This window comes from Platalea leucorodia (genome assembly GCF_965183815.1).
Source record: "Platalea leucorodia genome assembly, chromosome: 7".
NCBI lineage: Eukaryota > Metazoa > Chordata > Aves > Pelecaniformes > Threskiornithidae > Platalea > Platalea leucorodia.
In genome coordinates, this window is record NC_138829.1 from 4,919,035 (window position 1) to 5,036,386 (window position 117,352).

At 47.5% G+C, this 117,352-nt stretch overlaps 3 protein-coding genes across 13 annotated transcripts; 1 reads left to right on the plus strand and 2 right to left on the minus strand.

Annotated features, from left to right (window-relative positions):
- The first annotated feature begins 1,935 nt into the window (after positions 1–1,935).
- On the plus strand, positions 1,936–42,715 carry FBXO34 (F-box protein 34). 10 transcript variants are annotated; one of them, XM_082317811.1, is made up of 6 exons: positions 1,936–2,066; positions 16,404–16,482; positions 27,696–27,800; positions 28,050–28,182; positions 30,268–30,467; positions 39,917–42,714. In XM_082317811.1, the coding sequence occupies exons 5-6, from the start codon at positions 30,391–30,393 to the stop codon at positions 42,105–42,107; spliced, it is 2,268 nt and encodes a 755-aa protein (XP_082173937.1). In that variant the 5' UTR covers positions 1,936–2,066; positions 16,404–16,482; positions 27,696–27,800; positions 28,050–28,182; positions 30,268–30,390; the 3' UTR covers positions 42,108–42,714. The 10 variants fall into 10 exon arrangements, with proteins under 10 accessions (XP_082173937.1, XP_082173939.1, XP_082173940.1 ...); XM_082317813.1 differs by having other exon boundaries at positions 28,067–28,182; XM_082317816.1 differs by lacking the exons at positions 1,936–2,066; positions 16,404–16,482 and adding exons at positions 25,506–25,657; positions 26,234–26,357.
- Positions 42,716–42,724: 9 nt separating this feature from the next.
- On the minus strand, positions 42,725–68,056 carry ATG14 (autophagy related 14; the record flags this gene model as incomplete). 2 transcript variants are annotated; one of them, XR_014228779.1, is made up of 11 exons in its annotated part: positions 42,725–46,375; positions 48,001–49,401; positions 52,242–52,327; positions 52,438–52,528; positions 53,638–53,755; positions 54,208–54,437; positions 55,084–55,321; positions 61,682–61,763; positions 62,172–62,214; positions 62,350–62,412; positions 67,773–68,056. XR_014228779.1 is itself a non-coding variant. In XM_082317821.1 (10 exons), 10 exons carry the CDS (start codon positions 68,054–68,056, stop codon positions 49,095–49,097), a joined length of 1,542 nt encoding a protein of 513 aa, XP_082173947.1. In that variant the 3' UTR covers positions 46,356–49,094. The 2 variants fall into 2 exon arrangements, 1 of the variants encoding a protein (XP_082173947.1); XM_082317821.1 differs by having other exon boundaries at positions 46,356–49,401.
- Positions 68,057–71,458: 3,402 nt separating this feature from the next.
- On the minus strand, positions 71,459–81,369 carry TBPL2 (TATA-box binding protein like 2; the record flags this gene model as incomplete). The annotated part of the gene is made up of 7 exons (XM_082318783.1): positions 71,459–71,538; positions 73,314–73,408; positions 75,017–75,184; positions 76,065–76,156; positions 76,825–76,912; positions 77,933–78,345; positions 81,319–81,369. 7 exons carry the CDS (start codon positions 81,367–81,369, stop codon positions 71,459–71,461), a joined length of 987 nt encoding a protein of 328 aa, XP_082174909.1.
- Between the last annotated feature and the right edge of the window lie 35,983 nt (positions 81,370–117,352).

Below are 117,352 nucleotides of genomic sequence, written 5' to 3' on the forward strand. Positions count from 1 at the left end.
CCTGGGGGGTCGGGGGGAGAAAGGTTATTTAATCATTAGAATTCACTTAGCAGCAAATGGCATTTAGCTGTCTTTATCAACTTACAACAAAAGATTGGGTCTGTAGCGTTGTGGGGCCTTTTTCTAATATGACAGGGCACATATTTCATTCCCCTTTAAGTCATCTTGCGTGTCAGTGTGTGTCACTGAACTGTGGTACCGTGCTAGTAAATAGGTTTTTTTGACACGTGCACAAAAATATCACCGTGGTCCTATACCAAAACACAGACTTTTCCCCTGGAACACATGAAGCTACTGTGTCAGCAGCAGCAGCTAAATCCCATTGTTGTTCTGGGGTTTTGTTACAGTCCAGAGGAGAAAGTACTGGAGGGATGAGGAACTGTAGGTTCTGTTTTCTGTCCTGTCTCTGATCTGATATTTGACCTTCAGCAACTCATTTTACCTCCATCTTCCCTCCTGTCCTCGCTTCGTCTTTGCATATAGCGGCCGTAGTCAACAGGGACTCCAGAGACTTTGGGAGATTCACCTCAGCCATCTGAGATGCCATGTTAATGTGATCCTGTGCCTTGGCTAATTAGCTCTGCCCCTTGTCAGGACTACTGCGGCACAGTGCTGTGCTGACACACTTACGCTGCTTTTTAGCTTGACAACGCTCCCACTGATCTTCTCGCAGTATTGCATTACACAGAGTAAGTTGTGTCTCCTCTGTTTGGTTTGCTAGCTAGGTTGGCTAGCCCTGCTCTCACCCTGGATCATCTGCAGTCCCCCACGGGGACCTGCATCCCTCCTGCTTCCCTCTAAGCAGAAACAAACTGCTGAAATCTTCTTTTGAGGAGGGGGAAGGCTCCTTCTTGCAATAACCCTTTAGGCTCAAGCTACCATCTGGTGCCACCACTCAATTCCCCTTTTCCCAATGCCTCCCCTTTGCATTTCACTCTTGTTCTCAATACCTTTGGTTTCGGAGGACTTCAACGGTGCCCGTCTCTTTCTCCCCGCAGACCGAGGGCTTCGCGAGGATGGCACAGAGAAGATGGCTGGGGCGATGCCCAGGGTCTGCGCAGCTCTGCCTCCCGGGATCCATCTACACCAGAACAGCAGCTCATGTTTTCCTCCGTCGAGGGCAGCATCTGCACGGATGATGGCAAAGAGTATTTAGTGATTGTGCCGGGGAGGCAACATTGGCAAAACAAGCTAGCTGGCAAGGCTGGCACCACGCTGGTGGGGTCCCAGTACCCTTCGCACTGCCAGTAACCTCCCAGCAGCTCTTTTGGCCCTACAGTCAGGAGTTAAGTAGATTTTAAAGCCAGAAGGTCTATCAAAGGAGCTTCTTTGGCCTCCTGCAGAGGATTGTATAGATTTTTACCCTGTTATCACCATATTAGATCCACTCGTAAGCTGCCGGTGCCAGGCAGCGGGCTGGGAGCTGGCACCGCCGTTGCTTTCAGTGCCATGTTGGTCGCTGAACCTCACAGCAACCGGCACCTGGGCATCGAGGTCCCAGCCTGGAGGCACCAGGGCGAGCAAGGCCGCGGGGGCCCCCACGCCTGCCAGCGCTGGGGGCTGCGGGGAGGCCTCGACCCCGCCGGTCCCCGGCACCGGGCTCTGCCTTGAAACGTCCCCGGCCTTCAGCCTGCGGGCCGGGACCCCCCGGGCCTGGCCCCGCTCTGAGGAAACCGCGGAGGCCCTGAGGAGAGCTCCGGGCCCGGGAAGGGCGGCGGAGATGGAGCCCTGAGGAGACCCGAGAGGCCCCGACTCGGGCCCCCGACCCCTGCGGTGCCCGTCCGGCGCTGCCTGGCGCGGCGGGGCTGCGGGTGCCTGGCACGGCGCGGGGGCGGCCGGCAGTGCCGCGGCCCTCCCCGGCGGGCCCGGGCCCGTCCCGCCCCGCTCCGCCCCGGGCGCGGATTGGCGAGGCCGGCGCGGCCCCTCCCGCCGCCGCGGCTGGGCGCAGGGGGGATCCGGCCGCTCCGCTCCGCGCCGAGCCCAGCCTGGCGGCTCCGCGCAGCTCGCCGCCGCCGGGACGCCTCCTCCTCCTCCTTCCCGCGGGAGCGCGACCGGCCCCGCTCCCGGTAGGCTTCTCGCAGGAGGGCGGGAGGGAGGGCGGCCGCTCGGCTCGGCTCGGCTCGGCTCGGCTCGGCTCGGGGCCGCGGGCAGGTGGGCGGCGAGCAGGCCCCGCACGCACCGCCCGCTCTCCCGACCGGCCATGGCGGCTGCGGGGGCCGCCGAGGGGCCGCTGGCCGCCCGCCGGACGGGGCTGCGCGGCGCCGGGCCCCGCGGAGGGCACCGGGCCTCCTCGCTCCCTCAGCGCGGCGCCTCCCCGCCGCCGGCCGCCCCTTCTCGGGTTTATTTTATTTTATTCCCGGTGCTCCCCTCCGCGCCGGCACCCTTCTCGCCGCCTCCCCGGGGAGGGGGTTTATCGCGATTCCCCCGTCGTGCCCCCTCCGCCGCTCCGCTGGCAGCGCTCCCGTGGCCTTCCCGCCGGCCGGCGGGCCTGACAGCGGGAGCCCGCCGTGAGGGGGAGGGAGCCCGCCGCGGGTGCCGGCTCCCGTCCCCGCCGCGGGGCCCGGGCCCGGCGTGCGGGGCGCCCGGCACCTCTTCACCCTCCCCGGCGCTTGCACCACGCCATCGTCCCCCGCGGCCGACCCACGCGTGGCTGAGGGCAGCCTGCCCGGGCGGGGGTCGGCCTAACCCCCCGCGTCGTGCGGGTGGCGGGCTCTTCGTGGGCCTGCGGGCAAGCAGACAGGGTCCTTCTTTAAAAAACAAACCCCAAAACCCCACGTATTTTTCCCCAAATTTTGATCTGAGCAGTGTCACTTCCTGATGGTGTGTGCTGCACCGCTTACCCCGTGCTTCGTGCCTCTGCCAGCCTTTCGGAGGAGGGATTGTGAAGCTCGGTGAACATCAACAATGATCCAAAAAAAAAGCTTTAATCGTTATTAGATATTGTAGGTAATACTGCTAATAACGCAGTCACATGGGGATGGTGTAAGAACCTAAGGAAAGGTTAAAAGTACAATTATGATGGAAGTGATTCCTTCTCAAAATTACTTCCTCCAAGGCCTTACTCGAAACAGTAAGTGTAGCTTTTAATTTCTTCAGTAAACTGAGGTTATTGACTTGTGTCCTGTGGCTTCCAGTTGGAAAAAAAATGTCCTTCTGTCAGCCCGAGAGGTGGCTCTGACGCTTGTCCTGCGAGGTGCTTTGTACAGCGCTCAACAGCAGCCTATGTCTCGCTGCTCTGCTTTTAAATAACCGGCTTGGATGGGGCTGTAAAGCACAGCCGCAGCGGCTCAGGGTTCGTTGAGGGCTGCAGAACCCGCCTGCGAAGCTGGGTAAATACTCCAGTGGTTCACCCTGCTGTGCTGCCTGCTATCTTGGCCACGCCATGGCTCTCGGTATCCAGTTTTGGTAGCCCGAGATAGCCAGGCTAGCTTTGAACCGGCTAACGTGTGGCGCAGACTCGAGTTCTGAGTCTTAATGAGTGTTTGCGTAGTGCTTTGTGTTTTCTCGGATGAAAGGTTTTACATAATTGGCCATTCTAATTGTCTGTCACCCCTAGAGAAGAGCCAAAAAAAAAAAAATAAGCATGGAGGTGGGCAGTTGTTTTGGAAGTCCAAAGTCTAAACCCGTAAATGCCTGTAGGTTGTTAATGTTGTTACTGCTTAACGTGGAGGCAGCAAAATGACTGACTAAAAAAAATAATGTAGTTCTGCTCCCCTTTTGAGCCATTCGAACAGCATCGTCCAGACAAATGACGTCCTGCTTACGTTTGAGCTACTTGGTCTTCAGTGCCCAGAAGAAATCCTAATGCGACTCCAGTTGCACCAGCGTTGCCCGTTTTTTTTTTTTTTTATTTTTTTTTTTTTCCCCTTGAAATCTTAACTGGAAGCCTTTTACAGTGTTTTGATTCCTTTTTAATAAATGGCTAATCCCTTGCTGCAGGGGATGGGAGTGTTTTGAATGCAGCGGTTTTGGGTCCAGAGGGAAGGGGGAAGGGAGAGCCTTGTATTGCTTTCCAGCAGCCACCCACCTTCCCTGGGTCCGAGTGAAAGAGCCTTATTGACTGGTTTTGAAGGTAACGTACCCAATTCTCCCCTTACATGCTAAAACCATAAATTTGCTGTAGCGCAGAGCCTTTCAGGGAAAGAAATGGAATGTCGGGGAGTTCTGGGCTTCATCACGAGCAGCCTGGTAACAAAGGCAGTGTCTGTTAATTGCGTCGCGCTTATCAAAATCTCCCCTTCTAATGACAAAGTTCCATTTTAATAGGTGTAAAAAGTTGTGGGATTTGATTTAATACCAGTGGCTTAAAATCATCTTGCACATTCCGTGTGACTAAGTTGTCTCTTTCATATTTAATTGGAGAACGAGCAGGGGTTGAGGAGGAAGCTGTGTACGTTTCACTTGCACTAAATGCTCTTTAAAATCTCTTCTCCATTTAGATAAGGATCGCGAAGAAGCACGAGTGACTTGCCAAGCGCTAAGCTGCGACTAATTTTCTTATCGGCATATAAAACATCTTTGTGTGTCCCTTAAAATTGGAGGCTTGTCTTGTAGCATGCTGCGGACCTGTACCACGGCGGTGGTGAGCTCTCTGCGGCATGAATGGCAGCGAGAGCATGTGTTCATGGAGACTTGCCTGTGGTTCCCGTGCCAGGAAGGGCTGTGGTTTTGGGGTGCAGAGGTGCCAAGGTCGATTTCTGGTGCTGTGAAGTTGACTACTGTGTAGTAGACGCATAATACTACCTAGGTACTAACTGTCCCTGAGGTTCCAGGTGTCAACATGTTCATCGTAAGGTGTTATTTTCACTTCTTGCTGCCCTGTAGCATAACAAAACAAGCAATTCGGTGTCATTCTCAAACACCGGTTGCTTTATTACCAGCAGATATGACAAATTTCAGTATTCCCGTTGCAGGTTTGATACCTGGTTTCAGAGAAGATAGCAGCTTCTCTTGTACCTGGTAGTCGAGCCTGTAAAGAAAACATAGGACTGGTCCTAAGCCTGTGATTAAAGCTAGTGTAGCTTTGGAAGCATGCATCTCTTGTCCCTGAATGCTTCTTTTTTTGGCTCTTGTGGATTATTTGGTCATGGGATGTATTACTAGATGTTCCTATCCATGCATTTAAGCTTTTAAAGGAGGTCTTAGTTTACTGGAAGTTGCTGGTTAGAGATCAACTTCCCAGCTTTGTAAGCTCTGCAGTAAGGAGGGGACAGGAATGCTGCTTTAGTATGTGTGGCTGCTCAGTTTTTATTTGTACCATATTTACTGGGTTTGTTTTCTAAGCTATTTTGATTCTATTAACTTATTAAACTTAGAATTTATTAAAGTCAGTGTGACAGACTTTTTTAATGTATGAATGTTGTCCTTTTCTTTAAGGTCCTTTTTTTTCACCCCGAAAATATGAATTGGGATAATTGCCCATAGTGCAGATTCTGGCTGTAGTTGTGGGGTTTGTATTTGGAATTTGCGTTTGTAGTTGTGGAATTTGCGTTTATTCCCCAAATAACTTTTTTGTCTGGTTGTGGAAGGGGAATATCTGCTGTCTCGCTTGCTAATCCCGCTCTTGCAGTCTCATGCCTAGAGCGTAACTGGAGATGGATTTACCACTGTAGGCATGGTGGTTGGTTTTCATCTAGCTTTTTTGGGTATCAAAAGCAGAGAAATCACAGCAGGACTGGCTTTGGTATGGGGTGGGCTTGTGCGACTCCCATGAATGATACTCGCTTGGACAGCCAGTTCACGGTAAAACCTGGGTGTCTGCAGCGTCATTGCAGTGGGCGTCGGAGGCAGATGGATTAAATATAGCCCAGGTATGCCTAAACATGTTGCAGTTGCACCTCCTGTTGCAGTACAGAGGTAATATGAATGTTTACATAGATCACCTTCCTACGCATCGGAGGTTCGACTACCTCTTCTGTAAGTGAGTCGCTGCTGGGCAGCCACATGACTACTTAATGCTGTTTTGAGAGTAAAAATACACTACAGAGGGACGTGTGAATGGCTGGTGAGATGATGTCAGCTTTAAAAAAAAAAAAATTATTCAGAAATGGCTGCCTGTTATCTTGGGGTGCAGAAAATAGTGTTCTTTTCTATATGATTAAAAAAAACCAAAAAAGTACCCCACTTCAGAAGCTGCTATGTCTGCAGTTCATAGCAAAGTAATGGCATTTAGGTAGCATGGAGGCTGAATTTCCACCATTTAAAATCTTCCTGTCCTAATGTGCCATTCTGTACAGTGCTTGGAAGCTAATATACAATGTTCTTCTGCCTTGCAGCAAAACAACTAGTGATTAAAAATTCAGCAGATGTTGTGGTTCACTTAACTACTTGTTCTTGCATCATTCAGGTCATATCACACAATTAATGTTGCTAATGTTCAATCTAGCTTTTTTTGTTCTAAGAATGAAAATTATCTGAACTACCATGGGATTTACGGAACTGTTTTGGCAGGAACTGGGCTATGCAAAGTAAATTATTCAGAACTGTTTTCAACCTTCCCCTAACTTGGAGGATCTCCTTTTGATTTCTCAAATATGATTTGTTCGTGCCAAACAGGGCTTTCATTTCTGCAGCTTTTCTCACTTTAAAAATCGAAGTGTTTTCTTTTGATTGCTTTGAGATAAATGAGACTCCCTAGTTGAGAAGGCAGGGGGAAAATCAGCACGATAGGTATAAGTGCTTGCTTTCTTACTTAAACTCAGTATTTCATTTGGCCACAGAAGTATTTTTGTATGAGAATTCTGGTTTTGTTTCGGGCAGGGTTTCTACTGCTTTCAGTACATCTACTTTTAATTTGCACAATTTCGGTTAATAGGATTCAATCCAGTGTGTCACTTGATTTTTAAATTAGAGTTAAACTTTGCTTTCCCCTCCCTATGTTCCTTTAGTTATGTAGGTTTTGGGTTCTTTTTGTAGCACGCACAGCTTCTGGAAACCTTTTCTGGGCTGCTTGGAGCTACAAAGCAATGTTCGTGTAGCAAGTCTTGCGGCTTGGTTTCACTTCCTTCGCCACCTTTCTGTTCGGAAGCGGGTGCCTGTGCGGCACGAGAAGAAGCCTATCCTCTCCCTTCGTGCCGAGCGCAGTAGCTGTGGTTTTAGTTGACCTCCTTGCACTTTCTCAGGACTTGTCTGCTGATGCTTGCAGTAGGAGGTCGGATGCTCCCAGGTGGGTGCCCTCTAAACTGGTTGCATGCATTGACACACATCTTTATGGATCGTGCTGCTATAGGCATGATATAAATACCAAGGTTAAGGCAGGCAAGCAACTGAGTGTCTTTGAGAGTAACTTGCTGTACTGGGGCAGCTCTTGGCTCGAGTGCTTGAGAGAAACTAAATTCAGAATGTGGAACGCAGGTGGAGTATTTTGGTCAAGGGCACAGGCGCGGTTCAGCCATCGCTCAGTGCGTCGCTGCAGGTAGCTTGAGCGTAACAGGGCTTAGGAGAGGGCTGCGTCTTTCTAAGCATGAAGTGACAGATCAGGAATAGGAATGGAAAAGGTGGGTTTGTGCGTTACAGTAAGTGATACACAATATATCATGGTAGACGCCTGTAAACCAGGTTTTGGAGAAGTAATGGGCAAAAGCTGGAAACTTTCAGTTTATGCACGTTGTTTGAGCTTGCAATTTGGATGACTTTTTGTGATCTGTCAATTAGCACATCAGGAGGGTGTCTTTTTAGTCCAGGCAGACGTTTTTCTTTGGAAAAACCTGTTTGGCCTATTAATGCTGATGTACTTTGAGAGAACTTGTTTCAGCTAAATTGTCAGCCGATAGTCAACTGGTTGAAAAATGAATTATTAAATATGTAAACCCTCCCGCAGCCTCTTTAGTGTCTCGTTTAGAATGATGGAAAAGGAAGGATTCAAATTGGTTTTTGCATGTTCCTGATACCACGTATGCATATATCCAATATGTCGTACTTGCAGAATTGATATTCAGGATAATATGTTTAATCTCCGATTGCAAAAAATAACTTCACACGCAGCTAATTCCATCTGCTGGAAAAATAAGAGCGAGGCTAACTTCATCACTTATTTGGGACCCGGTTTTTGCTGTGCTAATTACTATGTATGAACTTTGGAAATTTGCATAATTTTTTGGCAAACCTAAGCGGCAGCCATTTAATTCAGAATTTTATTAACTTTAAACATGCCTAGCAACTCCTCAGCTACTTCTAGCTCATTTTGTATTTTTGGTGTTTTACAAGCTTTGATTTAGTAAGCTTCAGTAACATTTTTTTTTTTCTCTCCTTGAAACGACTCATATATATAACAGCAGCTTGCTGCCATTTCCAGTAACTTGCAACCTGCAATCTAATGCAGAATTCCTTCTGTCATTCAAACAAAAAAAAAGTGTTGAAATTAAGTTCTCATAAACCGAATGCTAGAACAGTAAAATTAGAAGCTAGGTTTCGGTTGCTCTTCTGCAGTGTGAGAAGAGCACTTGAAATATTTTAGGTGTAGATGGTTTTCAAAAAAGTAACCTTGGGGAAACTGGGGCATGTCAAGTCTGGTCCTAATTCTGCTAAAAGCTGGTCTCATGATGTGAGTTCTTATATCCAAACTCTTTGGAGCTTAAAAACATCATTGCAGATAGCTACTAAATGTTCTGTCTTCCTAGGAGGCTGGATTTTGTCACATTTTCAGCTTCTCAAGGTTTCTAGCAGTGCCTTTTCCACTTGGTTTGCTTTTACTCCTTTTATTGGTTTTGCTGGTTGGCAGTCAGGGGAAGTGTATAATGTGTAAAATATTACAATGTTTGGAATTTTATAGTAAAAGATACTGTCTGCTTTATTGGAATGCTGTTATCTACTGACTAATTTTCTTTTGGATGCAATATACTGGATTAATTTTAAAACTTGAACTGTTCTTTCTGTGTTACAGTCTTAGCCCGCTTTCTGTTTCAGGACCATCAGAAACGTCCTGTTTTGCTATGTGCAATTGCAGTCCCGTGTCTTTGTCCCTCTTTCCTCCTCCCTCTTATTCCGTTGATCACTTAAGAATGCAGTTTCTTCCTTGGGATGAACAGGGTTATATTGCTAGGCTCTTTAATTCCTCTCTAATTGGCAGAAAGCCAAGCATAAAATCTCGTTCATAAGTCACTCTAGAGATTTCTTTGTAGATGCTGTTATTTTCTTTGCAGGCTAACATCACTGAAAAGATTCCCCCCCCTATGTCTAGACCAGGCATAATTATGTTCGTGTGTATGTGTAGGCTTGGGTGTTGCCACTCCACAGCCCGGCAAGCAATTTGAAGTTCTCGGGCAGTTTAAGACCCAAATTTCTTGTAGCATCAAAGGCAGCAGCTATCCGTCTGCATCTAGGTAGGCGAAATAATTTTCGGTTGTATCTAAACTTCAAAGACTAACTCATGGCTTGTGCCTGTGGTTTGGCTCTCTGCAATGTGTCGTACTGGAGGCTATATTTTAGCAAAGAGTTTAGACGCTGGGTTCAAACAGGACTTGCTGTGTACGGAGTGATAGTAGCTAGTGTTGAATTGGGGTTTGTGTTCACCGGCTCACGTGCTTCCAGAGGTAACCCACTTCTCTTTTGATGTATAAAGCTCTTCATTGAGGTCTTTGTTCTGAACTTTGCCTCACCTAAGTCTTTATTGCAAAGCGTAAAAATCCGTTCCATCATGAAGCCTCCACTCTGGCGCTGGGACTGCAGGCTTAATATATTTATGTCTTCAAACCTTTTGTGCTCCCTCCTCTCCTGACTCGTGAGGTTGAGAGAAGCTCCCTGTAAGCACGTATGCGGAGCTGCCCCTTATCCTCCTGCTACTAGGCTGCTCTTGCTTTGGTGTTGCTGCCTATCACACTGACTGCCATTTTCTCATTCATTTGCCTTCCTGACCGCCTGCACGTGTCCCCGTCCCGGGGAGAGGACGGCTGTCCCCGCGCACGGCGTCTGCGCCCCGGGCGTTCCACTGCTGAACAGTCACGGTGCGCGAGGTTTGGTAGCTTGAGGCAAATGTCACAGACTTGGTAAGTGAACTCTAAGAAAAAAAAAAATAAAAACAACCCTTTAAGGAAAGCCTGTCCTCTGGAAACGGATTTCTAGACCTCGGTTTAACCATCAGGGCACCAGGGCTTACCATCAAGTAAGGCTCTCCCATCAAGCCTTACCATCAAGTAAGGCTGTCCCCCATCAGGGACAGACTGTTGGTTTCTCACTTTTTCCCCATTTAATTTCCTTTCTAAAGAAGGATGGTACTCTACCGTCAGTTTTTAATGAGGTTGCTTTATCTTAATAAACACATGAATGAAGTGATGCAAAGAGTGCTTGTTTATGCGTCTGAAATCTAAGTAAATCTGTTACCACTTCTGAAATGTGGGCTGTGGGAGTATTACTGATAGCAATGAATCCGTCTTCCATGGTGTTAAGAAAAAAATCCCTGAATTTCTCTTAGAATGCTTATGAGTTTTTTTTTTTTTTTTAGATGCAGTAGGACTGCAGATGTAGTCATATTAAAATGTACAATAACTTGTTTTGAATTGGTCTCGCAGCAGAAGCAGTTGGAGAGGTGGCTTTGGTACAAGTGACTGGGAATTCTCTTTTAACGCAGCTTTGCAGCCCGTGCTGCCAAGGGGAGCTGAGAGCGCTTTGAGTCACGCTCCCTCCGCCGATGGAGCATGGGATGCCGCTGACGGTGGACTAAACCAGTTTTCCTAATGATTGCTTTGTTAGGCTTTAACCGCTTATGGGATTGTTAAAATAGTGTCCGCTGATGTGTCAGCTGTAGGCTTCGGGGCAAATTGTAGGATAAATAATAGTAGTTTACATACCTTTGTAGCAAATGCCCGTACAGCATTCTGCATACTCTTCTCGCCTTGAAAGGTTTTTCCCCCCCCCTTTTTCTTCTTTTGGATCAGTAGGTGTAATCAGCGAGGAAAGGGTTGCGTATGGATTTTGTGAAGTTAGCACAGCTTCATCCCTGGCCTGACTGAATCCAAGGAAGCGAAGGCACCAGGGTGTCCTGCACGGATGGCTCACTCGTCTTTGGGAAAACATTTTTAAGAGCTTAGGAACAACTTGACTCAGAAAAAAGTCAAGGAACTTAATCTGAGTGTAAAATTGTTGCATCTGTAGTGGAGCTATACAGAGCAAGTTCATTGATGTTGCTAGTTGCATTAATATTGGTTTCAGGTTTTTGGTTGGTTGGTTGTTGTTTTTTTTTTTTTAAATTCCTTTTTTAGCGCTGGGGGAATCCCCCCCTGTTCCCCAGCCCTCTCTTGTGTTACTTGCGTCACAGCATACCAGTAAGAAATTGTTTTTCATCAGGTGGCTGTCCAGGCAGAACAGAGACGGTTAAGGACGGAGGAGTCTGTCAGGCTGCTTTCCATTTGGAGAAGCCTAGAGATTAAAAAAAAAAAAAAAAAAAAGGTCTGTGATCCCAGATAGAGAAACTTTACTGGGGTATACGTGAGGCAGAGGCTGTTCCGAGGAGGCATGTCTTTAATTAGACCAACTGGTATCGCTGGGGTGGAGGGGAGGATGAGTGAGCTTTTGAGCATGAATAAATGTCAACATATATTTTGTCAGAATTGCAGTATGGAAGCAGGGATTTACTGTGAGTTGCCATTTGGCTTTGGGGTGTCTGGGGCTTTTCTGTGTCTTCCATATATTAGCCGCAGTTATGGAAGAAGCTGCATATACCACTTTACAAACATAAAGCGCAACTTTTTAAGGGAAGGTAGGATGTAAATTGCTCAGGTAAAACGAGCCAGTGTTTTCAGGCAGGAGTCAGTAAAGCTAGACAGAGTGCCAGCAAGCGATACCTGTGTCCTGACTTTAATATATTCATATATTCCCTTCACAGTGGTCGCGCCCAGGAGGGTTAGTGAGAGATGCCTTAACTTAAAGCTAGTAGCAACAGCAGTGCTTTTTTTCTCTAAAGACTGGTGTGCTTTTACTGGAACAGCTAAATGCAGGCATGTTGAGCTTAATATATGCATGTGTGTGGGTACTTGAGAAAACATCCCATTAAGTAAACCAGTAAGTTTCTTCTGGGGAGATGCTGTGAATATCGTCTTTGCTGCCAGTCAGGGCCAAGCCAGGCTTGTTAGCAGCTTGTAAGCGACAGCCCTACTTTGCTTTTGGAGGTATTTTAAGTGATGAGGGTAGCAGAGCTGGAGGGAGAGGTGATAACGTCTGTGCTGTTTTTTTTTCTTTTTAGGGGGGGAGGAGGAAGAGGAGATGGGACTAATTGCATACCTTCCCATTCCAGTTACCTCATTACTGGGTAATCATTGGAGCAGCCCTGCAGTCTGCTCTGATAGCAGATAAGTGGCGTGGCTTGCAGCACTTTAATCTAAACAAAACTTAAGTGCTTTTTCCTTTTTCCCTGGAGTGAAACTGTAATTTCGTTATGTGAATGTTAGCCAGGACAAAGGTGGTGGGTTTTTTGGTTGGTTGGGGTTTTTTGTTTGTTTGTTTGTTTTTGGGTTTTTTTGCATCTGTCATGATGCTTCTCTGGGCTTTGTACGTGTTAGAGGTGTGTCCCCAGTGTATGTACCAAAAATACCCTAAAATACTGCATTCCCTTACCCGGCAGCTTCAGTTGAAGGCTCTCCCAAGTACTTTGCCAGGTGAAGATCTGTTTAGCTTTGACGTTAGATGTCTCAAAGAGTTTAGGTATAAACCAATGAGCGTTTAAATTACATTTCCTTTCCATAGTGATACCTGTTAATTAGTTCCTCTGTGTGCATTAAGCCCTACATAGTCAAGTAAAACAGCCCGAGCACACCTCTGCTGCTGCAGAAGAGGAGTCCCTGCGGTGAGAGCGGCCACGTTGATGAGTTTGGAGCAGAACTGCGTGATTTTGGTTCCCCAGACATGGCCTTAGATGCAACCCATATGATGCGAAAGAGAATTACTGGGCAGAGCTTCAGAGAGGGGTTTTGTCTGATTTCGAAAGAGGATAAAAGTGCATTTGTACATCAGGTTGAATCCTGATAAAATGCCTTCTTGGAACTGATGTTTCTGAAAGGTGATGATTTTGAGGTACTGGCTTAAGGCCGTGAGAGCACCACAGACGAGTGCCTGGATTTTGCATCGCGTGGTACTGGGCAAAGCTTAAACTCGTCAGGCTAACTTTTCCTGGACTGCCATAGAACTGTTAAATCTGATCTATTCCTAAACAGACAGCTGCCTGTGCAGTCTGAGCTGCGTGCAATTCTTTGTCTCTGCTCTTGACTTGGATGGAAAAGTAGTTTGTTTTCGCATTGATTGGAAGTCAACTGCTGCTGCCCCAAAGCGGGTCTGTTCTTGCAGGCTCTGCGTGGACTCCAGGCAGAATGCTTTTGGGTCAGGACGATGGGAGGATGGTAGCCCACTAAGACAGGTATTTGTTGATGGGTAAAATATCTTGGGAAATAAAATGTAATACACTTTTTTTACTGTTGATAGTTTTTCTAAGTTTGGGCTTGGTTGTATTGGTTGTAACTTGGCCGATAAGGTTGATCATATAGAGTCACTTCGTATGGATCCAGCTGCAGCATTAAGCTCTTGAATAACTTAAGGTGAAGTGATGGTGAATTTGAAAGAATTAAAGACTACAAGGCCCCTTAGTCGGGTCTTGCGTTTATAGGGTGGCTTTCAGAGGGAAAGACCCGAACATGCTTTGCGAACTGGCCTGCGTGTCGTGCACTGGAGTGGATCCATGCTTTGATGAGAACAATATGGTTTCTTTTAATGAGATGAACTGTATCACCTTTTTTTAAGGAGGTATTTATTTATCTATATAGGGGGAAAATACTTTATTCCTGTGAAAATCTGTAGCTGATCAGACTCCTGGATCCATTCTTAGCCACCGATATTGGAGGGACAGGAGGCTGGCAGGTTGGATTGGGTATTGCCTAAATAAAAACAAGGTTCAAGCCTGGAGCGTTATCTGGCAGCAGGGCTGCCGACCCCCAGGCCACTGGGGAAGTCGACCCAGCCTGTTCCTAGCCACAGTTTCCTTGGGAGAAGGTTGTAGGACACAAGTCTCATGTGGGAGCATGGGTGTTTCATGCTGGTCAACCTGCTCCGAGGGTAATATAGGTGGAAAGGGACTCGCCTATGGACAGGAGGCTCAGCTGGGTGGTGAGGAGGGGTCTGCAAAGCACAGCTCCTTCCTGCGAGTGGGCAAAGGTCCTCCACCTGTACGCTTGTGATGAGGGTGAACACCATCGCTTAGCGCAAGAGCTTGGCATCTTTTGTGCTGAGGTGGACTGCTAGCTGATAAAATGGCATCTCTCGCACATGTCTCAAACCCACAGTGCTGGATTCTGCTTTGTTAGTTGTTGAATGGTTGTCTGCAGTTGTGTTCCCTTTCTCCAGTAAAAAAAGCTAATCCTACATCTCAAAACGGTCTGTTTGCCTTCCCAGCGCTGCGCTTAGTATTTTGGAATTGCCCTTGGGTCTGTGCAAGTTGACGAGGCTCTTGTGGCCATTTGGGATGCTGCAGTTGCCTTCCCTGTGCTCCGCTTCTCTTGAAGTTTGTTAACTAAGCTTCCACGGCAGCCACCCAGCCTTGGCTCTTTTCCAGCCTTTATTTACCTCGTAATGGTTGAAGTGTGCCTCAGTACTGCCTTCCTCTCTTTCTTGTGTTTGGCTTGGGGGTTTGATTGCCCCTCTGAAGCAAGGTATGGTTGCTTGAGTCGGCAGATGAGGCTGGGGGGGTAGATGATGAGTGTCCGTAGGTCTTTGCATTGGTGTGTTTGTGAGCTGGGATGGGTGCACCGGGCCTACTCGTGTGCTTCAATATCCAGCACCAGTTATGGTCCATCTTGACTGTAGAAAATGAATTGAAGGCAAATTATCCGGTACTGGAAACTTTTCTGGGGAAAAAGTTTAATGAGTACCTGAAGGGCCACAATCCTGTAGATGGTGTGGTGTCATGTAGCTGTGAGCAAGTTTTCCTTATTGCAGAAGCTGGATTGATTCCTCAGGGCTGGATAGCATCTGATCTTTATGCGAGGGAAGGGGAAAAGCTGTCCGACTTTAATCTGAATTTACTAGGTAGTTAATAAGTAAGACCTCTGCCCTGAGTAACTTGTTCAGCCTATGTTATGTTGCAGGAGCTCCATGGAGATGAAGCCTGCTGGCTTTATTTTGCTCTGAAATCCATTTGGCTTAGAGTTGCCTCCAGAATCTCAGCCCCCGCAGTACTTCAGGCTTGCAGCTGGGTAACCTGCTGGGTGTTGAAGGGCTGAGGTTGGGGCAAAGCCTGGATGCTTTGGTGGCTGAGAGGTGACATTGGCACGTGGAACTTGTCATTCAGGTGTCCTCATGCTGACAGCAGCGTGTCTCTTGCCTGTCTCCTCTTCCCTTTATAATTTGCAATTTGTATTTAAAAGTAGAGGGATTTAATTTTTGTTTTCTCTGCAGTTGTGGTCCATAGGAGCAATTAGCTGTCATGATGTTTGGCACCGGAGCTGCCTATGGTGGCTGATTGCTTAAGCTGGTATTGCTAAAGCAAGCAGGGAGCAAGTGAAGGTATTCGCACCAGTCATTTAGAAACTGGTATAATTTGGGTCTGAATCAAGCTCAGGCTCAAACAGGTCATGGAATTTATTTATACAACACCACTGGGGTGTGTGGCATTGCAGAGACAAATAAACAATGGTTCCCAGCCCTGAGGCTTGTGCTCGGTATTAGATAACCCAGCATGGGGTAATTATAGCCAGGGACCTGGGTGGAGGGCTTAGGACAGGGTTACATCCGTGTAGAGAACATGAAATGTTCCTTGTTGTGCCTGCAGCTTGTTAATGGCACTGTTAAGAAACTGTGGGTGCGCCTGAGGTTATAGGAAGGATGGAGGTCAGCTTTGCAGAAGGAAGTGTTGAGTGAGTTATAGGAGATGCGTGGATTAATAGGAGAAAGCGGAAGGAGGTGAACTGAAACTAGTCAAGCGTACGGGGAGTGGCTGGGTTTACACAGAGGCTGAGCATGGAGAAGCAATGACGCTCAAGGGTCTTGAGGAATTTGGGTGTTAGAGCAGTGACTGGGAAATCCACACCCAGACCCCTAAACACACGTGCTTGGTAAGAAAGGAGGAACAGGTAAAGAATGGGGTCCAGCGTGGCTACTGAGAGCTTTGTGGTCTCTCCTCTTTGCTGTCCCTGCAGCCTGGGCTCCCACGATGCCAAAGCAGCTTCTGCCCAGCCACCCCGTGGCTTCTCCTTGTGGCGGGGCAGCCGCCTTCGGCCGTAGTTGCTTTCCGGGGTGTACTCGGTGGGTCGGCACTGAAGACCTCCTCGAATTGCTGGTGCTCCACGTGTCAGCAATGCATTGATTGTTGTTCCCGTGTGCCCTTTGCGTTGGGCAAACCGGATCTTTCGGGTTTTAAGGGCTGGTTAGTAGTTGTAACGCCATTAATGTGTAACTAATTTCCTTTTTCCTTCCCTTTTGCTCTTCAGAAATGCCATTCTCGTGAGTGTGCAAGAAACCTACAGAACTGTAATGTCTAACCCTACATGGAATAACAACTCTTTGAAGGTACCACCCTTTTTTAACTACATGGCTTTGTTATAGGTTGGGTTAACGATGCGCTGATCTTTGCTTCAAAGCTCAAAATTGAAGAACCGTGTCTTACGTAACGCTGTCCCTTCCAGAAGGGTGGCAGCGCTGTGGCACTCCGGTCTCTGATTTCCAGAAAAACTGCGTGCAACCCAGCACTTGATCTGGGGTGCCAAGGGGCCATCCCTGTTTCTCTGTGAAGGATCTCTTTAGCAGGTCTGGTGTTGCCTTAGGAACAGATGGTGGTTTCTGTTCAGGGAGCTGAGCTAAGCTTTCCTTCCTACTTGGTGGCCATCCTTGGAAGCATATTGCCCTTTTTAGTGACGCATGATGGCTTGCCTGTTTGTCTTCAACTTAATGACCTTCTGGATCGTCTTTCTTGACGAGAGCCTTCTAGCCGTATTTATGAAGAATATCATGATAAAGTGCAGTTACACTTTAACATTTAGATTGAAATGTCTTAGCTGTTTGTGCTGTGTTAACCAGCTCTCAGGCGTTGGCTTGCTCTGCTGTCTGATCCTGCAGTGATGCCATAATACTGAATTTTGGACTGCCCCGTACATTACCATGGCAACAGACTGATGTCACAGACTCAAGGACATGACTTCAGTGTATGATCATGCAGAGGCACGATCAGATTTGTGAAGGAGAAAGCTGACTAATGCACATCTCAAAAGCAAACAAGGGGAATGCAGGTTACAGCTGACCAAGCAAGGTGCTTTGGTATGAAAATTCCCCTCTTAGACAGAGGAGGGGCTGATTGTGTCTTTAATAAGACAGTCGTCGCGATGAGCTTCTCTTTGCCGTGGATAAGCAGGCATCTTGCAGGTATCCTGTATCTTTTACACAGGTGGTGTTCTGGGGTGGGGAAACTTGCTCTCTGGTTTCAGAGCTTTGAAAGGGCAGTTCCTTGTTTTAATTTTAAAGAACTTCTCAGTGGTCTTGTAAGCGCACTGAGAACACTTCGGCTTGCTTAATGTTGTTCAAACAGTTTAATTGGTTTTCCAAAGCTTTTATTTTATCCATAACATTGGAAGGTGAAAGGGGAATTCTGCATCTGCATTATGGTCACATTTTCCTATATCCTATTAGCAGATTCCAAGATTGTTTAATGTGATCTCCACCCATTTCATTTGGCTGCAACCTTTGCTCCCATGAAAACAAGGCTGATTGTTCTGAATTGCTGTGTGTATGTGCTTTGGCACGGCATGAAGGTACCTATAATAACACAACCATTGTCTGGAAAAAAAAGGCAGTTTGCAGTAATAACTACAAATAAAAGGGTGCAGTACCGGGGCAAGACAGATAATGGTCGTTTTCCCACCCATTACGTACAGCAGATTCTCAACATGGTCACCCCTCGGCATGACAGGGATGTGGGTTTTAGTGTAGTATGTCAATATTGGGAATAAGGGGCTGAAATATTTGCATGTTGTTCCAAGTTTCTCTTTCCTGGACGCGGTTCCATTGCTCATATCTAGGGATGGGGAGACTGAATGATTTTTGCACAATGCGGTATTTTATTTGCATGCTGTGAGCAGTTTAACAAGTGTGTGTGCTAAATGAAGCATTCCCGCTTTCAGTTAGCAGCTGATGCACCCTTAAAATAAAAAAAAAAAAGTGCCTTTAGGTTGAACAGTGGGGTTTTGAGGGCTGAGATTGTGCTGTGTGTTTGAGCGGATGGTTGGTCGTGCCAAGCCTGAATGTTAGCTGGAAATGCCGTGGGATTCAGCAAATAACTAACTAAAACTCCGTGCTGAAGTCATTTTTGCTCATCTCCACACATTGTAGAGTAAAGGCTGTTACAACACAAGATTTGGAAGTAACGTAATTGTTTTAAATGTTCAGTGTCACAGGAACTGAGGATATTTAACAGAAACTGGCATTTCTTATAGCAGTTGGGTTGCCTCCCAGGACAGGAAGCTGTAGAGTGTTAAAAAAGAGGCTGGGAAGGAGTTTAACAACCCTCTCTCTAAATCAGGATGCTTGAATTCGGTGCCTGGCCTTGAGCTGAAAGGGCTGGAAGCTCTGCAAGATTCAGTGATTCACGCTGCAGCAAACAAGAAGATAATGGTGATGGACTATCAAGAAGGCAGCCTTGCTAAAAAGAGAGGCTTTGTGATACGGTAAAGGGGAAGGAAGTCTGGGGAACTTAGAAAAAGAACAGATGTTTTTGGAGGTGGGGAAAAACTTAACTATCCATGTAGTTTGCTCTTGCAGCGGAGCCAGCAGAAGGAACTTGATACCAAACAAAAGTAGGCACACCCAGTATTTAGCACAGGGATCCTGGAAAGCTGCTCTTCGGTGCTGTGATGCTTTTCTGTTTGACAAATATGTTGTACGATGACATCTTGCAGAGGCAGAAGTGAATGATATCAGCACCTGTGAGTTTGTGCCAGGGTCTGTATAACAGAGGTTGGAGGTTTTTGATGCTTCTCTTTAATGACAATAAAGAAATACCATAGTGGATGTATAAAATGATACTCGAAGCAGGAAGCCAGGAGGGATGCCATTCCCTGAGAAGGAAAGAGTGACAGAAGATGCCTTAAAAAATAGGGAGAAGTTGCTTGTAGGGTGCGTTTACGGACTGAGATGACTGGAAGTGTGATAAAACAGATTGCTGATCCTGTGTATCAAAGTACGAGTGGCAATGATTTTTCAAGTTGTTGAAACTTGCATTTAATATATATATATATATATTTTGCTCTTACTAATAGGTTAATCCACTGTAATTGACTGTGAAATAAACCTGGGGGAATTTTCCTGTCTGTATGCGATGCACAGCCTCTTTGCTGTCTACTTGGCAACTGTACCTTCAGATAATTAAAAAGCTGTTTTTTAAATCCACTCTTTTGTTTCAACTCTGTGGTTTTTTTGTTTGTTTGTTTGGTTTTGTTTTGGTTTTTTTTATCCTGCTACTTCTCTGAGAGCTGTCAGTCACTCTTCTGGGTAATGTTTAAAAAAACAAGATAATGTAGTATTAGGAAGGGAAAGCTGCAGGTGAATCTTCTTTACTTTAAAAAAACCCACAACTACAAAGCTGGGTGAATGTGTGAGGCTTTTTAACATGCACCTCACTACTACACATCTAAAAATAAAATACTTTTCCACAGCGTGGAAAAGTTTAAGTTCACTTTGACTTTCTAAGATCTCCCACCACTTGCCCTTCTAAAATCAATAAGCAAACCTCCATGGCTGCGTTTGCTTAGGAAGCAGTTGTAAGTACCCAGAAATTACAGGAGTTGTTCAGCACAGGGATCCTCTGGTTTCAGCACATAGTTTCATCGCTCGGTAGTGTTTTGAGAGGCCGAAGGGTGGGATGCGGCTACAATGAGTTTCCAGATTCCTAACAGTGTGAGGGACTGTTTTTAATAGTGATGATAAAAACAGCTATTCCCAGTTGGAGGTTAGTCAGTGGTACAATTATCAGAGCTATGAAATAGTGCAGGGATGGCTCAGAATGGAAAAACTAAGGCTTGAAGCTTGTTTTCTTGAGGGAGCTGTTTGAAACTATTTCCTGCAAGCTCATAGAGAATTAGTACGAGATGTTAAATGGTGAGAGATCAAGCTGATGGGGCTTGGTGATTACTTCGGTAATTTAGTTTTCAGGCTAGCAAACTTCAGCTGGCTTTTGGGAGAGGGATTTGGTAGCAATTTGTTGACGAAAGCCGGCGTGGTGAGTAGGAGCTGTGGAGCTGGCATGTTTGATTTGTAAGGTTACGGTCTTCTGCTGTATGGTGTGCTCACACTAGCTGCTCCGCTGGGGAGCCTAAAAATGTGCTGAGTATTTCCACAGCACAGCAACAGTCCCCAGCTCAAAATCTGGTTCGCTTAACCCATCCTTTTTAAAACACAGTTGTGGGTACCTTATTTTCTGCTTAGTTTCCTGCTGATTTGGTTCTTCTCGTTCATACTTTGTCTGTTTTGTCCAAGAGGAGGAAACCCTGAAAAAAGAATATTGATTGTACTGGGGGGGGAGCAGTGGGGAATGCTGAGTCAGAAAGCAATACATATATTTTTCCTTGTCTGTCTTCCTTATAAAGCTAGTTTTGCATTAATAAGTTTAAAAGTAGTGTGAAACAAACCTGAATCTGGTCTTTTCAGATGAACTTTTAGGAAAGGTCATACTTCTAAAATGGTCATTACCTGGAAAGAATGGCACCAGAATTATTTCTGGTGTCCTGTTGTAGGTCCGTGCTACTGAATTTTGAAGATGAAACATGAAAAGTGAAAGATTTGCAGCAAAAGTTCTCACAGTTAACAAGGCACTTGAGCGTGCAGAAGCTATCCTTTACTGAAATTTAGATGCTATTTTGGGGCCTTTCTTTTTTTTCTTCCAAGAATGAATTACAGCAGAATTCGTGCTATGCTTGGAATTTCTGAAAATTTAATTGTGTTAGTTGCTAGGCATATCGACTACGAAGCTCTGAGAATATAAAACTGTTTTTTACTTCAAGTAACTCTGAGCTATTAATGGAAAAAAAAAATCTTTAAAAATGTAGCCAAAAAAAGATTAAAGACCCACGGAATTGGTAGGTTTCAAAATTAGCTTAGATTTTAAACAGTCTTTTAAAACAATCATGCAAAAAGATACTGTATTTAATGTTGGTCTCCACTGCAGTTTACCTGCCAAAAAGCCGAGCTTATCTGTAGCTGAGTTAGTTCAGCAGAAGACGTTCTGTGTGTGATGTTCTTTTAAGAATTTGTATAAAAACAAGCAGATACTTTGGCTGGGAAAGATTTTTAGTGTGTACTATTGCCTGCCTTCTGTCTTCATCTTAAGCAATTTAGCCTTAGTACGTCACTGGTCACACGCCTGTGCTTTTAAGCGTTCAAAATCCTTTCTGTCCTCTTGGAGCAGGTTCTGGGTCTCGCAGGCTGCAAAGCAGTTTAGTGGTGAGGAGCATCCTCCGCATCCAGATGCTGTTCCCTGGATCGTCCACCTGCGTTTGTGCGGCCCCAGCTCCGCTCACCGACGCGCCGTTTCCTCCCTCTGCCCGCTCCTGCTGAGCTGCGTGTGCTTGGCCGAGCTCTGCCGTCTGATGGCTGCAAGCGCTCCTTTTGTATGATGGATAACTAGGGGTCTGCTTAGATCGTGGTGTCGTGCCAAGCGCTGTCGTGAGTCTCATCTGCGTTGCCGTGTTATGCCTTCTGTCACTGGTTTGGATTACGTCTTTATTTTGCTGTCTTTGACGCCCTGCTGTCCTCTTTCCTTGCCACGCACGTGTATGACTTCATGCTGCAGGCTGGAGCTGTTGGAGAGCTGATAGCGCAGTGCACGGTGGTGGGCAAAATATATGCTGCTGGATTGAAATGATGGGGCCTCATCCTGCCTGTGGTGACCAAATGTCTCCGGCACCATGACAGATTAATCTTCTAATGAAGAGTGAAGATTGGCAGCCTTCGATGTGCAGTCTAATTGAAAATGTATGGTTCTTGCGTGTGGTGTCAGTTAAACAGCACCAGCACTTAACGGCAGAGTCAGGATAACTTTAATTTCTTTAGATTTTGTGAAAAGTCATGTGAAAAGTTTTATGAAAAGTTAGCCTTGGCCAACAGCCCACCCAGCTGCTCGCTTGCCCCCCCCCCCCCCCCCCCCTCAGCGGCACAGGGCGGCAACAGGCATAGAAAGCTGCTGCGTTGAGATAAAGTCAGGGCAAACCAGGCAAATTAATTTATCACCAGTTAAAATAGACTTAGGCAGTGAGAAACAAGGAGATAAACATTAAACCAACACCTTTGCTCTCCCGTTTCGCTGCAGGGGAATACCTGCCCTGCCATGGAGCACCTCCTCCCTTTCCTTCTCTGACCTCGATGGGTTTTTGCCCTTTCTTAAATATATTTCCCCAGCACCAGTGGATCGTAGGGCCTGGGGCAGCCATGACCTCCTCCCACAGAGGCCATCTCAGAACCTGACCCTAAGTAGTGATTTTTTTTTTTTTGTCTTAGACTGTAGCCTGTTCTTTTGAGAGCTTTTGGATTTGTTTTATAAGACACCACTGGAAAGACCAGTGAATCCAAGGCTTGTTGAGAGGGTGTGGGTGGTGGTGTCTTGTTTGTTTGTGGGTGGGTGGGTTGTTTTTAGATGCTCCTAATGAATCTGTTCTGTTGGAAGTTTTCTGTCCTCAGCAGATGTAATGATGCACTTTGTTATAAAATGTTCTGTGAAAAATAATTTGAGCTTCCTTTTATATGAAATCTGTCCTGAAGTTGGGTATACTTAGTATAGCTGTTTTCCGAAGTTTGCAGAGCAGAATTGTTTTGTAAACTGCTGACCTATAAATTTGAAATTTCAGAGTTCAGCGTTTTTACATTATCCTTGCAAGATGAAAGATAGTTTTCTGTGAAAGCATGACATCGGGGCGTCAGCGGTGTCCTAGTTCAAACAAAAATTTGAAAGGATTTAAGATTTCATGACAAAACATGAGACATTGGTGCAAAAAATTCTGGAAGATGCTAGTATGCGAAAACAGGGTGGATTCAGGAGTATGATAGAAAAAATTGGGCATTTTGAATTACAGAAATACTTGCAACTAATGGCACAGTTACTTCTAAAACTTTCTTTTTAAGTATTTTTATATTTAATCCAGTGTTTGTGTTGCTGAGCAAGGTTTCTGTTGAATTTGGTTTTGGAGACCCTTAGGAAAAACTTGGATGCTTTAGAGGTGCCTAGTGAATACTGTAACCTCTCGACTCTGCAATGGATTGGTGGAATGAATCCATGTGGACAAAATAATGTTGTTCTGCTTTGAGTCTTTGTGTGTGTGTGGTTTTTATTTGGTTGTTTTTTGGGGGAGGGTTGTATTTTGTGTGTTTTGTTTTGTTTTGTGCCTGCCTTTTGTTGAGGAGGTATCCACAGTGGTATAGGACAGAGAAATCCACAACATAACCTTTTGGTTAAAGGGTAAGATTCCACAGAAGTAAACAAAAATGAATTTATCTTATCCTGCTAAACTACTTCGGGCTGGACCTGTGATCAGGGTATACGGGGCGGTCTCTGTGAAAGGAGAACTATCGGCCCAAAGGGTGGTCCAAACCGGTTATAGCCATATAAACCAGATAAAGCCATATTTAATTCAGTGAATTAAGTTTCAAAGCTGATAAATTTACTGTTTAACATTGAGTCACCTGCTGTGGGGTTTTCCTTATTAGCAAAGTTCTAAAGAAGGAACTGTATTTATTTATTTACTGGATATTTAGAAGTTAGCTGTAGGTTTGCTCTTCTACTTCAGAAGCCATTTAGCACCCCATGGAGAGATATACGGAAGCAATTATTACTGTGCACTGTGTGCCATGGTGCAGGGGGACTTCGTGCCTATATAGTGTTAACTATGAGCTTTTTGGTTTCCTGCTGACATTTTATTTTGTCAGTATATGCGAGTAAAATGGCCAGTCCTATGCTGGGGTACATAGATGCAAAGATAAGCTTGTAATCAGAGGAGTACTGCAAACGGGTTGATTTTCACTGTGTTATAAGAGCTGCCACAGAACAGGCAAAGAAAACTTTTAAGAATTAGAGTGGGTTGTTACGCCGTGCTGCTGGATCGCTAACAAACTATTACGGGCTAACTAGTGAGTAATTACTGTCAGGCGGGCCATGTGATGGTCAATTTATTAGCTGTCGCAGCAAAAACGAATCTACCGAACGTGTGCCAAAATGAGTCAAGTGGACCTCTCCAGCCAGGATCCCTGACATCCACAGGCGAAACAGGGTGATGAAATTACTGTTGACAATCCTAATCTGCCACATCAGTGTTGTAATAATAATATTCTTTAGCAAAACTAACGTTGTGTTCTTGACAAAGATGGGATTCTTCTTGCTGGTTTTAACTGGCTTTCTCTAAAGTGGGACAGGTTGGCTCTCTGTTGGCATTGAAGCTGATCTCTTTCATGTAGGCTGTCTGGATTTCTGTCTCTGGTGTTTGTCCTAAAACTCCCATTTAACGTCACTTCTGCATCTTGCAGTCGTTTCTACCATTCTTTGCATGTACAGGAGCAATCCAGCGAGACCTCAGCCTTACAAAAGGAGGGCACAACGTCTCCAGAGCTCTGGGAGTGCTTCTCTACTATTTTTGGAACCAGCTCTATTGCTTCTATAATAGGAAGGCTTCTGGAAGCTTTCTCCTTCCCCTCGCCCCGAGAAAGTAGCCTTTCAGCTGAGCTTTCATTAATTCAGAATCTGCATGGCAAAACAAATCTAGTTTCATACGCTAAATAATTCAGACGTGGCTCATGGACCACGCGGCCTCGAATGCACAGTGTTACAGTGAGTATCTTTACCCGTACCCAGTAACCTGAGGACGCAGCAGCTGTAGCCCCGCTCAGGGGTGTTTAGCTCCCCCCTGTTTATCATTTGGGGCACACTGTAGATTACGCGGTGACAAGGACTGCCAAAGTAGGTGTCGGCTTTCTAGAAAGCAGAGTAACGTGTGATCCGGGTGCGTTTGTCACCGGCGCTGCAGCAGCATTGGCAAGTAAGGGATTTACTGGTTTTGTTTTCCTCTTGGATCAAGCAGAACAAATCTAATGAGCCAGTTCTTAACTTCTTCCCAGTTGAGCAACAGATGATGTCCTTACCCAAATTGTGCAAGACAGCTGGAACCTTTCAGGAATAGTTGAACAAGGGAAACACTTGTGACTTCCCCCCCCCAATATTAAAATACAGCGTTAACAAGGTGCAGCACATCTTCTCTTTTCTTGTCTTTTTCCCTTTTGAAATTTTTCCTTTCGAGGGGAGAGGAGACGACTTGGTCCTTCCAACCCTAACCGCATCTAGAGGAGCGAAAGCATGAGAGCTACAAATTTGAAGCCTTTCATTCTTTATTGATATGATCTTGGAAGGAAGACAGGTTCTCCTGGTAGTGCTTCATTAGAATAAGCATTTTGAATGCTTATCGGTACAGCGAGTAGCGCTGTTTGACGGCAGGGAAGAGTCAAACGTTGCCTTGGAGCCCTACACGCTTGTTTCCCCGCTTCCGAAACACGACTTTGCACACTGTGCATTCAAAAGCATTCCTTTCCACGGACTTGAAAGAAGCTAAAAACCACTTTGTGGCGGACGCCTTTCCTGGCACGATTCGAGGCAGCAGAGTCCAGTGTGAGTTGCTGAGAACCTCATCCTGCCGGGCTTTGCTAGTGCCTGCCAGGTCCGGGGGTAAGTGGGTTCAGGGAGCTGACCTCTTCTGGGTTAATTTTCTCCTAGTTCAGCTCCTTGAACTGCTTCAGGTGAGAAATCGGACAGGAACCAGTGCTGATACAGGGGAAGGGCTGGGAGGAAGAGTGGGATGAGACCCCACCACAGCAGGAATTACAGTGACCGAAACGGCTGTGGGGCTGCGCAGTGTTTCGGAGCATCCCCGTGCTGCCTGCTGACATGGATGCCCAAGCTGAAATTTACTTGGGAATCTTCAGATTTCAGTTAAATAACTGCTCCGTCTGGTGTTATCCAGGGTACAGAGTACGGATGGGAGCTTGGTGAAGTGAAGCTTTGGGAAGGGCTGGAGTCAGTTTGGTGGGGAAATGAGCCGAGGGCCACGGTGACGAGGTCCTGCCGCTTGGCCAGCTCTGATTCCCAGTGCCGAGGAGAAGTGGTAGCAGCAGGTTTTGGTGTGTAAGTAGACAGAGGAAGCTCCCCTCATTTTTTCCAGCTGGAGCCCCTGGGCAGCTTTATTGCTTTTATATGAGATAACATCAGATCTACGCAAAGTTATACCTTTTGGCCATCCTACAGAGGGCATGCTGACCACACGAGGTTTCCCAAGGCAAGCGATGTCTGTGGTGGCTCCCGTAGCCTCCTGCTGCAGGTGAAAAGACCAATCTGCAGTTCAGCAGGACTTGGAGAATCTCAGCTGATTGTAGGTACCAATCTTATGCTTTTAAGCTGGATACAGTGTCTTTACTAAATACCTAGTTTCGTGTGAGGGTTTGTTTGAAACACAAACGTGAGGTCACTCTGAAACTTTGTAAGATAGCTTTGATTAGAATGTGCTTGCTTTCTCTTCTTTTGCCCAAGACTGCTTTATTAAATAAAGAAGTAAAACCTAGCTGGTGAACTTGGTGTTAAAAGGTAGTTCTTTAAGGTGTTTAAAATAAGTAGATATTACACGAAGAACAGTTAAAAAGAAAGGGTTGTGTTCCTATAGGTGTCTAAGAGCTGAGTATGGGGACCAGGTGTATCATCTCGCTCTCCGACCTGGTCTGGGACCTGCTGCGGATTGCTGGTGGTTACCGTGGGGCGTGAATGTTGGGACTAGGGAGAGCTTTCTGCGAAAGCCTCTTGCTCAGGAGAGTCTGGTGCTGTTATAGGTGTCCTGGAGGGGTGTTTGGGGCTGGAGGGATGGCTAGGCTGGGAAACGGCAGAATTGCACGTCTGGTGGAATATGCTATTGGAGACAAGTATCATGGAACAACCTAAACTTGAGCTGAGGTGGGGGGGAATGGACATGCAACCCTGTTCTTGCAAGAACAGAACAAAAACCCAAGTGGAGATCTCTATTATAAGGCCTCAGCACTGGCACTTTTTTATTTTTAAAAGAGGACCTGTCCTTCATAATGACTGTTTTTTGGTATTAACTCTTCTGAGTTCCCCTCTGAAATACTTGCCGTTGCTTTCTTCTGCATCCTGAGCGTGCTGATGCTCTTTGCCCGGCTGATCCCGTGCGATGGCCCTGCGGAGCATCCTAAAGCTAGCCCTGCGGGGAGGGGCGGTGGTCAGAAGTGCTGCTCAGGACTAGCCCTGAGGCCACTGCCTCCTTCCTAGAAAGCAAATTTTCTGAAAGGATGTGCCCACCCTTTGGACTCGTTTGTTTATCGGTTACTGTTGCTACTGTTCAAAACACACTTGCTCTTGCCGTAAAGCCTTAGCTATCAAACTATCAAAAGCTGTAGCGTATTGCTGCACAGATGAAGAGACCTTGACCCCCCTATCCACACCAGTTGAGTTAATACATTTCTTTTCCTAAACTGCAGCAGCGTTCAAAACCGATGATAAGACGGGGAGTTCTGTGAGACCATTCAGCAAACTGCTGTCCGTTGCTGAGAGGACGTGATGCTCGCTGCTGCCAAAATCTGAGTCCTTCCCACATCTTATGCATAAAGGCATATGTTTGGGGGCGGTTTCAGAAAGGGAGAACAACAAGATTAGGTTTTTAACTTCCTCTTATGTCTTCTTTCTGTGTGCATCTGTATTTCAGTTTTCGGGCTGTACCCAACTCTCTGCAAAACTAACAAATCAGCTGAAGCACCTACTGATAAGGATCAGCCTTGGTAAAGAAACACACTGTGATAGTTAAAAAGCAGTAAGTATCTCTGTGCTAGCTTGGATGCTGATTTTTTTTTTCCTTTTTTTTGTTTTTTAATTCACAAGCACAGCTTTTTACTACTTACACAGTAGGAATTTGTCAGTAGCTTGCTGGCATTAATAGTCTATTTCAGCTCTTTTCTATAGCCCAGCAGCTAGAGGAGGGGAAAAAGCATGCTTTGTATGGAGCTGTGTTTGGATCTGTGCTGCAGTGCCCATCTGAACTTGTCTGTGTCTATCTTGTCAGCTTTTGGTTCCCTCCAGTAGGTGCTGGTCCCTTCTTAAACGCATGACATCCCACCATACAGTGCCTGTGCTTGGATCGGCGTTGTGCCTGCCCCTGCCCTGAACAAGTTTGCTTGATGGTTTTGCTTCTCAAGGTCCGTACTGCAAACAAGATCATATTTTTGTTTCAATTTTTTTGTCTGGCTTTTTATTGTTTACTTCTTAATTGATCTGCAAAGGAGTAGGACTAGGACAAAACATTTGGTGTTCTTAACCAGGAATACGTGGAGAGGCTTTTAGCTATTGAAAAAGTGACTGGCATTCTTGAAATGATGTGGTTGCATTTATTTGGGTGTGGATATAATCATGTTTCTGTGATACAGTTCCTGCTGAGTCTGAAATGCTAGTGTCAGTAAAGCCAGAAGGGGAAGCCAGACAAAAGCTTGGATAAAAGTCAGAATTTCAGTGCCTCTTACTGATGGTTCATGGGAAAGTAATGATTTTGTGTTTAACTTTTGATTTTCATAAAGCACTAGGCATATGCTTTTTTCTCTGAATTACTGCTTGGGAATATATATTTTTACAGCCCACAAAACATCAGAAATGGCTGATTTTTGTGCCTAGGTAGGTAGATCTTTGTTACAGGCTCCGGGCAGTCTAATGAAAATGGTGTTTAACTACAAAACGTTGATTTCTGCTGCTGTCAACCACGGCAGCCTAACTCCTTGTCTATCTCAGTTCATGGAGGAGAGGGCATGCTCTCATCCTCCAGCTCTGCCAATGCAACGCCTCTGTCTTCTCCATCCAACATGTTTCTTTGCCTTGTGTAAAGCTCAGCAGAGATTTCTTCGTGAAGACTGGAATGTGTTTATACAATATTTTATATATTATTTTAGGCTCCTGCTTACTCAAACGTAGGCAAATGGTTAACCTCTCATTCACCATCACTAGAGGAATCATGAAATTGCTATAGCAGACACCAAGTCAGCTGGATCTAGGGCAGTTTCTGTTTTCCCTGCCTGGAAATTCATCCTTCATCACTTTCTCGGCAAGTGTGGCTACCAAGTTGGAGCAAGCTTTCCAGGCCAGGAGTGTTGAGTGGCAGCGTTGAGTTGTAAACCACACTGGTCAAGCACTGATTAACTGAGCAGTGCATAGGTAGGTGCTCTTTTGCCCGTCAGTTTTTTCTCTTGTCAGATGTTGCAAAAGGGGTGATGTGAGAGGCTCCATCTCTGAGAGAGCTCGGCTGCGGGCATGCACAAACCTCCAGCGAGTGCCCCTGCCAGGCTGCGCTGTGGAAATGCTGCTGTAGGAATAGGGCAGCACTGGGCAAAGCTGCTGAAAAGAAGAGAACAACCTGCTGCACTAAATCACAGATCCCCTGGGGACACAGCTCTATAGTTAGCATCTTCAAATGGCATTCCTTTATTGCGGCATCATTGTGCATGGTCCTCTGGAGAGGAAGCAAACAATCTTTAAAACAGTCTGCTGGCAACTCAGGCTTGAGTATTTGAGTCTTTCCAGGGCTCTTTTGCTGTGTCACTCTTCCCTTTTATGTTCCAACTCGAAGGTTGTTGTTCTTTCACCATCAAAGTATGTTAAAGTGCTACTCCAAGGACAAGGCGTAGAAGGCAGCAAGCTAGCGCGAGTGAGAGATACTGCAGAACGGTTTTGTTTTGGTGAAATCTGCTGTCTTATCTGTGTCTGATGCAAAGACGGGGCAGCTTTCACAAAGCTTGGAGGCTGCATGGTGGCCTGTTTTTTTTGTCCTTTATGAAATCCGCCACGTTATTTTGGTTAGAACGCAAACGTAACTCCTGGCAGCGTCAAATCTTACTGCTAGCAGCGATTTCCCTCCAGAGCTTGATGCAGTGCTAACAAGCAGAAAGATCTTGTGCGTCCTGTTTGCACGGAGCTCGGAGGACAGCGTGTTCCGCGGGAGGTGCCAAGGTAGTGGTGCAGCCCTATATAAGGGGAAGAAGCATTGTGTGTGCAGACAGGCTGTTTTGCGGGATGTTAATTTGTGTTTTAGTGGTGTTCAGAAACTCTAGCTGCAATAATGGCATGATGATGTTAAGTTCTTTTATATCTTTTATATATATCGTTTATATATATGTGTGTGTATGCATGTATGTGTGCATATACATTTACTTGGGAAAGAGTCCTTGTCCTGATGATCTGTGCTTCAGTTGCTGCTGTTAATCGAACGTGACCTTCTTACGTACCTCTTGTTTGTTCAGTTTTTAGGTGGCAGAGACACGGTGAAGCTGTGTGCGGGGCAGGGAGAGCTGATGGGGGAGCCTTGCGCGTAACCCAGGATGGACTGGCTGTGACGGCGTGCCTTAGCTGGAGAGGTAGTTACGATGAAGAGTTCCTGCAGAGCTGGCCTCCACCGGGAACCGCTGAATTCCACATCCTCCACCTTCCATCAAGTCAAACGGTATGAACAGACCAGCTGGTCTGCCTATAGTTCAGTATTTAGCACCAATTTAGCCTTCTCCTTACTTTCCTATTGTCTTGTGTGTCACCCGAATGTTTGGTCTAAATTCTTGCTTTCGGATAGTGTTTAAGTGAACTGTTGTAATGGCTTAAGGGCAGAAATGTTCTGTGACATTTTTATTTGATAATGACAACTACAGATTCACTACAGCTGGACTGTACTTGGAGAAGTCTTTGGGTTTTTTAGCAACAGCTGTAAATTAATTTGGGAACATGGCTTTGAAGTAAAACTTAATTGAAGAATGGCTTGTCATAGTAGGTTTTAAAATATGCAGTCAGCTTAAAGCAAGTGGAAATACTGGCAATCTTTGCGGTTTGTCTTAGTATGGAGTAAGTAATTAGATTAGTTGAAGCTCAGATTTTGTATTGCTCACTCTCCTGTGTCTCTTATTAAGAAGAAATGCACGATTGATTTCAAACACTTGTGCTTATGTGACAATTAAGTGAACGCCTCTCACTGTGTCTCATTATAGGAACACCGTACAGAACAACTTGTCCTTATGCAAATGCAAGCACATGCCAGTTTGTTTGAGTTCAAGCTACTTGAAAAATATATATATCTTTTTTTTTTTTCTTTTCCTTTTTCTGAAACCAAGACTCTTAAATTTCCTCAGTCTGGAGGAAGAGAGCCAGCTTTCTGGTTTCCAAAAGCTGTGTGGGTATAAAGCAAAGTTTAACCTTTGTTCTTTGTGGTTTGTAGACAGCATATACTTGCTATGTTAGTCTCATGGTAATTTAGTGCTGGGAAAGACTTCCTGGGTCACCCAGCTCCTTGCTTTCCCAAGCAGTATCTCATAATCCCTTTTGTAAGCTTAGTCCAGCCTAAAAACAATTACATCTCTTCTCTCCTCCTGTAGATTAAGCCATTACTGAAGATGACAGATCTAGCTGTGTGATTAGGAGCCTTCTCTTGATTCCCAGACTGAACATTCATGCCAGCTTATATACTCGTTTGAGCTTGTGCTCCTTTTTTTTTTTTTCTTTTGCATAAGGACTGCTTCTTATTTTCAGTGGTTTACCACTTTTGCTGTATTCTGTAACATGTGGTTGTATACCCTCACCTGTGGTTTTGCTGTGCTAAATGACCCAAGTCTTACCTAGTAGCTTCTTGAATAACAACTGTTGTCATCGTTTTCAGTGTGGATGAATCTCCTCTGAGTCATGTCAAAAAGTGTATGCTGCACTCCGGAGCAGATCTGACAAGAGGGCTTTTCACTGCTGCCTTGAACGTACCACAGAATCACCTCCCCTTACCTCTGTTTCATAGATGTGTCTGTGGTGGCCAGTGCACCTTTCTTAGCTACCTCCAAAGCTTCTTGGCGTTCAGCTTGCTGGTGCATCACCATCGGTATTTCAAACCTCTCCTCAATTTCTGTTACTCGGCACTTTGTGCCTCTGCTGGTTTGGAAATGCCTTCATTTCTGTGAGTGAGCCTCTAGTATTTGTGCTGAGGTCATTCCTAACAAAATCAGATGTTCCCAAGGCTGATTCTTGAGGCATGTCTTTGGTTTCCAGGCTGGTATTTTCTTATTCAGCATCACCTGGGGCTGTCTGCTGCTAAGCCAGCTCCTTTGTCTGTTTTCCCATTCCTCTGCCAATCTGTCTTAACCAGTAAATCTCCCTGTGCCTTCTGGAGTCCATGTGAATAAGATCTAGTACATCTGTCAAAAAAAAAAAATCACTTTTTTGGGAACCTTCAGGTTAGTCTGGCATATTGAACTATTCCCTCTTCCCCCTTTTTCTCTGGGTTGCCTTAATCCTCTTTGCTTGCAAAGCACCTTTATATTGAAGTCAGACTACCAGGCCTGGAGAGGCTGCCATCTCTCTCTCCCTTCTCTTTCTCCCCTGCAGTGCCACCTCCAATGGGCCGCATGTTTTATTAACCTGTATTGTTGCCTTTCAGGAGGTTTAAATCTTGCTTCTTGGCCTGCAGTTTATGAGCCTATCTATTTTGGATTCTAAAACTGAGATGAGCCAATCCTCGCAATTTTCATGAAGCTTTTTAATCCTCCTGCTGCCAGTGTTCTTGTTCAAATCAACCCCTGGGCTTTTGCCTTCACGATCACCCTTACCACCCCTCTTTAAAAATGATGCAAAGTCAAATTTGCTCTTTTGTGCTGTACGTAGAGTACTCGTAATCTCTGCCCTGACGTTGCTTGCAGCCCTGTTTCTCTCCCTGAACTTTCTCACAAACTGAAGAACCTTTTACCATTTCTTGTTTTTAAATATCTTTGCAGAGGCTTAATGCTGCACCAGTTCCCACATTTATTCCTAGACTTTTTGATCTCTAAGATACAAGTTTCCAAGTGATGTGAGCTGGTGACTTGAAACCTGCGTCGTCGTCTTGTATCCTTCCCAAAGAAGGAACGTGTTCAGTTGGGAGTTTCTTCTGTTCTTGGTTGGGGTGTGTTCTTGATAATGAAAACACCTTTTGCCTCCTGCAGAGTGCCTGCTGGGTTGCGCTGTCTGCAGCGAAACCCTCTGCACCGCAGTGCAGCTGACTTCGTGAGCCGGTTCCTTTCGGTCTGGAGTTTCAAAAGAACAACCTGATGACTTGCCTTCAGATCTACTTTTGCTTATTCTTTCTTTTGAACTCTGAGTCTCTTAATGATAGCGCGGTCCAAGGTTAATTTCTGCAACCTTTCGTGTTCTCATTACGTATGCACAAAATGAAGAATAAATAGCATCGCTTTGTGTTGGTTCATTAACTGTTTGAAGAAATTTGTTGCACCACGATATCAAGAAAGGTCTTGGTCCTCTTGCAGTTAATAAATTAGAAAACAAATGTTAAATCAAGAAAGATAAAACATTTCCAGAAGGAAACATGTCACTTTTCTGTGCTGCTCTGGGCAGCTTTTGGCAGAAGCCCTAGAAAACCACCACTTTTTTTCTTTTTTTTCTTACCATCCTTCTGTGGTGTCTTCTCATCTCAGCCCGTTCCACCACAGACGTGTGTGCTATCCCATCATTTTTGAGCTACGTGTTTCTGGAGCAGCTAATAACCTTGAATACCAAATCTTTCCCTTTATTTTGTTCCCTTCTGCTTTGTCATCCCTGTGTCATCTGTAGTATGGTTGGGAAGCAGGGAGCATGGGTTTGAGCTTCCTCAGGCTCAATAAAGAATTGCTTCTACGTCACTCGCTTCACGGCAAGTGCTTTTATACAAAACACTGGCAAAGCAATGGCACTCCTTCCCGTGTAAAATTTAGAAAGTAGCTGGGGCTACCGTGCTTTATGCTGAAGGGCGTATATGTGTGTGCGTTTACTTTAAAATGTGTTCAAAACTTATTAACGGGCGGGCGCCGTCAAACTGGAGTAGTCTGTGCGTTGGGCTTGGATGTGCAATGTCACCTAAAACCTCTGCTTGGTGAAGATGATGGCTTTTATGCGTGACGGATTTTATAGCTGCTCCTGCGTGCAGTTGTATTTGGGTGTCGTCTCCCGCAAAGTCAGGTTATTTGAACACCTGATGTGGGTGAACAAGCGGTGGGGGATCCAACGTTAAGAGTTGGGTGCCTGCTTTGCATTGAGCTCCTCAGCTCTTTTGGGCCAGCTCTGCCCCACGTGTTGGGCTTGTCCCTGCTTCCCCCCGGCTGGCCGCTCAAGCGCAGAGCACCGCTTTGGCGGTCAGATACCTTCTGTTTACCTTCAAAGCCCACGCTAATCCTCGCTTGCTCCCCGATCGATGCAAGAGGCAGTTTTGCAGGCGTTGGGAGGTGGGTCAGGAGCAGTCGCTTTAATATGAAGTTACTGCTGGGGGTTTCTAGAAATCGGACGCCTCCGCAGCTGCTGAAGTCGAACCCGCCCCTGGTCTGGAGCATCGTGCTTCCCATCCCGCCTTTCTCCGAGCTTGGACACTTGCCACACGCCAGAACAAACTCCAGTGAGTAGCAGAGCGTCTTCCATTCCGGCTGCTCGGCTGGGACTTTCCTGCCCCGGCAGAATCCGTGGAATGCCTTTGAAGCAGCTCTCCGTCTGCTTTGCCTTGCCCCGGCAGTGCAAAGGGGATGGAAATGGTACTGGAGATTGAGCCCAAAGGACCCACCAAGTCCTTCCAGAAATAACAAGTGGTTGACCATAGTTTAACTTGCATTCAGTACTCAGTCCTTCATAATTATCAGTGTCCTTTACAGAGGAGCTAAGCTCTATGGACAGAGAAATGGGATGCCGGGGAAGAGAAATGCCTTGCCAGAGGTTATGCTTGGTGTGGGTTTTTATTGTTGTTGGGCTTTTTCTTTTCTTTTCTTTTTTTTTTTTTTTTTTTTTTTTTTTTGGCTTCTGCCTTGGGTTAGTATGTCCTGAGGGTTTTTTCAGAGTTGTAGTTGGCACTGCAACGCTAGGAACTTTTGTCGACTGGAGTTTAGTGTTTACAAAAAGAAATCCACAGGAAACTTTAGGGTTTTGATTGAAATTTTCACCTTAATAAAACCTTCCGGTGCTTTGCCCAGAAAACTTGCGGTGTGAATATGCTGGTTGAGCAGATTACACTTTTTGTTGTTGTTGTTCTTGCTGGCCAGAGGAAATCTTTTGGCTTCACGGGGCATCGTGAGAGTCCCTGACCCAGGTGCAGCGAGGGGCATCTGGGCTCTCTGTGGACCTTAGAAAGGAGTTGTGAAAATTGAGCCTTTTCTACCAGTTTTTCCTCCAACTTTGGAGCTTCCACTAAAGCAAATATGTTATTTTTCTAGGCTGCTGTGATTTAGAAGATGCATAAATACAAAAGGATGCAGAAAGAGTCTGTCCAGCTTGGCACAGCAGCTTATGGGCCTTCCCTTCAGCAGGGAGAGGAGGGGTGCGTGCGTGTCTGCGCGTGTATAAAGTCATATATTTCTATATCAATCCCGTGGAGTAACTAACTTGATAAAACTGTAGTGGAAACAAGCTGTAGTTACGACTTGTAAAAACAGCAGTGTCATTCCAGAAGTTTAAGTTATCCTGTTTTTCAGACACGGCTGATTAGAAATAGAAAAACTGGCCCTTTTATTTCATCAGCTTACGGATGGAATAACAGCAGAAAGGCAGCACTGGTAGTTGTTTCAGTGCTGATCATTCCTGGCAGAATTATCTCTTATCAGCAATTCAAAACCGCACGTTTGGGATTGAAAACCTTTTATGCTTACTCCGTGAACTTCTGAAGAGTCGTCGTCGCTGAAGATAAAATTGGAAAGCTTGATAAGTTAAAGGGTGGAGGAAAGCAAACAGAATTATTCTGGAATTAAGTATCATAGGGTATTGTCAGTGACTTCACCTTTTAACAACTATTTTTGGTGTTTTTAAATATTTAAAAACTTACCTGCAGCTGCCACAGCTCTGTGCTTGCCAGCACTGAAATGTTGCAGAAATAAGGTAGTCTGTGGGTGGGGACTGGGCTCTGGTTCATCTTCAGAGCAGTTTCTGCTGGGAAGCCTTGTTCTCATTCTAGAAGCTAGAAATGAAACGTGCTGCTGACGTGCAGGGAAGAAGCTATGTTTGCCTAAAAATTTGTTCTTAATGTTCACAGCAAAGTATATGTGGGGTGGGGGCTCGTTTTTTCCCAAGTGACGCTTTCAGGTAAGGTCAGGTCCAGGACTGACATCCCTTTTAAAATGGAAGTTCTCTTCCCCGCTGCCCAAAAACTGGGAAGCAGGTGGCACCGCGATTCAGCTGGTCAGGTGGAGTTAGCAGGACTCGTTAGAGCTGTCTGAAGTTACTAAATGAAGGTTTTCTTTAAATCTGGATCCATTAGAACAGTGCAATGAACTGAATGCTGAATTCAAATGAGGCAATTATTCTGGCAGTGAAACTTCTGACTAAGGCATAATTTTGTTATGTAAATTATAACTTTTCAACCTGAAACGGTATTGTTGGCCGAGCCAGAGATTAACTGAAACATAGGAGGAAATATAAACTTAAACGAGAAATCTGTAATAGGTGAGGCATAACTCTACCCTTTGTCTTTCTCCATAGACCAGAAATAGCTGGAAGCAGCTGAACCAACTTTGCTGGCTGAACATGTCCTCTAAGCATGTTGGGGTAACCAGTTTAGTCCTGTTTTCATTCGTATAATACCTGGTCTCACCTTCGTTTGCAGCTTCTCTTAATGAAAGGTGTTGAACCGATTGTCCTGCTGGATTCCTGAAAACTGCTTGAAGAAAGCCTTTTAAAAACACGTTCAGCTCATCTTTCAAACACCCTGGCATAAAAACTCACGAATGAAATTTGATCTTCTGCTCCTGGCTCATGAGATTTCAACCTGCAAAGTCATGTATTTAATTGTATTCACCCCTTCTCCCCCAGGTACGGTGGCGGGCAGCCATCGGAGCTTTTTGCTCTCCAGTCTGAGAAGCGCTGCTCCAAAACGCCCGTCTGGATGGGGAAGGGAGGGCTGCGGGCACCGTTTTCCGCAGCAGCTTGCTGCGGTGGTTCACCTGCTGCTCTTCTGGGCTGGGCTCTGGCCCGAGCACATGGGTGGCCTGACCCTGCTTAGCTATAAAGTGCCACTGAGATGAGGCAGACCCTATGGAAAATGAGGCTGAAGCAAACTACAGCAGCCTTGATTTCCCATTCGCTTTTATTCATCTATTTCAGCAGCCTGAAGTTCTATTTTTATCAGATTATTTTAGTTTTTAGCATCCAACCGAGAAGGCAAACAAAGTGGCTCGGTTGCGTTTTGCAGAGGAGACTAAATTGGGAGGTGACCCAGTTCCAGCAAGAGCTGGAATTAGCACGTAGAAGGCATGGGGAGAGAAGGAACCCAGAGACGAGGTAGGTGTTATCTGCAGTAATGGGAGCTCTCTTCTCCCCCCAGTCTGTAGGTGAAGTGCGGATGGTTTTGGCACTGGTTGCAAGAGCGAGGTGATGATCTTCCTATAAAATCAGGAGGGGAGAGAACATAACAGCAGCCTTTGCAGCGTCTGCCTCCTGGCCTTCAAAGCACCGCACAGGACCAAAGGGGTCCCCTAGGTTTTATGCACGCTCATAGAAAGGTGAACTAAGCCCTTCCTCTTGACGGACCTCCCCAGAACCTCACTGCCCACACTTGTCACCCATCCTCTCGCTGCTTACCCCTAGGGCCAGCAGGAGGAACCAAAATCTCAAGGGAAAGCAGTGGTTAAGCAGTGTGGCCGCTGATAACGCGGGAGGCTTCCCTGCTTGGACAGGCACAGGTTGTTGGCCAAGCTCTTGCCCTCGTGTACTCGAGTGTCGCGTTAGCAGCGCAAAGCGGGGCGTCATGCTTTCAAAGCCTTCCCTCGGCCGATGCCAGTGCTGCCTGGCTCAGCTCTCCCTTCTGCCCTCGGTTACTCTGGAGGGGCTGCGGCCCTGGCTAATCCACGGGGCAGGGCTGCTGGGAACGTCCCCAGGCTGCGCTCCGGGTTGCTCGTGCAGCGCGTCCACGTGCGTTCTGGGTCAGCATCTGCTGTTACAACTTCCCTCTTACAGCCATCCTGTGGACTCTAGCGGCTCTGCTCGAGGCGTGGGCGAGCTGGGTCCCCCTCGCTTCCCTCGGACCCCACGGGTGCCCTGCGTGGCATCCGCGGGGGCGTCGCGAGGTAGGTGTCTGTCCCGATGGCACTGCGGAATGGCGGGGGGAGCCCATATCCGTCCGATACAAACCCATCCTGTGTGTTAACTGCGGGTGTTACAATGATAAATTTGTCTGACTTTATAGATGTTAGGGCTTGAGGTTTTTAATTAAAAGCTGTTTTTAGGCTAGAAACGCAATACTGAAGTAACTGTTTCGGTGGTGGCTGTCAAGGGAAACGTATTCAGTGTCTGAATGTGTCCGTATCAGCTCATGATAAATGTGGCATGGAACCTGCTGTTCTTAAACTAGCAAGCACGGATTATCCTAGTTTTAAAAAGGAGGCCTTTTAATGTAACAATTCAAAAATTACCATGGAAACATAATCTATAGTTAGTTCTGTAATATGCTTATGCGATACTCCTGGGAGAAGAGCCTGAAGTCTCCTGATAATTGCATCCTATGTGGCAGTGCCCTGGGCTTTTGCGTTTTTTGAGCTTTGAATTGAAGATTACTGCGAAGGTGTAAGAGAAAGGAGGAGCTGAGTGCCTGGGACTGTCGCAGGAGCGGTGCTGCTGCCGTAATGCCAGCAGCATCCAGCTGTCTCCTTCACGGCTCTTAAATTCTTAACCATAAAAACACGTACTTGAAAGTCGTTCTTTTCCGCCGTGCGTGATGCTTCTGTCGCTTTTGGGGGGGGCATCTGATGTATAGCGTAAGGACCCTTATGGGAAAGTACATCAAATTGCCATTATTGATATACTAAAGGATAGGTTTCATTTTGGGTGGTATTAGGAGATTAGATATCTGCTGGGATCTCTGATGAATCTAATTACGCTTGCTAATTTCCCTTTTCAGCTTTAACTGTACTTTTATGTACTCGAAAGAAAAAAAATATATATATATGGTAGCTAATGTCAAGAATAAACCCTTTGGCCCACATGTACCTCACAACTGGATGCAGAAATGAACGGACAGAAGGATGGCTCTAACTCCAGGATGAAGCACTAGCTCTGTGTGCCAACTGTGTCCTGATTTCGGCTGCGGCAGAGTTAATTTTCTTCCTAGGAGCTGCTATAGTGCTGTGGTTTGGATTTGGGATGAGAATAATGTTGATAACACACCGATGGTTTGGGTGTTGCTACGCAGTGCTTACACTAAATCAAGGACTTTCCAGCTTCCCATGCTCTTCCAGGTGCCCAAGAAGCTGGGAGGGGGCACAGCCAGGACAGCTGGCCCAGACTGGCCAAGGGGCTATGCCATACCCTATGGCGTCATGCCCAGTATAGAAACTGGGGGAGTTGGCTGGGGAGCAATCAGTCACTGCTTGGGGACTGGCTTGGCCTTGGTTGGTGGGTGGTGAGCGGTTGCATCGCTTGTTTTTCCTGGGTTTTGTTCGAAAGTTGTTGCTTTCCTTTTCATTACATTAATAATAATAATAATAATAATTAAAAAATGTATTTATTTATTTATTTATTACTATTTTCAATTACTAAACTGTTCTTATCCCAACCCACGAGTTTTCATCCCACCGGGAGCGGGAGGGCGAGTGAGCGGCTGTGTGATGCTTAGTTGCCGACTGGGGTTAAACCACGACAAACTGATATAACTTACACATTAGGATTCCTCCTTGCAGCTCCCTGGAAACAGATTTCTCTTAACGGGAAGCTCTCTGCTATCTTTAAGATCATAATCCTATTGGAAGAAGTTCGCCAAGGGTGGATGTTGCAGCCTTGGTTGCTGCTTTTCCTTTCTCGTGTGGTTCCTTCTGAGGCGTGGGCCGCTTGACGTAGCGTGGGAGGCATGATGGTGCCTACTCTGGGCCACCTTCTGCAATTCCAGGCAGGCGTTTTTTGCAACTATAACTTCTTCCCTTTCTGTTTTTCTAGGGTTTCTGGTATGCACTTAAAGCCATATCTCAAGTTACAGAAGAAAGAGCGATCTCCAGAAATAAGCCAGGATTCCCGGAGAGGCCCACCTATGAGCCATCAGAGATCAGCACAAGAAGAAAAATACACCAATAACTGCACCAAACTGAGTGTTTTCCCAAAACCTTCCCTCGTGACTCCATCTCGAAAGCTTCTGGGGATAATTTATCCAAATACTATGTGCAATATGAATGGGAAAGGTCTGGCGGATGGTCCAAGTGCAAGGGAAAAGAAGAACGCCCTATCTGCAACAATCCACCAGGGAGAAGAAGGGGAAGGGCCTCTGGATGTCTGGGCTGTAGTCAAACCCGGCAATACAAAGGAGAAGATCGCGTTCTTTGCAGCCCAGCAATGCAGCAGCAACAACCGGCTAGGCTCTATGAAAATTAAAAGCACGTGGGATATCGACGGAAGAACAGCGAAACGCAGGAAAAAATCAGTAGATCTTAAAAAAGCCAAAATTCAACTGGAAAGAATGAGGGAGGCGAACGCCAGGTGCTCCCAGCCGGAGCCTTTTGCCTGTGGCATCGAGCACTGCTCGGTGCATTACGTGAACGACAACGGTGAGGGTGTGTTCCCGGGCCGGTCCCTCTCGGTGATAGAGATGGTAGCCTTTCTGGAGCAACGAGCAAGTGCTTTACTGGTAGACTGTGCTAAAACCTGCACGCCTGCTTCTACCACGAGGCTGAGCGCTCAGCCTAAAGGTGCGCTTCCCAGCTCAGACCCTTTCTCCTCCGCCGGGGCCTGCGAGGTGCATGCAGAGAGGGGACCTTGCGGCAGTAGCGAGCCGCAGCAGAGCGAGCCCGTGCGCGTGCTGGACATGGTGGCCAAGCTGGAGTCGGAGTGCCTGAGGCGTCAGAGCGAGCGGGAGGCCGGGAGCCTCTCGCGGAACAACAGCTTCCGCAGAAACGTCGGGAGGGTGCTCCTGGCGAACGGCACCCAGCCCGAGGGGGAGGCGGGGAAGGTCTCCTCGGGGGTCCTGCCTCCGGGGGATGGCTTGGAGGAGGCAGGGGTAGCAGAGGCTGGATACGGAGGACGGTGCGGTCCTCTGGGTGACACGGAGTTGTGGGATGGCGCTGCCTCTGCTCGGCAGCCTTTTCCTTCTGGGCTGGATACTCGGGTGGGGAATGTGAATTCGGGACTTGCTCACGCCGTGTTGGCGATAACCGCTGGCAGGAGCGATTCCGAAAGGCGAATTGAGCCTCCCGGACCTCTGCCGTCTGTGTGTCCGGCTGCTGCCAGGTTGCCACCGGAGTCCTTGCAGAGCAAGAACGCGACTGTTGATTGTACGTTGAAAGAGCCTGTAATTTTCCCAAAGCAGGGTCTGCACCCTGCTAGGAAGGAGCCCTTATGCATCAGTATATCGGTCACCAAGACTGAGAAAGGATGCAGGAAAGAGAAGCCCTCTAACTCCAGTTCCAGTGAAGATTCACTCCCAGGGAGGCTGTTTTTTCTCCAGGCTGACCAGCCCGCCGCTCACGAGCAACAGCCGCTACGGGAAAGTGCCCAAGAAAAGCCAGGAGAAGCAGCCCAAAATGAGGATGAGGATGCTTTGGCGTCTGACAGATCATGCGTCAGAAACGGCGTCCCTACAGAGCCATCTGCCCTTTCTGTTCCTCCGACAGAAGGGGCTTTGCAAGTACTTGATGCTTCCTGCTTAAAAAGGCAGGTTTCGCATGACTTTCTGGAGACCAGGTTTAAAATTCAGCAGCTCTTGGAGCCTCAGCAGTATATGGCCTTCCTGCCTCACCACATCATCGTGAAGATTTTTGGATTGCTTCCTACTAGGAGTTTGGTTGCCCTAAAATGCACTTGCTACTACTTCAAATTCATCATTGAATACTACAACATCAGGCCAGCAGATTCCCGCTGGGTCCGCGATCCCCGCTACAGAGAAGACCCTTGCAAGCAGTGCAAGAAGAAGTACGTGAAAGGGGACGTATCGCTGTGCCGGTGGCACCCCAAACCATACTGCCAAGCTTTACCCTACGGGCCGGGGTACTGGATGTGCTGTCACCGGTCTCAGAAGGGCATCCCGGGCTGTAAGTTAGGTCTTCATGACAATCACTGGGTTCCTGCCTGCCACAGCTTTAACCGTGCTATTCATAAGAAAAACAGAGGAGCGGGAGCCGACGCGGAAGAGGAATATTAGTGCACATACACTTTCCTGCGAGGTTGTTTGGGGTAGGAGATGATCCTCATGCCTTGTGCTGTTTACAGTGTATATAATTGTCGTGGTTTTTTTTTTCCACAGGGCTATGAAACTGCACATACTTAAACACGAGAGCCTTTACCTTTTAGATTAAAGATAGCTTTTAGTCCATCTATGTAAATAACACTATAAAAACTAATTGTACATACAGAGTCTACAGCTGGCTGAACAACGTAATCACTACAATGCAGCTATGATAGTGTTGCGGCTATAGTTGTGTGTGTTTTTAAGTGTCTTGTTTCAAAAATCTGTATATCCTGTATAATATATGAATGTTTCTGAGAAGAAACTCTAAATAGGTAAAGGTCAACTTGTTTAAAGAATCTTCAGGCAACTTAACTGGACAACCTTAAAATTAGACTAGAACAGATCCATTATAGTAGTGTGGCAGTGGATAAAAAGAGAAGAATATTATTGTATAGTCAGAATATAAAAAAGTTCTTGTCTACCTTACCCATGTTGTCTGTTGTGGTTTTTTTTTTTGGTTTTTTTTTTTTTTTTTTTTTACTTAAATAAAATGTGCATTCTACATCTGCCTTACCTGACCTTCTCTTGTAAAACGTTTGCCCCAAAATAAAAATACTGTAAAACACGTGGCAGAAACTTGGTACTGTGCTGTAGTTCAGACTTGCAGCCTGCTTCCCGTAGCAAACTCGTCCTCCTGCTAAAAAAGAAAGCAGCAAAACCACCCCAAGCCTGTATTACTTGGAGAAGTTCCTGCTGTAACGCTCACAAATCCCAGCTTTTCCTTCCCCTCCCATCGGCCGTGTGCGCGGCAGAGGCTCGACGGAGGCTCCTCTTGTCCGGAAAGCTGGTGCGTGCGACTTGCGAGAACTGGGGCTCTCCGCTTCGAGTCCTGCTTCTCAGCTCTCGCCGTGGCCCCTCGGCTGGGTGCTGGGCGCCCGAGGACGGAGCGGGGGTCCAGCAGGATGAACGCGGAGTTGCCGTGGCTCAGCGAGGTGCTGGAAGCTTTGCCGTCTGCCGCGTGTGGAATTTTTTCCCTCGCAAGAGGAATCCTTGCATTGCTTCGCCCTGCTCCGCTTCAGCCTCCGGTATCTTGTTCCTGAGGTGCGAGCCGGTGCTTTCGAAGGGGAGCTGTGAGCGTTGGCGTTAGAAGTGCAGAGGAACGGTAATTCCTTGAACTCGGAAAGGTAATTCCTCGAACTCGGAATGGGAGCTGAGCGTGGCATCTATTCCTGTGTTTCCTCGAACACGTTCCTCTCCTGCAGTGCTCTCTTCCAGCCTCCGGTTCCAGCCCTCCTTGCGCCCAGCTCGCTGCCACAGGCTAACCAGTTTGGAAGTCCGGGAATGTGCCCTGGGCAGCCCGGCACCGCCTGCGGTTCCTGGGAGCGGAGTTAAGTGGAGCGGCAGCCGTTGTGCAGGCGACGGGAGCCCAGCGGCGAGCGGCAGTTGCGCCTGCGTTGTTGAGTCCCTCAAAGAGCCGTGGCTCCTTCTGTGCCTCTTCTCGGCACAAGGACGGACCCTGGCGATCATCGTTGCAGCGGGAGCAGACAAAACCTCTGACCCGGTGCAAGAAGAGCCGGTGCCACCGTCCCCGGGGCTCGGCCCGGGCTCTCCGCTGCCCTGCAGCCCCCAGGGCAGCACCGGGGAGAGGGCGAGGGCTCTGCACCGCATCTTGACCTTCGGCGCAAGATCAGCAACATGCGGACGAGCGAGGAAGGCTGCTGGCTGCCGGGGCCAGGCCGAACACCCGCCAACCTCCGCTTCGCCCGCGCGCGCCCAGAGCCGCCGTGGGATCGCGCGGGGCGACTCGCCTTGGTTTAGAGCCTGAGGACAGAGAGGATTTGAAGGTTGCTGCTTTTATTCTTTCCCTTAACAGCAAGAGAAAGAAGACAGCCCTTACAGCCTGAAACGGGGGTTTGGTAAGCTCAGGATGTTCACGGTAGAGTTAAAAAGGATGCTATTTTATTTTTTTTTTTCCCAGTCCCTGCTTTACCTGGTGCCTGCCACCCCGGGTGTTGGGCTCCCCTCCCGGCGCTGCTCAGCCATCCCCGCAATGCAGCAGACGTGATGACAACCAGGAGGAATGAAATGAGAAATCTGAAAGGAGGGTGCGGCTGCCTCCTCATCAGCTGTGAAGAGGGAGAGGATAAGCAGGATCCCTCCTGAATCCGTGACTTCATTCTCTAACGGGGCGCAGGCTTCACCCAAGCTTCGATCCCCCGGGACGTGCAGCAAAACAACTTTCTGGCAGGAATCGTCCTGCCAAAGCCATCAGCGTCAAAGGCTTTCAGCTTCGTTTCAGTTAAGGAAGAGGGGGAAGAAGCTGCTTTCCTGCCCCCCACCCAAGACTGGAAAACTTGAGATAACCTGCGCCGGGCTGACAGCGGCGAGGAAAGTCCCTGCGAGGCTGGAATAGAAGCAGCAGAGGAAAATATTTTGTAACTAACTAGATAAGGGGCCAGTGAGGTCATTTTTTTTGGAACAGGGTGTGAGATTTTGGTCACCTTCGTTGAACAAGGGGAAAAATGAGAATAAAATAACAGCCTTGGGTTATTTTGTTCCTTGGAGCAGTTAAATGCGGAGGACAAGTTGCTCTTTCCCCGACCCTGTCCCCGCCTCCCCCCGAGCTGAGGAGCGCAGGCTGTTTTATGCATCACCGAGTGCGCTGCTGGCCGGACCCATCCCTGCTGCACAGCGTCGCTGGTTCGGAATTGTTTCACGCCACAAACTTCTGCGTCCAGCGGCGGGCTGGTTCTGAACGTGGCCGTGCGGAGCTGCCTACGAGCTTTTTTTCTCCCATAAAGTAGCAAAGTGCAGATTTCTCTTTCCTTCAGGGCCAGGTCAGGGAGAACACAAGGTCTGATGAACTTTTTTTTCCCTAAGAGGCAATTAAAAAAGAGTCCAGTGTTGGATTTACAAAATTCAGTGTTTAGAAGAACTGAGGACGAAAGTGCGCTGCGTGCTTGCCGTCCCTGCCTGGGAGCGGTCGGCGTGTCGGGACCGAATTTCCAGATACGCCTGTGAAGAAATTGTAGTAACGTTGATGTTGGTCGTCAGTGTCCCGTTCTCATCAAGCGCTGGGAGCCTCCTGGCACGGATGCCGCTGCCAAAGCCGCCCGTGGCTGAGCTTGCGCTTGGGTCCTCGCTGCCTCCTGCCCGTTTCTACAGCCGCTTTTCCCCTTCGCTGCTCCCTGGAGCGAGGCTCTGCAGTGCCGTCGGCGTTCAGCTCCCTTGCCTTGGCCCCAGATCACTTTCTGCAGCGTCCGCCCCGTGCCAGCCCCCAGAACTGCCATTTCCCACATGCACAAATCTGTGCCGATGCATCCACCCTCCGTCTGCAGTCCCAGCTTCTTGCAAGGTGGGGACAGTGCCGAAGCCTCGCCCAGGGCCGGTTCCGCTCCCCAGCCCGCGCTGGGCCCCTCCGGGCAACCCTGGAGGTTGGCTGGGGCATCACGGGGCTGCTCGCCCGCCACAAACCGGTGTCGGCAGAGGACGAACCCTCCTGCTGATGGCACTGCTTAAGCAGCCGTGACCTAAGCAACCCGTGGGTATGAGCTGAGCTTAGAGCCAGGCTTGGCTTTGCGCACAGGCCGCTCTCCTGCGTGGCCACGGCTGACCACGCTGCGGCCGAGGCAGCAAACTGCCCCCGCTCCGTGCGCAGGAGCCCCGGGCTGCTGCTGCTCCGGCATCAGCCCTCCCCGTCAGGTAGCTGCCGCAAAAAATTCAGCGGGCTGGCTTGTTTCTCCTCCATCATTCAGCAGCCTCTTGCCGACACGCACGGCCCTTTCCCATCCCCGTCGCTCAGACACCCGCCGGTTCGCTTCAGCGGTTACCTCCTTCCGAAGACACACGCTTGCGTCCTTCCGAAGCGACCTCGTCAAGAGAAGCGCCTTCCCTTGCACGCAGAAGTAATTCCTGCTCAGCACCTGCGGGAACCACCATCGCCCGGCAGAGGAGCGGGTCGAAGCCAGGCTCCCGCGAGAGATGGATCCGTTTACGTGTCCGTATGGAGACGCGCGCGCGTTTTGCAGGACTCCTCTACCCGCTCCAACGGAGGTGCAGTTATTTTATGTAAGAGTATTTTTCTAGAATCGGTATCGCTTATTCCGCCGCTGCACGACCGCACTGTAACAGGTCTGGTCCCTGTGATGCTTCGAAGGCTGGAAATTCTTGTGTGCTTCCCCAGCGCCGTTAAAAACAGACCACACAGAAGTAACATAAATATACAACTTTAAAAAAAGTTACTGTTAAAGATTTATTGCAATAATACAATAAAATTTAGAAAAAAAAAAAAAAAAACCCCAACCAAACACTTGTGTTTAGTTACATCTGGTTCGGAAGCTGCAGAGGCCCCGCGTGTTCGCAGGCGACGGGGGAGCCTGGGCGCGGGGCTGGGCTCTCGCAGCCGGGCTCTCCCTCGGCTCGGCCACCCCAGGTCACCGGTCCCGGGCAAAAACCACGGCCTGAACTGAAATTCCCGCATCGCTGCTGGCAAAGCGTGGGTAAACGCTCCGCTGGCTGTCTTCAAATACCCGCGATGACGGAGATCCCCGCCCTCCCTCCCCTGCCCCCTGAGCCACCTGGGAAACGAAGCCTGGCGATGGCACTCCGGGTTTGGACACACACGATTCTTTCTCAGCTACACATGTGCAAAACGCTTTAAAAAACCAAAACCCAACCCCCAAACCCCACAATCTCTGTTCTGTTACAAAAACTTTTTGTGAAAAGACCTATCCCGATGCATTTCAACACCCGCGCGGGGCCGTTGTGCACTTTCAGAATACGACACGGTTGCAAATAAATTATTTGGAAAACGTGACGGTTATGAAGTATATGGCTTTAAAAGGGTTTTTTGTGTTGTTTTTTTCCCTAAGTAAGTAAATGACGGTGTACGAAGCTGAATCATGGCCTGACCTTGAAGGGTTCAAAGCAGCACAAAGGCAGCAATGGAAGAGTGACTGAAATGCGTATTAAAAACAAAAAAAACAAAAAGGAAGAGAAAATATTTATATGGTGGGATCCAGTGCAAAATAAAGGGGAGGCAGAGGGGGCTGCGCGACACTGAGAGCCCACTGTACAGTACTGGCATGGGCTGGTTGCTCCGAACTGCAAAGGATCCGATAGCTGCGAGCGAGTAAAGTGCTGTGGAGCGACCGGCGACCAAACCCCCCGGCCCCGGCCCCGGCCCCGGCCCCGGCCCCGGCCCCGGCCCCGGCCGGGCAGCGCTCGCTGCCGGGGGGCACCGGCCCCCTCGGGCTGCAGGAGTGGAGGGAGGCTCCGCTGTTCTCTTAAACCGAACCCAACTCTGGGATTCAGACCTAAAGAACGGTAGGACCGAGGGTGTCGTCATCTTAACGACGTGCGTGCTGTTAGTGCGGAGTTAAGGGTCTTTGGTTTAAAAAAAAACAAAAGAAAAATTAAAAGAAACTGCCGCCGACAGACGCCCAGCCCAAGGCCAAAGAGAAAGAGCCGCCGTAGGAGAGGGGCGGCGGCTGGCAGGCGCGATGCTCAGCCCGCACCCCGGTACGCAGGCGTCGGCACCAAAACCGCTTTCCCACCCGCTCCTCGGCGGAGGCAGGAGGCAGCGGTGGCCGGCCTGGAGCGGGACAGGGCGAAACCACCAGGGAACGCTCTGCGCGCCGGGCGGGCAAGCCAGCCCCGCGGCCGGGACGTGGCCCGCGCACCGCTCCCCGCAGCCGCGCCGTTACGAGCCGCGGCGCCGCGGGGAAGGGTGGCAGAAATCTGCTGGGACGGGGGGACGCTGGTACGTCGGTTTACCCCGTGGAGAAGTACAACGTCCCAGCTATATAAAATGTAAACCATACGTTGGAAGCCTCGCTGAGCAAACCCATCCTTAAGGAATACATACCGCAAGGCAGGGGAAGCGGAGGAGCGCGTTAACGAACGCATCTCTCGGTATCGCACCTCCTGGGGTTTTACATGCCAGCCAGCTGCGCCGCGAGCATTTCTGCAGCGAAATGAAATCAACTTCTTGGCATTCAGTAAACAAGAAAACAAACCCCAAACCCCACCAGAAACATAAAACAGAATAGGGTTTCAAATGCATGTAGTGTGGAGAGCGCGTGACTTCATGAAACTAGCTTGAAATGAGGTTTTTCTAATATTAAAAGGTGGCAACACGGTGTTGTAACTGATGAGTATTATTGCAACAACGCAATCCTGTATCGGCGTCAAATGTGGGTCTAGCTAAGAGAACGTCCAGTGTTTCTTTGGTGTGTGATATTAAGAGTAAAGAGCCTGTGTGCTTTGGACAGCACAACACGAAACTTCGAGACTACCTACCGGCGGACACAGCATGAAACAAGCCAGTTTTCCATGGCAAAACTGGGTAAAGATTCACAACCAAATCTAAAATAAGAGCAATTTGCTGTGTGAATTCCTGTCCACGCTGATTCTTTGTATTAAAAATATGGCAACAGAGATTAGAAAACATGTTAAAAATGCATAATTTTCATGTCCTGAATGAAAAAAATTTAGAAATATGCATTTTTGCATTACGCAAGACAGATTTAAAACACACACGAACGAAAACCCTGTAAGGAGTTAAGAAAATGTGAACTGCATTTGCCCCACTGTCCAGACTGCGGACTGAGCAGCCTTCTCTCTGCGCTCTTCCCGATCCAAACACTCCAAAATCTGTTTCGTCTTCAGAAAGTAGAGCTGGAGGCTACCGGTTCCTTTTGCTTCGATACTCAACGACGCAGACAGAACCAAGACACAAAGTGCCGTCACAGAATCCGTCAGAAGTACGTAGCTAGCTCATTTACAAAACGGTACCATCACAGTCATCTTGGGTAAATAAAAAGGTTTTTCTGGTTTACAAAATGAAAGTCTGACCTTTTCTTTGTTCCAGGCACTACTTAACTGAATATGTAAGGTTTACTACAGCATTGTCGGGGAGGGATTCCTTCCACAAATCCTACGATCCTTTTCCCAGGCTCCTTAGCGATGCCCGGTGTACGCCTTCAGCCACGAGGTCACCGAGGCAGCAGCGGACGAGATCATTCCCCCAGCGCTGCTGCTGGCAATGGGCTGAGATACCTGCGTGCTCTGGCTCTGCAGCATCTCCGCCTGCTGAGAGGGGATATCGCAGAACCTGGGGCTCGGCAGATTCTCCCAGTCTGTCCCCAGGTCCGTCTCTTCATCGCTGACGTGCTCGTCTCCGCTCTCATCCGTTTCGCCGGTGGCACTGGGATCCACAAACTCCATGGAGTCTTCGAGATCAGCGCTGATTTCGAAGGGTCCAGACCTGCCAACAGGGAGACAACGCCGTCAGCCCCCTTGGTACCGCACGGGAGAGGGACCGTCGCTTCGCTGGCGTGAGTCCTAGGCACGCCAAAGCACCCTGCTCTGTCACACGTACGGCAGAGAAATTAAAACACCTCTCTGTTTATCAGCTGGCAGAGAAAAACTCGCTGGCTACAGAGATAACTGTATTGTGACCGCGGTGAAACCAAAACAGTTGGCCAAGGAAGCGATAGCTGGGTTCCGATCCACGGAGCAGGAACGGCGGAAGAGCCGTTCTGCTTTGGCAGCGGAGAGCGAAACGCGCGCACGCGAAAGAAAACGCCAGTGATGATAACTCACGGCTCCGCTGGTGGAAATCTCAGCTTGATGCGGAACAGCTTTTATTTTTGACACCAGCCCTGGCCAGGCCCAGGCGGCTGCGGCTCTGTCAGCGAGGGGAAGGGTGTAGTTTACGACTGACAGAACGGGGTTGGCACAACTCACCGGTGGAGACTTCCCACAGCAGCGCTTCACCCCGAGCCACATCTCGAGATCTTTTTTACTACGAGGCTGGTCAAACACCAGAACGGGTTGCCCAGAGAGGCCGTGGAGTCTCCATCAGTGGAGGAACCCAAACCCCCGCGGTCCCGAGTAACCGGCTGTGGGTGATCTCCAGAGGTCCCAGCCCAACCCACCAGGGCTGCGACTCCAAGTTTCCTGCTGCCGCTGCCTGGTGGGAGAAGCAATTGCATCCCACCCCATCCTGCTGCTTTGCGCTGGCAGCCAAAATCTGATACATCTTTACTGGGCCAAAGCAGGCAGTTTCAGAGGCCCGTGACCCACGGTCAGCGAGCCCGCGGTTTTCACGGGGGCAGTGAAAGGTGGATTCCCCGCGGCAAGCAGCGTCCCTGCCAAAGTTCATCCCAAAGCAGAAAGCTGCTCAGTGAAACAGGAGGAAGAGTTTAACACGGGTAAGAGTGTTTCTCCAGCCTTAGTGGGGGAAGCGGGAGCCTGAAGCAGTGATTTAGCATGGAAAATTTTAATCCAGACAATTAAAGCTTGGTAAAATTATACGTATCTGAAAACAGTAGCTTATAAAGGAAACTATTGGGCAACGATAGGCCTAGATATCTAAAGGAAAATAGAGCTGGTTGCTGCAACCTTTGCAGACAGCTGAGAAATTAAAGGTAAACACTCCCCTTTCATAATCCGGAAAGGAATGGGAGCGCTGCCTTCTGGCAAAGCATTCTGCTTAACAAGGCAACATAAGAAGAGAGTCATCATGTTTAAGGCCAGAAGGGACCATTAGATCATCTCAGGTGACCTCCTCTACAACAAAGGCCATTACGTTCCACCCGTTCCCCCTGTCCTGAGCCCAGCAACTTCTGCCCGATGAAAGCGTCCATTCCAGAAACTCATCCAGCCTTGACAGGACGACATAAGGAAACGGAGACTCCCCACCTTCATTCTTGTGGGTAATTAAACTCCGTGTTAAGCGCATGCGCCTCATTTCAACACAGCTCAGACTCTTTGCTTCCAATGGTGTCTATAAAGCCATTCAGTAGCCTCTATTTTCTCCCCGTGAAGGCGTGGAAATCAAGTCACCTCCCAGTCTCCTCTCTAGCAAGCTAGGACAGTTTTATACAGACTAAACTGTTCTCCTCACTGGAGGTATTTTCTCCAACTCTTTCCTGTAACCTCTTCTTTTACTACCTGGACCTGACTGATGCCTGCGGAGCTCTGTAACGTCTGCCCAGAGAAGTGAGCCCCGTCTCTCTGCTCAGCCCTTTTCCTTCACACCCTGGGGATCTGTCAGGCTTAGCTTTTTGTCCGCTGTGGCATGCGGATCTTTTACAGCAGCCGCTTTCCAGGACACAGTTCTTCATTCTCTGGGTACTTCCCGCACTCTCCTTGTTTTCAGACAAGCAGCAGCAAGCACATCATTTTTTCCAAACTGAGCTAGGTTACAAAGATTTGGCTCCCCGTGTCTTTGGGCTGAATCGGTAGGGATATACCCAAAGAACATAAGGTAAGGTTAGAGGCATGCATTCAGTTCCTCTTAGTGGCACTGCGGGTTTTTAAATAAAACTAGATCTGTACACAAGAATAAAGTGGAAAAGTAGATTTCAGAATATTACTGTGTTTAAGGGGGAATAAAGCAGTAAGTCAGATTAAACAATTATTTGCAGACTGTCTCAGGCACAAGTGACTTGTGACTGGATTATCCCAACAGGGAAGCAATGTTGTTGGCTTTCTTATATTTAAGTTGTAAAAAAAAAGGAAGATTATTGAGCCTGGTGCGTGCAGCCCACAGGAGCTGATGTTCTTTTCATCACGTACTAAGTTAATAGAAAAGTTGTCTTTAATCTTAATTTACATAGAAATTAGTATTATTTGAAGTGTTGACTTTGGGCTAGGGTGTTCATTGACTGGAAGTATTTTGGGAAAGCTTTACCTAGTATTCGTTTTAGGGTTTATATTGCTGGATGCTCCTAGGTATTTACATGCTGGCAAGATGTGGGTAGGGTCCTATTTGGAGCCCAGTGAGACCGCCTGGCACATGCGCTGCTGTCCCCTGGAGGGAAGGAGCTCCTGCTGCTGGGCGTAGGGGAAACAAGTCCCCAGAGCCTGCCACATGCAGAAGCACAGCATACACACATCTCTGAAATCTAATTTTCTACTCAGGACCCCCTTTTTCTGTCCTCTCCTGTCTCCTCCTTGTGACTACCCTGATTTCTGACGTGCCGAGGACTGATCCATAGGTAGAGCAGAAGAGAAGAATTTCCCTTATAAGTAACAAGGCAAATGCATAACTTCAAAAGGGATTCAGTCACAGGTGAGTTGAGATACTGCTTTTCTTACCTGCCCAAGTTCTCAGTGTCTGGGCTGACCAGGTACATAAGGTTCCTGAGCGTATGCAGTGGGTGCAACAGATCTAAATTTACATGCTACCATGGGGGAGGTAAGAAAAAGACATGATCAGTTACTGCAGGAAACCTGCGGGCACAGTTGATATTTTAAAAGCTATTTAAAGAATCCAAACGGGCACTCCCCCTACCTGAGAGAAGCAAAGGTGAAGGATATTGGCATTCAGCTTCTTCACTGCCCGCGTGAACCTGTGTCTGCTGAGATTCTCTCCGCAGAACTCGCTGTTGAAACACCACGCACAGACATATATATACACAAAGCAAAATGCTGTGAAAATACACCTACTGGAGCAATCGGCATTCTGTGCCCTGGCTTCCTGACAAACCCCGGAGTAAGGGTCCTCGCAGCGAGCACTTGTTTAAACTGTCCAGCCAGTTTTAGAGTGTTCGGGAGATGAATTTTTCACCTTGCAAGACTGTTAGCATTTCCTCCACAAGCACTGCTTGCCCTAGTCTCACTGGTTTCAACAGGACAGGTGATGTAACCTGTATGAAACTCAATGATCCGCGGCAGCCAAGCTCTTTTGCCTCTCCTTTTAAATCTTCCATCATGTCCTGTTCCCAACCTTCTCCTCCTGTGAAGCCTGAGCACCCACACAGCAGCATAAAAAAAACGTAGAGACCCTACACAACTTTTGTGCCCTCACTTCGGCAACCGCTATTTTAAACACTTAAAAGAATCTCAGCAGCTTATTTGAGACCTCTGGAAGACTGACCAGGCCTACAGCTTCCTCAGGACTTCTTCTGTACGGATCCCATCTGCTCCACATAGACATTAAAAATCTAACAGAGCTTTTCATCACAAATGGGGTTCATGCAATACACTCCCCGACGTCTGGCAGCCAGGTTATGTTCCCCATATTGCTGTTTTATCCCAAAGAGAATTAGATCGCTGCCACGCCATATTATACGGCCTTGTTCTACGGCGCTTAACGTAGTGGAGCTATTCAAGGTGACTAAGAGTTGCTGAATTGGGCTGGGATTTTGTAAAGCACAGTAGGGTCTCATAAAATGAAAAGTGCTATTCATGGACTGTCATATTTCATTTCTAATTTGAGGATGCTGAACACGTCAATTAGAAAGCTGTTATTTTCAACCAGGATGGTTGGTCTACACTCTCAGGAGGTAAAAAAGAAGGGAGGGACTGTTAACTGTGGTCTAAAATCCTACTAGCCCTCCATCCAAAATTAAACAGCCCAAAAATCCACGAGCCATCAACCGTTACCATAAAAGCTGTTCCAAGTAATGACTTCGTTCACAAAACCAAACTGAATTAAGCTCAGTCAAAACTGGTCACTGATTCACCTCCTCAGAGGCTTGCATTTACTTGCCTGTTGCAGAGCTTCCTGGGAAGATTTACGTCAAGTATGAGAGACAAAGTGTTAACAAGCTGAGTTGCATAGCACAATGCAGCACTGATGGTATAAGCAGGGTTATTATGTTCCATATCTAAAAGAAATAAAAACATCATGAAAGTCTCATTTTAAGTGAAGCCTCAGTGGGTGTGTTAATGTGTTACTGAAGTCTACCCTGGAAAATGTCATTTCTAAGTATTGAGAACAGCCTGCATCCAGCAATCATTTACAGTGAAATCTGTCAGAAGTTGGTAGAAAATAGTAATTCTTGGAATTCCTGTTAAAACGACGGCATGCGAACCATGTCAAAACTGTGAATAATTAACTTTATCTCTCTATTACATCGCGCTGTGTCCCAGTGAGCATTTCCTGCAAAAGAGGATTTCAGTGGACCTATATTGAGGTATTTATTTCTGACTCAGGTTTGTCTGGGTGAGAATAAACGGACCTGGCTACTGCTCCTTGGTCCCTTCTGTTGGCATCCAAGGCTGCAAGTTCTACGGCTTCTGGAGGATCCCAGATGCCCAATCAGACCTCGGGCCTTACCTGGTCCTTGTGTAGTCTTCTTCTCTTCCACCCAATTGTAATAGGCTGAATAGTCTCCATTATTGGGAAGGGTTATCCAAGGCCCTGTGATACCGATGCTGGTGTCCCCGTTATGATCATCACACACCCATCTCCCAGAGAGATAGGTGGTTCTCCTGGCTTCCGCGAGCTTGCTCACAGTGCTAGAGGTCATAGCGTTGTCACTCTCAGAAGACACATCTGCAGGATCTCTGTAGCACCCGAAGAGGAACAGAGTGTTTTTAAAGGAGTTTTAAAAATACAATCAGAGATGTACTTGGCAGGCACTTAGCCAGATTTCACAGCGAACAAAATGCTTGTAGAAACACTCCTGCAAAACTCCTTATTCCCCAAACTACTCTCCTTTGTTCTGGGATTTTTCATTATCTATTTTAAGAAAGTTTAACATTGGACATATACCTCAGATCTCAGACTAGATATAAGGAAGAAATTTTTTACAATGAGGGTGGTGAAACACTGGAATGGGTTGCCCAGAGAAGTGGTAGATGCTCTGTCCTTGGAAACGTTCAAGGCCAGGCTGGACGGGGCTCTGAGCAACCTGATCTGGTTGTAGATGTCCCTGCCAGTTGCAGGGGGGATGGACTGGATGGGCTTTAGAGGTCCCTTCCATCTCAAAGTATTCTATGATTCTATGATCTCTCAGTGGGGAGATGGTAGCACCTCCAGATTCTTCTATTCTGGACCTCCATCTTTGGGTCAGATGCTTTGCCTTTGGGAAACACCTCCTTCTCCCCACAGATTCTAAGGGAGCCAGAGCGTCTGGCTTAGACTTACATGACTCACTTCTGGGTGTCTAAAGCTAAGCAAAATGAGTCCAAAAGTATAAGCCTTCTGTACCTCATGCTTGTCTTTACTTCTTCAATGGGAAATATGACTGATGTTAGCTCCAGGATATGCGTCCGACGAAGATTTGCCAGATGCTCATACTGGGTTTTCAAGTCATAGGTTTTTTTCTCTACCAAGTCTCCCAGCTTGCGGTTAAGCCTCTGGATCTTCTCTTTCTTCTCCTGATGCCGTTGAGCCCTGCGATAATGCTTCTGGTTCTCCTCCTTAATTCTCAGAAGCCCCTCTGTGTCTGTGAAAACAGCAGCAGATGTTAGCCTTGGAAAAGGAGCTGTGAGGTACTTGTAGTAAGCTTGAGAAAAGCGTTATTAATATTTATAGAAAACAAGATCTACAGCAGCTTAAAACAGAAAACCCTGCTAAACTATTAACATTTTCCAGCTGCTAAGTGGTACAACTTTTTAATCTTTTCTGAAGATCTCCAAAGAGACTGAAATTGGGATTAATCTTTCCCTGTCTTTTACCCAGCTGTTTTTGGATTTGGAGCAGAAAAGCCAAGATTTCACAGCTTAATTAAACTTCTGAGGTAATCATCATGACAGAAATAGCTTGACTGTACATGTTTGCAAGGTGCTGGCCAAAAAGACGTGCATTGCTTGCAGCCAAAATCAAGTGCAGACAGCATCTTCATTCACCATTTCTGGCACTGCTGCTTCGATTCGTGTCTGTTAGTTGGGCTTCGCACTCACATATGTGCTCTTAAAGTGCTTGGATCCCAACGGCGCAGACTTCTTGCTACCACAAGGGAACGCTGACTATCTATCTCCCTTTCCAGTCACGTAAAGAGAAACGCGCTTACGTACTGAAGTGCTGCAACTGTCTCCATGTGTCGGGCACACCGAGGCTTGGAAAAATATCCCTCAAGAGCATCTGCTGATTCTCCTATAAAATAATTGACTGCAGTAATGCTTCCACAAACATATGGTGCTAAAGAGAGTGAGTTAACCTCCTCTGTCTTTCAAAAGCATAGGAAAATATTTCTTACATGCACTGTGCTGGTTTTGGCTGGGATAGAGTAAATTTTCTTCCTAGTAGCTAGCATGGGGCTATGGTTTGGATTTGTGCTGGAAACAGTGTTGATAACACAGGGATGGTTTCGTTGCTGCTGAGCAGTGCTGACACACAGTCAAGGCCTTTTCTGCCTCTCACCCCACCAGCGAGGAGGCTGGGGGGCACGAGGAGCTGGGAGGGGACACGGCTGGGACAGCTGACCCCAACTGACCCCAGGGATCTCCCACACCGTATGGCGTCATGCTCAGCATATAGAGCTGGGGGAAGAAGAAGGGGGGCACGTTTGGAGTGATGGCGTTTGGCAAGTCACCGTTATGTGTGATAGAGCCCTGCCTTCCCGGGGATGGCCGAGCACCCACCTGCCGATGGGAAGGAGGGAATGAATTCCTTGCTTTGCTTTGCTTGTGCACGCAGCTTTTGCTTTACCTATTAAACTGTCTTTATCTCAACCCATGAGTTTTCTCACTTTTACTCTTCCAGTTCTCTGTCAAGAGCATCTGCTGATTCTCCTATAAAATAACTGACTGCAGTAATGCTTCCACCAGGGAGGAGCAAGCAAGCAGCTGTGTGGGGCTGAGTTGCTGGCTGGGGTTAAACCATGACACGCACTCTCCAAATACACGTCTAAAACTCTTAATGCACCGTAGTTTGAACGAAAGCCCCCATCTACTAGTCACTTACTTTCCACTTTTATGGCCGAAAAGAAACAGTGTTAGTCAGACTCTCTTACAGCAAGGGATCACTTTCCTGTAATCAAGAAGTGGGATAACTGCCCCGTGCACAGAAGGGAAGCACTAAGCCCCGACATCGTTTTACTGATATATTTTGGTTGCAAGGCACAGACGAGACCAGAGCTACAATAAGGATGTTCCGTGGCACCTGCTACTCAAAGCTGCATTATTGTATTGGGTTTGTGTGGCAAGGTTTTGGTAGCGTGCGGGCTATAGAGGTGGCTTCTGTGAGAAGCTGTTAGAAGCTTCCCCTGTGTCCAACAGAGCCAATGACAGCCGGCTCCAAGACGGACCCACCACTGGCCAAGGCCGAGCCCATCAGTGATGGTGGTAATGCCCTTGTGACAACATATTTAAGGGAAAAAAAGTTTCTGCACAACAGCAATTGCAGCCAGAGAGAGGAGTGAGAATATGCGAGAGGAACAACCCTGTGGACATCAAGGTCAGTGAAGAAGGAGGGGAGGAGGTGCTCCAGGTGCTGGAGCAGAGATTCCCCTGCAGCCCGTGGTGAAGACCATGGTGAGGCAGGCTGTGCCCCTGCAGCCCATGGAGGTCCATGGTGGAGCAGAGATCCACCTGCAGCCCGTGGAGGTCCACGGTGGAGCACGGGGATGCCCGAAGGAGGCTGTGACCCCACGGGGAGCCCAGGCTGGAGCAGGTTTGCTGGCAGGACTTGTGACCCCCCGGGGGACCCACGCTGGAGCAGTCTGTTCCTGAAGGACTGCACCCCATGGAAGGGACCCACGCTGGAGCAGTTGGTGAAGAACTGCAGCCCATGGGAAGGACCCATGTTGGAGCAGTTCGTGGAAGACTGTCTGCCATGGGAGGGACCCCACGCTGCAGCAGGGGCAGAGTGCGAGGAGTCCTCCCCTGAGAAGGAGCGGCAGAGACAGCGTGGGATGAACTGACCCCAGCCCCCATTCCTGTCCCCCTGTGCCGCTGGAGGGGAGGAGGTAGAGAAAATCGGGAGTGAAGCTGAGACTGGGAAGAAGGGAGGGTGGGGGGAAGGTGTTGTAATATTTAGGTTTTATTTTCTCATTACCTTACTCTGATTTTTATTGGTAATAAATTAAACTAATTTCCCCGAGTCAAGTCTGTTTTGCTCATGACGGTAATTGCTGAGTGATCTCTCCCTGTCCTCATCTCGACCCACGAGCCTTTCGTGGTACTTTCTCTCCCCTGTCCAGCTGAGGAGGGGAGTGATAGAGCGGCTTTGGTGGGCACCTGGCATCCAGCCAGGGTCAACCACCACAACTATATACTACTAAAATCAAGAAAACTTCTAAGAAGCTACAGCTACCTCAAAGAACACATTCAGACTGTCGGTCTTCCCAATAGGGGAGCACAAAAATTAAAGGCTACATCCGAAGAACAGGACCCAAGACCGATTCCCATCTGCGGGTCTGTGCCCAGCCACGCCTGGCCAGCACCCGATGCCCTCCTGGTAGTTCTGGTTTGCACCTGCAGAGCTGGGACTGCACAGACCTGGCTGGTCCCTGGTCTGGCAGGGTGGGAGACCAGGACTGCCGGTAGCCCTCGGGGCGCGCCTGCCCCCGCAGACGCAGAGGGTGCTTTCTCCAAACGTCAGGAATTATTTCTAGTTGTCTGACTGATCTGTTGCGATCCATGATGTGTTTGGTAGGAAGGAAGACCTGATACGTGGGGGATGCAAAGTCCCAAATTAAAGAAGGTGAGAGTAGTTTCCCCGTGCAGATAAGAACTAATAATCCTCAGGTATATAAAGTGACCCCCTGTTAGAGGAACCATAGAAAAAAAAAAAATCAACTTTTGTCTGAGCGACACCAAGAATCCCTATGTGCCAGCTAGTAATTCAGTTTCTTTTAAGCATTCCTGTAACATCAACAGAAAATCAATTCATGCTTGCATTCATATTCCCAAACTCTCCCTTTGCACACAGAACAAAGAGACAGAGGAGGAGTAAAAAGTCCACCTGTTCAATTTGCACATTCACGTTGTACTTGAAAGGCTGTTTTTTCACAGAGCGAACTCCCTTTTCTGCAGGGCCAACAGCAATTATTTGAGAAGCAGGGGAGAACACTGCACACACGTTTCCTCTTTAGCAGTCCCAGTGCAGAAACAACTGTCCTTTTTTTGGCACAGCGCCTCTGCTTTATGACCCAGTTTATGAGGTGATTAAAATTTGTCCCCAGAAGTATTTCAGGACACCACTATGTCCCACACATCTACACTGCCTGATAAATGCAAGCGCAGGCACACCGATCTCTGCCCAACAGAGAGCCATGCCAGATATTTGCGAGATTGTCTCCTTGGACCGTTCTCTGCAGACAGAAGGCAAACACACATATTTTAAAACCTTATTTTAAGCACCACCAATTATTGAGGTATCCAGTCAACTGCAAAAGCAGGAGCCCAATGTTCTAGAAATTGTTCTTATTTCAGAAAACTAAACTATGCCATATCCAAGAGAAGAGAAACAACCTATTTACATTTTCTAACGTGGTCCAAGAGTGAACCAAGTTGAGTTCCTGATCGGTCGGCTACCCATGGCAAGAGTTCATTTTGGGTCCACCTGCAAGAGCAGTTTTGGGGTAACTGAGCTAACAACAGGTTGGCTGGGCAATAGTTAGGTCAGTTCATGGGTTAAATCTCAGCAACTCCACTGTGAATCAGGGAAGTTGCAAAAGCTGCGGATAACGTGCTTCACAGAATAGTAGAAAAGCGGAGGAACTCCCCTCCCCAGTTGGTCCTAACATTTTGCCACCTTCAGAGCTGCATTTTGAGAAAAGGTGACAAAGTTCCTCAAAGTCACATTGATTTCCTCTTCCCCTTTCTTCACAGGCTAAAAAGAACAAGTAGTTATTAACTCCTTCGTAATAATCTTCTGCCTGCTGAAAAGGTTGCTTTTCTTCACCTTCCTCTTCTCTAAACCAAATCAAACATCAATTTTCTTAGCCATTCCTTGTGTTTTATCCCTAATATTCTCCTCCAGACCTTCTCCAGTTATTTGTATCTTTCTTAAATTCCTGAAACTGCACTCCAGACTTCCACTGAGGTAACACCAACACCAAGCGCAGCAGGATAATTGCTTCCATCTTAAATACAATGCTTATATTAGTATAACCCAGAATAAGGTCTGAACCTTTCTGGAGCAGCATTAGATTGATATTTTTTATTTAATTTGCAATTCCCCAGATTGTTTCCTGTCAAATCCCACCACTGTCCCCTACTTTGGGTTTATATGTTTCTCTTTCCTAAACAACGCACACTCAACTCGGTTCTTTTCAGATGATATTGTCAATTTATCTACACAATTTTGAATTTGATCCTGCTCTCCACAGCATCCACCTTGGCTTCCTCCATTCCACCTTCTATCCTACCATGCAAGCTATTATGGAAAATACTGAACAAAACTGGGCCAGGAACTGGTTCCTGCTGAGCTCCACCTGTCCCAGCTCTTTGAATGCAGCCTTTCTAGCCTTTTGTGTCAGCCTCACAGTGACGACACCCAGAGGAAACGTCTTTGAGGACATTTTGGGGCAGTGCCCAACGGCAAGGTACGTTGCGTCTTCTGCTTTCTCCTCCATTAGACCGCTTGATTCCCCGACAAGGCGTTGATTTGACGTGGCCTATTCCTAACAAAGTGACGCCAATTTTTAATTACCTTATCTTCTAACTACCTACAAAGTGGTCAGAGGTTTATAATAGGATGACTGCGTCATCAGTTCTTCCTCCACCCTTTGAAAAAAAGATGCGGTTTTCACTGTTTCCTGGGACATCCTCTCTCCCTCCTGTGTTCTCAAGTACTCCACAGACTACTTCAGCTTGTTCCTTAAGTTCCCAAAGGTGAATCTCGTAAGGCCTTGCTGACACAATCAAAATACTATTTAGCTGGCTGTTTCCTTTCCTTAGCCTGCGGTCCTCTCATGATGTAAAATTTAATCTGCCTAAGCAGCTGATCACATTTTCTTTGTGAGAAGACGAAGCAACGGCGGCGCTGAATGCTTCAGACTTCTCCGCATTGTTATTTGCTCTCTTTCCTGTTAACTAACAGGCTTGCCTACTCCTTCATCTTTTTCTTATTATACATTTCTTATTGTTACTATCCATCCTCCTTATTAATTGAAAATCATTTTGCATCTCAGCCTTTTTGATGTTATCACCGCAAGCTGGTGCTATTACTTTATAACTACTCTCAAGTATATGCCTGTGCTTCCACTCTCTGTATGGCTCCTCTTGAATTTCAGGTCATAAAAATGTTCCCGATTCAATCGATACGCTTCTGAATATGCTTCCTATCTTTCCTCTGCATGCAGGTTGTAAGGAATGCTGCATATTCTCTTCTGAAAAATGACCCTACAAATCTCTCATGTGTAAAATATTTAATGAGTTTCAAAACTGAAGCTGCTGCATGGTAGCAACTCACCAACCTGTGCCATATTTCAGTGAGTGTTGCTCAAGTAGGATTTTAGGATTTCTAGACAGGTGTGGGTTAAAATTCATCAGTTACCTGAAATTCATAACAGCTGCAGAGCTGTTTGCTCCCCTTTATCAAGAGGAAGCGATCAGAAACACTACACTGAATAAAGTCATCTCTAAGGACAAAGCCAAAGTCACGGGCTGCTAAGCATTTACTTTTAAAGCTGTTGCAAAATGATCTCCATCGAGCTGAATAATGTCTGCTGTTTGCTAATTAAAACCCAAGGATAAAAAGGCTAAAATCCACTCACCGATTTGCCTTCAAGCTGATTTAAGAAGTGACGGTTTGGAAATTCACCGTTTTTAAAAACTAACACTCAAATTCACATCGATTGATTTTTCACTCGGAGGCACGGGGTTTTACACATCACAAAAGCACGGGCATTACTCACGTCTTGTCATTTCATCATTTTCTTTGCAAATGGTCTGTTTCAGCTGCTCAATCCTCATCTTGCAAGACATTATTTTCCATCTCTGAAAAAGAACATTCAGCAACTCTAGGGCACAAACGACTTCAAACACACTGACTAATGATTAACAACAAAGCCAGCAGCTTTAGCGCAAAACGAGCAGGATGTTCTTAATTGGATCAGATGAACAAATAAATATTTCATATACTGTTCTGTGCACAGAAGAATGCCACAAACAAACCGAATACTTAGTATAAAGTCAATCAGTATAATAAGTTATTGAACAAATCTAGTAAGAAATGAAAAATATTGACGGTTTGGAGCACTCTGCTTGCAGAGCCAATTTAAGTTTTGCTTACAACAGGCTTTTGGGGAAAGCAACACAATGCCCTCAAGGTAAATTGTAACTTTACACTATGAGATCTAGGAATTCAGAGAGTTTAAAAACTATGGGACGCTTTGAATAACTCACCAGCTGATCAGTTATCTCTTTCCCTTCCATGGCCTTCAAAACACTAGAGGAAAAAACATGATTGAAAGTTTTATGACTATCTGGACTACGTCTGTCTCCAGCAACAGCGCGTTAGAGAGACTGTTTTGTTTTTCTGAGAGTTCTTATAGTTTATTTTCATTTAATAACTACGACTTACTGTTTTTGGAATTCCCTCTGTTTGGTTTTAAGATGCATCAGCCTTTCTTTCTTGTCTGAAAACCTGGAAGAGATTAAATGTTTTCATCGATATTTTGCACAATATGGCATTGTAAGTTGTCTGAAACAATAAAAAGACTGAAGCTTGTGGGAGTCTTTAAGCCTCAACTATCTGTCTTAATCTTTGGAAGTAATGGCTAAACCTATAAAGCTCTTGCAGAATTCTAGAACATCTGTCTCACAGGAATTGCAACAAAACCTCTAAGCTGAGGAAACATCAGCTTGTATTATTGAACTCGTAAGCAAATTACTTGCTATTTCCAGAAGATTTATAGCTTAGCAATATCAATATTTTGTATATTAAGAAAAACGTATAGTACTCTGAAAACCTCTAGTCACTGGAGAAATTAAGAGCACTATCTCAGATACCGTAGTGTTAGTCTGAACTGCGTTATTTCACAAGCTGTGATGGTTTTAGCCGAGTCCACTCCGGGAGTGGGAAATGCAGGTTTTCATACATTAGGAACTGCTTTTTCTCCTTTCTAACGTGGAAATGTCTCAAACTTTATTAATTAATGGGTCCAAATAGGACAGTACTCTCTCAAGAGTTTTACGTGATATCCAAATCACATAATTTGTATCAGTAACAAGCGATTTAGGGGTCATCATCCTGTGTTTTCACCCTTTGAATATGCAGCAGCCACGTTCTGCTCCCCTCCACGTTCCACAACGTATTGAGAAATCATTTAAAGAACATAGCAAATGAATGATGCATATTGAGAAATTGCAATGAAGCATGAAGTGACAAAGCTAACAGTAAGAGCAAACAGCAAGGGAGACAGCCAAGAGATTTAGATGGCATTAAAAAAAAGCAAAGGTGCTTTGTCTTCTGCCAGCGTATGGCTTTCCAACTTTCCTTTGTGCTTCCCATGTTACAGCACCATCCTGATCCACACCTCAAAAGTGTGTCTTGGGTTAAGTCCAAGTACGGAAAAACAATTCATTACATTTCCCTCTGGAACATGTAGAATTGACAATTTCATCCTAACAGAGGCCTAACATTTCGCGTACAACCCATCGAGTCCTTTATTTCAGGGATATCTAAGCTTTATTTGTAAAGAATTATACAGTAAGCCTTGACAGGATGGCATCTTGTGCCTCCTCCTGCTCAGCTCTGTGGGTTTGATTTCAGGTAAAACTTTAAAATGCTTCATTTCTTTCCTTGAAGTACTGAAGTCTGAAAGCTTGGTGACTAACTTCGGGTTCAGAAAGTGTGTCATCACCCTTCCAGATGACATTAGCATTAAAACAACAACAAAACTACCGGCTGCTGCCTTCGTAGTCAACCAAAAATATCTGTTTGCCTTCCAAAACAAACCAAAACCAAACGCAGGTGCTCAGCATAAAAGCCAGAGGCCACACGTGAGGCGGAGGAATGTGGTACAACTGGAGCCCGGCTGCTCAGCCCGGCGCAGTCGTTATTCCTGCGTGTCCTCGCCCCACCAGTCATCGTGGAAATTACAAAAGCGCACTGTACTACACTCCTGTTTACCACAGAGTAATGCACACCTACTGTACCCCTGACCTTTGGCTGCGACCAAAAATAACTTGGCCCAGAAACACACCGCTCGGCAGTCACACAGGGAGAGCGCGCTGGGGTAATTTGGCAATTCTTGTTTTCAAAGCCGGATTAATGGGCACGGAGTCTGACTAAACGCAATTACCTGAATCACGTCCATCACATCAGCAAAAAGTTGAATGATCTGTCAAGAATCTGGGACTAAATTAAGTTCTTACTGGGGAGGGAAGATAGAAATAGTTGTGAAAGCCTGCAAAAATTACAGCTCACCACGCACTTCAGCAACTATGTCAAACAGCTCCTACAAACTTCTTTAGCAGGTTTCTCCTAAGCAAACATTTCCATTTCTTGATATAGCCCTAGTTTTAATTGCATCGCATCGCGTAACGAATTTTTCTGTATATATCTACAGCCTTTCAATTTGGCAAAGAAACAAAACTTTGGATGAACTATTATAGGAACTCCAATAAAATGTAAACTGAGAGAAGCAGAGAACTCAACATCTCAAATCATCCATTAAATGTTTCTCTTTTCTCAAGTCTTATCACATTAAGTTGAGATTTTCTACAGTTACCTGGCTTATTTCCACACGTTCATAATTAGAGAGAAGTAACCAGAAAGGAGGACTTCCTAATCTACAGGAATTAATTAATGTTGAAGGAGTTGAGGACAGCAATAGGTGCTTCCATTACTGTACCTATTCACTACAATAAAACTCCAGTGCTGCAAAAGGTCACTATTCCTAATCATAACCCACAGCTTAGAGAAGTCAGATAGGCTTAGACGTCACAATTACATTGTCTTTGGCTTTTGCCATCTGCAGACATATAAAGCAAAGCCATTTAGTGTGCTTGTAAAATACACTCTGCGAATTTATGCAGATGACAGGCTGGAGTAAACTCCCGGGAGCAAGAAGAATCTCTGAGCTGAAACCAACATCAAGATGCCGGCTTCGCTTTTGAATATACAACACATTACTAATGAAAAGATGAACATCAGCAATTATTTTACTGGAGGACTTCCGGACTACTCATCCTTAATTGTAGCTGTACTTCAATAATTAATCTTAACAGCTCCTCAATCTCTCCCCCTCACAGATACAGGGTGTGATTTTTGCCAGACATATGAACAACTTCAATCTTACTGTAGCTTTTATAAAAATTAGCACACAAAACAGTCCAATGAAAAGAAATTTGAAATAATCCTTACTGTCAGAACATGAAATAATTTATCTTCTTATAAGGGGAAAAAAAAAATCACAAGAAAATTCTAAAAATAAACCACCGCTGGATACGAGGGTTAATGCTTGCTTTTTTTACTTTTCACAAGAGAGAGAACAACCCTTTCCTCCAATCTGTAACACTTCAAAAATTAAAACGGGAGACCCAAGTGACCCCATACACTTCCACGCTCTGCATTTCTCACACTGAGTCACACAGAAAAGCCCTTGTCATGACCCTGTCGGCCTCCTCCAGCACCGGCCAGGACACTGATCTAAAATTAACCCAGGTACTACTAGAAGGCATAAAATAAACAAATAAATAACGATGACAGTAAACACCACCTGAAACCCAGCCAGTGAACTGCACCTGTCCCTGCGTGACTTTGCCATGGCGCGTGGTTACCGTTTAAAAAGTCGCTCCCTCTGCTCACATCGCAAGAAATTCAGACACCCGCTCGCTGCTTGCAAAGAGGAAACAAAGAAAACCGACCTCTAACGCGACAGGCTCGCTCTCTCTCACTCTAATTCAGCCAGTCCAAGTATTAATTATAGAATGCAGACACAACGTTTCAAGCATAGTTTTAAAAAGAAGTAATTCCATTCTCTCCAAAAGAACAAGAAGAAACCCAAGCTTTACGAACCTTTGTCCCTACACTGAGCGTTCCTGTGGCAATCAAGCACGCTTGTGTTATTCACGTCGTGTTATTCATATAGGTTATGTCGCTCCTTTAATTCATTAATAGGAAGTTGCTGTTTTCAATGAATTGCACTACTGCTTGGGAAAGTTTTAAGCAGCAGGAGAAACAAAGCCTGGGGAAACTGAGAATACAGGGAAGCCCCCCAGAATGGAGGCTCTAGGAGGACAGAACAGCAGTGATCCCCACAGATGGAACCACAATGTCCAGGCAGAGGGGAAAAAAAAAAAAGACAAAAAAACCCCCAAGGAGACTAATTCCTGCAGTTAAGAAACACTGTAACTATACAGAACATTTTCTAGTCACAGATGAATGGGACAGTTAAAGCATCTTAGGAGGATGCAATGAAAACTGTCAGACAGAAAAGCTCATCTTGTTCCACATGAGAAGACACAAGGAAGAAAAAGAGGTGGGTTTTGTTTTTTTTTTTCAACAAGCTGTTGCTTCTGGTACTTTGGCTAAGGCTGCTTCTTTATGGTTTCATTTTTCTGATGGGTAGACAAACTTCTTGAGCCTTGGTTAACACAGAACAACAGCGGTTGCACCGTAATGGAGGCTACAACTGAATTTCTATAATTAAGCCAGATGTTTAGCCAAAATTTTAAGGCGACAAAAGAGGCAGGAAAAAATAGTTGGTTCACGTTCCAAACGCCAAACCCAATTTTTTCATGGAAGCTGAAGATAATCCCGAGCAGTCTCACACAAACACAGGTTTCCCATCTATTTTAGAAAGACTAAATACAGTTTGTGGTTCCATGACACAGTCTTTCACGTAAAAAAAAAAAAAAAAAAAAAAGAAATCCCACCCAGTGACAGACTAAGGTCTCAATTTTGCAAGCTATTCATGCTGGCTGACACCCTGTGCCCGTTCCCACGGGCGTTAATGGAAGAAAGACACCGCTGTCCCCTTGGCTGTTCTTGTATTTGGCAGAAGGACGCAAAGAGCCTTTGGTGCGAGGACCAGACCGCACCACACGCTGCTTACCGCCTTCCCAAAATAGTTCAAGAAATCACTCTCAACAGCTGCTAACGAAGCTACAAATGAAGGACCAAGAATGCGGCGTCAGCCAAAAATCAGAGCTATTCCAGAGACGGCGCTGGGCAGACTTTTGAAGAATCTGGGATGGACATGCTGTGAATGACAGCTACGGAGGGGTGAGCTGCATCTGAGTCATATAATGAGAATATTTGCTTATTGACGTAACGCTCATTCAGCTGCCCTCCCGTAGAGCCAACACTTCGCAAAAAGGAGCAGGAAGGTGCGTGATTAACTCAAGTGGAGTATTTTTTGTCATTCTAAAAGGGGCCTCGTGATTAGGACTATCTATATAGCCAGGAAAATAAAAGAAGGTGCCATTTTCTTGCACACCTTCCTGATTTTGCTTAACGATTTAGAAGACTACCGGTTTAACGCATGCTACTGAAAATAGATACGCATGTCAAATATCCTACCGCACGGCTCTCTTTTTGCCCTGAACTGTCTGGAGCTTCTGTCGGCTACATCAACACGGGCACGCCTGCTGACAGCTGCACCTGACTAAGTGAAAGTCGGGGCGTGTTATTATTAATTTTTATTATTATTATTTTAAGCAGCACGCTGCAGGTCCTGCTCTGCCCGCCTGCCTGGGGCGGCCCCCCAGCAGACAGCCCCGGCAGCGGCAGGACCGTTCCCCCGCCCCACACCCGGAGCCCCCCGATCCCCGTTTACCGCCCCCCGCCCCGGGAGGGAGCTGCTGAACGGCGGGGAACGGGGATAAACCGACCCCCCCCCCGCCATCCCCATCCCCTCCGGCCCTGAGGGGAGCGGGGGAGGGGCAGCCCAACGGCCGCCGCTCGAGGCGGGGCGGGGACGGGCGGTCCCCCGGCGACGGGGCAGGGGAGGGTGTCCCGTTCCGCCCCCCGCCCCGTCCCCTCGGGGCAGCCGGTACCTCTCCGAGTCGCGACCGTCGAAGAAAACGAAGTCTCCGCTCTGGACGCACTTGGCGCAGGTGAGGCGGCGGCGCGTGGTGTTGCAGAGCGGGCACCGCTCCACCGCCACGTACAGCCCCTCGGCGTCCTCCTCGGCGCCCCGCAACGCCGCCGGCCCGGGCCCGGCCCCGGCCCCGTCGCCACCGCCCTGCCCGCCGGGCTGCGGCCGGCAGCCGCTGGGAGACGCCATGATGGGCTCCCCGCGCCGCTGGTCACGTGGGACTTTGTTTTCGGGCAGGGGCATTGTGGGAAGCGGGAGCCGGGGCGGCGGCGGGGCAGGGGCCGCCCCCGCCGCGGGGCGAAGGCCGCAGGGAGGGGCCGCGCAGTCCCATTTCGGGTTTGCTTCCCTCAGCCGCTCCACCTGCGGGAGGAAGGGGTGCTCGCCCCCTCCCTGCTCCCGGAGGAGAGCTCCTCGGTGGAAAAGGGCCTGGGGGTGGCGGTCGACAGCCGGCTGAATGTGAGCCAGCAGCGTGCCCAGGTGGCCAAAAAGGCCACTAGCCTCCTGGCTTGCATCAGGAACAGTGTGGCCAGCAGGAGCAGGGCAGGGATCGTCCCCCTGTGCTGGGCACTGGTGAGGCCGCCCCTCGAATGCTGTGCTCAGCGCTGGGCCCCGCACCCCAAGGCGGCCATGGAGGGGCTGGAGCATGGCCAGAGCAGGGCAGCGAGGCTGGGGCAGGGGCTGGAGCACAAGGCTGGGGAGGGGCGGCTGGGGGAGCTGGGGGGGCTCAGCCTGGAGAAGAGGAGGCTGAGGGGAGCCCTCATCGCTCTCTGCAACGGCCTGAAAGGGGGCTGGCGCCGGGGGGGTCGGTCTCTGCTCCCCAGGAACAAGCGATGGGACGAGAGGGAACGGCCTCAAGCTGCGCCAGGGCAGGGTTGGGTTGGGTATTGGGAAAAACCTTCTTCCCCCAAAGGGCTGTCAGGCCTTGGCCCAGGCTGCCCGGGGCAGGGGCTGAGTCCCTATCCCTGGAGGCATTTGAAAGCCAGGTAGACATGGTGCTGAGGGCCATGGTTCAGTGGTGGGCTTGGCAGTGCTGGGTTAAGAGTTGGACTTGATGATCCTAAGGGTCTTTTGCAACCTAAACAATTCTGTGACTCTCTGTGGCGGGTGAGCAGAGGTGCAGGCCCTGCCCCACAGTGGTACAGGGCAGGCAGCCCAGCCCCACTGGGCCTGGGAAGGAAAGCATGCCATTTTCTTGTCTTTGCAAGAGATGAAGTAAAAAACACAAACAAAAAACCCAACAAAACAACCCAAAGATAGACAGCATCCACAGCCGATCTGCCATGGTGCTTACTGAAGCCTGCAGTAAGCAGGGGGTTGTATTCTGCTGCCTGGGGTGCTGGGTGTCCACATGAACCTCACACAGGTTCTGCTGCTCTGCAAGGCGTTTGGCTTCCCAGGGTGGGGCAGCGGTGGGGCTCCAGCTGCTGCAGCCCCAAGGGGGGCCCCTACCGCAGCCAGCCAGCGACACTGCCGCGTGGGCTACGTACGCCGATCAAAGTCAGTCCCCTGGGGTTATATTTACAATAATATCGAGGACAATTTGTATAAGAGTGGCAAATATTGATACGCATCCTTAAGAGTGACAGGGTAGCAGGCTTCCTCACCCCAGGCTCCAGGCTGGAGCCAGAATCGAGTTAAGTGCGTACGATCAGCTAGCATCGAGACGTCAGTCCTCTGTGCGAGGCCAGAGTGGGAAACACCAGGCAACTGGAAGGGAAACAGAGTCCACACAAGGCAGAATAACTTAAAGCAATACCCCCTTAAAAAAAAATCACAACAAAACCAAAACATGTCCCAGTTTAAAAAAAAAAAAAGAAAATGAGAGAATCCCAGCCTATATTGTTTCCTCTTCCTAGTGCTACAAAACATGAACAGCACTATGCAGGTAGAGCCAAACCTGTGTTTTTTAAGACAAGAGTTGCCATAGCAAACATTACGTTATCAGCTCAGTGAAAAGGCACAGAGCCCACTTCTTATCTTTAAGACTTTATCCACACTTCTAAAGAGCATTAACTTTACTGGTGAAATTATGTGGCTCTTAATTAAAATGCAATTTCTTGAAGAGGGCTCATCTTAGATCAACTTTTTCCAGCATCCCAGTAAGAGCAGGTTGTTTTTCACTTGGAGAAGAATATTGTAACTCAACGCTTATCAGCTTTTACAGCTACAGTGCAAATAGAAGTCCAGCCCATAGCTGTGGAAAGTCTACAGCACCAGAAAACAAACAGAAAAGCAAGCCTCTGTTTAGAATAGATTTGAGTGTGGAAACGCACAGTTTGCCTGTGACAAAGGAACTGATAACATAGTTAAGACCAGTTTATCATAAGGAAGCGCATGAAGTTTTTCAAACTTTTTTCCAGAGGAGCGGCGAGACAGCTACAAAAGCACTTGCGAGACATCGCAGACACAGAAGTTGGAATCACATCCTTGCCAAATCAGAAATAAACTCGTGACAGCAAAACTAAGCCCAGCAGGACGCCGACAGCCTGTTCTGTATTAAGCCATTGCCCGAGAGGGACAGACTTGGCCTGGGTTACGCTTAAGTCACCTGACAGCAACCTCTAGTGGCTCAGGGAGTTTCCTGACATATCTGTCCCATCTTCAGCAGGGAACAGGGGAGGACACAAGACAAACTCCAGCGGGGCCAAAGCCCCGTTCTGGGAAAAACAAACGCACACACACACACACCCCCTTGCTTCCAGGGAATCACGGGAGGTACCAGAACAGTCAAGGGATAATCTTTGCACTGTTCCTAGTCACATCACCAGTCTGAGCATGCCGCCTTTTGCAAAGGAAGCCTTGAGTTCCCTTGGAGATAAAAAAAAAAAAAACCAAACACAAGAACCCCCACTGTATTTTCCTCAAGCCCATTTTAAAGGCAGTTCCTAACCAACATGTTTTTGTCTGGGCCAAGCAACAAACTCCCATCAGCTGAGGGGACTTGAGCATTACACATGGGTACCATTTTGTTAAAATCTGATTTGTGTCGTGCCAAATTAGATCATTTGCTTAGCTACCCCTCCGCCCCCAGACTTTCTAGGTGTGTTCCAGCACTGCCAGGGCCCTCAAATGTCTTCCCTGGAACAGGAGTACCGACACCATAACACACAAGAGTTTATCCAGCTGGTAGGACCGGAGGGATTTGGTACGTGGCCTCTACAATCACTGTCTTCAAAACACTGACATCAAGTCATGCTGGATTTTGTAGACTATATTGTAGGCAAAAATATATTTTGAGTTTCAAGATGAAAGTACAACATTGCAGGAGCTAGGTTTCAGTACACCTAGAGCTGAGGATTTTGATAAAGCTCGTTTGAAGTGCAGTGTTGATTCAGGAAGAGAGACATGGTATTACAAAATACTTTAAGTGCCACCTCAATATGCGTTCTATTAAAAGTACATTCGCCAATTTTTTTCAGCTTGGCAGAAGTTGTCAGAACTCCAGCGGATTAACAGACAGCTAATCTGAAAGCAAAAAAGCCATTTCACAAACTATAGAAAGGCATCAGCATTTATAGCGTTCAGAATAGCATCATTTGCTTAATAATCCACAACCGTAAAATGGGGTCCAGCAACACCCTTGCTTCTGTTCCGTGCACAGTAATACAAACCCAAGTATTGTTCTTACTTGCTTTATGGGCCATGCTATGATGCTTTCTTGAAACCTTTTAGAATGGGGTAGATGTTCTCAAACGCCTCATAGATTTCAGAACGCTCTTTTGCTCCTAGAAAGACATTTAGGAAAAAACACGTTAAGAATTAACAGAGTGTTGAGAACAACTGAATGCAACTCAAACCTAATGATAAGATTACAAACCATGAAGCAACACAGGAGTTTAAAAGCAACTTACTATTAGTTTAAGGCAGAATTTCTATCATACTTCTGCCACCAATTTCTAGCTTGCTTTGCTGTAAGACTAGACTGGTTTTGTTTAATCTGTGGAACCAAAACAGCAGTTGGCTACTCTTGACAGATGCAAAACATTGCCTTTGGGGGAAAAAAAACCTGAGAAGAACCATGGTATTATCTGCTCAACAGTAACAGCTCTGCCTGTTGGCGAGGTAAGTGGAAAGATAGAAACAAGAAATGAAGGGCATTTATTTCACTACTGGAAGCTGATCCACAGTTTGAGAACTCCCCTCCTCCAGTTCTGAGGAGCATTTGTATTTTTACGCTGCGTTAGGGCACCTGTGATTTCAAAGCTGGCCTTTTCCGTGTTACTGCAAGCAAATATTTCATACCAAGCCTTGTACACTAACTGTACTGCAGTAGGCAGGAACATTCCTTGACAGTGACACTACTCTGCCATGCCAGTGCAACAACCGTTCGCTACAAAAAACCTGCGTTTAAGTGAACTAGCAGTTGTGGCACTCAGGGTGAACGTGTAAACCTTTCCCTCAGAACACTTGGACACAACTAATTCATCTGCATTACTACAACTTTTACTTTCAAAAGTAAAGTTACTTTCAAGTTACTTTCTTTACAAGGGGAAAAAAAAAAAAAAAAACCCTTACAGCTAGGCAGATTCCATTTTGTCATTACAGTTGGGCCCAGTGTTCGCGGACAAGGACTCGCCTCGGTCCTTCCGGGCCTGCTGCACTCCAAGGGTGTTGCAATTAGTGTATCCAAAAATGCGAGTACCAGTGGAATGGAACTGGCCAGATTTTACTGGACCCAAGACGAAGGTGGGGGGACATTGGAGGGGGAAGCATTCAAGGTTTGTATGAGTGCCCCATGTTTCAGTCAGCCAAGCTCATTCGTGATTTACGATTGTAAGAATCTCTGGCTAAAGGCAAGCGCTTCTCTTTTGTCTTTCAGGTACCTCAAAGCTGCGTTGTGAATATACATATAGCATTTGGGTCCTCTGGGAACAAGTACCATTACCTTTCAATACACCTGAATAAAAGTATTTTAGTGAGCTTTACAAAAAAACGCATTAGGAACACGCACTCAGGAATTCAGCTTTTTTGACATGGGATCTGAGGCGCAGATACCTGCTGAGCACACTTACTCAGCAAGCCTTTTGCCTCATGAGTGTTTTGCCAAACAGTCTGGAACGAGTTGTTAGATCTCCGCCCTTTCCTCTAATAATCCCTACTAAATGTTGTCAGTGAAGTGTTTTAAGCAGTTTGCTTCCTGTCCTAACAATTTTAAATGGCTTATCGTGACATTCGTATTTAAGTGACTGAGTAGTTACTGGCATGTCAGCATCCTGGTGGGATTCTGTACACTGACACACGGAATTATACTTTGAATAAAGATACTCAAGTTTAACGACATGGAAATTTGAGACACTGTATGAAGCAACGAAGAATTCTAGTGCAACAATACTGATATCATTATCTGCAGAAAACACAGATAAGCAGCAGTAGGCATTAAAAAAGATCACTGAGTGGCTTTACTGTGGCAAGATATTAGTTTAGCTGATGTTCAATTTAAACACTTTCCCAGAAGATGTGGTAGCACTTGATTACAGATACGCAGAGGGAGACCACTTACCAGTCAGTACAACTTTCCCCGACACAAAGATAAGCAACACTATCCTTGGTTTGACCATCCTATAGATAAGGCCAGGAAACAGTTCAGGTTCATAGCTGTTTCAAAGCAAGCAGGTAAGATTAGTAAAATGCAAATACTGTTTCAATGTCGTATGCATAAAGCGCTCTTTAATTATACTAACAATAGAGTAATTAAACCCACAGATTTTAGCTAGCTCCCCAGAGAGAGGCAGGTCCAGTTTTAGACATCTTCCAGAGAAACCTGGTAATCCCAGCTGGAGCTGGTAGTTCTTCTTCCTGCTTACTTTTAAAGATTTCTGAGCAACTTCTGAATCTGATTTTCCATAGCATTGAAACCCTTCTTGTAATCTTCAAACAGTACTCAAATCCTTCTGAGTCTGCAAAGAGCCCTTATCAGGAAGCATCTTGTGCGACTAAGACAAGATGACAGCCAAGTGAATCTTTAATATATATTTAGACCCCAAATTAAATGCAAAATATTAAATGCAGTGCTAATAAAAGACACAACTGAATTTTGATTTTGTCAGTGCTGAAATCTTCACCCTTTCCTCAGTGATAGCAATAACTAGTTCTGAACAAGCCCATCTTGAAGGCACAGCATGCCCATCACTCAACGACAGGTTTATTTTAAATTGATGGCTAATAGACATCCAGACAGAAAGAACTGAAGCGATATCCCAGAAACACACCATATTTTCAGTTCTGTATTTTGCAGCTGGAATCTGGCTTTGTGCCTGAAGTTTAGAAACCTTATCCTTGCAGATAGGCATCTGGTTTGACCAGAGTTAAGAGGCCTGCTTAGTATTAAAGGTTCACAATGGAGCATAGACCAGGTTCAAGTAGCTTAAGAGCTGCTCCAATTAAACCTGAATTGTTTAATCAAGACCAGTTATTTTCCTGTTGACATGGTCTGCAGTGAAGAAAAGATACCCACTAAGGTTTGATATTGCACTTGGCAATAACAGGAGACTCGTAAAATTCTGATCACCAACACGGCTCAGATTAATGAGTTTCTGGTGCACGTTTCTCTGCTGATATGGAGCAACACTGAAGATTGTGTCAAACAACAATATTCATGGTCAAAGAAAGCTTTTACAAAAGAGAATCTCTTCATTAACCAACTGAGCAAAGAACCCAGGAGCTTCTTGCACTTCTTCAGCACTTCACCAGACCTCACATGCATCCAGTTTACCCCAGAAGTGACCGAACGCTTGGTGTAGCATGCTCTCAGGTGCAAGGTTTCTAAAGCTGGTGGTTATGGTGTCCCTGCAAGGGAGAAAGCAGCAAACACCACGCGGGAGGGCAACTTCAAAGAGCCCCTCACTGTTGAACTGTGTCAGTCAGGGTTTCACGCGCTGGAAGCTTTACTGCTCGCTGCTGTACCTCATCCTGGCAATTACGCAGAGGCTCATTTTGGCCTGTGCCCCGCTTGGAACAGGAGTTATTGCAGAAGATAAACCTTACTATCTTTATTGTAACACAGGGTGTCTACAGCCACTTCATGCTTTCTGAACCAGTGAGCATGTCTTTTGGTGAGCAAAAAAGACATGCTTGATATTCAGTATCCAGTTAATTATTACTCTCGTTTGCCAGGCTTGTACAGCCTCAGAATTTGAGTCTGTTTGCAGCTTACAAAGACACTGCTCCAAGTTGCACGGGGTTGTAACTCTAACTTCCACATACCTGCTGAACTGCTGGTGAGTGAGAACCAAGCCTTCCAGCCGGATGGGGAACCGCACGTCACAGCTCCCAACCATATTCTGGATCTTAAAGTCCAGGAACTTGGCAGGGAACCCAAGCTTCTGCACCACACGCGCATACTTCCTGGCTGCGAGCCGTGATTGCTCTTCACTGAAGGAAGAGCAGAAGGGGAGAGCAGCTTTGATTAGTGCTTTCTTCTGCTCTCAAGCTGGAAGTCAGTTTAGAGCCACCACCGTGCTAATCTGTCCTCCAGAAAAAGATATGCTACTGCTTAAAATAGCAAGCCTCTCTCCCCAGAGCCACTTCAGGGAGCTAAAAGGAAAGAGGCACGTTGTCATTCCCTTTCCTGTGGTCTATTTGAGCACAGTGGAGCACGTTGCATCACCCAGGAGTTCCCCTCTTCAGAGGTTTCTCAGTTCCTTACAACAGCTTCTCAGAGCTGATCCAAAGGGAGACTGCAGACACCAGTACAGTCATCTAGCTAGCTGGGAAGGTGGCAGGGGTTGGAGAAGAGGTCTCCTAAGCTGCAAGTTAATGCATTATCTCATTGACAGTTTAGGGACATTAAAAAAATCAAGGCAGCTGCTGAACTTTAGGAAAAGAGCTTCAAAGTACAGAAATAATCTTTGCTTTTCTCCAATTCTCATTTTCTCTAGAGGCAGATGTGTTGACTGGTGAACCCAGACACTGAAGAGGGACTTGACAGACACAAGTTATGTCCTAATTCACTTTAAAGTCGGCGAGAAATGCAAATAACCCCTTAACAATTCCTGGGCATTTTAGCAGCTTTTCTGCTAATGTCTGCTCAGCTCAATCTATATTCAGGGCCAGAAGCACGCAGTTCAGTAATTACTAAACTGCCATCATGAAGAAAGCTAGACATTTTTCAATGCCAGTGCTTCATCTTTTTCTTGCAATTATGACAGCCCTCTGCTAGATAATTTAAACAACGTTTTCTGACATTTTTCATCAGAATATAGGCATAGCTGCAAGACCCAGACCTTTAGAGGGAAGGAAAAACAAAAAATACCTTTTGGCTCCTGTGCAGACCATTTTTCCTGAACTGAAGATGAGGGCTGTTGTTCGTGGTTCCCTGATTCTCATGATCACAGCAGCAAACCTCTACAAATTCAAAGGAAGACCTCACAGTCCCACTGAGAGATTTTGCCAGTACTGTATTTCTGTTCATTCTATCAAGAACTGTCACTTTGAAAGCTCAACACAGCGTGCATTTGCTTTGTGCTAAGTGTTCATTTACCACCCTGAAGTTATTTTCCACCCCTATAGGACCAGGGGGCTTAAGACTGTAGTCACAGGACCACTGCCTAGTCCCTTACAGTTTGTTGAGCAGTCCAGAGTCACTTGCAGAAACCCAATCTATTCTCAGTAAGTTTCTGCAGTCCAGGCCACTTGCTAAAAGTATCATGTAATACCAGTCTGACTCTAGTAATTCTCTTTAATTCAGTTTTAACCCCACCAGTAAGGGCTACTTGAGCCCTTTCAGCTGGAGGGTAGCTGGCCACAGGTGGGAGAGTTCATCTCCTTTCTTAAACAGCTTGGTAACATCTCATTGCTAGGGCTTTATTCAAAGAAAAAAAAAGTCTCCTTGTGGCCCCCTGTATTTCTTTTAACTTAACAGGCTCAAGTTGCAGAATTTTTTGACTTTCTCTTTGGGTCAAGACAGTACTATGAGAAAAGGGACAAAGCTCATGGTGAATCTGTATGTTAGAATCCAGCAGCACTGAGAAAGGGGAGTGAGAGGGTAAAGCTTAAGAGTCCTGAAGATTTACCTTTGGGTTATACTCTGCATTTCTGGCATGCAGAGCTATGTTCTTCAGATCTAGTTTACAAGCCAAGTTTACAGTTGACACTATATTCCTGAGGAACGAGAGAGGAATTTTCTTATTGCAAAAGCAAGTCACTGCAGAGCCAACCCCCAACATTATTAACTTAATGTGAAGTCACACTCCAACTAATAATTGCCATCAACTGATTTCCTGCCTGCCTCTTTCCCACTCTAGCATTAAGCTACTTTTGGCAAAACTTAAGTAATTCAATACCAAAATTACAGTTTCAGAAATACAACAAGGTACGAAATTATTAGTCCCTGAATACTAAGTTTGAGTCTTCCAATAACTACATCACTGAAGTCTTTTACAGCTTTGAATTGAACCATTACTGAGTGTTTACAGAGTTACCACAGCACTCTTAAGGTAGGTAAGGGTATATTATTCTCTACAGGTATAAACTACTCCATAGTTGCTCTAGCCTAGGCAGGACAGGATCTTTTAACGAGGCCAGAATTTCTCAGACTACTTTTCATGCCCCTTTCCCTTGCTCAGTTCAGACTGTTGTTGGTTTGCTTTTCTGAGTGCAGCATCTTTAAACCCCTGGAGTCTGCTGTCGTCCTTAACATTCTCCTTGCTGGAAGAAATTCTCCTTTTCAAGTATTATTTATCTTCTCATTCTGCAGACTGAAGTAACTAGCAGTACATGCTATATATAAATAATTTGTACCGAACCTGCCGTTGAGAGACTTCATCTCCTATCTCCCAGAAGAGACTTTCCCCCTTAACAAGCCAGAGGCATTTCAGATACTCACCCAGCACGTTTATCAAGTCCACTCTCCCCTGTTTGGCTAAGCTGGGTATTGTTCTGTGCCGGTTTCGTGTTGCACCGATCAGCACAGGATCCAGTTGCCTTCCAGTATTGTCAGTTCATTTGCTCCGCCTCTCCTCAAAGAGGAATAATTGCCCCTCTAGTTTTTTGGGCAGGCTTATTTAAGACCAAACGACACCTGCTACATTCTCCGAGTGAGAAGTCAGAGCAGCACCTTGCAGTTTAAGTGAAACTATGACTATTATATAGGCTATGTATATAATACATACATAAACTTACTGTAACTGAGGAACTATGCCAGAGCTTTCCGATGCAGGTGTCACTGGGGTCATAGGCGTCATTGGTGTCAGAGGAGGACAGATGCCAGATGCTTCAGGAGATGGCTGAGTTGCATCTGGATATGACAAGCTGCTTTCAGCCATGAAGATACCGCTGTCCTCGTTTCTTGATATTGCCCCATCAAGCTCTTTTTGCATTTCATGACCATCTTCAGATAGGGTTTGTTCTTTGTTGTCTTGGGTAATATCTGGAAGAAAGCTGAGGTCCACAGAGGAAAAGTCTGTTGGAAGCTCTTTGGGCTGATTAAATTGAGAACCGAACAAGACATCTTCAGTTGTTTGAATTGGAAGGTCTACATCGTAAGGGCTCATGGGAGCAAACAGCTGAGGACTAGTAGAGAGGTCATCCTTGAATTAAGAAAAAGTGTCATTAAGAATATTCTATTAAAACATTAGCTGGGAGAGTAAATTAAGATTAATCTATTCAATGAGGAAGTAGAAATAACTTTCCCCCTTACATATTATAGCAAAAGAATAAACTTAAGATTTGAAAGCATGTTGCTTGCTTGCCTATCAGCATATAAAAATCCAGATAACTCCAATGGTGGAGATATGCATTTTCCCACCCTGCTTCAAAGGCAGTCTAGAGTACTCCTGGAATACCACAAGTTGTGAAATACTGTATACCTTCAGCAGTGACTGGAGGAACAACATCGGCTTTTGCCCTTCACAGCCATTGTCGTACTCAGGTATGCACATTACCAACATAACTGCTCATCGGTTTTTCCAAGGAGCTGGCATTTTCTGGCTGGCTTTAACTCCCATTCAGTCTGTGACTATTTCCCCTCCCTGCTAACAGGGGACAGTGTCAGTGTTGGGTTTGTGCAACAGAGGGCAGCAGCTCACAGAATCACGAGCAGTTCATTCTTGCAGCTGCTGGAGGTCACCAGACTAATTTAAGTGAGACACAGCCAGCAAAGCCAGCTTTCTTTCCCAGATCAAGCATGCAACATATCTGCAAGCAAGTTCTTGCATACTAATGTCCTTCTTTATCAGCTATTTATTATTAAAAGCTATTTAAAAAGCATCATAATATTGAAGAGGCACGAGTTCAGGAAGGATTTACTCCCTTATCCATTAGGGCATAAGCCTCTAGTTAGTGGAAAGCTTCTTCCAAGAAGGTGGTTTCTGCCAATACCCAGAGCAGGTGACAGCTTGGACTAGATGATCCATACAGGAGGGTTTGTGTGCATTTAGGCATTTTTGGGCTCAAGAGCCAAAAGGACTTGAAAAGTCCAAGCACAAATCAGAACAGGGAATGGCGCAGAAGACGGAGGCCCTCGAGCTGGCAGCAACCGCCTGCGCTCCAGCAGGAGCGGGGTTTCCAGATCAATGCTTTTCAGCCCTGAGCGAGCGCTGCTCCATGTTCTGTGCTAATCAGCTCACTCAGCAATGCAGCCGTGCACACTGGGAGAGCTCTGCTCCTGCTTTGCAGTATAGTTGCCTGTAGACACCTGGAAAACTCTTACTAAGTGACAAATCCTCCCAGAGAACCCTTACTAGCTTGAATACAGACGTGATCAGGTCTAGCTCTGAAAGCATCATGAACACCGAGGTTCAAAACTGTTTCTAAAACTGACTTCTAGATGGAGAGCCTGGCACGAGATCATTCAGGGCAGAATGCTACTGAATAAGACTGGGTACTCCTTAACCCCTTGGCTCTTCGGAAAACTGGATCCAAGAGCAGTATGTGGCAATTAAGAGGTCAGATACAAATGTATTAACAGTTGCAAATAACAACATACTATGGAATAGCTAAAATACTTCTGTTTGAAATAGATATTTTTGAAGTTCGCAACAGAGGAAGGCAGAGTCTCTGCAAGACCGCCGGTAGACTGCACAGGAGCTAATAGGAAAGTTTTGCGTGATCCATGACGCAGAGAAGACGGTACCAAAAAAGCCTCATCACTGCGAGCCTGTGGGACTACTCACACATCACACTAAGGGGCATCAGAGAATGTGAGAAATAATAGTAAAAAAGTTATATGTAAAGCAGACAGTTTGTAGCATAGCTTAAAGAAAGAAGCTGATGGAGAAGTGAGTGGTATATAAGGCTGAAAGCATTAAACAGCTGAAAAACAAACCGAGAAAAGCGACAGAAAGTAAACGGCGTGAAGTAGATAGGAAGATTTGCCTTCTGTTTCTCTCTCATCAGGTTTGCATAGAATTGGCCTGGGAAAAAGCCCGTATAGGGTTAAGTGCTGGGGAAGATTGCCTTCTTGTTAGACAGATGCTCAGAGGCTGTGAAATGGGGCACAAGACCATGTTTATATTGGGCTGGCTGCCAAGGGTTATTGCTATAGACTCTGGGTTAATTAACTTCACTGAAGGCCCCATCAACTGCATAGCTTTGGACATCTCCCAGCAGCTCCAGGAAGGGGGTTTTGCACATAGATCCTGCCTGAGATCACCCAGTTTGGGGCAGCTTGGGGGGAAACAGCCATTTTCACTTCCACTGCAGGAATCCCTGCAGCCCAGGTACACATAAATCAAATCCAGCTGCTTTAAGCAACAGCCTTGGATTTTTTTTTTTTTTCCTTTCTGCAGTGGTCTCTCACACATCTGCTGTTATCAAGTATCCCAGCAAGTCTGAAATACAAAAAGCTCAGTAGCATTTGTAAAACCCTGGTTATACCTCACCACATTCTATACTTTATAGGGCCATATTCAGAGGGCTTTACTGACTGCCACTAGGAGGTCTCTGGGTTTAAACAGCCTGTGCTAAAACCATTTTCTGAGCTGAAAAACAGTTTACAGCAGGATGTAAGTAAAGAAGTTGTGTTCCCTGGGTGAAGATGATGCTCAGCTGTGGAGCCCAGCCCTCTCCCAGTCCCTCACCCTGTTGTCTCTGCAACCACCCAAGACCAGGAGGACTATTCTAAATACCAAGAAGAGATATTTTTGCAAACATTTACCAACCACCATGAAGACACCCGAGCCTCCTGCCCCCTCAGCGCCAACACACCCCAGTACACAGGCTGGCCCTAACACCACTCCACAGAAAGAGTTTAAACACAGCAGCATTCCTCCTGCAGCAGATGAGAGCCCCTCCAGGGCTCCTCCATGCTCCCAGCAGCTCTGCACCATCACGACCCACCACTCCCCTGCTGAGGGCTGGGCCGAAGATGGCGGCCAGGCCGGCGGGGCAGAGGAGCCCCGCAGGGCGGGAGCGCTGCAGTTGGGATGCGGGCGGGAAACGGCGTTCACCGCGGCGTTGGTGGTATAGTGGTGAGCATAGCTGCCTTCCAAGCAGTTGACCCGGGTTCGATTCCCGGCCAACGCAAAGCTCCTTTTTCTTTCCGTATTTCTTTTTTTTCTCCCTTTTACCTGCCCACCGCAGCGCTCCAGGTACCGCTCCAGCGGCGACGCGCCGTCCATGGGCGCAGCCGCCCGCCCGGGCCCCCCAACGCCTCCCCCCGGGCCCGGCTTTAACCCCGAGGGGCGGCACCGGGCGCAGGTGGGGCCGGTCGGGGAGCGGGGCCCAGCGCAGCTGCCTTCAAACACCCCAGCGCTGCCATCCCTCCCCGCTGTGATTTTTTTTACCCCTTTGAGCCTTCCCCCTGCCCTCGGCAGGGCTGTCCGCAGGGGTTTGCTCCCTCCTGTGCAAAGGGCTAGAGAAGTCGGGGTGCCCTCATATGCTTGAGCCCTGCAAACCCAACCTGCTCCCCTCCGCAGGGCTGAGGGTCAATGGGGAGTCAGAGCGGCTGCGACTTAGACCTTGCAAAGATAACGCACCTCCAGCTGGTGCTTTTTAGCGAGCACATGTAACGTGCCCTTAATTTCTCCCACCTGCCTCGTCAAGTGCAATAAGGCACCTCTGGTCCTGCGAGATGAGCTGCCTCCCTTATGGCTTTGAGAGGAGCCCCAGTCCAAAATTATAAACCTCAAACTCAAGGTGTTGCAATAAAACGGCCTATCCTCAGCTAGGCCAGCATTGCTAACAGCGCTTAGGTGGAGGAAGCCATGACTCCTTGCTTTCTGCTGTGAGATTTGCTTGCAAATAGCTGGCTGAGCTGAAAAAACCCTTTAGAAGAAGATGTCAAAGCCCAGGCACGCACCAGGTCTTTGGGAGGTGCCGCTAGGCTCTTCTTGCTGCCTCAGAGGTGTGAAGGGTTAGATTTGTACCCTCTATCCGCGGGGCAGAGCGTACGTGGCTGATGAGCATCCTTCCCTCCTCAGCACAGCCTGCTGGGCTGGTTTCGTGGTATTTCTGGGACTCATCTTGCCTCGGCGCTTTACAGGTGCCAAATCCCCCCGGCCCCAGAAAAATTCAGCCTCAAGCAGGTTGGTTTACATCGCACAGCCTGTCCTGGAGCACCCGGGAGGCAAGTCAAGCAGCAAAGCAAGGAGAGGACTCCCTGGGAGGCTGCACCTTGAATTGCAGAGGCTGGTGGAGCTAGCTTGGACCAGTTCAAGATGGTTAAAACTAAAATGTCCCATTTAGGGCTAGCGGGTGATTGGGGGGTGGTTGCAGAGAGCTCCGTGGCCTCGGCTGCTTTTGCCAGCACAAGAGGACGGGGTGCCAAGGGCCGTGGTGGGGCTCCTTCATGACAGCACGGGTCTGCGTTGCCCAGGGAAGTCATTAAATTCAATGCAGGAATTGCACTGGATTTGTTTTGTCCTCGTGGTGATGTCCTGCAGGGACAGTAGATTGGTGCTCCCCCGGTGCGTGAACGCTGTTGCTGTGCTTAAGCTGGGAAGCTGGAGTTTTGTGGTGGTGATGGTGTTTCCCTGGTGTGGGCATAGCTGTAGCATTGCGGCCGTAGTACCTTGAGTTTCCTCAGCTTATTAATCCTTCGTTGCACTGCAGAACCCCCTGGAGATGAGATATGTCCATCCTGCAGCTCCTAGGGACTGATTTGTCTGCATTTTGTGAACCTGAGATGGAGAGGTCACACCACGGTGTTTAAGTGAGAAAGGCTACATCAGAGACGAACATAAAATACAAACCGCTTGATGTTGGTGTTGCTTCTTGGATAGGGGCATCCTGCAAATGGCACGGGCACCAGCGGGAAGCAATGTGGTTTTGGGTAAGTCATGGAGTTTGGTGCCTCCTCTGTTAAATGGGTGTAAGATTGTTTACCCATCTTGGGGCGGAGAAGAAGGGAAGGTGTTTAGAAAGCTGAGAGATCATCAGAGGAGTCAAGGGTCATGCTGTGTGGACGATTCAAGCTCTCGGGGTTGCTTTGACATAGGGGAAGGGTCTCCTGGATGCTGCCCACGGGAGGGGAGGCACGGCTGTGCCGCGGGCGGGCTCTGTGCTCACAGCCTCCTTCTCGAGGCCGGGCGTCCGCTGGTGGTGGGAGGCTCAGCGAGTGGGGTGCCCAGTGATGGGGAGCCCCGGAGAGCGGCGATCCAGCGAGCAGGAGGCACCCAGTCTCTGGGTCTCCCCTTCTTAGGCATCAGAGGCGTCGTCCTCCCTGCTGCAAGGCGGGGTTCTTCCTTCCTCCTCCAGCAGGAGACTCTGACCCCTGTCATCGATCAGACGTTAATTTAACATGTATCGCTTTGAACTCGTTGAGACTTTTCTAATCATCCAGGTCAAATAACATTAGAAAGGGCAACTATTTTTCCCATCCCAACTTAAAAAAGATTACTTCTGTCTCAAGCTGCCGTGTTTTTTTCCTTTTTTCCCTCCTTTTTTTTTTTTTTTTTTCTTTTTTTATTCCCTTTGGAAAGCAGCAGCCGCCCGGAGCCAGGCCGAGGTGACTCAGGAGCAGGGAAGGAGCCGCGCTCCCTCCCGCATGCCGCAGGCAGCCATTACGCACGTCCCCGAGCAGCGGGAGCCGGTTACGGGGCGATGAATCATCCGAAGTGCCTAGTTACAGTAATGATGAATTGTCATGAGTCTTAATTAGCAAATTGGTTAATTTTACTTAGAAAGTTGATGATTAGTACAACAATAAGTGCTTTGTGCATTCATTGTAACAGTCATTCAATATTGTTCTTCCTTGGATAACTAATTGGAGGAGACTATGCCACAGAGCTTGTCCTAGCATTTCTGTATCGGGCTCTTAAACATTTCTGTAGCAGACATTCCCGCGTTACCTGGATGCTGTAATCTGGTTATGGGACGGGACTAATTACAGGAGACTTCCAAAAACCTGGAAGGGACAAGGAGCAAGTCAGTAAGGAAGCTCTACCTGTTTTATTTAGTGCTCTCAATAGCTGCCTCCTATTCTAGCACGCCAATGCTTCGCTGCTTGCTTTGAAGTTGCTTAATCTGGTTTGGCTTTATCTTATCTTTTTCAGGAGCTAGTTGGGGAATTAAAAGCTCGTGACTGACAACGTTCTGCTTTCTGCTCTCCTGAGCTTTATGCTAAACTTTTATAGCTGTAATTGTAGCTTGTCTCAGGCATAGCTTGCTTCTCCTGGTGCCCTCAGTGCCTGGATCGTTAAAGCCCTGCCTTTGGAGGAGGTAGAAGAGTGCAGGATCGTGTTGCAAGAAAAGAGCAATATGTTATGCACAAGATGTCTCTGAATGCAGCACCTTCCAATGACGGCAGGACTCTGCGCTTCTCTATCAACAACAGAATCCGAGTCTTGTCGCGAAGGTGATTCCTTCTGTTTGGTTTAGCTCTGTTTTGGTCCCTGTGCCTTGATTTCCTTCTTGCCAGGGATGTAAGCAGGGTGAGGTGCTGTGGAGGAGCCCAAAGGGGGGTCAGAGAGAGGAGCGGGCGAGCTGCAGTGAGGTTGGTGGGCTCCACGGGAGCGAAGGACCTGCATGGAGCTGGCAAGGCTCTCGAGAAGCAGCTGCAGCCCAAAAGGCAACTCAGAGGTAGATGCTGGAGTGCCTTCGGTCTGACAAGTGTCACCATTGCTCGCTCTCACTTACTTGTCCCGTAATACTCCATTCTAGACCTGATCAACACTCGTCAGTGTCAGTAGATACTGGATCTATTGGGAGGGAAGGAAAGAAACCACCATCACTATTCACTGAGCAATAGTGAGTAATTTGACTTTTAATTGTGAATTATTAAGTGTATCATCATTAGTTTATGCTGGTTTAAATACGAACAGAATCACGTCCATTAGATTTGACATTTGGTTCTAACTTGCTCCTGTGTAAATCAGGAGTAACCCTCTTACAGAAGTGAGGTTACAACGCTTTGAAATTGGGTCAGAATCGAGTTTAATTTACCAGGTTTGCTGGGTGATGGGAAGGAGGGCTGTACCTTCCCATTTACCCCCTAGTGCCACGTGTCCCTCCCTGCATCGGACAGCGCAGCCCAGGTCGCACAGTGGTAAAGCTGCCCATTCCTTGTCCCAGTAAAACTGGGGCTCTCTTATTCCCTGAAAAGGACAGTAACGGGGGATTTGGTACCCTTACAAGCGTTAGTGGACTCTCAGCATTTGCCCTCTAATGCATGCGCTTTCCATGCTGGCGGGCAGAGACCAGCGTGAGGTCAGTGCTCGGCGTGCATTGGCTTCTGGACCAGGAAAGAAAGTCACTTCTGTCAGATGGAAAAGGGGTAAACTGGCTAGAAAAGAGACATTTTTTCTGGCTTCTACAGAACTATTATGTGCAATGAAGACACTGACTGCCCCCATGTCAGAGAATTGCTGAGAACCAGACCCAGAGAGGATTGCCAAATCCGCCACTGAATGCCAGAGGAAGCACTGTAAGTAAAAGCCATCTGTCTCAACTGAAAGGCTGAATGGTGGCTTTAAAACTATACAGTTAACTTCATTTAATTTTCCTATCTGTGCAAAGCAACAAACTGATTAAACGAAGGCATTCTGTATGTTGTTTGCATAGAAATTCACTCGTCCTGGCCCAGCCATGCTCTTGAGCCTTGTACTGCGGTGTGGGGGAGAGCACATTGGTCTATTTTTATTTTTCATTCTGCATTGCATTTAAAATAGGGCCAGGAAAGGGGGTGTGTGTGTGTTAAACATTGGCTGCCACCTTAATTGCAACCTAGCAATTAATGGCTAGAGGCTTTCTTGGACAGCTCCTCCATGAATGTCACACAGAAATATATCTGACACCTGGGTTCAGAAGTATTCTTCCGTGCTTTTTGTTAAGTCATCTTTCTAATTTTTGTGTCAAATGGTCTGTCTAAATTGAATTGCATTTAAATGAGGTGAGTGCGCGATGGATCATCTGACTGCTGCTGTTTCCCTCCAAGTTTTGTGACAAATCGCTCTAACGCAAACGCCGTGTCTCATACCTTGAACTTACTGCTGCAATTAAATACTGATCCTTTAAGCCTTGTCTGGAAAAAACCAATATAGTAATAGCACTCGTGTGTGTTTGCACAGAAAAGCAGAGGGGTGTGCATATAGCAGCTGATAGCAGACCTCTATGAATTTAGTTTGCAGCGGTCGCAGTAACATTGAAGACATGAGCAATGACATTAGCATGTCTAGGACCTTAAGTGCAAGCTCTCCAGGAATTAGAGCATGTACTGTGATGCCTTCTCTGCTGTGTCAGCTGAGTTAGGCCAGCACAGGACTTTTACTAGCTTATTGTATAGGGGAGGATAGCTGACTCTTATGCAAATACCGTGAGCCAAGGGAGGGTGCTGACCAGTCACTGAAATCCCCACAAAACTTAGTTTTGTCTGAGTGATCAGCAAGATATAATGACTGACACCAGAATGAGTCCGCAGGGTGCACAGCTCGGCGATGAGTCAGTTCTGATTACCTCTCCCTCCAATTAACGGCAAGCAAATCAGCGCTCCTGAGGCAACGAGGACCTCAGGAGAAACTAGACTTCCCCAAAGTGCTGCCAGATGTCAGCAGAAGCTCCGATTCCCCGCCGCCTTGACCTTTTTGTACTTTTAACACACGTAATTAGCTGCTAACACAGTCATGCTTCTGTCACTCTAGCCCTTTGCCCCTGCCAATAAACGCAGTCAGCTTAGCCGTGGCGAAGGAGTCCGTGCCCAGCTCTGCCGTCGTGTGCTCCTGCGCTTCATCTCATTTCCATGCTCGTCCCAGCCGAGCAGGAATCCAGCCTGAGATCCCTTTCGGTTCAGCCGCATCCCTCCATTTGGATCTTCCTCGCTCCTCCTCGCTGTCTGCGCAGTGTCTGTTCATAGGTTTTCCCTTGAATAGGTTATGGCATTAGACATCATGCTTTCTTATACCTTAGCTTTTGTGGTCAGTGTATAGAAGTGCAGTAGGAGTTAATTTTCCCAATGTAATCCAAGATATTGTGGAATATTTTTAAGTATTTTTGGTGTCTGCAGGCTGTAGAAGAAGCTGACTTGTCACAGTGCCCTTCCTTATGAAGGTGTCATTTTTTTCCTCTTCTTTTTTTTCTTCAGCTCACCTATCTGTGACTTGTCAGAAATAATTAAATGCTGTGATTGCTTTGGCCTCCCTTCAACGGGCATTTACCCAACTCATTAATACAAGAGTAGCTCCCTTGGGCTCTGTTTCCACTCGGACCCTTTGACAGGGCTCAGGTAGAGTTGCTAAGGTACGCTCAGCAACGCTTTGAGGAAGAAGGAACCCACACGGGCATGTGTTTGAGAGGGTCCTAAGTTGGCTGTTTTCTAAAACCCAAATAGTGTTGCTCAGATCCATTAGGTTTTGCCTATTAACATTAAAAATACTCACATTTATCCCCAGGTATTTTTACAGTCCCTTTTACTCCCCAGTCGGCATGGGCAAAGCTGCTATCCAAAATAAATGAAGCGTGTGAAGACAGACAGTTTAAAGGCGTTGAGGAATGCAGCTGTTTCAGACCTCTTACATCTCACTCGACTCTCACCTAATTTGTTAATGGGTATGTTTTTCCCTGTAGGACAATAACGCTTTTCTCTGTGACGTTTTATAAAGGACCTTTTAAACCTCCTTTTGTTCCTTTGGGTAAAATCAGTTGAACTGGCTTCTTTTCTGGTGCCTTCCTATTTTCCCTAGAGAATCTGAGTTGGTTCTTAACCCTTTCTGTCCCCCAGGCCTTACGAAGGGTATGATAGAAACCCTCAGATGTCTTACAAGTCTAGACGCAGCATGGGCAGATGGTAAGTTCACTAGGGGGAGGCTTATCACTGTCTAAAAAGATCAGATATATAGGCGAAGAGAAGAATATTTGCTCATTTTAAGTATGGGGAGCTAAATTAGCAACTCGCAGAGGGATCGTGACGCCGCTGGGAATTGTCGCTGGATCTCCTGGGATGCTGGCGGTCCTTAGGCTGTTTGCAGGACGTCTCCTCGGTCTCAAGGATTTGCAAACATTTCCAAGCCTCCAGCCACCCTTGGGACGCAGGTGCGTGTCACCACCGGTGGTGGCAAACTGGGGACCAGAGGACAAAGATCCCCTCCGGCGTGACGCTCATTACACCAGGCAGGCGGCCGCATCCCTTGCGTAGCCACAGACAAAATACTTTCATATTAACTTACTCCGCGGGGGCATGAACATCTGTGATGGTTCCTGCGCTCTTTGATTTATCCAGACAAGCTACGAGCAGTGTTTGCTGCACATTTCCTTAGAAGTTTGTCACCGCCTGACGCGCACCGTTCCCGTGATGCCTCGCAGAGCTCGATCGATGTCCTTCCCCGACCACGGGAGGAAAACACGCTGAGCCAGCCGTGCAGGCTGCTTCGGCGGTGGGATACCTTACCCTCATGCTGAAAGAGCTCTTGGAGCAGAAGGTCTGTCTGACTTTCCATTTCTCACCCCCCCCCCCCCGTTTCTCACTGCGTGTTGTTTCTCTTTTCTACCCATCCTGCTACATTTCAGGCGAGTTACAGGTCTGTGCATAGCGTTGGTGTTGCAAACATGTTTTTTTGCAAAGGAAAATATCTTCATTCCGTCGGTATTGATGAAGAAGAGTATTAATTTAAAACTTGCTATAGATTAACCTAGAACAGCATAGATAACAGCTGGGTGCAATGAATGATGAATCGGAGAAGAGATTTGAGCTGTCAGTGTGATACCACACAGGGAGTGTTTTACAGGAGACAAGGTATTTTCTGTCATTTCTTCATTTGCTTTGCCTAACGATACCCATCCAATCTTCAAAAATCATCTCCTGCTAGGATGCTACCAAGACAGAAGCAGCATATTTGAAACTTGCTTTGAAACGGTACTCCTAATGTTAGCTCAAAGCATGGTTATTACTGTGCTGCTCGGAAAGCTGCTTTTCTGCCCCGCTTCCCTGTGATCCCTTTAGCTATATCTGATTCTGAAGGCTTGAAATCTCCAGATTAGAAATTAAATTCCACCTCTGTGGCCCAGACCTGATGACCCACTGGAGTCCCAGCAAATACGTTTTCCTCTACAGTGAGCTCTTGCAGCTAAAGCTGTTGCTTTTCGGTCAAGATTGAACTCTTTTGGAAGAAAAGACGGTTAAAGCCATGCGGTAGAGGCGTAAGAGTAATTAGTGACTTGAAAATGAGTAGGGATTATTCAGACTGCTGGCAGGCCCTGATCTTGCGAGGATTTAGGTGCTTGCTTTATTCTTGCATGTCTCAGTGCGTAGGACGGTCGGGAAGGCTCTGTCTCGGGCTGACGGGGGATTTCGGGTGGCCGTGGCATGGCCAGAGGCGATGAGCTGTGCCGCCGGGCGAGATGCAGCACTCAGGGCAGCAGACAGCAATTGCTGCAGCTACGTTGGGTATAAACCGCAGCGTTTTGGGAGCGGGCACGTGTGCTGCTCGGGCGTCCGGTACCGCAACAGCAGCCTGGGGAGGGGAGGGAAGGGATTTTCCATAGGGATTTCCCATGGGATTTCCATTTTATTTTGCAAATGGGAAAGCTCAGAGCGACTAGTCCCAGGCCTGTGCTAGGAGGCGAGGACTGAAGAGCCTGAAGGGAAGCTGTCAGAAATTACGATTTAACTCTGATCACTCTGAAAACGTCAGTCCCTGAGGCGGGCACTGAGTTGTTCGGGTGTCTTTAGTTGCGCTGCTCATAGTTGGTCCTTGTTTGAACGTGATAGAATTGAGCAGCAGAGTCTTAAACACCCTGTTTTGGGCTTTTCAGTGCTCTGTTTTAATGGTGAAATCCAGAAATGGAAGGGGAGTGTCATTTATAAATACACAGTTTTTTCAGTGAGCTCTGAAACAGCTTCTAACAGTTCACTTTACGAGCTGGATTTTCAGCAGGACAAAATATGACCATGATCATTGCAGTTTAATTAAAAACGTATATACATTGTGATAGCGCGTGGATTATGTGGAGACTTGTATTAGCCTGATGGATTTTTATCCTGGTCACATACGATGTCAGGGTTTAAACCATTGGCTTTTTATTATGAGCTTTTATTCTTCTCGCAAGAGTTTCCAGCATCATTTCTGCTGACACACTGCTTAGGACAGATGTATTTTTATTCCCTTACAGTTAGATTGGATCAAACATCTTTTTCCATGTAGCTCAAGTTTCCACAGTGAAGTTACTCCTAATTTACTACTCCGAGAAGAAAATTGTAGTCATTTTTGTGATTTTCTTTAGCAGCAGTTGAAATCTTTCTGGCACACGCTTGTGTGATTTATTAATTTCCACTTCCTACCAATTGTAGGAATTCATACTTGTAAATAGTATAAAAATCTAATGCCAATAAAAAGAGACAGAGAGAAAATCCAGCATTTGGTAACCTTTTTTTTTTTCCCCCACCTGGAAAGAGAGGCTGAATCAGTGAGGTGTTGAAACTTGCAGGGTGCTTGTTTCTGGCGTTGATAAGGCGCTCTCACGTTCTTATATAAAATACTAAATTAACAATAACCAGCTTCCACGACTTACAGCCCCGCTAAGCGCAGAGCTTGCCTTTCTCCCGGGCCTCCTCTGAATCCACAGATCTGAAGGCTTTTTCCCTGTGATCTGAGAAAGCAAAATTCCTGACAAAACTAATGACTTGGGGCTCCTGCGGCATTTTAAAACCTTTTCTTTTTCCCCATGAGCGGCTGCCTAATGTGACTGGGATTTTGGTGACTGTTTGCCTTATTTTCTCCCTGCGGTTGGGGATATTCAGCATCGTTAGCCTGCCTGGCTGATCTGCACAGCAGTAGCTCTCCTGTGAATTTTTCCACCAGGTTTCTCAGTCTGCATAATCTAGAAAATTTATTGCTTTACGTATTGGGCAATGGTACGCAACATATGATTTAAAAGCATTTTCGGGTCCTTATATCACGCTTTATGCTGTGATGTTGTGGCAAATGTGTAAGACACATGAAGGACCAGAAATTTCTGAGCTGGTAGTAAGCAGTATGTTCTCAGCTGAGACCCCTTCAGAGCAAGCAGTGACCAAACAGCGGGGCGATTGCCTCCAAATCCTGGAAAGTGGGGGAAAATCAAAAGCTTCTGTAGCTGTGGCAGCTGGATTTGCGCTCTGTGCTCTTCCATTCCTCAAGAGGGGTGGACCTGTCCCTCCTATGTCCTTCCCCGGCTCTTGGCCCCAGCTTTTCTCTCCCTGTTGGCAAGACCCCCCCCCATCCCCTCTCCGTGGGGCAGCAAATCTGTTCCCATTCCTGGGAAACAGTGATTTGGTTCTGATGCCAGCTGGAAAACTCTGCTGTGGACAAAAGCAATGAAACATTGGCAAAAGCTCCTGCTGCCGAGCCCCGCCACAACCACTGCAGCTACCGAAGTGATTAATATAAGGAAGATTTGGCCTTAAATTTGCACCTTGCAAGCGTAGGGTGCGGATGCTGCCTTTGGCTGGCTCATGTGCCAGCAGCGCTCCGGCAAGAGCGGAGTGACCGGCCGGGATATGCTGAGCCAGGAAAGCGCCGGGATGAAGCAGCAAAATGCTGCCTCGCCAGCTGATGGCCGGTGCCGCGTTCAAAGCGGCTGCCTCCCGCACCTCCCCGTGCACAACGCCGCTGGCGTGGCCTTGCCTCCGGGCTCGCTCAGCCTCGCACGCAAGGCGCAGCTTCCGCCAGCATCCGCCTTGCGCCGCTGCCTTTGTTTGCTCCAGAGAGTTTGGAAACGCGGCGGTAGCCTGCAGCTGAGTGACACACATGGCTGGCGAAGAGGGTAATGATGAGCCCTTAGTGCAGCTCCATGCAAATCCTTCTTTGATACCCAACGCTGCGGAGCAGTTGAGTTCTCAAAGGTGCTTTGGGACAAATAAACAAATCGTTTGCTCTGAGCAACAGGGCCTGGAAGTTAAACCAGACTCTTCATTGCCAGAGGTCTGAAGAAATGGCGGGAGGGTGCGTGCAAAGCCCTGGGGTGATGCCAGCCTCCCTGTTTTCCCAGGATAACTCCCTTTTGCCAACCTCTTTCCCGTTGCAGAGCGACCAGCCACTGTGGATGCTGCAGCCAGGCTCGGGACGTGGGTCCTGACCAGTGCCAGCACCGACCCACAGCCACCGCTGGCTCCGCTGTCCTTGTCACCATTCCGGCTGCCAAAAAGATGAATTTTCTCATGCTGCTTTTTTCCATCAATGTTTTGGGCTCCGGGAAGCTGAGAGTTAATGTCAGTCCCCCAGCGATGGAGCTGGACGGGTGCCCTTGGTGGCTTCTTTTGCTGTTTCGTTGTCCCCAACTAACTACATGACAGAGCAGCAGTTTTCATCCCCGTGGGTACCCGCAGATCCACGGTCAGCTGCTGATCTCATGTGCGAGCTGTTGCCATGTTTGAGGTGAAAGAAATCTGCCCCGCGAGCACTTCGGGAAGGATCCATGTCAGAGGGAAGAAAAAAATCAGGGCTTTAAGAAGTCAGAGCTGAAAAAATCTGGTTAAGCTCCCCCCAGTTGCAGACTGATGGGGCCGTGATTGAAGGAGCCCCTGGTAGGTTGTGTGCTGCGAGTGGGGCGGCTCCACGCTGCAGATCCAGGCGGTTTTAAGGCAATTAAGGGAAATTTAGGGGCAAGCCCTGTTTCTGGTCATGGAGGGGGTGTCCTTCGTGTCCCGGGGGAGGTGTTGGGGTGCGCTGGGCCTGACTGCCCCGGGCCCGTGGGGTCCCCACGCCTGCCCACCCTGCCAGCTCCTGGGAAGGAGGTGCAGTGGGAGCCGGCTGGCACTGGGGGGTTAATTAGGGAGGGTGGTCCCTGTCCGTGGGGGGGGGGCTCCTGTCCGTGGAAGGTCTGGGCAGTGGGATCCCTGCGTGGGGGAGGCCTGAGGGGGGTGTGGTACCCACCCATGGGTGGGGAGATCCCTGGGGATCCCTGCGTGGGGGAGGTCCCTTGGGGGGGGGGGATTCTCACGCTTGGGTGGGGTCTGGGTGGATGTACCCACGCCTGTGGCAACCTGGGTGGGAGGATCCCTGCCTGTGGGAGGTCTGGGTGGGTGATCCCTGTCCGTGGGTGGGGTCTGGGTGGGGAGATCCCGGGGGATCCCTGCAGGGGGGAGGCCTGGGTGGGTGATCCCTGTTCATGGGTGGGGTCTGGGTGGGGAGATCTCAGAGGATCCCTGCGTGGGGGAGGTCTGGGTAGGTGGGATCCCCGGGTGGGTGGGGTCTGGGTGGGGAGATCCCAAAGGATCCCTGCGTGGGGGAGGTCTAGGTGGGTGATCCCCACGCAAAGGTGGGGGATCCCTGCGTGGGGGAGGTCTGGGTGGGTGGGATCCCCGGGTGGGGGAGCTCTGGGTGGGTGATCCCTGTCCGTGGGTGGGGTCTGGGTGGGGAGATCCCTGGGGATCCCTGCGTGGGGGCGGGATCCCCGGGTGGGGGAGTCTGGGTGGGTGATCCCCACGAATAGGTGGGGGCTCCCCGGGTGGGGGCGATCCCCATGGGCACGGGCAGGGTCTGGCTGCAGGGACCCACACACGTGGGAAACCCGGGCGGGAGGCTCCCTGCGCCCGGTGGGCGATCCCTGTTTCTGGGGGTATCCCAGCGCCCGCGGGCCCCCCACGCCCGGGCGGGCTCTGGCAGGGGTGACCCCTGCGTGGGGCCGGCGGGCGGCTGGGGCACCCGGCGGGGAGGGAGGGACGGAGGGACGGAGGGAGGGAGGCGGTGTCGGCGGCGTCGCGCCTTTAACGAGCGGGGGGGCCGGCAGACGCGGCGGACGTGCGGTGCCGCCTCCGCCCGCCCGCCCGCCTTCCCTTCCTGCCCGCCCGCCAGCGCCGCGCAGGCACCGGCTCGCCGCCGCTCCGTCCCCGCTCCGCACGGCTTGGCCCGGCTCGGCCTCGCCGCGCCTGACGGTGAGTCCCGCCCGGGGAGCTACCGGCGCGGAGGGCCGGGGCCGGGGCCTGCCCGCGGCCTGCCCGCTGAGGGGCGGCGGGGCCTAGGCCTCGGCGTGGCCGGGCCGCGGGCGGGCGGCGCCGGCAGGTGGGCGGCGGGGCGGGCCCCGGGGCTGCGGCCCGGCCGGCGGGTTCCCGGCGGCGCGGCCCCCGCTGCCCTCCCGGGGCCGGCCTGGGGGGGGCCGGGGCCGGGGGGAAGCCGCTCCCACCCGCGGGCGTGGGCCGGTGGGGTGGCTCCTGCTGCCGGCCTCCGGCCGCCGCGGCTCTGGGGCCCGCCTGGGCAGCGGGGGATCGGTGCCTCCCGAGCGCATCTCGGTAACCTTCCCGAAGCCACGTTAACCGGTAAAAACAAGGGGGGAAGAACCGCAAAATGATGTATCGGTCGTCTTCCCTGGGTCTGCGTCGTTGCCTGCCCGCTGCCAGAGGCGCCAGCCTGCGAAGGGTGGCTAAGTAAAGATCTACCCCCAAATTACGATTTATAAGAATTTCCCGTGGCCTTCGAGCCCTGGGTGAGGTTAGGCGTGAACCGAACACTGCAGCGCCCGGCTGGCCTTGCAAACTTTAATGAAGCATTGCGCTTCGCCGGCTGAAACAGCCTGGCCCATTTTGTATTCCTGTAGCGGTGTTAACTGCGTGCGGTAAAACGTACTGCTTCTTCCCATGTCGGTAGGTTATGTTTGTCAGCGGTATTATATTATTTTTTTTTAAAACTGCCTGTGCCCTTTGGTACAGCCCTGGTATGGGTCGCATGCAGCTGCGTTAACCCTGGAGGTGTTAATACCCCCCTGCTTCTCCTCCTCTACTCACAGCTTACTCCCTTGCTGGAAGCCTTCCTCCGCTGTGCAGGCTATTGAGAGGGGAAGAAAAGTTAAGGTGGCAAAGCTGTGTCTTTTATACCCAACTAATTTCAATTGATGAAGTATTTTAATTGAGTAGGTGGTTATTAAGAATAACATAGTGTCTTTTCTGCATTAGGCAATACCAAATGCTTCTTTCTAGTGATGTGCATGCACCTGTGTGCTTTAGGCTTGTCAGTTTATAACCTTTTTTTTTCCCAAAGGCTCTGCTGTGTATTTTGAGATCAGTTAGAAAAACTCGAAGAAGATCATTTCTTGCTTTGTGGGAGTGAGTTGTGGAAGAGGAGCTGAGCTGATGCTCTGCTGTAGTCCTTTTCTGTTTAAAATTCTCTCTCTTTTTTTTGGTTTTTTTTTTTCCTTTACTGTTTCCATTGCCGCCTCTGTCCAACAACACACATGGTATTTAGTAGACATAACTGACAAGTTCGATTTAACATCTCTTTACATATGACAAGGCAGAAATCCCTCGCAGGAAAGTCTGAATTGATTGCTGCAGAAGTTAAAAGGGGATTCAGTTCCCACGTTCCACCTTCTTTCACATATTTTTCTTGCCTGGTGGATCGCTAACGTCCTCCTGTTTGGTTTGGGCTGGAAGCGTTTCTCTGCCTCGTGGACCTCTTCCCTATAACTGCACTGTAATTTCTGTCCGCGAACAGGCTATGCAACTCGCTTTACCACATATTTTTTCTCTTGCCTCATATGCTGATGCTGCTTTCTGCATACTGTGATTAAAATAACTTTTGTGTGTAACTGCAGCAGGGAAAGGTTGGGGTTTGGATAGAAACACTAATTCTCTGTTAGAGTTATTACCAAATACCTTTTTTGTTAGGTTTTTTTTCCACCCCACCCCCCCCACCCCCCCCCCGCCCTTATCTGGCCAGTCTCAAGAAGATGCTTTCTGCTCTCAGAAGGAGCAGCAGCAGTAGGATATGAAGAACACAATTAGTTTTTAATTTGATCCTTTATCCCCACTGTCATAAAACCCCTATTACAGATAACTTAGCCTGCTAACTACTTTGTTTTTGAAACCCCTTGAAGAAAAGGGAAAGACTTGCTCAAGCCTGTGTAGAACTGTGGTGTTATTCGGTTAGCCACGTAACAGCTTTCCTTTGCATCATCGGCTCTTACTGTTGGAGATGAGATGGTTATGGCTCAAAAGTGTCTAATCATTGCTTGATCATCGGTACTGTAAAGGCAGTGTCAGCAAAATGCTTCAGAAACTGAAGTTGTCCGTGAATTTCGGAGATGGGTATAGATTAAATATGTTTTTGGCCAAGACCCTTAAGCATAAGGACATGGGGGGAGAGGACATGTGTTTTATTTTAAGCATCAAACTTGGTTGCTCCTAATCCCTTCCCCCGCTGCTGCCAAGACACCCACCTCTTGCCATTGACTTTGCGAGAGCTTCAGCTCCCAAGTTTAGTTCCCTGATCATACCCCGATTACGTGCCTGAGTAAATAGTGCGAATACCCCCTGGGCCGCCCTGGAGGGGTGGGGAAGAAGCAGAAGAGAGAGTGGCAGGAGGAGGGTAATTCTTCGTTCCTGCTCTAAGCTGCGGTAGCAAGCTGGCCGATAAGAACCCGAGAGCGGAAGGGAGCCCCCGATCAAGTTTAGTTTCCCCATTTATAGCACCCATCCGTGCTGTGGATGCCTTTCAGAACGTAACTGCTTTTAAGGCGAAACTCGATCGGTTTATTCTTCGCCCCCATCTCTGCGGGAGAGCTGTTGGAGAGCCTCCTCTAAGTCTCAGCAATTGCTGAATTTCCATCCTCATGGTGTTTATGACTGGTTGGTATAATTTGTTTTTGTTCTAGTGTTGCCATTTGGTTTAAATGGGTGTTTTCCTTCCCTGATGTAATTAGAGGGAGCAATCGGATCCCCTCTTGACCACTTGTTTTGATAGGTTAAACAAGGCAAAGTCTTTAAGTCTCCTCCTGTTGTTCTCTTGTCAGTATTCTCAGGATTCCCTTGTCAGTGAAAACCTTTTGCCTTTACCCATCAAAACCTTTTTAATATAAAGGGAATTTTATGCATCTGTGTGTAGCTCTTGAACTTCCTGCTCTGTTGTGTTGGCAAAACAGCAGGATTGGACTATTTTTAAAAAATGAATATTTTTGGGAGGCCTACTTGCTGCACTAAGCGCTCAAACTTTTTGACATTCCTCGGGTAATTGTTTTAGGCTAACGAGACAGGGAGTTGCTGGGCTAAATCTGTCCCAGACAAATCACTTCTTGTTAATGACTGTGCATAAACTACAGAGATGATAGACTGGAGAATTACCAGCTCATGACTCTTAGGAATCTGTTTCTCCTCTCATCGTTATACAAGATGTCCAAGCAAATGAAACACATGATGCATTTTTAAAAAAAAGTAGTATTTATTTATGTTTTTAGAAATGTAAAAGCTTCTTCCTGTTCGCATGCCTGAGCTACAGCTGGTTGCAGGAGAGAGGGTACTTCTGAGCTTTGAAAACTTTGTTTCTTGCCAGAATGGAGCCTTGAAGGTAACTTCACACTGCATGGCCTTGTTGGCACTTTTTTCAGGCTGATGCCTGCGGTCTCTGGTTTGGGAACGCATCTGTGCCCGCTGGTGCGGGCACTGCCTGAGACTCGGATTCCTGCTTTTTTTGCCCCCACGGCACTTAACGGTGGCTGTTATTTCCAAAGAGTTTGGAGCAGGAGCAGCAGCCCTTGCATCGATAAGCTACGGTGCTGATCTGGACTCCGCTGCTTCTTCCAGTTGAGGAACTGGCATGTAGCCGGTGTGGGGGAGAAGCGGAGTGGATCCAGGTGCTGATCCGAGCAGGGAGACAGTACGCAGGCATCCGCAATTCCTGCCATTCCTCTGCAAGGTTTTGTTCCCCCCCCCATGTGAGAACTAAAGTAGCATCTGGGCCAGGTTCCCTGCGTTTGAACTCGTCCTCTCTCGGTCGCCGCCACCGCTGGTGTGCGGGAGTGCTGCAGTCTAATTAGATTATATTAGAATGAATAAGTGAATCTTCATAAATGAGCTTATGGGGGCACTGTCAGGTCAAGTTAGACCCTAAATATAGGTACTGGGCAGAGTGCAGGCTTGGTGCAGTATCTATCCATACAGCAAAATTAAGCGGAGATCTCCTAGGAATGCGTAAATTCTGCTGCCTTGTCATGTTGTTGGCCTGGATGCTCCAGCGTCTTGGTACAAGAAATGCCAAAGTCCACTCCAATATGGGCATTCTTTAATTGAAGCTTGGTGGGGAGTTGGAAGGGGGGAAGTCATGACTGTGGAAACTGTAATAATCTGAGGTGCTAAAGAATGCAAATCTCATGATCCTTTTTAATGCTTCCCATTTAACTAAAGGTGATTTTTTTTTTTTTAAGTAAGTTTCTTAGACAGTGTGGGAAATGGGGAAAAGAGAAATGGTTTCTGTTGCACATATGCACATGAAAACTCTGGAAAGCTTCTTCTCTGACTCTTTGTAACACAAATGAAGAATACTGTCTCCTCCTTGCAACTCTGTGATGCAAAGGAGTAGTTTAGGAGCTTCAGGCCTTGAATTTTGCTGTGCAATGTGTGGGGGATGGGAGGGAGAGGAGAGGGACAGGAACTGTGAGGTTTGTGGGTTAATCAGAAATAAAACAGTTTTATACAGCTCTCCTCCTTGTTTTCTGCAATATTCTTTGTTTTTGTTAGCACTTTGTGGCTACCCTGCTTATCAAAATTCACAGCTCTAAATTCCTGTTTCTGAAGAGAAGAAGTAGATGATGTTCCTTCCCCTTTTCTTCCCAGGAAGACTTATTTAGAAGAATAGCATTTTTTCTTTTTCAAATGAAACCTTATCTTTGCTTGTAGGTCACTGAGGCTGCATTATAACTCGGAGAAAGTGTCTGTAAACCAGTAATATGGGCAAGCTACTAATTTTCTTGCGCTAATAATCCCTATTATAAATAGCCTTGTCCTCCGCTAGCATTAACAGCTCCCTGCTGCTGTCACAGTCATGTGTGCAGGATTTTCAATGGTAGTAAAGCATGGAAAGCAGCACTTCTTGCAGGTTTTTGCTCTTTCCCATTGGGCACCCTCCCTCCTGGCTGATCCCGCTGCCTGTGCTGCCCCGTCTGGATCTGCTCACAGCCGGGCAATCCTGCAAATCACTGCTGCGCTCAAGAACAGCCGGTACATCGCTAACCGCTCCCCTGCCGCAGGAAACATCTTTAAGCCCTTTTATGCTGTAAAGTTGAGGAAATAGAGCAAAACTGCTGGTTTCCTTCTAGTTGTAGTTGTATGACTAATTGAGCATCAGGGAGGGCTTTTCCCGTCTCAGAAGAGGTGTGTGGATGTTGTATTAATTGAATACTAACCTTTTCAGCCCGCCTGACTGGTGTCCAGCTTGTCGCATGTGTTGAATGACCCAGGGAAAATAAAGCTTGAGTTCAGAATTACGTGGGTGTCGAAGGCTTTTAAAGCCTGGTATATTTATGCCTGTGATTCATGGCACTTCCAAAAACAATCCAGCGCTCATCCTGCGGAGGGGAAGGACCTTGGTCCTGTGTGTTATTATCTTCTGTTTAGCTGTGTCACCTGCCAGAGCAATATATACCGAACCTGTGCTGTTTGGGGCTCCATATTCTTTTGCTTCTAAATCCTACCCTGCAAGTGTTTCTTGTAGAAGAAATGCTGTCTTAATTCTGCTTTATACTCTCCTGTGTGGACTGAAAACGGCAAGCAGGGTATTTTACTTCAGGGATGTGACAAATTTTAGTACATCTCGTTCCTGTCTGTGATGTGAAAAGGTGTCTTTTGTCTGCCTGCAGCCGCAGAGGAAGGAAGTTGTTGAGTCCGGGAGATAAAAGCGCTATCTCCTCCCCTGCGCGGGGGCAAGCCGCCTGGTCCTCCTGCTCCTCGCCTTGGCAGCCCTCTGCTCCCGTCCTGCTTGGAGTAGGGCGGAGGGGAAAATTTTCATGGGAAAATGTGAGTGGACTTGTAATCTGTTTGCAAGTGCGTGGCTGTCAAGGAAGATGATGACTAAGCTATTGCACAAGGTGCAGCTCTTCAGGGAGCGTGCCAGGATTGGACCGGATCGTGACTGACTGAAAAGAGAGCCTATAATATCAGTCAGCTGATAATTTTATTATTACTGGTTTAATCTGGCCACTGGCTATGACTACTTCTTTCCTCCGCCTTCTTGCTGTGGGGTTTTAAGTTGAAAAGTCCATAGTCAGTGAGTACAAAGAAAAAAAAGCCCAATTTATTGGAGGAAGTGAATGGTTCCCGGGCCTCTGGTGGGGAGTGCTGGCTGGCAGGAGTGCTTAAAGCCGATGACTTGCATTCAGCTCACACGGGTGACTCTCTGCCAGGTGCCTGCCCTCTGCCCTGCGCCGCTGCCAGGCTTTCACCCAGCGTTGCCCACCTGCCTTGGTGCGCAGGCAGGATGGAGGGCGCTTACCCTCCCATTTAACAGAAGGGAAAGCTGAGGCCGAGTGCCTGTAGTTGAAGATGCCAAGAGGTCACCAGCAGACCAGTTGCTGATGCTGTTCTTTCGGTCCCATTTGTGACCTGGCCCCGGGGCGTGCTGCTGCAGCTTTGCTGGGCCAGCATTTAGCCGGTGGGTGAGTGGGAAACCGCTCTTCTGCGGCGGCCGAGGCTGTTCCCGCATGCGTCTTCCTTTCAGAGTCTCCGCTGCAGTGTGGGTGGGAGGCCAAGCCTGGTCCCAGAAAGCGATGTTTCTTCCTGCCTCCCAAACTGGTTTGAAAGGCTGCCGTGATGATTAGTGCTGCTTTGTGTGCTAAGTCATTGCTTACGTTGCGTGGGGACATCCCAGCTTGGCTTTCATGTAGGCATTGCCTTTTCGTAATGCTATGCTGTGCATGGACTTAAAAACAGGAACGTGGAACCAGTTGCAGCATCTCTTCTGCCCTTTTCTGTTTCAGCTCCAGGTATACCCGAGAGCAGCACCGTGGCTACAGCAGATCGTACCCCACGGATCTTTCACAGAGCATTTTCAAATCTGGGAAGTGATCCGAGCTTAGCGGTGCTGTGCCAGGAAGGGCCCTTCCCCCTGGGGCTAGGCGGGGACTTTTCTGCCTCCTTTAACCTGCTGTCCCCTGGGGAGGCTCTGCACGGCCTTCTCTTGGACGAGGCAGTGTCCGCAGTTCTCAGTGGGGTGTGGTGCTGGGAAGCTGGCAGAAAATGGAGTTTATGGGTGAATGCTGTATCCCGTGTCACACCTACTGACCTTTGCTTGTGTAAATACCTATTGGCAGCATGTATGGCTTCAGCTGTGATGGACTGATAACGGGCTGTGCTGCTTTTTCTCTTTATGCTGCCTTGTTTTGGATTTACAGCAGTGGTAGTGGAGGTCCATCAAAGCTTCACTTCTCCAAGTTCAAACTCTGACCAAGGAGGAGTTGTTTGCCCTAATGTTTGCTGAGGTGTCCTCACCAAGCCTGTCCTAGCGTGGACAATGAGAAGCATTGTCCAGAAGAGAGGCAGAGATAGCATCTCAAAACCTTGGAAACCACCAAGGTGCAGGGAGTATTTATGGAGGTTGTGTTAGGATTTTACTGGGTTCCCTGGGCTTTCCCACAGCAGCTCGTTGGGGGTACTGACAGTTCTCCCTTGTTACCTTCACCTAAGGTCACTTCCATATCTACAGCCTGTGCTACACTACCGCTAGGATTGGGTTGCGTGCTAAATTTAGTAAACCTCTTTACAGCTTAGTGTGCGCGTGTGTATGTAAAAACAGATTTTTTTAAAGTCGCTTTTAATGGGTTAGAGCCTAGTTCAAGATGCACAACAAAGCTAGGCTTTCTCTGCACAGGTGGCAGTACGCCAGGCCAGTAGTGGGAGGAACAGGTACACTTCTTCTCCGCCTCGGTGTACTTTAACACATAAATTCGGCAAGGTGCGGAGCGCCGTGGGTGGGAAGGAGGGTTGCCGAAGCACAATGACGACTTGCGTAACGTGGTCTGCAGTCTGAGGAGGCATGTGAAAAGTGCTAGCGAAGGGGTTAGGTTTCAGAAGTTTTAAAGGCTTGTGAAAATTCTTGGTCAGATGTTTCCATTACTAGCTTGCCTTTTCAGCCCCCCCCTCCTGCCCTCGATTTCCCAGTTTCTACCTTTTTTCCATGCTGTTTGTGTGCCAAAAGAAGAATTTCTTGGCTTCAGGTCTGGGGTACATATTTCGAAGTAGATTTCTTAATCCCCACTCCCCATTACAGGCTACTGGAGTAATAGTTTGAGGTGTAACCAAAGTTGGAGTAAGTTTAGAACTGTGTGGTTTCAGTGAAGTGTGTGTTCTGCCCTGGCCAGGGATGTCAAGGGCAACAAGAAAAGCTTCTATAGGTTGGTGATAAAAGGAAGACTAGGGAAAATGTGGGCCCTCTCTGGAAGGAAACGGGAGACCTGCTTACCTGGGATATGAAGAAGGCTGAGGTACTCAGTGACCTTTTTTGCCTCAGTTTTCCCTGGCAAGTGCTCTAGCCACACCACCCAAGTTGCTGAAGGTAAAGGCAGGGACTGGGAGAATGAAGAACTGCGCGCTGTAGGAGAAGATCAGGTTCAAGACCATCTAAGGAACCTGAAGGTGCACAAGTCCATGGGACCTGATGAGATGCATCTGCAGGTCCTGAGGGAACTGGCAGATGAAGTTGCTAAGCCACTATCCATCATATTTGAGAAGTCGTAGCAGTCTGGTCAAGTTCCCACTGACTGGAAAAGGGGAAACATAACCCCCATTTTTAAAAAGGGGAAAAAACGAAGAACGAGGGAACTACAGGCCAGTCAGTCTCACCTCTGTGCCCAGCAAGATCATGGAGCAGATCCTTCTGGAAACTATGCTAAGGCACATGGAAAATAAGGAGGTGATTGGTGACAGCCAATGTGGCTTCACTAAGGGCAAATCGTGCCTAAGAAATTTGGTGGCCTTCTATGACAGGGTTACAGCCTTGGTGGATAAGGGAAGAGCAACTGATGTCATCTACCTGGACTTATGCAAAGCATTTGACAGTCCCACGTGACATCCTTGTCTCTAAATTGGAGAGACGTGGATTTGGTGGATGGACCACTCTGTGGATAAGGAATTGGCTGGATGGTCGCACTCAAAGAGTTGTGATCAATGGCTTGATGTCCAAGTGGAGACCAGTGATGAGTGGTGTTCCTCAGGGGTCAGTGTTGAGACTGTTACTGTTTAACATCCTTGTCGGCGACATGGACAGTGGGATTGAGGGCACCCTCAGCAAGTTTGCCGACGACACCAAGCTGTGTGGTGCGGTCAACACGCTGGAGGGTAGGGATGCCATCCAGAGGGACCTTGACAGGCTGGAGAGATGGGCCTGTGCAGACCTCATGAAGGCCAAGTGCAAGGTCATGCACATGGGTTGGGGCAGTCCCAAGCACAAATATGGGCTGGGTGGAGGATGGATTGAGAGCAGCCCTGAGGAGAAGGACTTGGGGATGTTGGTTGGTGAGAAGCTCAGCATGACCTGGCAGTGTGCTGTATCCTGGGCCGCGTCAAAAGAAGTGTGGGTACCGAGGCCAACCCAAACCATTCCATGATTCTGTATCCTCGCATGCCAAAGGAGGAGCAGATTGTGGGACAGCAAAGCAAGGGGAGTGAGAACCCAGACAAGCGTGAGGGAAACGACCTCAATTACTCCGCGTTTCTGTTGCTGAGCATTTTTAGGCCTTTTTCAAAACCTGGCACGTTCTGGAGTTCAGATCAGTACTGTACTGATCCATAAAGCTGAGTGCGTTGGGGCGGGTGTGCGTGCATGTGTTATGAGGCTGTTTTTGGGGGAGAGCTCTGGGATGCTGGGTTATTGACTTGAACTCAGAATTCTGAAAACAGTGAAATGCCTGTTTGAAGTCCCTTTAGGAAACTCTTACAAGCTTGGCCTTTATGGTCACAAGTAAAGAAAACCAGGAAACCCTTAGAGATGCACTTTGAACACATCTTTTGGGGGGTTCTTGGGAGTTGGACAACAACTCCCAACATTACGCTGTATCTGGAGTTACGCAGTGAACTGGATTGTGGAACTGGGACCAGCATGGCTAAGGAGTGTTGCAGGGTCTGCTGGGCTGCTGCTGCTCAGAGAAACATCAGCAAGCTTCAGCATCACTCACCGGGGCAATCAACAGCCCCATGAGGAAGGTGGTAAAAGCAAGCTCCTTCACCACATGGCCCAGGTGTAATTCAAGGGTGTTAAGCAAGTCTGCGGAGGAGCTGGAGCCTTTTCCCTGATGCTGGAGGGGAGCTTAGTCTCCTACGCTGGGTGTTTAAGACAAGGTGCAAATTCTGCCTTGGAGTCTGCCGAAATACTGCGCTGGTTCCTGAGTGGATGTGACCTTCTTAAGCTGCCCGCCCAGATCCTGAAGGGTCCATGCGCTGAGATGAAACGATACGCAGTTAATGTCTTTATGTGCGAGTACCTTCAGCAGACTGTTAAATGAAGCACAGAAGAGGTTAACGAGGTGAAAAGAAACCTTATGGAGAGGACTGTGTGGTGCTACTGTTTAGGAGCACGTGTCCTCGGTGTGGAAGTTGAAGGGATGGTGTCTCGGTGGAGCTATAGCCAGCGAGGTCCCTGTTGTAGTGCAGGAGGTGTTTTGGATGGCTGATGAGGTGAGCTCTTAGTGCTGCCCTCGATAAATGGGCTACGTGCAGTGTCTCGAAGGAGAGTGGAGAGGGACCTTAATGTTTCACCTGTCTCAGTGGGGAAAGGACCACGGTTCAGCAGCAATTTCTTAAACTTCATGTTGTGCTTTTAAGTGAAGTTAAAAGTTCCAGCTCCTAATGCAATTTATACTTTGAGATGTACTGGGGTAACTAGTACGGTGCCAATGCTGTAGGGATTGCTTCTAAAGCCTCTTTTGTTCCTTAACCGTTTCGAAACTTTATTTCTAAGAGCGTCAACAGCACCGTGTTCTACAGCATAAGGGATCTGGCTTGTATATAGAAGTGCTGTCTTTCTGCCTGTATGATAACATACTTAAGAATAAATGTTGAAGGACAGCTTTGCTATGGAGCAAACTAACTTGTATCTGCTGTGGAAGTCTTGGCTATGGGAATCTGCGCAGCCTTCAGCTGGTGCAAATTTGTGCTGGAGCAGAAAGTTGAAATATCAGTGCTATAGGAAGCCCATCAGCAGCAGAAGCTTCTGTGGTCCAAATTCAGTCCTGAATGTACCTCTGCACATTCCCTGTGTTTGAAGGGTTTTATGAATACAGCACGAACAATGTTTTAATCTGGCAAATGATTTTAAATTTAATGCACGGTTGTAATAAAATCCAATCCTCTTTTGCAGGTGTTGTTCCTAATGCTACTATGGATTAAAGCTCATTGATTGCTACTAGGAAAAGAGTGGTAGATGCCTCTTGTATCAGTTCAAACGCGTTCCCTGCGGTCCTAGGGCTCTGGCTCACCTCTGTAGCGAAGAGGCGGGAGCGGTGAATAGGAGTCTGCTGCTGCTGTATGGCCAGGTGAAATAAATTACAGCACCCGTGCTCTATACGGAGGCTGTGGATTCACCGTTACAGCACTGAGCACCTTGTTGGGTTGATGACTGAGAGCATTTTTCTGACTTGCAGTCAAAACGCAGTCGTGGCCCGTAACTACCCATTTGTTCCTGCGCCAGCATTGTCCTCTGGCTTGAACCCCACCCTGCAAGGTATGAGCTGGAGGAATAATTTTGATGCAGCAATCATGCTTTCTTTCCCTTTAGAGAAAACTGAAATCACTCAACTGCTTAGACATAATGTGTGCAGTAAATAATATCTTAAAATGTCAGGTAGTTAGAAGAAACCACATGAAAGCATCTAGATCTGATAAGATTCACAATCACTTAAAAGTTTTGATTTCCCTCTGAATTAACAACTCTCCTTTAACTTGCAGCCTGTTTCCAGTGCAGGTCAAGCTCATTTTCCTCTAGGAATTCAAACAGATGAGAGCATCCGTCTGCTGTCAGCTTCTCCTTTTGCCGGTTGCTGTTTAACAATAGGATTGTTGAGTCACCGAGAGGTTAACGAAGCACTTTTTTTTTTTTTTGTCAGTGGTCCAATCTCTTTGTATAGCTGTGTTGAACAGCACAGTGGACAGAAATAATGGGAAAAATCTTGGTGGAATCACCAGGGTTGTCATTTTGCAATACCAGGGTAAAGACCTGCTTAAGCTTCAGGCTTCTACCTGTGTATGGGGTGGCTGATTACAAATCCCTCTGCAAGAACATTAAATATTAGTTTCTCTGCATCTTCTTCATTTTAATGATGTTGGAGCTAGGGGGATCTGAATGATTACAGTTGGTTCAGCAGTAGCTTCCCATTTAGTATTTAAAATGGTTTTGTTACGACGAGTCTTTTGGCATTTGGCATTAGGAAAAGGGTGAATTGTAGCCCTTAATTATGAAGTGCGGGGACAACGGCAGCCGGACAGACAGGCAGCGGTCCAGCTCCCCTCTTACTGAGCGAGCAGTGCTTTTGTGCTGTGCCATCCCACTGCACGAACGACCGTAGCAGACTGTTGCTAAATTGATTGGGTTTGATCTCTCTTAGGAAGGGGTTTGAAAGCTCTAATTTTCGGTTTATCACAGTAGTCCTTCAGGCTTCTGCCCTGTTGCTCTGAGCAAATCTGTTACTGCGGCTGCCCCAAAGAGCTTCTCGTGGAGGGAGTGTGGGATTAAAAACCAGCTATTAAATCCAGTTGTACTGGGACATCAGCGGCTTGGCTTGCGTAGGTGCTGTGGCAAAGCAATGGCAAGGAGAACTTTGAAGGCACGGCGTTTTGCTGGCAGTCCAGCCCCTTCGTGTGTGCAAGGGATGGAGAGCTTTGAGTAGTCTGGGGGAATGGAGCTTGGGAAGGTGTGGGACGGGGCTGTGCTCTGTGGCACGTGGGTGAGCTGTGACTTGCTGGATGCCACCCGGGGCAGGGAGAGACTTCTCTTGCCCGATCTCTTACCACCCGTGGGTGAGGGCATCCCTTGCTCAGCAAAGCTGGGTGGCGGTGGCACTTGCAGCAGTGCCTGCCGGCAGCAGCGCTCCAAGAAACTCTCACCTTTTCCCTCTGGAGCACTTCTCCAGGCTGGGTTTCTCCTACAGCTCGAGTCAAAGTGCACCTGATATCACCAAGACATTTGCTGTTTGCCACAGCCGTGCCTCCTTTCCAGGCGTGTTGTTAGGCAGAGACATCGTCGGCCAGCTCACAAACCGCGCTTGCACTGCGGTGCGCTTCCAGCAGAGCTTGTGTCGGGAAATGGAAAATACAGAACTCCTCTCCGGAACACAACTCCACTTTTTTTTCCCCTCCCGGGAGCTGCTGAGACTCTGTGGCAGCTGGCGTACGTATGGCAGTGCCTTCTCCTGTTGGGAATGTTAAAAATACCCACTACAATTTTCCCTTTCCACATACCAAAATATATTAATGTGCTGCTGCTTTGATTAGTCATTTCCTCTTCTTTTGTTCCTTTCGCAACAGGGTAAAGGACTGCGGGCACATACTTCAGTAAAATCTTCTATGGTTAAGAAGTCTGAAGCTAAATGGATTCTCCTAGATTAATACCTGTCTTTGTTGGCAGAAGATGACTTCTGTTCTCATCCCTTAAATACACATTTAAAAATAAGTCTGGATAAAATCACTTTTATGGTATTCATACTAAGAATATCTTTGCAGCCTGATTTATTTTTTTTAGGGGAAAGAAATTCTAATATGAACAAGGTTAATACTGCTACCATGAATTGAATATATTCTTGCAGGAAAACTTAGGTGATGCTAAGTGATGCAGGAAAACTTAGGTGACGCTATGCTGAACACGGTTTCGCTACGCTGAACACGTTTTAAGACTCAGCTGGACATGGTGCTGGGCCATCTCATCTAGGTTGTGCTAGAAAGGTTGGACCAGATGATCCTTGAGGTCCCTTCCAACCTGGTATTCTGTGATATGATTCTTTGTTATAGGAAAATTTCCAAATTCTCTCATTTATTTTGAGGTTTCTTGACTTCCTCCTGTGCCATCACCTCCGTGCATGCATGCTCCCAGTTCCTGCGTGACCTTGTTCAACGTGGGTGGAAACTTGGTGAAAGCACCAGTGTGACACTGTTAAGCTGTCCGTGGCTCGGTTGTGGGATAGCTTTGGCAGTCTCCGCACCATCGGGGTGTGGAGGTACAAAGGTTAATAAATTCAGCTATACAGACGTGCTTAAACATTGCTCTGAGTGACTTGCTAACCCTTCGAGGCTGGATGGTTTTTTTTGCTTCTCTATTGCTGCTGCTTTGGTGAGAAATTTGGAGAAAAGCTTTAGCACCAGGTGGTCCGGAGATCCACAGAACATGTGGTAGGTTTAAAACTTTCTTGTGTGTCTGGAGAAATTCAAGTGAGTAGGCTAAAATATCGTCTGACCAATATGGTTAAGGGTAAAGTTGAGTCGAAATTTGGAGAATCGAGCAATAAATTAAGACAGACCTTTTTGTAGGTATGTGCAAACTTCAGAAATACATCCCCTAAACAAAATGCCATCCTCGTTAGCAATCTGTTGTGGTTTTCCTGTTGTTCTGGTGCTGAGGACATCTGCTTTGCCCCGGATTCAATGCGAAGGAGGGCTTGTGCCTGCCCCGGGAGGAGAGGCACGGGCAGCGGTGCTGCTCCCGCCCGGCAGCCCAAGGAAAGCTGGTGTTGGTGGGGCCGTGCGAGGCTCGCAGGGAGGCGATTACCTCTTCTGGGACGCACAGGCGGATAATACACTTGGGTTTTTTTCCTGGACTATTTGCAGCTCTTGTGTATAAAAACCTGGGTTGTTTTTTTTTTTTAATGAGCATTAGCCTTCCAGTACTCAGATACCATTCATACTTTCACAGCAATCTGCTAAGGCAAAAAAAAAAAAAGCTGGACTGAAGGCCTTTTCTTCCTTTGTTTCTGTCTCCTCTTCCTTTACATTTATATTTTAAAGTATAAACAAAACCACATAATACAGGAATGTATATTTAGGTAGTTATATTTACTATATACACTGGGAAAGGGAAAAGGTTTCATTCCAGCTGTTTTTTCTTTGCAGATTGCTGTGAAAGTATGAGAGGAATTTGAGTAGTGAGAAGCTACTGCTCATACCTGCTTTCCTCTGTCCTTCCGTGCTTGCAGAGACTGAATTGGATGTAAAGAGATGAAAGGGCTGTAGCAGCCTCCAGTTTCTCAGGAGATGATCTTCAATATTTTTTTTTCTTGGAATTTGAGGCTCTGCTTCGTTTGTGACAAGGGGATTCAACTGTGTAATTGCTATGAGTGTGGCAGAGCTTGTTTTAATCAAGGTGAAGCAATAGAGCCCAGCAAGGATAGGTGCAGAAGTCTCAGAATAAATATACTTATGCTAGTGCCACTTATTCCTGTGTCAGAAAGGGATTGAGCCGTGTTGGAGTAAGATAGCTTGAGACCCTCCCAGCTGAGACCCGTCCCTGCCTTCTTTTGGCAGAGCCAAGTTTGGGAATGACGCTGTATGCGGTTATGTCAGCAGATGGAGCAGGGGATGAGATGGGTGAGGAGCAGCTTTGTGACCCCAGCCGAAGGGCATGCAGACAGTTGTGCTGGTAATGCAAAAACCCCGTGCCCTAGGAAAGGGTGTTGTGCTAGCTGAAAGAGCCCTGGCGAAACCCCGAGCAAACCCAGCCGGGCTGTGGAGCGCTCGGCATCGGAGCCGTCGTATTGTATCTGCCCCCGGTTTCGCGGGACGATAGCTGCAGCTTTCTATGGATCCAAGGTGAAGATTATACTGTGAATATATATTTATACAATAGACCACAACAGATGTCAAAAGGCCTTTGTTGAGGTGCATAGTGGCTTTAAACTTGTGTAAATGGCTTTTGTGTGTGGTAAACCCAAGCTGCTATGGACTGTCACATCAACTTGGCTTGTACAAACCTCTGTTAACTTTCCAGACAGCTAATCAGAATAACAAAACAGGCATGGCCTGATTCTTCCCTCCTGTCCAGGTGCTGGGCACAAACATTTCAGGTGCAATTGGGCGTGTTTAATGCTTCTGCCTGGCTGAGCCAAGAGTCCTGGCTTAAATCCACGCCTGGCTCCTGCTGCTGGGCAGGTTGGTGTTGCAGGAGACCCCTTGATACTCAAAAACTACACGATGTGCAGAACTGCTGCTCAGACTGGTAATCTAAACTCAGCTTTGGCCATTAATCTGCTAGCTTTGTCTCTTATTTTTAGTATGTAATCCTGCATTAATATGGCCTTGGCAAAACCCCAAGTTCTAGCATTGCCTGCAAAGCCAGAACGAATGAGTTAAAGTTGGGTTTATTGCAATGTGTTGTTACACCTTGAGCAAACCTGTGGAAGCCATCCATTGCAATGCAGCTAGGCACCGCTGTGGTGAGAACAGCGAAGGTTGTTTTAGTCAAGTCTGTACGCTGAGAGTATTAGAAATGTAAACTTAATTCTTTCCTAAAATGTGGCTAAAAGGTGCAGCTGCCTTGCTGGCTGGGGTTGTTGGCTCTTTCTGGCAGCTTTGGAGGAGAAGTGAGACTTGACTGCTGCCCAGCTTGCGGAGGCAGCGGCTGTACCGACATCTTTCCTTGCCTTAACATCAGCAGAATTGTTCATGCTGCTGCATCCATATGGCTACTCATGTGGCCTTTTTTGCTGTTGAACTGTGCCTTCTGATGTAACGCACGCGATGGAGAGTAACAGATGAAACGGGGGATCTTCTGGCTGTTCGGAGCTGCTGGGTGAGTGAGCGACCTTGGCTGCTATCGCTGCCCGCTCGGGATGCGAGCAAAACTGCAAGCTGAGAAAATCAGCATCCGTGTTCAACCTCTAGTTTCGATTTTGCTGCTCTTTGGTGCTTTGTGAGAGTCTGAGAAACTGCAGTGAGTGTTTTTCTTCCTTCATATTTTGAGAAGTACCATTGCCCAGTTCCCCCAGTGCACAGAAGTGAGTGGTGATGGAAGAGCAAATGTTGGATCTGGCCTCCGCCCGCAAGGAGAGCGGGGAAGGGGAAACGCTTACCCGAAAGACGGTGAGCTTGCTGCTCAGGTGTTTAAATGCCTCGCCAGTAGTTCACGGTGGTGTGGGCAGAGCACGTCTGTACACGAGCGTGTGAAGGAAGGAGCTGGGGACGCCGCAGGGACTCCCTGGAAATGGCGATGGGAAGACGCGGACTTGCTGGGTAATGCCCAGGGTAATGCCCAGAGCCCTCTCGAGGCGCAGTCCTTTCCCACTGGAAGAAAGAAACCTTTGATTCTTTACAGGCATTTTGGAAGAAGGTAGTGTAAAGATAATTTGTTGGCTGTTATCTCCAAAGTCAGAAGACATGTGTGTTTTCAAGGGGAAAGGTGTGGGTTTTAGTGATTTTAAGGGAAAACTTGCAGTTTCTGGAGTCCCGTGGGGCCAAGGATGCTTTCCTCTGGCCCTGATGGGTGCCAGTTTTTATCCCAAATAATATGCCCTCGCGAATGCAAGAAATGTTTTGGTTTCCTAAGACTTTTCAGTCCTGGACAATATCAGTGTCTGTGTGCTCGTGCTTTGGTGAACCCCGTCGGTTGTTGGTGGGAAGGGGTCTGTGCATTTTGGGGGTATTTGGGCAAGCTGCTGGGCAGGAGGGCAGAGCGTGGTTTTCCAGCCCATTCCTCGCCCCACGCCAACAACCGGTGTACACGCTTTTATCCCCGGATAAATGTGAGGTTGCTTGTTCCACTTTCACTGATACTAATTCCAACTCTGGGCTTTATCCCGCAGCCCAGGTGGTTTCAGGGCGTCAGCTGCCGCACGGCGAATCCCTGCCTTATCTTGTATGAACTTGCCTGGACGGCCGGGCTGCGGTGGAAACCCCGCCGCGCGCTCTTGGCAAACCCTTGCAGGAGGTAGCCGGGTGCTCACCGCCGCCGGCGCTTGGACGAGAGCAAGGTCATCTGCCAGATAGCGGTGGCAACGTCGTGTAGCCATATTGTGCTCCCGGCTTGCTCTCGGCGCCGCTGCTGCGTCTTGTCAGGTGTTGACTCTAAGGATGTGTTAAAAAACCCCTGAAAGTAAAGGCTTTTGTTGATGCAAAGCTCCTCTTCTCTGGAATTTAATAAATAGTGTGTCTGTGTTAACTAACATCAAGCAACTGAGAGCAGACAGAGCCCAACAGATGGTACAAACAGTGGCATGTTTGGAATGGAAAATATTTACCTAGAGGGTATTTGAAGCACTGAGATCGTGCTCTGCAAATGGCTTAATTGTATCAGCGTAATCAAGTGAAGAAGAGCAAGATTTATTGACAAGTCTTTCTCCTCTTGCTGTTAGCAGTTTGTAGGGGTGTCAAGCACCGTTGAGCTTCACTTGAACAGGTCTCCTTCCCAGAGAAGAGTAACTTCAATATGTGAATGGCTCAGTCTGTAATTTCAAGTGTCTACAGCTTTCTTCTGGTGCTGCACAAATCATGCTGTCAGGGCAAGTATTTAAATGAAAGAAAATCGGAGCTTGAACTGCTGTTTGTTATGCTTCCCCCCCTAGTCTTAGTTTTGAGAGGACTTCTGTAAACAGAGCATGGAAATACAGCTAAAAAGTAGAGTTTAAAAAGAATACAAAAAAAGGCAGGTTAAATTTTGCCATCTGGGTCAAAACTGGCAGGGCCATTTAGATTTACAGCTTTTCTAGGTGGTGGACACTTCACGCACACCTCTTAGTTGGGTAAATTTAAGTGACCTGTAAGAAGATTGTGTGTGACTTTCCTGGGATCTGTGCCTTTTTCCTTACACCAGTGGCAGGTGAGATTTATATGTAATATCTTATTTTCCTGCCTTAAAAACACTGCTCAGATGTAGTCGGCCCCTCGCTGGCGTTCACTGGGCAGTGTGGTTTTTTGGGAATGGGTAACCCCTGAATGGGAAGGCTGAGGAGGATGCTGAGTTGTTGCAAGGGCTCCCTTCGTTCCCGGTGCTGCTCACCTGCTGAAGTTAGCCAGATGTCAGCAAACTGGGAGCAAGTTTGATGGACTGAAATCCCTGCCTGCTCTGACAGCTCGGCTTTCCCTCTCGGCCTCGGACAGCTCTGCTGTCGTTGGTGTCTCGTCTTGGGGCGTGAAGAACACGTCTTGTTTTTTCAGTGACACACAGGGCTGCTTAAAAAACCCAAAACTAAACCAACCTAAGTTCTAACTCTGCAGTTTTTTCTTACAGTGTAGCAATGCTGATGTTAAATGAACTGCCCGTAGGTTTTTCTGGCAGCCCTCCTTCCTAGAGCTTGAGCCCAGCAGTGCTTTAGTTAGTTAACGCTCACGAACAAAGTCACAGAGCTGCTTGCTCCCGCTGTATGAATGAGGAATAGGCATGGAGCGGCTAAACATCTTGTTTAATATTATATTTTACCTGTGGCAGATCTGGGTTTAGTTTCCTTGTCTAGCCCAAGCTGCTGGGCATCCTCCCCCGAAGAGCTCTGGGGGAAGGTGAGCTTGGGAGTGAAGCTGTTTTCAAGAGGATCCTCTTTGCAGCTGGCTGATATGGAGTGTATTGCTAACTGTGGGCAGGGAAAAAAAATACTGTTGTCTATTTGAGGAATTTGTTGAATACGGATACTCCTCTGAGACTTCTTGCTGTGTTCCCAGTGACTGTTGAATGTGAGGGCTTTCTTGTAGTCCGCTTGCCAGCTTGAGAAAATCCCAGGGAAAATACCCCGATTAAAGAAGCTGCTGCCTTAGCTAAATCATATGTGGTATCTCTTAAACTGCTTAGTATTTAAAAAACCAATACCTTGGTACCTATATTTCCCCCCCCTTTAATGTTAGTTTTTCAGAGAGGCACAAATCCCTGGAGATGATGTTCATCTCGGGACCCAAGCATTTATAGAAGCCATGCTTCTAATGTGCCGGGGCTAAGCTGCGAGTGACTCATTAGCCAGATGGAGCTATAATTTATTTCTGTCTTCTCAAGGAAGCTAATCCCCTGGACCTAAACTGAATGAATATCCCATGAAATGTGGTATCTGTGCAGGGTGAAACTTGAGATTTAAATACAAGAAGCAAAGGGTGTGTTACAAAATCCAGGGCAGTGTTACCCAGCAGAGGAGGTCAGGTGCAAGCAGTAATACTGCACTGGAGTTCAGAAATAGTTATTTTTCTGTGGCACGGGCTCTGTTTAGGGGAACAAAAGTGCAATTCTTTTGTTAAATGCGGGATGGGAACAGTAACTGAGTCTGTGCGCGGCCTGGGACAGATGCGGTTTGTTCCCCTTTTTCAGAATGACTAAAGGGATGTTGTGAGTTCTTGAATTTACGAACGAGACGGGAGCGTGTCTGCAAGTGGGGAGCCTGGCACGGGCGCTGGGCAGCCGGGCTCTAAGAAACGTGCCTGATAAATATCAGGTTAAATATCAAATACAGCTGAAAGGTGAGTATTTAACCAAATACCTTGAAATTTAAAAGTAGCTCAAGTGGCTGTGCTGCTTGGCGGTAGCGAGGGGGTGTGTAGGCGCGATTTCTGCCGGGTGCGCCGTGCCTGGGGACTGCAGCTTTGAGTGGGCAGGGAGCTGAGGCGGCCGCCCCGGGAAGGTGGCCGAGGGAGGGCTGCGAGTGAGAGAAGTCCCCTTGCCAGCACTTCTAGGGGGAGAAGTAATATTTTTGTGGGGGTGTCTCCTATTTCCGTAGCTAACAGGAATGGGAGGAATCAAAACTAAATCCCAAGGAGCATTTAAGCTGGTATGTCAAGCTTTTTAAGTTAATGTAGCATTCACTTTTTTCCTGGATTAATTGAAGGAGCTCCTCTGTCCTGTTTCTTTTTGTATGACATAGGATTTTATATAGATTGCTATAGATTATATAGATTCCTATAGATTGCTTCTGTTTTTTCCTAGACGGCTTACCAATGTAATACATAAGTATAAATGGGAACGGAGAAACTTGTTTAGTAGTTGTAGATTGTTGGAGGACAACTGGAAACTGTGTGAGCCAAATACCCCATGGCAAGGATGCCACTTCATAAAGATGTCTTGGCAAAAGGTGGATGGTGAAGGATGTCACCTTGGCATTCTGCATACAAGCCAGCAGCAATGGTATCCTTCTAGAAGTGATTTTTAAATGCCCTTGCTCATGCTCGGCTGAGATGGGAAATTAGTGTATTACCATCAGAGCAGAGCTCTCGTTTGCCATTCCCTTGTGTCCTTAATCAATTCTAGTTACATCCTGAGGCTTTTACTTGTTTGGTTGGTTTTATTTTGAACCCTGCTTCCATGTGGAAGGCTGGATTTGTGTATGTGAAATTCCCCGCTGGACTTCGGAGGTTAAATCTGCGTGCCTCTGATCAGTGTTTGGGGTGGAAGGGTTCATTTGGCTCACTCCCTACTTTGCTCTGGTGAGTGAGAGGAGGACAGGAGCAGCCATTGAGTCTGCGGAGGCTCTGAAACTCCTCACTGCAACGCCGTGCTCTGGATTTGGTGTAGGGTACGAACGATCCCGTTGTACAAGCAGAGTTAAGCGCAGGGAGGGGCGAGCAGGGTGGCGGACGGAGGCTCAGCAGAGCTTGCATTGCTCAGCCAGCTCTGAGATCAGACCTCATCTTGTCCAGTACATATTCCCCACTCAGACTAGCTGTTGTAATTATGTATTTATGGCTCCTCTTGGAAGCAGCTGAAGCTTTCAAATGTGTCTAGCCTCTCTGGTCTCAAAGCAACAATCACTTTCTGCTTATACTTGGTCCTGCCTTGATGACCATCGTGCCTCCTGACACTTGATGTCTCGAGCCTTTACAACGTCTGTTTTGCTGAGCGCGTGATTCGACCTGAGCATGTGGTGTCGGGCGCTGGGAAATGTGTAGGGATGGCTGTAGGGTGCGATCATCCCGGCTTGGCTGAAGCAATCGGATGAATTTACAGCCAGCCGCATGCTTGTGTGTCAGCAAGGCAGAGGTGGGCTGTTCTGGGCTCTTCGTGGTTAGGTATTGTAATTGTTGCAGTAATGTAATGATCAGCTTAATTACACTTGTGAAAAATCTGCTTAATTGCATATTTACTTTGGGGATTGCCTTCTCCCGTAAGCATTCGATATTGACTTTGGCTGAGACAAATTTTCAAGATCTGCTTCCTTCAAGAGATGACTAATACTAGATCACTTAGTGCAGGAAGCTGGCTTTATCAAGTAGCTGTAACTAATAACTTGGAAAGCTCCAGCTTCGTTTTGGGCATTTTTTCTTCCCAGAAGACAAGCTTTTCCTCCCATCCTGAAACTTTCTTGTTGGATATAATTCTAGACCCAAGCCTTTTTGGTGAGCTATGCACACAAAGAAAATAAATACAAACTGGAAGGAGACTTAATGTTAAGACAACTGATGAATAATTAGTGTATTGAAATGGTAGTCCTTTATTTGGGTGACTTAATAGCCAAATTAGAGTTCCTGCTTCTTGCTTTCTGTGCTGCTCAATGTACTGTACAAATAAATCATCACATAATTCCTCTCTGTCCAGAAACTATTAGGTACAACAACTCTTCCCTCTTGAGCTAGAGCCAGGCTCCCAACCAAGCTCTCGCCAGTGCGGCAGGATGGGAAGCCACTTTATGACAGCAGCTTCCAACACAGCCAGGAGTTGAGGTAAAAAAAAAACCAAAAAAACCAAAAACCAAAAAAACCCAAAAAACCCCCAAACAAAACCAAAAACAAACCCAACATTTTAAGTGTAATACTAGCAGGTATTTAAAGAGTAATCCTCTGTCTGTCCAGAAGCAAGGAGAGCCTGACCTCTCCCCGCACCATGCAACTTCTGCATGGACTTTATTCCCTGTGCCCTCAGTGGCCACGTCTGTTTTATTTTTCTAAGCAGCAGTGAAAATACTCCAAGCACTATTGCTTTAAGGTGTGGGGCAGTTCCCTCTACTCTTTTGGGGTCATCTCACTTGTGTCTAAGTCTGTGTGAAGCTCTCGTCCTCAAACGGTTTGAGAAGAAGAAGAAGGGGAGGCTGATGTGTGACGGTGCCCGGAGTCGCTAACAGCACAAGCTTCCCCAAGTGGCGTTGGGGACCTTCGCGCGTGTCGGCTGTGTTGGGGGATGCTGCAGTTGGGCAGTGGTTGCAGAGAAGGTGAGAAAGATTATGGGAGACATAACCTGGGTTAGATCCCTTGCCTTTCGTTCCCAAGAGAATGGGGTCTCCCGAGGGACAGTTGAGTTGAAGAATCGTCTTTTTTTGTATAGAGGAAAAGGTAGTTGAAGCACATGCTTTCCATGGTGGTTTTTAAACTGAGTTGGTGAATCAGGACTTGCACGTGCTTAGTTAGTTTTGATTGTGTTTTTCAATAGTTGGTGCTTTTTTTCCCTTGGAACAAACAGTCTAGAGAGGATTTGAATTCTTCCTGAATAAATCCAGGTCTGTTCATAGTGATCAGTTTTGAAATGGGGAAGATTCATCTTGTCTTGGCCCCAAAATGAGGTTTTTGGCTTCATCCTGACTTTTTTTTAACTCTGTGGTTCCTGCTTTTTTTTTTTTTTAAAAAAAAAG

Bases quoted from the DNA above. Each gene is read 5' to 3' on its own strand.
- FBXO34 (XM_082317811.1), top strand. From the start codon at position 30,391: ATGAAGAGTTCCTGCAGAGCTGGCCTCCACCGGGAACCGCTGAATTCC. The intron at 30,468-39,916 runs GTATGAACAGAC...CTGTTTTTCTAG, and splicing joins ACCTTCCATCAAGTCAAACG to GGTTTCTGGTATGCACTTAA.